Genomic DNA, 106,186 nt, shown 5'->3' on the forward strand with positions numbered 1-106,186 from the left:
AATGTCACCTCCTGAGAAACTTCAATGCCAAAGGGAATATTGGAAATCATAGGGAGTGAAAGAGCACGGGCAGATATTGGATAACCACCTTCTGTATGTTTGGTCTCTTACTCTTCATCACGGCGTGAAGGAGACTATATTTTAGACACATCCACAGATGGATACGACTGTATAATGGTTTTACATGCGACTCTGAGGAGCGGGATCATTGTCATAGGGGGGGCATTAATTCTTTAAACTTTCAAATATTTATTTCAGGCTCATTCACCTTCAATCAGAACTCATCGCGCACACTCGTATTAAAAGGCGTGATATTTTCCCTGACCAGAAGGGGGTGTTGTAGCTACTTTAGGCTGCAGTCTTCATCTTCATCACCCTCGTTTTTTGCTTTACAGCAGATAGATTTTCTACATAAAATAAATGTAAAATAATATTGAGGGGAAAAAGTCAGAATCAGTTCCGTTTTATTTTTACACTCCTGCCTTCAAAAATATTAAGGCTGACCAAAAGGTGGGATCACTAAATGTTTGACGGGGACATTCAAAAGCACTAAAGTCCAGTCATCTTTTCTTCTGCGCCATCTCCTTTCTGGCACCAGGGGGCAGAATTGTGCTACATATTTGCCTGCTCTCAACCACTACATGACAGTAGAACTCATCCTCCTAGAGATGTGCACTGCAGACACTATTATGAGGTCATGACATTTGTCACAAAGGAGATGAAGGAATAACAATGAGTCGGGGGGGGGGCATAGGGGGGGGGGGGGGGCATAAATCTAGATGTCTCCACATGTGCAGTCAAATTATGGAAGGCTGTAAAATCACCTTATTTAGGAGCTGCAATGTAAAAAAAAAAAAGAAAAAGAGGAGCCGCTTCTTACAAAGCGAAATGTCCGTCCTGCTTCTTCATTCATTTAGAAACGTATCTTTTCCATAAAAGGCCAGGAGAGGTGAATAATTTAAATCAGCAGAGTCTCCAGCGGAGCCGGTTCAATCCTGCAGGTCCCGGTGATCTAAAACCTTTTTTCCTGTATGAGTGGGGGCACCCTGGTGTGCAAAGAGCGCACTCAATCCCTCACTCCTGTTTCATATTCACGCACGCACAGTGTGCGCCCTTGATGTCCCGCTGCGTCTGAACAGTCAGCGTCTCCATGCATGAGGAATTCTCTTCTTTATCTCCACCCACGTGCACACACACAACCTATAGCAGTCTCCACGGACCCCCACAAGCACGCACACGGGGACACAATAGGCATGATAATTACGCATGCATGACTTGATAGGTACTCTTTCAAGGTCAGATAGGAAGTGTAATTTGAAGGATTTAACCTGTGAAGCCCGAAGGACGCTGAATTTACCGAGCGGTTGTTTATTTTTGGGCATGGATTGGCTCTCGCTTAAAGGGTTTTGACATCAAGGGGATAATTCAAATGTTTCCCGTTAATTCAAATCTACCTGAAAGCATCCGTGTCTGCAGAGAAGAGTTAAGATGCAGAGAGAGAGAGAGAGAGAGAGAGAGAGAGAGAGACACCTTGGAATTGGCTCCCGTCACCTATTTGATGTCGAAGGTCACCAGCTAGACATGCCTGCCAGTTCTCCCTGCCTCCTTCCTTCCCTGAGAGAAGACCAGACACAGACACATTGAAGCTGTGTGTGTGTGTGTGTGTGTGTTCATGATTTAAACCCCTTCCGTGTCTGGATTAGCTCTGTGCATCCTCTTGTCTCGTAAGAGTGTGAAAGATGCGTTTACAGTCGGCTGCAGACCACTTGAGGCCTAAAGTGCTCATTTCATTTGCTCCAGGGAGTCTCCTGAATTATTGACCGAGCTACTGGGCCTCTTCGTTACTTAGTGAGTTGTGTTTGTGTGTATTTAATGACTCTCACCGCATGTCCTTGAATATATCGTCTGATCCGCCCCACGGCCCGGTCGGATGGAAAGTTTTTGAAAACTAGTAAAGTTTTTTTGTTTGTTTTATGGATGCTGTTTTTTTTCAGAAGTCCTAAAAATTCATCCTGGTAACTTTGCAGGAGTATAAAAGAAAGTGACACCTGGAAATGTGCCACAGCTCAGGCAGCGTGACCAAGGCGCGGGTGGTGAATGCGCACGACAGTAACAGATCCGCGCGCGCAACAGGATAAGGACGACGGCGCGTTTCTTGCGTCTCTTCAGAGTAACTCGCATCAAACGGCTCGTCGGCGAGTTGCCTTTCAGCTCTAATGAAGTACTAAACTCTCCATAAAGACCAATCAGAGCTCTCGTTTCCCTTTAATCGAGATTGAATGGCGGCTCCGTTTAAATGTTCTCCGAGTGCGCCGACGTCACAGCGCCGCCTGTGCGTAAAAGCTGGGACGCTGGCTAACGCGCTTATTCTCGCGCGTCTTGGGCGTGGCTGCAGCCGGAGTCTGCTCCGGGGGGGGGGGGGCTGCACCGTGATGGATCAGGAGTGACAGATCGGGGTTAATCGCCAGGGGAGGCGCACAGTCTTCACGGGGAGCGAAGAGGAGGTGGGACGCGGCAAGAAACGGACAGATATCAACCCCTCCCTCTCGCTCCCTCTCTCTCTCTCTCTCTCTCTCTCTCTCTCTCTCTCTCTCTCTCTCTCCCTCTCTCTCTCGTCCGGGCTTTACCCGGTCTGCACCGCATTGGCGCTGCCGCCGTCAGACGACCCAACCCACCGCAAAACCAACGCGCTGACAGCGAGAGAGAGAGAGACGCGGCTTTTTGGATGCTCTTGCTCACAGCGGGGGGGGACCGTGCGCCGCGGATGTGCAGCCGTTCCCTCTTCTTCTTCCCCCCCACCCGGCTGGATCGGGACTCTGATTCGAGACTTTGGACACGGGAGTGACTCCTGGAGGAGGGCGCGATTTTGAGATTTGCTGCATAGCGCACGGAGCGCACGGCGAGAACGGAGAGACGCCTTAAGTTTGAAGAGCTCGCACCATGAATGTGGCTGTTTCGCTGTGAGGCCCCCCCCCCGGGCTGCGTCCATCATGGGTGTAGACTGAGTGGAGGAGAGCCCCCGCGCTGCCACGGAGATGGGAATATGCTGTGAGGATTAAGCTGCGCTCGATTAATCCCTGGACCATGCAGGTTCTGCATGTTCCGCCGAGAACGCTCTTCGTGTTTTTGCTCCAAGTCTTATTTTCTACTAATAATGGAGAAGTGCGGACTAAAGAGGACGGCAACACCAGCGCGAACTCTCCGGGCACTTTCCGTGCGTCGCTCCGGGAGACTCGTCCAAATCGAGCCCGGGATGGCGCGCTCACGCAGGGGCGCGCCACAGGTGCGTCCTCGGCGGAGCTGCAGGCGCAGCGGGCAATCATCAGGAGGACCCTTAACGCCACTCGCCCCTGGAAAAGGGTTACGGAGGAAGGGGCGTGGCAAATTGGGCACAACAAACGCGACTTGGTTTGGACCGTGACCTCCATGGAGGATCCGGACGCGCCCCCACGCTGGGGCCCAGCGCGCCGCCATAACAAGAGGATCAAGCTGAATGGTGGCCCGAGTAGGATGGGGGCGCCAGCAGGTGGGCGCCACAATACGGCGAAGCTCTCCTCCTCAATGGGCCCGGGAGAGGGGGGAGGACGGGGGGGTCCCGAGGAGGAGGAGGAGGGCACAAAGGACGAGCAGAAGAAGGCCGCGAGGAGGGGGAGAAACCGCCTCGACAAAGGTTCGGCGTTGGCTCAGCGTCCCGCGGCCCCGTGGGGCGCCATCCCGAAGCCGGCGGCCCTCACCGCCACCGACCTGCCCTTTGACCTCCTCACCAGGAGGACGGAGTTCTTCACGTTCCGGGAGGAGAATCCCTGGGACGCCACGCCGATAACCCCGCCGAGCTCGCCGGACGTCGGGCACGAGATCAAGAACCCCTTCTACCCGGTGACGAGCGAGAGCTACGGCGCGTACGCCATTGCGTGCGTTTCTGGGGTGATCTTCCTGGCGGGCGTGGCGGGGAACGTCGCCATCCTCTGCATCGTGTGCCAGAACTACTACATGAAGAGCATCTCCAACTCGCTGCTGGCCAATCTGGCCGTCTGGGATTCCGTGCTCATCCTGTTCTGCCTGCCGATGGTGGTTTTCCATGAGCTGACCAAGTCCTGGCTGCTGGGCGAGTTCGCCTGCAGAGTGGTTCCGTATGTGGAGGTAACGTCTCCTTCTCCCCGTCGCATTTTATTCTGCTCTGAGAGTCTCGGGGGGGGGGGGGGGGAAATAACGGAGGACGAGGCGTAGAAGGAATCGCCTCCGGGCAGCGATGACGGAAGGCGAATGGGGCTCCTCTGCTATCGTTTACGTTTCATCCAACCTGATCCGAGTGTAATTCCCCCCCCCCCCCCCCCCCCCGGTATGCTACCTTCAGTGAATCCTTGTTTTATTCAGTGTTTAATAGAGCGTGGAATTTTTCCGGAGCTCAAAGTGAAAGCAATTTAAGATTGGAGATGTGAGAAAACATGACGGGGGGGCTGCACAAATAAAGATGTGGGTTTACAGGCAGCCTTCATTATTTCAGACAGGCTCTTCCATGCTTCTGTCATGACGACCCCCCCCCCCCCCCAGGTTACAGTTATTACTGAAGCTATCCAGGCCTCACAAATTCTCCTCCTCTACATTTGCCCCTCTTGCCCTCCGCTGTGTGGTGAATTCAGCTGCCTTGCACTGCGCTGCACTGCGCTGCACAAACACCCCGTCAGAAGCAACATGCGGCCCCCACTATGGTCGGGTGGGGTGGGGTGGGGGGGGGGAGCAGGACAACAGACGCAATTACACGCGTTTTCTCATCATCCGCCTGCGTGTGTCTGATTATCCATCAATCCGAGCAGCTGCAGGAACTCAGTCAGGATGGCGTGCCGATCCTCCAGATGGGCGGGTCGTTCTCACTCGCTTCTCTCTTCACGTCAGCTGATCTGTGATTAGAAACAAGCCTGGAGGGCGGGGGGACAGATGCACACACACACGTGTGTTTATATGCTGACTGCTCGTTCGGAGCTGTTGCATGGGTATTGAATTAAGACATGCACATAGATGCATGTCTCACACTCTCTTATCAGGCACTCGGATGGTTGATAATTGGAAGATGTGTTAATTGCAGCATTTAGCGGCTGTGCTAGACGTCCGCTGAGTCGGTTGTTTGTCCACAGCTGAACATATAATACTGTCTAAAGAGGAGGCGTGGCCACACAGGATCATTACGCAAAGACGATGCTCGCCGCCGGATTGAATTAGCCAAATATATAATCATCCCTGTGAATAGGAATCAGGAATTATCCCAGGGAAATGAAACGGAGCAGTTTACTGGATTCCCATTGACATGGAGGAGGCGGGCCTGGAAGTCGGCCTTCAGAGACGAGGGGAGAGAATGCCGGGTTTTTGTTCTGCTACCAACAGAACGCTCTCAGACAAGGATCGATGATGTGGAACCGGACAGCAGCTACTGTACATCGGGACCAGAATGCAATGTGGGTGGAGGGAGCAGTGTGGGGGGGCAAAACTCAGGAAATCATTTTATGGATGAGAAATTTATTGTGCAGAAAACTGTCCAGTTGCAGCTGAGTGGAATATGGATTTATTGCTGCGTCCAGTTTTTGAAAGAAAGAATAGCAGAAAGGACAAATGTGACCTTGATGCTAAAGCTAATGCTCACGCAGGCAGGAATGTTCCTCAGCGTACCTGCGCACGCGATGCATTGACACACCCTCGCAATGCCAGCCTGTGTGAGACGAAACATGAATCATTCTGCAGAAGGGTGCACGTAGGTGTGCACGCTCGATCACATTCCTGCCTCCGCCAGAGACCCGGCGGTTGTCGGGGTCTTTCCGGGTCTGCCGCAGCACCCAGAGCAGCCCTTTGTCTCTACGCGTGTCGCTGTGTCTCCAACACGAGTCCATTCGTCACCCGATAGCGTCGGTTGTCGCCGCGGTACGGCGGCGCAGGCTCCACCAGCACTCGTTAGCACCTAATTAATAACGCAAGGCTTTGTGCCACCGATTCGCAAGACCTTTAATCAGGAGGCTAATGGGCTGTTATTAAAAGCAGCGCCGGGGGGAAATGTCTGCTGCACAGAAAAATGGACAGATCCTGGAAAGCGTCTGTTAAAAAGGGTTTTTTATCTTTCTCGTTTGGAGCCGCGAATGTCCAAAGTTGAGAAGGAATAGAGGCAGATCATGGTGCTGAGATAGTTGCGTGTCGGATCGGGAAAGGTGAAATTAGCATTTTAGCTGAGGAACAAAATGAAGGTCAAAGGAAAGAAACTGAGCAGGAATAATAACCCCAAATTAAAAGAATAATTCAGGAAAATTGGTGTGAGTGTGTTTGTCTCTCATGTGGCCCTACGATGAGCTGGCGGCTCATCTGGGGGTGTACATTACACTGCCTTTCGCTCCAGCGACACCCGGGACCTGCAAGACAGATTGAGGTCATCTTGTCTACCAAAAAGATGGGTCGATGGGTGGATGATGGGTGATGAGAATTTAAGAAAGTCTTTGGTGGCGAAGGAGGATTGGCTGACCGTGAAGACGTGATTAAAGGAAAGGGGCGTGTACGAAGGAGAGCGGAGGCAAGGGAGGGCAAAAAGAGGTGCGATGGTTGAGAGGTAGAGAAGGTGGGCGAGGTGAGAGAGGATGGAAGATGGAGGACGAGGATCAGCTGTTGCTCGGTGATTCAGAGTCTCGCACATTCTTGCTCGGCAGGGCCTGAAAGGACCTTCTCTTTGTCTGCTCCCTCAGGTGGCCTCCCTCGGCGTGACCACCTTCACCCTGTGCGCTCTGTGCATCGACCGCTTCCGCGCGGCGACCAACGTCCAGATGTACTACGAGATGATTGAGAACTGCACGTCCACCACTGCTAAGCTCGCCGTCATATGGATCGGCGCGCTTCTCCTGGCCCTGCCGGAGCTCCTCATCCGACAGCTGGTGGTGGAGGACCCGGAGAGGGCCGACGAGCCTCCCGTGGAACGCTGCGTCGTCAGGATATCCACCTCGCTCCCCGACATGCTCTACGTGCTGGGCTTGACCTACGAAGGCGCTCGGATCTGGTGGTGCTTCGGCTGCTACTTTTGCCTGCCGACTCTCTTCACCATCGGGTGCTCTCTAGTGACGGCGCGGAAGATCCGGCGTGCCGAGCAGGCCAGCGTGCGCAGCAACAAGAAGCAGATCCGCCTGGAGAGCCAGATGAACTGCACCGTGGTGGCGCTGGCGATCGTCTACGGCGCGTGCGTGGTGCCCGAGAACATCTGCAACATCGTTTCCGCCTACATGGCGGCCGGCGTCCCCGAGCACGCCATGTCCGTCCTCCACCTGCTCTCTCAGCTGCTGCTCTTCTGTCGAGCGGCCGTGACGCCGGCGTTGCTGCTGCTCCTGTGTCGCCCTCTGGGCAGAGCCTTCCTGGACTGCTGCTGCTGCTGCTGCTGCAACCACGCGCCGTCATCGGCCACCGCCAGCGACGACAACGAGCACGAGTGCACCACCGAGCTGGAGCTGTCGCCGTTCAGCACCATCCGCAGGGAGCTGAGTAACTACACGCCCGCTGGCTCCAACTGCTAAACTGGTCGGTGGGGGTGTGTGGGGGGGGGGGGGGCTTTGCTAACCTGCCTTACCTAGCCTGGACACAATTTTAAATGGGTGCACGCACCACATCTGCATCTAGGCCTCGTAAAAAACAATGCATATTTAGTTGAAACTGTGTAACAGCTATTTCCCAGGAACGCTAACAAAACGGCACTCGGGACATATTTTTAGCAAACCTGCCAGAAACCTTTACAACTCAAAAAGCACTTCGGAAACCTCGTACTTCGAAAACACTTTGGACATTTGAGCTTTTACTCTGCCGGATGTATGTTAAATCGGGTTAATTACCTTATTCTGGTGTATTTAAAAAAAGAAATCTCTCTAGGCATTGTGGCATCAAAGGCGAGTAAAGGTGAAAGTATTTATACACTTAAATGCAAATATGGAATTTGGGAAACTCGAATCCAATCATCTTCAAAACGTGGCTCTGTTCCATTTCGTGGGCTGCATTAATCGTGCATCCAAATAGCATGCAGGCTAACACTGCCGATAGACATGTAAATAGACAGCGGTTGTAATGCTGCACACATGGGAACGCGGCTCGTGGTAATTAAAATAATGCAGGGCGTCTCTGCTGTGATGAGCTCGCAAGAGGAAAACCACAAAGGGAGTGAATGGGAGAATCAAAAATGTGCACGACATTCCTCCTGCGGAGCTGGAAAATCTCCAGCTCGCTGCAGACGTAACTGGGCTGGTCTCAGAGGCATAAACACCACACTCGATTTGGAATTAAAAGGTTTGGGATGGACTCATCGACGTTTACGAAGAGTGAAGGGAGCGGGATGGAAACGGTCCAACTGAACGGGATGAAGCGGAACGCCGTGGGTCGCATCGGGACGGACGTGGGACTGGACAGGAAATCAAATCCGCACTACACTGTCGTATCATGTAACGCCTTATACTGGGCTGTGTAGATACTGTGCACTTGTTTTCGGTGCTCTTATGATGAATGCACTGCAAACCACAGAATCCATCGACTCGACTTAGAATCCCAAGTCGGTGAGTTGCGCCCGATTTTTTTGTGGTCGAGAAGACAGATCGCAGTTTGACTCTGGAGAGCGTGGACAACGGTCACAGGATAAGACAAGTTGACGTCGTTTCACAGAGATCCAGGCTAAACGCTTATTGCATTAAAATATTTCTTCATCGGCTGTCGTTAGCGCATCTGGCTAACGAAGCGTTGCCTTCTGGCTAATAAAATCTCCAAGTAGCATTTTTGATAGAAGGAAAATTTGATGCTCGCCAAACATTATCAGCTTTTCTTTCTTTTCTGTGTGAAATGAAGGATTGTGTGAATAATATCTATTTCACCGCCACTCCAGGGAGAAGAGAAGCCTCAGCCAGCGCAGCGGCGGTAGCTCAATTATTTATCCGTGGCTTCTTGGCCGCCAATCGCAGATTCATCACTTGGTTTTGTAAGGAGAGCAAATGAAGATGGTTTCCAGTGCATCAATTTGCAAGTGTACTGTACTGTAAATCTGTTTTCCTCATCCTACCAGAGCTGGAACGTCCCGGCTTATTTCTCTCCTTGAAATATGAACGAAACAAAAGGTGAAGCCTCATCGCCGTCGGGCTGGGAGCTCTGACGACCCAGGTGTGGCTCCTATCCCTATACTGTATATTGCGATGAATCTCTTGCATACGATTATGCGCTGCCAACTGCCCTTGAGTCTGCGCCCCCTTGTGTCTCGTGGTGGTAGCGCGCACCGTCTCTGTTAGCCCGGAGGTCAGTTTGTTCTCGGTCTCATCAATGCAGGAAGGAGAATCTCACCACGAAATATAAAAATAAAAGCGCAGGAGAGCACCCGAGGCTGTTTGTGCCCACGGCGTGCACGTTCACCACGGTGAGGAGTCGCTGCAATCGATTCCAGTTTGAGATCCGGGTGAATGCGGCCTCTGGTTGGAGCTGTTTGAGTTAATAGGGGAAGCGGGCAGCGGCTCAGAAGCACAGCCACACAACGCCCTCCAGCTGGCTCGACAACGCTTTTTACTGCCAACACTATCGGGGTATTTTGGGCCAACATGCCAACCCGCCCAGGGATTTCATGGGTCCTTGCGCCGGCCCGGTTTCTACCATTAAATTACTGAGGAAGGGTCGCTTTTGTTCCGCCTAAGTGGGTTTCTGCCTTATTTTTGATGCAATGCAAGCGTAAACTGACCTCCTGAATCAGCTGCTGTTTATCTGAATATTTGTGGCAGTGCAGGTCATCCTAAATGGCTCGGTGTATAGTGACGTGGTTTAAACTATTGATGGAGTCGTTCCTGTATATCGCCGAGTGGCGCCTTTCTTATTTTTGTGAGCATCCTCTTCACTCTGAGCAAATTGTAACCGAAAATGTAAGCACACCGCCACTATTGTCTCGAAGTCTGGTCACTCGTTTCCAAGTAGCTTTTTATATAGCCCCCCCCCCCCCAAAAAAAAAACCACACACACAACTGTCCCTTTCTTTATCAAAGAACTTTATCTTAAACTGTATATTAAAATCTTAAATGTACCACTGTTGCATTGAGTTTTGTTTGTTCGTGTCGACGCTAATGGAAAGCTGGCTGCAGAGAGCTCGGCCAGCTTCCTGCCTCCACGACAAAGGGTGGTTGTCATGGATACTACTGATGTTACGGGGTTCCACAGTAGCCTACTGTTGCTATTAGCCTATATAAAGTCATGACACTTTGGAATAACTGATTTTAAAACTGGCAAATTTGATTCGGCGTCGTAGCTCCTACAATTCCCATCATGCAGCACTGAATCCAGTATATCTCCTGTGAACTGTCTTTCTGGCTGATCAGTGGTCTGTGACGTTCCCTTTTCATACCTGTTCGGCCTCTTTGGAACTGCAATGGAGGCGATACTGACCGAAGAGTAGCGGGAACCAGGCAGACGTCGAGTAGCACCGGAATGCCGTGTGTCCTGATTTCCATGAGAGCCTCGTGGGCCTCCATTTTTCTCCCTCTTAACACAATGAAGGGGCCCTTTAAAATATTCATCAGCAATATATATCACTGTGTTTCGTTCCCTGTCGAATCCACGGCGTGATGCGGCGATGACGACAGCGGGTCCGTGTTTGCAGTAAGGACAGAACAAAGCAGAACTGTTTACGCCTCCTGTAACAGAATTAGCTGTCATATCGGAACGCTGAGCAGACCCCCTGAAAGGAGGCGGTCTCGTTCATGTTCTCTCCGTTTCTCGAGACAGAGTGACGACTGGAGGAAAAGAGGAGGACAAACGCACCAGAAAGGCATCTAAATGGAGAAGGAAATCATCCAACCTCGCTGAACTAGCTGCAGAACACATTTTAAACATTCGTAGCTCGACTTTTACTTTTACGAATGATCCAAGTGGAATAAGAAGCACGACTTACTGTACATCACAAGTCTGGAGTTCTTCTTCAATCGTCCAACCGGCGGCTCATTTCGCGCTTTAAACCAAACACACCAGCTATCTTCATTTATCTGTCAGCCCAGCGAATGAGAATACCCAATTATGAAAACCGAGGAACTGCTGGTTCTGAAACGCACCGCCATCCCGTCTCTTATGAGCTTCTCCTCCCCACGGTGCACGCCAGGTTTCGGAGTGAATAACAAAGCATCCCCCCCCAAAAAAACAAAATTGAAAATCCTGACAGGCGATGTGCCACTCATTTTTGAATTTCCACCCCCAAAAAAACAGGGCCTCCTGCTGGCAAACTCAATCAGTCTCAATCAGCGATGTACTTCCTAGTGTGTGTGTGTGTGTGTGTGTGTGTGTGTGTGATTGACTTCAGAAGCCTCTCCCCTGATTGTGCTTCCTATTGTTGCAAGCTCTTTTCACCATCAAACACTTGAAAGCTCTGATTGCGTGTTTTTGGTGTCACGTTTTTCTTCTTTTTTCTCTGCCACGTCTATTTTTGGGCTCCGGAGGACAAACATCTGGGTCTTAATTGCTAAAGACGCGTTGAGACGTGGTCGCAATGTCCAAGCAGATGTCTCCCACGGACGTGTTCGATGGACGCCTGATTTGTGGTGCGAACAAACATTTTGTCAAGCTTCCAGGACACAAGAGGCGAAGCTATTGTTTAATGCCGTGGGGGTCGTGCGTGGATGGGGCTGCTTCGATGACACGGCAGGTGACGAGATGCTTTTAATCTGAAACTGACGACGGTTCTTCCAGTAGGTCGAGCATGCAGGTGGTTACTGGCTGCGGATCGCATCAGAAGTAATCCGATCGGAGTCATCCTGGCATCGATAAAGGCTCCTCTACAACCATTTCTATTTCTAATGTCTTTTAAAAAAAGGCTTGTTTTTCCACCCAGGATTCTTTAGTGCTGAATCAAAACACGTCTGACCGCTTTTGTCGTTCCCTAATACCGCTGGAAATCTATTTACAGCTCGTGTGATCTGGTGCGTATTTGTCATTGGACTCCCGGGTCCGTGTTTATAGCTGCAGGTTTTAGTGCTTGTTCGGACGCACTCCCGCTTTTCTAAGTGGAACTGGGAATTTATTAAAAGCAGGAAGCTCCAGCCAAGAAATGTGGGCGGGCTCTGATTGCCAGGTTTTATGATTGGTCGAGAAGACTCTGACTTTCACCGACTTTTCCCATTTTCTCTGCTTAAAAACGAAACGGGAGTGTGACTTCAGATGGAAGCTAATGCTATTTATATATATATATATTTATATAAAATACACGGCAACATGCCGACAGGTAGCCACTAGTACACGCATGCATGTGTGCCTATGCACGCACACGCACACGCACACTCACACACACTTGCAATCCCCTATTCACTATTAGTCTTTTCATTTTGCAGAATGTTTTTTTTTTTTACTACAGAGATATATTGCGATCGCCTGCTGGGACCTGCCCGGTAATATTCCTCTCCTCCCATCTCTTTTCACGCCTTCCCATCTCTTGTCCTTCCATCCGTTCATGTCTGCTCTTCTCTGAACTCCATCCTGTCCTCTCATGCATTTTAATGGTCAGAGAGACATTCAAAACGCGTCCGATTGTGGTGTGGAATAAATGCATAATTTAGCAACACCAGTCAACTGCTGCTCAGCGTTGTGGAAAGGACGAGATAAATATTTCACATTTTTGAAGTCTGTGGAAGAGGATGAAGTCTGGGACGAGGCGCTGCGTTCAAGCAGCAACTGTAAGAACAGCGTTATATACTGCTAATACTAGTAGTAGATATTCCTGAGCAGTTCTATTCCAAGCTTGTCTCGTTTTGCGTCGTGCATCGAGAGAAAGAGTTTGCCTGAGTTTGGAAACTTTAAAATGTATTATTAGGATTGTTCTTGAGTTGTCAGTCAAGCGCAGTGGGAAGAAGAACTCCACTCCATCGGAGCCCTTCCAGTGGTGCGTAGCGGGTGATGCCCCCGTCTTCCTGCAGGTCTGAAGGACCCTGGAGAGCTTGGGTTTATTCAACTGTCAAGATGTCTGCGTCTCGAGGTCGTGTAGGCAAAGGTTCGGACACGCTTCAGTCAAACGCACGCCGGGACGGAAGGCGTCTGAGTGAGAAAAACAGGATAAAAATCGCTGTGTAAAACCGGCCTTCTTGCTTATTACTAGTTTATAACACAATTAATGTCACATAACCTGACGGTGAGTCTTTTTCCATGCGATCAAAAGAGCCAGGATAGAAAGAATCGAGAAACAAAGAGACACCATTTGGGCTCTAAACCGGACCGTGATTGGCGCAGCCTCAGACGCCATTCTAAAACCGACGGCTGGCGCAGTGGAGAGCCGCGTCAGAGAGGGCCTGGTAGAACTTTGTCTACTTTCAGAGCACTTTGAAGTGTTCAAGTGTAAATATAACACAATGGCTCAGGAGTGTTCTCCCACCCAAAAGGCCCGTCTGAACGATGCCCACGATGACAGAGTTCATGAACCTTGGGAAAAGCAGCGGGCTCGGCTGGCTCTTGCCTGCCGTGCCGTTCCTTTCTAGGTCACTGGGATGACTGAACGCTCGGCTGAGCTCAGTGCTCAGCGAAGGGTCTCCACATCGCCGCCCCCCCCTGGTGCGTTCGGAAGCATATTCCGTCGCGTGCGTGTGCAGCAAAGCCAAAGAAATCTCTCTCCGATGGCGCTCGTTGCCTCCACGCGGCAGCCATCGGCCTTCGGTGTAATGAAAGCGGCCTCTCTCTATTTACATTCAAAGGTCTTTTCTCCTCCCCTCCCCCATCAGAGAGATGGAGGAGATCTATTGTCGTTGCGATACATTTGGTATACACTGCGCAGAAAAACGTTCATCTTGGCTGCCGATGTCCGGCTCTCGTTTTCACAATCGTTTGGGTGTGACTTCGATAATGAGGGGAACGAGCTGCTTGGTGGAGGTCTGTGCTCTGAGCAGATCTTCAGACCGGCTTGATTTGCATCGTTGAGGATTCCAGGACTGCTGAAAGTGACGCGTGACGCTGCCCGAGTCCACGAGGGCTTGTGAAGCTCTCGAGCAGCTGATGATTCGTTGCGAGAGGAAGAGGGATCCCTCCAGCAAATGTTCTCTCCCGTTCTGGGTGCATTTAGATAATTAGGTAGGCTTTCATTCGTTTCGACTGTTGAGTCGAATAACAAGCTCAGCCTGATCCTGTTTGATGAGCGCCGTCTGAGCCAATCGCTCGTCCAGGAAAGTAGGAGGAGAGAGAGAGAGAGATCAATCGAATTTGGGCTTGATGTTGGTGAGGCTTGTTTCTGGCTCAGGCCAATGTAAAGAGTTTGTGGGTAGTTAAAATAAAAACAATTACTGTCCAATAAATGGGAAATAACAGCGGTGGGATGAAGGGGTGTGGAGTTAACCAACCGTACGCACACTCACACGCACACGCACACACACACACACACGCGCACACACACACACACCACAGCTACAGTCACTGCTGTTTAGCATAGAGAGAGAGAGAAGGGAAGAAATCACACAAATGAATTTAGAAAAGGGTGCACATCTCGCATTCCCCACCGGGGCGGGGGCCCCCGTCTGCCCCCGAGAGCGGCCCTCAGTTGGCAGCCGAGCGTCTCGCTCGAAGCCAAAGAGTCTGTGAATCATAGTTCACCCGTTCTACAGAATCCAATTATCCTGCAGCTCCGTCCGCTCCACTTCCTGCACCACACATCAAACTGTCCGGCTTCTCGGCCACCCATAGCAGCGCGGGGGGGGCAGAGTTTGTCCAATTCAGGAAACACCTTTCTTTTAAGATCAGTTCGTGGGGTGTCGATAGATTACAGATTGATTGACGGATGTGTGTGTGTGTGCCGCAGATGGACACCTGCTGTTGACTAGTCGATGGACTCGCGTTGAGGAGCTGCACTTATTGCCATGGCAACCCTCCCTCCTCACTCTCACACCCACACAGCAGCCTGCAAATGGATCATTAAAGTCTAGTGATCTTTCTCCCCCCACTTAGTCCTTCCAATAAGATCCAAGCAAATTGCAGGCCTCCCTCGATCCCGCCTTTTCTCTCAACCTCCCCCTCCGTCCTTCCTCGGCTCTTCCTTGCTCGCCCATGGCGGCTGCATTGTTGCCTCCCTCCATCAAGACCAGGCCCGGCATCCATCCATCCCTCTCACGGCAGTCCCACTGTCCATCCCTTTATCTGCCCCTGTTTTCCACTTCCGCCCCTCCATCTTCTTATAATTAGCCAGTTAGAGGTTTTAATCAGAGGCAGAGCGGGAGCGGTTTTCGCCATGGCAGAGCCATAATTGAAATGCCAATTAATCTCCTCTGGTTGTCGGCGTGTTGAGGGAGACCAAATCAGATCGTCACCGAGGGGTTAATTTTCTGGAGCGATTGTATTTTGGGTTTAATAAACCGCATTAAGGTGGTAAATCAAAACTGCGAGCAAAAAAACAATCTCGCAATTGCCAACGTTTGGCGGTTTCCTCTGGAAATTAACGGCAGGAAGTTGCCGAAATTGGTGGAGACAAACAAAACAAAGTCACCAAGGTAACGTGTTGCCTCGGCGGTTGCCATAGCCGCAGAAGCGTGTCTTAAGGGAGGGAGGGAGATGATATGGTTGTGTGTTTGTGCAAGGACAAAACACATGCGCACATCCCTGCTGGCGACTCCCCCCAAACCCCTTCCTCGAATAGCCGTTGTCACCGTAAAAAGCTTAGCAACCGGGCTGCAGCGAGGAATATGAAGAGTTCGGGGAGGGTGGCGTCTTATTTTTGTTCAAAATAAAGGCTACAAAAATTAGCTGCTTAGCATTTTTCTCTTGCTGCTTTACATTTGCGTTTTGCATTCTCAAACCTCCCCTCAGGCCCGAGAAAATACTGATGAGCACTTTTCACTATTTTCTAATGTCACTCGGCAAAACCTATTATTGATTATCTATCATCAGAATGATCAATAGTAAATCTGTAATTGCAGACTCACTTCTTTTGTGACATCCGGCAACACACATTCACTCTAATTCAACACACACACACACACACACACACTTGTTAAGCCCTCGTTCTTCCACCCCCTGCTGAGTCCATCCCAGACAGACTGGGCTCAGTCTTATTATCCGCCTCTGGATTCAGCTGCACGGCACATCCCGATAAGACCCCATTGATTGGCTTCAGACCCACTGAAAGGATGGACGTATGGTCTCACACACACACACACACAGGGACACACACTAACATAGAGATATATGCGAGGAGAAGGAGCAGGGAGGAAGCGAGAGAGATGAGGGGAGCAGGGTGATGGAAGCAAAATTCAAAATGGCAAAAGCGAGACAAATAAAGAATAAGGGGGAGGCTGACTGGGCAGAAAGGGAAAGGGAGGAGAATCTGCAGGTGTGTGCAGAAGGAGCTGAGGGGAGCAAACAACAAATCAGACAGGCAAGACTCAGTAACACTGCAGGTAAGAACTGGATTCGTTAACGGAGCATCTTTAAACTGGGAGGAATTTACTAAATGTTTAGATTTTTGAACAGAAATGTAAAGATCCATGTTTGGTTTCAGTGGCAAATCAATGAGACGGGCTCAGTGGAAATGCATTCTGTGCTGCAACCTGCTGAGTCACACGCTCGCCTCGGGATGGAAGGAGGAAGCGGTTTGGAGTGAAGCCCCTTCTGCTGCTGAGGTGTGACTGTTCCACTCGGCTACAAGCTGAGTCCCCCCTGGGGAGGCGCCGGCTGATGGAGGGAGGAACTGCATTGGAAGAGGACAAGGAGGAAGGGGGTGTAGAATTTTGTACTTTTGAGTCATGTAGATGCATGACCTCAATTGGCTATTTGTGAGTTAGCTATTTGGATATTTGCAGGCGGCTTGTCTCCCAAGAAACGAGTCTCATCCAGCCTCTTAATTGATCTTCCTCGCAGATTAGGGTAAATCGTTATTTATTACTCGAAGCGTTCCTGAGATTTCATGGATGTAGATGTTGCAAAATCATCATGACAGAAACGGAAAAACAAAAAAAATCTCCTTTTATTCTCTCCCAGCCCTTTGACGCCTCCCACCCACTTCCTTTCAGAGCAGTGTGTGTGTGCTGCGCTGGTTTTTTCCTGATTTGTGCTAGATGCTAGATTTCCACTCAGATCCATCTGCGTTTGATTTAAATTTAGCTGAGAGATGCATGACCCCCCCCCCCCCCCCCCTCCCCCCCACCACCGCCTAAAGATATTGCTCGGCCTTGACTGGGATTCTACCTGCATCTTCGTTTTATCCTCTGCTCCCTTTTCCCTTTGTTCCTCTTCCATGGGTTTTAAGGTGTTTTTTTGCTGTTAGTAAAGAATGACAGTGTGTGTGTGTGTGTGTGTGTGTGTGTGTGTGTGTGTGTGTGTGTGTTGTCATGGGGGAAATCAAGCGAGACTAGGAGGGATTGGGTGAAAACACACATTCAGACTTGTCTACACACAATCCCACACAACTTCACCCAGAGTGCATCCGTCCATTAATTAAAGGAGGTTATCATTAATGGCGTCCCACTATGCTCCTGTAGCTAGGTGAGTGCGATCTGCGGACACACACACACACGCACACACTCCCTTAGCATGTAGCAACGCTGCACACCTCATTAGGCAGGGCTGCACAAAACTCCCATAATGCCACTTTAAAAGCCCAGGTCTTACACGAAGGCCTTTAAGTACATTTGTTCATCCTGTATCTGGTGGAGAAATAAAAGTCTTTTTTTTTCCACGTCTGCAGGGAGGGGGACAGATGGACGGGGGAGGCAAATGAGTCACGTGATTTTGATTTGCCATGATATCAGCGTGGTAGATAACACGGAGAAGAAAGGGTGCCCAGACAGAGGGAGAGAAAGGGATTCATTGTCGGCCGCCTCGACGTGGGCAAAGATCTCAGGAAGAGAGGCGGATGACAAAGGAAAGAGAGGAAGGATGCAAACGGGGCCTCGTTGGGATCTGCTGCAGGGTGAGCACGGCTGAAGAGCGGGATGCACGCTCCTTTGGATTCCTCGCCGCACAGCAGATGTTACGTCCACGGCCTCGGCCTCTCTTTGTATGCGTTCAGCAAGTATTTCTTGGTGCTGTAACTCTTGGGGATGGAGAGAATCGGTGGAAGGAAGGATGGGGATGGAGAGAGAGAGAGAGAGGAGATGAGGGTCAAAGACAAAGGACTGCAGTGCAGGGCAGCCACAGAGCTCCATTTATACGACTGTACAGTGTTTGTCATGGAAGGCAAAAAGAAAGGGATGAAGTGTGTGTGTGTGTGTGTGTGTGTGTGTGTGTGTGTGTGTTGCATTGTTTCAGTGGTGTGATGGTGTGTCACTCCACGTCAGGGCGTCTATCCGGCAAACTCGCCCACCTACGCACAAACCAAGTTCTCCAACCAGGTGCAATTATTAGCCGCATGCGCGCCCAATCCGGCCGCTTCTTTAAAGAGCCTGTCACATTCATGGCGCCAGCATCGCCATAGTAACCAAAAGGTTCTCTTTTCAAGTATCATCCTTCAGAAGCTTTCATGAAAACCAGCATCATCAGAAGCTGTCTTGTCGCTGTACCTGCGCGCGTGCATGTAAATCCGTCTCCAGTATTCCCAGCGTGAGCATAGGGAAGTTGAAAGAGAAAAGGTGGAGGAGAGAGAGAGAGGAGAGGGGGGAGAGAGGGGGAGAGAGGGAGGGAGCTGTTGCTAGGTGGAGCAGGGCTGATGCTTTGAAGCACAGATGCTGTTACACACCAGGATCTCTGTTGTATATGCATAAATCATACACAGGGATGTTTGACAACGTATGAAACCAACACCCAACTGCAGCGGGGAGTTCCCAGCCCCCGCACAGGGAAGGAAACACGGGGGCCAGGAAGTGAGGTGAAGTTCAAACATGAAAATGAAGAAGATAGGAATAACGGAGGGAGCTGGAGAAAGGCTGGGAGATGGCGATAAGAAGGTGACGTAGATAAAGCGGGTGGAAGTACGACGAGAAGAGAAGCGGGATAGAGGAGGATGGGAGGGAGAGGCGATGAGCAGGGATGGGGGCGGGATTAAGTGAGGGGAAGGAGAAAAGTGGAGAATCCGAATCAGGCGTTCAGAAAAGAGCTGCTGAGATGAAAAGGATCGAGAAAATCAAGGAAGCAAAAAACTACAAATCACCTTATTTTTAACCTTTTCACCTCGTACAGAGTATAATCTATATAATATAATATAATTGTACTATAGTACAAATCATCACGACGGGATTTCAAACGCTCTGCTGTCGTTCACTCACACACGTTCAGTCGCCACTTGACTTGCGATTACACACAAGTAGGGATGAAGTGTTGAATCGCACGCGTGCACCTTCACTGGAAACGGGTGCATCTGATTGGCTGGCTGCCCTCTTTCAGCAACATTACTGGTTTTCCTTTCCATCTTTGGACACAATGGCGTTTTGCATTTTCGATAACACCGACACAATCGTGCTTTTTGGTGTCTCCCGTGTGTCTTAGTGCTTTATTCCAGAGGACACTTGTCCCCCCCCCACCCCCCTGAATAAAGCAGCGATAGCATCCACATGCGCACCTGTGCACCTGTCTCCGCTCTGCACGCACACAGACAAGTTGCACACTCGACAAACACAACCTGTGCACTTGCCACAGGCCAAAAGGAGGTTCACCATGGCAACAGGAGAGGGGGGCAGCAGCAGGAAGACTTATGCTGACACAGGTGTGCAAACATGCAACACTTAGTCGTGCACGCACACGCGTGGACCGAAGAAAGGGAAACGGGCTGCAACTATTTGGGGGTGTAAAAATGCAGCACGTATAAATCGTATCTGAGAAAAGGTTTAAGACGAAAACAAAAACAAGCTTCAAATAGCAAAAGAAATCGCTGCCTAACGGTAGATTTAAAAACTCCCACTCATAGAATGTGCCAAAACTCCAAATGTAACCATGGAAACAAAAATAAAATCTACAAGTATAGCTTTAAAGAATTATAGCTTTACAAACAGCAACATTTGCCTGTTTGATTTGCCTAAATGATTGATGACGATGATGATGATGATGATGTTTATAAAGTTTCAGACGGAACTCTTTATGTCCTCTTCCTGCCTCACAGACACTTTATGTGGTTTTAAGAGAGGAGATTAAAGTTAAAGTGATGCAAAAAAAAAAAGCTCCAAACTTCAGATCCTGGTAAAATCCTAGCTTTGTGTCTGGGATTTATTTTTTTTTAAGAGGGGGGGGGGGTCCTCCTTGCTAAGAGGAACGTCATGTGCGTGGTAAATTGAGCGGTGTAATGCGGAGGGGGCGATTAGATATGATGATTGAGTGAGACCATTACAACCACAGAATGACTCTGAGACAACCAGGGAGAACTGGGTCACCGGCTAATTGGGCAGAAATACATCAGCCTGTCCCCTAAGCCCCCACCAACACCCCACACACACACACGTGCACAAACTTGACTCACTTTTGGCATGCACACCTGCTTGCACGCACATGCTTTGCACAAACATACGTGGAGCTACAGCGCTGACGACACACAGGAAGCATTCATCTATAATCTATAGGCGGCGTATCATTGTAGATTAGCACATAATGACCGTTTAATCAGTTACACCCCTTATTATCATGGGAAATTCATTATGCATGACCGAGTCTGGCATACATACCCCCCCCATTCAGATTATACCATCACTCACTTTGATTATTGCCTCCCGTACAGTGTGTGCGCGCATCGTTTCGTGCACGGATGCACACGCGTGACATTTCTCTGCCCCCGTATTTACAGTACAGCAAGTGAAGCCGGTTATAAATAGAGTTTAGCAGACAGACTGGAATCATTGGGAATGAATTCCTGAGAACTGCTCACCGCTGAGTTTCTCTGTTGCAGGGCAGAAAAGGGGTGGAGGAGAGGAGGAAGAGGAAGATTCATCCAAGTCGTTTTTTGCTGTGTCATGCTTCAGAACTGAAAGGGACGGAAGGTAAGGACTGGGGGTGTTTTTTCATCGTGTTTTGTTCCCTTCTCATTCACATTCTGCTGGTGGAGCAGTGGAACGCAGGTGAGCTGTCTAACCCCCGTCACCTGTCGAGATATGCCGGACGGATGGATGGACGGATGGATGGATGGATGCACCCTGTGGAAATTATTATGGCAGGATTATGCAAATCCAAATTGAACTGTGAAGTTAAGAGGCTCGGCCCAGTGACCTCGTCATCTCACTCGGGCTGGGGCTGGGGGGGGGGAGAGACACGGCCATGTGTGTATGTGTGTGCGTGTGCGTGTGTGTGTATGTGTGTGCGTGTGTGTGTGTGTGTAATTTGGAACACAGCACTAATGACCAAATTATAATTCAGCTCATGCACAAAAGCAAGACTCATGGCCTCGCGAGTGCACGCACACACACACACACACACACACACAGACGTATGTTTGTTTTCCAGCTGTGACAGTTGCAGGATTTTGCCGTATTTATCAGGGGACCACGGTAAACAGGTTAGACGGCGCTACAGCATGCAGGGAGTGTCATCCTTCATGTGGCGCTCGACGGCTCACGGGGGAAGCAGGAAGTTATCCCGGTCGGTAGAGTAACACGGGAATGTCCCCAGTTAGCCCAGTAGGCAGTCCGTGAGCACTTATTGTGTCATGTTCACGAGCACACAGCTCACAAGCAGACGGCCGTGGGTGTGGGTGTGGGTGGGAGAGAGAAGGTGACACACTGTGGAAAAGAGAGAGAGAGGGAGGGAGAGCTGAGAGAACAAAGGTGATCCTCGAGACGGATTAAGGGAGAAGAGCTGTTCCATCCATCCATCCAGTTCTGGCCCACGGGGGTGAAGATACAGAATTATCTGTTTATTTCTTGAAATGAAGGTCTTCAGTTCATCTTCATCTTCATCCTCATCATCATATGTTTTCACCTCTTTCCACTCCTTAGCAGGATTATGCAAATCCCGCCCGGTGCATTCCCACTCAACAAAAGAAGAATGAGGAATGAGATCCTGGTAATCGGGCAGAACCGGGACCTTCTTATAACCTTCCAAATCAATTAACACACAACTTCGTGGAGATGCGGGTCATCCAGTACGTTTTGGTGACCCTCTGGGCTCAGTACCAGGCCCAGGAAAATTAAAAAGAAATCTGAATCAAAAGGATATAATCTTAATCTTAATCAAGAATATAAGAGTTGAATATACTTTTATAAAAATTAAATCTCTGTAATATAAAATGATTGCATCATTTTGGAAGTAAAACTGAAAAAGAGAAAGCTCAGAGGGGGGCTGTGTCAGGAATGTACAATTTATTTTCTATGTCTCGCCATCAAAATTCCCCACAATGCAATTCCTCATGATGCTACCCTTTTCCTCTCCCCTCTGCCCCTTCCCACCCGGTTACTTCCGCTCAGCCTTCATGTTCCAATGACATAGAGGATCATCGCTTCTCTCTCTAGATGTAACTCAATGCGGGTCAGGGATACACAGAGTAACCCCCCACCCAGCTAGTCACCGATACTGTCGTGAGTATGGAGCTCAGAGCGTTTGTGGCGTTTGTATGGATGCACTTGGATCCATGCATGAGCGTGATGCTGCCGACCCCCCCCCCTCCCCAACCGTGGGCGGGCGACACTTTCCTTAAGTGTTCTAAAAGGGTCATCGTGACCTCATCTCGCTTCCTGAGCTCAAAGGCTGGTGCATCCTTCTGCTCGATGCTAATATCTGTGAGGGTTGACAAGTTTAACACGTGATCCATTTAAGTAATGGTTTCTCTTTTATGAGATGCATTTCGCAGGTTCTTTGCCCCCACTTATCCAGGATGGACGGATGGATGGATGAGGAATAGATGCAACCAGTTGCTAACTGCCCCTTAATTATAGGGATTAGCACGCGTCGTGATTGGCCTGTATCTCAGTCCCAAAAAATAACAACTGAGGTGCCCGGAGAAAATAGACAGTCGGGGAAGAGGGGAAGAATGAAGGGATGAGACGCTTGTTGAAAATAAAGCTAAATTGAAAAAACAAACAAACATGGCTGGGGGGCTGGTGGCGGGAAGACAAATGAGGAAGTTAGTGTTGCGCTCATAAGCAGTTACAAGGCGTGAGCGCTTGTTGCTGCGAGGCGATGTTTGAAAGGCGTTGCACTGAGGTGAATAGTGACACCCCCTTTAGGAATTTTTGCTGCATCCTCATTTTGAGGCGATTGTTGTAACGATTTTAGAGGATGTTGCTATTGCTTTACTGGATGTAATGATCTGTTTCCTGCTGATTCCAGCAAAATAGCTCATTCTGCGAATAATGCAATCGGCGGAGGAGTCGATTTTAATAAATGGGAAGCCGGCGGGGAAAAGAGTTGTGATTCTCATGTGGACGGCGGGAATGGTGCACTTAGAGATGCGTTTGATTCGGCGTAGAATGGAAGAACCTGCTTTGGTGCTGAAGAAGGAAATATAAATAAAAATGCCTGTGACGTTACCTTTTCTTCGAACCCGAACCCAACAAACATTTGAGTGTGAGATAGGAAACATTCAAGGAAATCCACAAGCGGGAGCTCATTAGAGGAAAGGCTTGATTTTGCTTCTCTTTAAATTTTTCCACGGAGAGACGCTGAGTCACATCTCGACACCAATCGTTATTTTCTGCCAGAACCTTATTTTAGACATCATGGAGTTGTCTCGTTTCCGTGCCGGAGCGCTTGTCATGTTTATCAAAGACACGTGTCGCACTAAGAATAAATATTCAGTTCAGAAATAAAGGCTAATTCCTTTGGAGAGTGATATTTCTTTTGTTGTTTGTGTTATTCTGTCTGAGTCCAGTCAGTTTGTGTTCCTATTATCTCGTGACACGTTCCTAAAGAGCAGGTCTAGATGGTAATAATATTTTTTTTATTTTATTTTTTACAGGAAACCAATTTCCTCCAGTCGAGGAAGATCGTCGGGAGCCGCTTCCACTTGGAGCAAAAGTTAATGGAAGGACGGTGCATGGAGTCTTTCCCAGCATGCATTGGGTGAGAGACACTAAAAAGCAGGCTCATTAGAATTCTCATGAGGTCAGAGGTCAGCTGACAAACCACCTGCTGCTTCCCCCCCCCCCCCGTTTGCTGCCTGTTGTCCCAGTTAATGGACAACGTATTTCATATTCTCCGAATCCACAGACAGGAAGGAGACGGAGACGAGGAGCGTCATCGGGGATCCATATCAACACAGCTCTAATAGTTGCCCCGTCCCAGCTAGAGGCCGAATGAACCAATCAGAGGCTGGCACGTTTGTGGAGAGTCTGTATCCCATGGCTACAATGTCCCAGAGTACCCTCCCTGGGGGGCATACACAGGATGGTAAAAGGCTCCGTCGACCTTTCCTTCCATCCACAGTAAACATTCCCAATATCTAACAAGATGCCCCCCCCCCCCAAAGTACGCCTCTCCCCACCGGCGACGAAGAGGAGATGCTTTTTATGTGCAGCAGATCCCGGGGCAGACAATCTGGATCCCGTAGGGGGGGGGGGGACGCCAGACGTGGAGAGGTGCACCTGCAGAGCCGGGGGAGGATGTCTGGCAACAGGCCGTGCATCCGGAGCGCCGGCCTGCTAACTGGCTCTGCTCCGAACTGATTAAACATCCAGAGGAGAGACAGGAAGAAAGGGAAGGGATTCGAAGGAAGGTAATTGGGATGACGAAAGGTCAAAGGGGGGGGGGACAAAAGACTTGTAATCGTCAAGGTGGGCGAGACAGGAAGGAGGGGTGGGAGTAGAGGCACAGGTGAGAGAGGGGGTGGAGCTGACGGAAGAGGAAGGGATAAATCAAAAGGTGGAATGAATGTGTTAAAGCATTAAAACGGAGGTCAAGGGAAAGGCAGCGCTGGGGGGGGGGGGGGGCAAGGGGGGGTGCGACACGGCAATTTAGTGAAGGATGTAGAAGATTGTGCTTAAGACTAGGAAAAGGTTTATTCTTTTAATGATGACAATTACAGTTGTGGCGGGGGGGTAAGTGGGTAAAAAGGAGGAAAGGGAGGTTAGAGCGAGGATGACGAGATTTAAAAGGGAGGTTGAGGGGGTGAGAGGGTTATTTAAGATGACAAGGTTAAAAAAAGAGGGGAGGTCGCTTCCCTTCCTGCAGAGATGAAACCAGAGAGGAGGAGGAGGAAAATGAGATGGGTGATGGGGGGGGGGAACTGATTAATTAGACTCATAGATCCACTGGGAGTCACTCAGGGGAGGAAGAGAAGACGTTGAAAGAATGGAAGAGAGGGAAAAGGGCGATAATCCGAAAAGTACCATTATTTTAGTGGTATCAAATTATTATTTTATCATATTTAAACAATACGGCCATCAGAGTGGGAGAAGATGGGATGGTGAAACTATAGGGAGGAGAGGAGAGGAGAGGAGAGGAGAGGAGAGGAGAGGAGAGGAGAGGAGAGGAGAGGAGAGGAGAGGAGAGGAGAGGAGAGGAGAGGAGAGGAGAGGAGAGGAGGAGAGGAGAGGCTTCACCTTTGTCCTCAAAGCTTTGGACTTGCACCAGAAAAATCTTAATTTCACAAATATCAATAACAACAAAAGAATAATAATAATAATGCAGGTTTATGTGGAACCTTGGAGTGCTGGGATACACAAACGGAGCGTGTGACGCTGGGTGAGGAGAAGAGGCCGGCTCTCCGTTCAATAATGGCTCAAATTGGAGGAAATGGCTTCTGAAATTACGTTTTCAGAGGTTCTCGTTTTAAGTGCGTGGCTGTCGATCCACATTCATTTCCTGCGGGAGCCGGTCAAGCGTCGCATCAGTCAAACATCACATAGATTCATTTTACAGGCTCACAAAGTAAAATGAGATTAAAGGCACATAGATGGGGGGCGGGGGGGGGGGGGTCTGTATGTGTGGAATCGAGGAAGATGCATGATGGGAAATGCTCTATATTTAGAAGAGCCTTTTGTAAACGAACTAAAGGACTTGTAGTAAATCTATAACCGCTGATACAATCACACAATAGTCAGAGAAGCTCCGCTCTGTCACTGATCGTGTGTTTCGATCGACAGGAAGTGGAGAAAGGGCTGCGGAATCACTAATGAACTCTGACCTAGATAATGCATCGCTGCAGTTCAGGCCACCTTAACGTCATCACTGATGCTCGCACAGGACTGTTAGTTATTCAAATCCACTCCACGCAAAGAAGCGTGATCACATTTCTGTGAATGAAAACAGGGCCCGCCCAAGCCGAGGTCCGCGACACGCTGCTGCCACCTAGTGGTTAGGATGCATTTTGATGCATTTAAGTGTCTGATTTAAATATGGATGCTAATTTTTGCTGGTGTAGCAAAGATTCAGTGTTATTAGTCCATATTCTGCGTGGACTCAGTGATAATCTCATTTTTGTTTGCAGCGTTATGTCATACAGTAAACAGAGTAATGAATTATTCATATTCCTGGAATTGCTCAGCAGCGCATTTAGAGACGGTTGAGAGCCTGTATGAATGTGATTTAAGAGCTTGAGATGGCACCAGAGACTGATCCTAAAAATAAAATAAAAAAATAGACAACTGTTTATTACATTTGAAGATGATATGATAATCTGTGATTCAGGGAATGCTCTTATATCTACTGTAAAGGCTGATGTTTGGGCAGATGGGTGATCTTAATTAATACCCATGAAGTCACAACCGACGCGTGCTGCCTTTAAGTGCTGCAGGAAATTTGGAAACAACGTGTTTGTCTCTTGTGTGACAATTTAAAATAAAGCTCAGAGCGTTCTCCCTATTATTTATTCTATAACGTTTATAATTTCATGCCGGCGTGTCTATGTCTCGCCTAGAATGTATTTTTACTCTACACTTAGGTGTAGTAATGTAGACTTTTCCGGGCTGTACCTGAAGGCAGCAGTCACCGCGCACAGTGCAGGAGATACTTGCGCGGCTCAGGTTGGCTTTATTGTGCGGGCGCTGCGGGACAAGACAGAATGAATGTGTCCCTATAGACGGGTGAATCCGGACAGAGTGACTGATCATGGCCGGTCGGTGGCGAGACCCGGTAAAAACGACGCAAGCTCCCCCCCAACACCGGGAGACACCGGAGGAGACCGGGGACGCGGCGGAGCCGCTGCGGGAGCTGCCGCGCTGGATGCGGCTTTACTTCTACGGGATGCACGGCGTGACTCTGGACGTCCTGCTGTCCTCCCTGCAGCGTCTTGCGGGCCACCGGGACCCCAAACTGGTGGGCTTCTCCTCTCCGTTCCGGTGCGTCGCGCATTCGCTGAGCCACTTCGCGCTGGAGCAGGTCTACGCGCGGAAGCGGCGCTTCCGGGCTCTGCCTGCGGCGTTCCATCTCATCCTCTACCCGTCCGTCTACATCGGGCTGCAGATCCTGATCGGGAGCGTCGACGCGTCGGCCCGGCAGGTGGGGGCGGCTTCCGGCGCGCACCTGGCCGCGCATTACGTCCTGGCTCTCTATTTCTCTCAGGTGTTCCACAGGGGGCTGTCCGGGCTGCGTTATCGCCCCTCCTGCCCCGCCGACCCCCTGCGCGAACCCGTTCACGACGGGAGCGCGCTGCGCGGCCTCCCGGGCTTTGCGCACTTCTTGTTCTTCGGGATGCACGGCTTTCTGGACGAGGTGCTCTTCACGTCCGTCTTCAGCCTGGTGGAGACGCCCGATCGGAGCCCCGGCGGCTACACGTCGCTGTGGTCCTTCCTGATGTACGGGAGCTGCAGCTTCGTGGTGGAACGGCTCTACTATCATCTGCGCTTCGGCCGAGGCTGGGGGGCGCGCCGGCGGCTCCCCGTCTACATCTGCTTCATCTACACCTGGGAGTTCTCCTGGGGGCTGGTGCTGAGGCAGCTCGGCGCCTGCTCCTGGGACTACTCCCATTACCCTCACAACTTCATGGGGCTCGTCACCCTCCTCTACCTGCCGGGCTGGGTCTGCCTCAGTCTGTATCAGGACGTCCTGTCCGACGTCCTGCTCAGGATCAAGTGCGCCAAAGGTGTGAATGTGAGCAGGGACGATGAGGGACAGCTGGAGACAAAGGACAAACGACTTTGATTTGTCTTCGAGAGGTTTTAACACCGAGATTAGACCGAATCAGGAGAATGCACAGATTTTAATTCTAATAAACATATCACACTGATTTAAGGGGAGACAAATAAGGGACCAGTCCGGCCTTTAATCAAATCTCACAGCAGCCTATATCGGTGAGGATGTCTCCACGTTTAATGCACTTAGTAGTTCAGCAAGTCTGTTTACTTTGGGCTCCAGACAACATTTAAATGAATTCCTCCTCCGGTTATGTTTACTTGCAGTCCAATAGTTTTTAATGAACCCCAAAGAACAATTTTATTTTGTTGTTGTTGTTGTTGTTCTCTACAATTTTGCTTGAATTGCATGTACTGTCAGATCAAATTAGTTTCTAAAGTACTGGACATGTGTCCACGTCACTGATGGATGTTTCATGAAAGATCTATTTCTTGATGATTTCTTAGAATTTAGTTTTGGAATTGATTAATCGGCTTCAGTCGAAGCGAATGTAGCACCGACCTTTTTTTAAATCCACTTTTTATTTAGCATTCCTTCAAATAACACTGATTGTGTATGATGCAAAAAAGCGTAATTTGCTTTAAAGTGACCTTTTCATTCTTTATCAACTAATCAAACGTCACTAAAATACCTTGCACTGTGACAAAAGCCAGTTTGTGAAGTAACTGATCAAAGTACTTAATTTCATTACTTGAGTAAAAGTACAAACTAGTGAAATACTACTCCAATAAAACAAAAAAATTGACTTAAGCAAAAGTAAAGAAGTATTTTCTGTAGAAAATGAATGAATCATAATTTTGCAGCTTCAAAATAAATAAAGTTAGTTATACTTCTGAAGATGTGTTTTCGACTGTTCCTGTTCGCTTCCCGGCGGTTGAACTAATCCCGGCGTGAACCTGCGGTCTGCTCCTCTGCATGTCGACCACATCCTCGCTCCTCTCGCATTCAGGTGCGGCTGAAAGCGAACCAGCAGGATTCCGACGAGCCGAACCCTAAATACCTGAGCAGTCATCGACAGCCGCTCCTTAAAACCGGATTCTGTTCCCTGCCGGGCGGTTGATCCTGCAGCACGCATGCAGACCTGCTCCCTGGCCGTCTGGGATCTCCCCCTCCATGTTGTTCTGCGTTCTCTGCTGGGTCGCTTCCCTGCTCTTTGCTTGCTGAACATTGTGAGTTCCAGGCTGCGTATCGGTGTACAAGGTGGTTGTTCTTATCGGGTTGGACCTTTGCTAAGGGTGTAGCGCAGTCTGGAATGACAGTAGCTTAAATCAACAAAGCAGGAGACACAAAGGTCACGGTTGTGCGTTCCTGCTGTAGCAGGTCGTCAGGGAGCAACGTGGTTGTCGGTTCTGTGTCTCTTTTTCTTTTATTTGCATGCACAAATCAGATACAAATACCTGTCCTAGTGGGAATATTATTGTCGCAGCCATGGTAACATGTGAGTGTTTGAATAGGAATAAGAACAATCAGATCCATTTGAAATCTTTCTGGCTGTAGGATCAAAGTGTGGGAAGAGGAAGCAAAACGCTGTGCTACTCCCTGTGTCGTGTAAACAGAGAACAATCCTTTTTCCTGTTTGTCTAACCTGTCCACGCCACGGATCGACGAATTCTGCTGCACGACCATCTAATCTATCACTGAGGTATCAGCTGAGGCACTGGCGTATCAAGTTAACCTGCCATCAGTACGATGGAGGTCTGCAGGGTGACGTTAGCTGGCCGTCGTCGTCAGCCCCCCCCATCAGTATATTGATCTATAAGGATCAGATGTGTAAGGGGTTGCTACGTGAGGAAACAAGACAGGAGAGCGGTTACAAGTGAGCAGTGTGTCGTTACACCAAGAAACCAAACTCCCCTTCAAACCGGATCTCACTGAGGGGGTAACCGAAGGTGCGTCTAATCTGGAGAAGCGTTTGGGTGCTCACTAAGGAGTGGAATCTCTTCGAACGGGGCGTTCAATGACTGATTTATTAAGTAGGGTTGGTGAATGCTTGTCCAAGGGTTGCCTCGTGCTTCCTTTGCAAGAGACAAAGGTTTTATTTTTACTTCTCCAGACGTGATCAATAGAGCAACAGCGCTGCCACAACCAGGTCCGGTTACAAGTTCTAGTATCATAAAAAAATATAATCACAATATGCGAAGATTACCAAAAGATATATAGAAACATTTCTGCATGCTGACACGACGTAAAGTGTGTATAAATGGGTAGCAAGTCTTCCTCGTCATTAATCAATGTTTGCACCATGCACAATAACACACGATGGTATCTGAGTCGATATGCATCCAGTATGTGCGACCAGCGCTGAGCTCTATCCAGCTTTATCCAGAGTAACGCCGCCATCATGTGGTTGAACTCTGCACATCTTGCGAGTTCCCACAAAGTTCTGTGTTTTTAATTCATCTCTGCTTTTAATATTCCAAATGTTAACAGTTCCCAAATTCACCCAGAGGAAGATTACGCCACTCAAATCCATCAACATACGTATAGCATCACGTGGCACGACGGTTTTTTGCCTCGCTGTCTAGCCTCGTCGATCCTTTTGCAACCTCGGGCATTTTTCTCTTGACCTCTTGGGTGTTCTGACTCCAGCGTTGCATTTCTCCTTCAGTCACTGTCCGCCTCTGCATTTCATTATGCATCCAAGTCTTCATCATAACCCTAAACAAGATATTAGCAGCATTGCACACAGTTTGTGGCTTCTTTTTATTATTTTTATTCCGTTGAGGTGTGGAGAGGCCAAACTCATTAAATATTGACACAGAGGGTTTTGCCTTCCTCTGGGATTCAAAATCTAATATTCATGTTGTCTTCTTCCCTCCTCCTCTTGTAGCCTCAATTTCCTTGTTGTGGAAAATAGCTCAGAGGAAGATTTCACAAGGTATTGCTCCGGAGGTTGTTTCTCCCTTTGTACAAATCACCTCCAAAGAGGGACTTTTACATGCACTGAATACAACTCACACCTTTGGTTTGGTACTTTGTGCCTTGTTAATGAAAGATCAAAACATCAAATAAAAGTTCACCTTTCTATTTTTTTAACATATTTTCTTTTTTCTTTTTTAGATGTGTATTTACTTTATTTTTCCAAAACTTGTAAATCCAAGTCGAGGTGGGGGCCGCTGCTGTGTCTCAACCTGACAGTCAGGTTTTTCAAGTCTTACACAACTCATGTTTAAGAAAGGAAGCTAAACGTAAAGGAGCAGAGGAGTCTTAACGGAGAGTGTAAAAGCGCATGAATGGAAACTATTCCTTTATAAACTATGCATTGAAATATTATACATCCCCTTAACAGCAGTTTTACATTCATATTCCCAAATTGTACATACTTAAGGATTCCAATCGTGTACAATTTATTTGCACATGGAATTAACAAATGAAAAGGATCCAATTACAATTATTCACCTATAACATTTACAGACGATTAATAACGGAACAGATCTGCTGTTGCATTCGTCTTGAACTTTGCACGAATTACGCAGCAAAAATGTTTTTACAAGCTGCACCAATGTGCTCCCAAGTCCTTTTTATATCACTCATCCAAGAATGCAATCCCGTAAACTGCCCCATCCAGGAGCCTGACTGAGCATGTTGAGGATTACAAACACAATAAAGTGTGAGCTGTCTTGCCCTTTTTCAACTCGGTAGCCTCTAAATATATATATGTAATATATATGTTTGATTGAACTATGTAATATATATGTTTGATTGTTGAACGCAGTACATTACAGTCTGCTGTCAAAGGCCTAACATACATTTAAAACAATAAGGGTCGTGTTTTCTGTCACACACTGAAAGCTTTGAAGCATAATGCTCTAGTCCTAAGGGTATTTATTTACTTCACTTTTTTTATAGGCTATTTATAGTTTGTTGCAATGGAATCGAGAGGCCTGCGTATTTCACTTCTGGGGGAAACCATTGGAGGCTGTGTTACAGATCTGCAGCTGAGTTCTCTGGCACAGAAGCCTCTCTCCATCACCTGAGAAGAGGGAAATGATCGTTTCTGCTGAGCGCAGGCCGCGACCCTTTCAGGTGCGGACAGGTCGCAGCTCACTCGAAGCAGCGTTTTGCTCTTATCTTGGAAACTTGCACCTTATTTCTTATCTCCTCCCATTCGGCTCTCGCACACATTCCTGTCATAAAAAGCCACGGGCGAGCAGAGCCAAACCATTACAGGGACGGGATGGGGGGGGGGTCAGAAAACTGTAATTTCATTAAATAATTATTAAAATCTTTCTCTAATATGTATTAGGACGCATTTTCGTTCTACGAATACTTATTGATAGGAAGTGCACGGTTTCGCGTGTGGATACTTTCCCTTTGTGATTATGTGGGACACATAAAAATCTGGCACGCCCCCCCCCCCCCCCCAATCCCGGATAATAGACTCGTCCTCACGCTGCCATGTTGGATGGACCTGGCTCCGTGCTTTCAGGCGGCCGGACTTCCCAGGAAAGTTTTTACCTTGTGCCGTCTTTGCAGTTTCGACATTGTTCTGTAAGGGATCGGGAAATCACTTCGCATTCCCAAACGACTTATACTTTGGCGCACCTCGGTCTCGCGGGGCCCCCCCCGGAATAAACCGGACCGGTGTGAAGGGGGTCGCGGGAAGGCCACCGGATTGTTTATGTATCGTTTCGGATCCCGTATAACGAATTACAATCGGCGTACGCTTGATTAGTTTGATCGCCAATTATGAGCGGGCCACCGTCGCAACGGCGGCAGGCAAATGTCGGATCGATACTACTGACGCCACAGGAAAACGAATGTCTGTTCAACCACCTCGGCAGGAAATGCATCGTAAGTTTTTCCACAACAAATTGAACTATGACAGCAGGCTAAGAAAATGAGCTAATATTGCTAAGTTGTTTGCTAGCTTTGATGTGTAAATGGTGCGTTTGTGGCCTACGTTTCAGTGTCGTGATTTCGGGTTTTCCCCTGGAAAATATTAGAGACTTTTAACTGAGTAGGTTGGAGTGTTAATTATGGAGGCTCTTGGGGGGGGGGGGGGGGCAATGGCGAGGGACCCTTGTCCCGTTTGGAACGGTGGCCGCTGATACGCCTTCAACTTTCGGCTTGACACACCTGGAATCACGCTTGTACTTCCGAAATGCAAACGTCACTCAAACTACACGCAAGAAAGCCTAGCAGAAATAGCTAAGTTAGGACTAGCTTGGGTTTTTGGAGCTGCTAAAGCCATCAGTGGGAAGCAGGGCAGAGCATTTTTTCCTTTTTTGGGGGGGGGGGGGTTATTACATAACAGAACCTTGCTTGTTTTCGGGAAGTGTGTCCGCAGTGAAGAATGTGCCGACGAGACTTGGCAGAAGATAGTCGAGCTGACTAGCTAAAAATGCTCGCCAGGCACACAACCCACGAGAACATTAGCTTTCTGCACAATGTGCAATGTCACGAATCAATAGTGGGAGAAGCCCTGGCATTACTTTAGACTGTCAGCATCATATTTGCATGTGTTCATGTGTTCGACCTGTAGCTAGCCTCTTCTACCCAATATAAAGTGTTTAAATGGGGAAATCTGCAGCTTATTACCATACTTTTAAATGTTTGTTTTTACCTTTTCATAATCTTGCAGGACAGGTTATTTAATGTCTTTTTCTTTTTTCTTTTTTTACCAAGTGTTATTCAACAATTTCTGCACATCAGATGAATATTTAAAGACTTTCAGAGCAAACATGGACGCCTCCGGGGTTTGCCTTCATTTGTCGTCTCATTGGTCAAAGTAATGCTAGCATTTAGCTTGTGGTCGGATCAATGGTGGTCCAATAACGCAGCTGGTCTCCTGTGTGTTTGAACCTTTTCTCTTAGTTGTCCTGAAATGCTTTTTCCACCGTAAAGTTGGCTGATTTTGGGTTGTCGTCTCAAAAAGGTGTGTGTACTTTCCACATTTCCTCTCGGCACATTTATATCACCTGGAAGTCACGTCACACCTTCGCCTCTTATAGACAGACTTTGCAGATAAGATATTTTCCTTCTTGGGTGTGGCATGAAGTCAGATTTGCTCTGTAGATCAAGGTGACTTAGCATGCAGTAGAGGCAGAATCTTACAAATCTGCCTTCTTCTTCAGGCTTCCACTTGGCCTGTTCTCAGGTTACTTCCCCATACTGATCATAGTTCCCTCTAATTGTGTATTGTTCGGATCATGTGGCTGAGAGGAGCGGGAATGGCTCTTCCTCTGTGTCAGCGGTGCGCTGGATTTTCGCATGTTCACTTTAAAGAGTGCATCTCCTGTCTCATGACACTTGCCCCGCCCCTTTTCAGACGTGAACACACAGGTTGCTGAGGTGTGTCTCCCTGCACGTAACCTGCTGGAACAATCTCGTGACGTAGTGTTTTTTTTTTTTCTTTTTTTGCATTCGGGTAATCGTCTCACTGAGCAGGTGACACAGGTGGAGAAACGGGAACACGTCTGACATTATTGCCGTGTTTCTACGCACATCTTCGCATGCAGAGAGCGTTGGGAATCCAACGGCGTATATGAGTCTGTGGGGGGGGGGGGGGGGGGGGCGAAGAGACGGGCATTGTTTGTCTCCTAGACCCGTCCAATTAGAATTCCCATCGGAGAGTTTAGTAACTGACTGATTTTGTGTCATGCAATGTGCTTATTATGCAGCACATCCGAGTTTCTCAGCTCTGCTTCCTCTGAAGATGAGCCGCAGACTTCTCGAGTTGCTCCTTTTTCATATTACTCATATCACTTCGAGGTAGCCAAAGCTCCGTTTGCCGTTTTTGATGCGATGATGGCAAATGTTCTGTCCAGCTTTATTGCTTTGGACTGCCCTTCAGTATCGCTGCTATAAAACAGACTGCTGTCAGCCTTCTGCTTTGAATAAAAGCCACCCGTGCATGGAGAGAGCGAGGCGTGCAGCTCCACCATGCATTACTCATTAGTATTCTTTCTGCTGTTTCCACCATCTCCAACACTGTCTGACTGTGCAAAGGGTCCAGTTCGGCGTGTGTGTGTGTGTGTGTGTGTGTGTCAATCCCGTCCGACAGGAAGTCCCGTGGTCGAACCTCCTCCGGTGATTTGGTGCTGTCGAAGTAGAACACGATTCCTCCACTTCGCCTCCTGTCTGGCTTCTCCCCTTTCCCTGTTTTCACTTCACCTCCACTGTTCTCTCGTTCGGGTCTCCTGCTTAAGTGTTGCTTTGCTTCAGATCGATGTTATTCCACGCATTCGTCCCGCGAACAAATATGCCGGCGTTCTCTGCGCTATTTGGTTGTGATCTCGAGTCGAGAGTCGGATTGCATTTCGTCCCCAACATCAACGTCGGCCCAAAAGACGCAAGTCGCCTCTAGCCCGGCCGCGTTGACGGCGGTTTAAAGGGTGGTTAGTCAGCTCCGTAGGCTAGTAGCTAGCATGCAGGACCGGCTCTGCAAGGTTCTGATCGCCGCTAGGGCAGCTGCTTGGTGTGTACTTTGTCTAACACAGTTTCAGACTCGTGGCGGTCGTCTTCTACCTGGGGGGTGGTTATAATGATTCAGTTTGATAACTGATCAAACACTGGAGTCTGGAGATCGCTTCAGGTTGTGTGCGGTATCACTAAGATCAATATTGGACCTGGAAACGAGAGCTTGCTGTCAGCTTTGGGTGATTTTATATATTCCATAAAAAGTTGTGTGACGATGAGGCTTTTTTTTTTACCGCCGCCGTTTATCTGTCCGTCAGCTACATAACGTAAAAACATTACGGACGGATCTTGATGAAATAAATGGGGAAGCCTTCACTCGACATCAGTTGCAGTTGTGGGACGATCTTGACCGCGGAGCGTCCGTCTCTCTGTCTTCCCAGACGTTATGTTCGGCGGTGGTCCAGGTCTTCACAGCAGAGCGGAACACCAGCTGGAGCAAGAGGTGCTGCGGCGTGGCGTGTCTGGTCAAAGACAACCCGAGCCGCTCCTACTTCGTCAGGGTCTTTGACATCAGGGTAGGTACCGCGGCGTGCTGCGTGGTTTGGGGTCTGACCTGCCGCGTTAACCTTTGCGTTCTTCTAACCGAGGCCCGAATCGCGTCCTTCATCCGGCCTGCTCTCTGTGTTTCCTCCAGGATGGGAAGACGTTGTTTGAACAGGAGCTGTACAGCAGCTTCAGCATTTCCCTCCCCAAACCGTACTTCGTCACGTTCTCCGGAGACGTGAGTTCCCGTCGTTTCTTTTTATCCATCCCGTAGAAGGACGTGGCATGTATTTATGGTGAAATTACACACATTTCTGTTCTGTGTGTGTGTGTGTGTGTGTGTGTGACAGACGTGTCAGGTGGGTCTGAACTTTGCCAGCGAGGAGGAGACGAAGCGTTTCCGCGGTCACGTCGCAGAACTGATCGGGAGAAGACAGAGGAAATCTGGTACCGGCTTCCTAGCGCTGCTTCTGACTTAACATCATTCTGACTGCTATGTGTTTTTAGAGTTTGTCTCAAGTGTGTGTGTGCGTGTGTGTGTGTGTGCGTGTGTGTGTGTGCGTGTGTGTGTGTGCGTGTGTGTGTGTGTGTGTGTGTGTGTGTGTGCGTGCGTGTGTGTGCTGGTGTGTGTGTGTGCGTGCGTGCGTGTGTGTGTGTGTGTGTGTGTGCGTGCGTGCGTGTGTGTGTGCTGGTGTGCGTGTGTGTGTGTGTGTGCTGGTGTGTGTGTGTGTGCGCGTGTGCGTGTGTGTGTGTGTGTGCTGGTGTGTGTGTGTGTGTGTGCGTGCGTGTGTGTGTGTGCGTGCGTGTGTGCGTGCGTGCGTGTGTGTGTGTGTGCGTGTGTGTGTGTGTGTGTGTGTGTGTCCGTGCTTTGAGTGTTCGTGTTGGGATGCATTCCGAGCTTTATTGTTGGCGCTCCTTTCCTCTCACTTTCCTCGTCCCTCCCTCGATTAGACCGCCTGTCCTGCTGCTTCCTCTTCCGCGGGTCGTTTCCCGAACCCTTCAGAGCGTCGCTCTTTCATCTTTCCCTTTCAGCACCTCTGCTTTGGGTGCTTATCTTTCCCCTGAAGACTCAACTCGGCACTTTTGCGTGCCGGTCCGTGTCCTTCTCGAGTCGCTGATATATTCCCTGTCCTCTGCTCGCCGGCGGGAGCTGGTGTCTGATTCCTAAACGTGCTAACAGAAACCCTTCTTGCTCAATCCTGTTGTTACCGACCGATAAACTCTCTTCTCTTTGTGCGCTCCAACACAATCTCACATGTCACTAACACAACCCGACGCGTCGGCGCAGGACTGTATTGATTTCATGTGTGTTGTCTGTGTTCACAGAGAAGAGACGCGACCCTTCAAATGGTATGTTTGGTTTTGTGTTTCTGTTTTTTTTTACCGTCTTCCTGTCAGAAATAAACCGACCATAAATAGAACTATTATATAACTTTTTTACATTTTGCTCTGCTTCCCTTTGCCTCTTTAGACTTACTGCCTTATTGTTCCCACTTCAAATTAAAAGCGCTCTAGCATTCCAGTGAATGGACGACCTCGATTCCTTTTGTTGTGGCGCAGTACTCGGCGTAACGCTGTGCATTAAAGACAGGAAGGTTTTAAAAGGTCTGGAGGGCATTTGAAGATGCTAACGGAAGCTAAGGTACTAGCTAGATGAGGATATGAAATATACGACACGAACTCAGACCCGCATCCATAGTGAGAAAACCTGCCCATCCTGCAACGTTAAGACGGAGAGCTGTTCATTATGCGTTATTTATTTGTTCGGGTCGACCAGCACCAGCTTTTAATCGACAGTTTCTATCTCGGGTAGTTTGTTTCTTAACAAGAGCATCTCCTGGATGAATTGGTTCATTTCCAAAAGGTTTCCTCTCCCTCCCTTCCCTCCCCTCGTCTCTCCATCTGTCCCACTCTCTCTTCCTGTTTCCACGTCACAGCTCTGCTGCCAGCGTTCACACTTGCTCTTTCTCTGTTCTGCCCTTTTCTTCTTCATCATTTAATAGTATGTTTCTCTCTCTCTTTTTTTTTTTTTATCTGTGTCTGCCTCGAATGCTGCATTCTCTCTCCCCCGCTCACCCATCAGATTCATCATGTTTTCAGAAGCCACTGAGATTACTGTGGGATTATGCATAGAACGGTTTTAATGGTTACATAAAATCCAGCTCTAAATCCGGAATGATTTGCTGGGATTAGATGTATTCGTATGTTTTGCATGGAGGAGGAGGAGGAGGAGGAGGAGGAGGAGGAGGAGGAGGCAGCAGTGGCAGTAAACCAATGGGAGCATGACAATCTGACGTCAAGTGCAAAGCGAATGCTTCGGACCCAAAGCATGGAGATCCCAGATGAAAATAAAGCGGAGACACAAATCTGTCTCAGAAGAAACCGATGTGATGGAAGGAATGCCGGAGGAAGAGTAAGCTGGGCAGCGGGCTGACTTAAATGTCCTCTGCTGGACGTCTTCCTCCTCTGCGTACGGAACTCGGACCGTTGCTCCAAGTCCATCACAAGTTCTTGGAAGGAATCCTTGCCGAGTGAGGACGACGCTGTATTTCTTTCCTGGTTGAGACAGAGGTCCTCCCAATCTTTCCTTGGCGTCTCCGTCCGAGCCGTCCACTTCGTGCCCGGTTAGATGCTGCGATGATGTTCTGCACCACCTTCCTGTCCGCGCCGTCCGAGGACCTTAACTGTGAGGGCGGCGGAGGAAGAGGAGCGGTATCGGACGGAGGCTTCGGCCCAGGGCGCTGCCTGTCCTCCTTGCACTGCCTGGTGCTCCCGCAGGACGAACTGTCTGAACTGACCTCCCGGCTCCCCGTGGCCCCCGAAGAGCGAGCTCGCCAAGCGTTTTTGGATGTCGGTGCGACCACCTGCGGAGCAAGGGGTGGTGGGTGCGTTTGGGACGGGAGGAGAACGCGGCGCGGTCGGTCGGCCTCGCCTCCGTGCAGAAATGCTTCCCGAAGTCTCTGTAGTGAGAGCGCTAAAGGTACGAGCTGCACCTGCGGCGCCGGGAGAAGGGATTTGACCTTAAATTGACGGACTGAAATGTTGGCGGCCTTCCGTGTGCCGTTGCGGCGCCGATTTGTTGAACGGCTCTGTTTGTTCCGCTTTGCTTTCCTACATGAACCCTAACTTCCTTGGAATCTCTCCAGGCCCGTCGCTGCCGATGGCCACGGTCGACATCAAGAACCCGGAGATCAGCGACGTCCGCTTCCTCCACCACAACAACAACAACACTCAGATGAATAACGTCGTGCACCCCCCCTTACCCAAGCGGGAGAAAAAGGCCAAGGGCAAGAAGAAGAGGTTGACCAAGGCGGACATCGGCACGCCGAGCAACTTCCAGTGAGTTTCCGCCGTCGCCCGTGGCGTCGGGTCGGGTCGGGTTCCGTTGAGGAGTCTAAACTTCTGTAGCTGGCGTGTTTCTATTTAGGCGCCCCGTAAGATGCCCTTAGTTGGTACCCGACCAGCGACGATGGTCCAGCTGGATCAGTCCCGGCTCCCGTTCGGTACCAGGACTCTAAGTTTCAGCCGGAGTGGCGCTTTAAAGTCATCTCGCCTGTAGATGGCGCTGCATTATAAAATTCACAATGCTCATTTGAACAGCTGATCTTTCCACAGAGGCCTTATATGGTCGTTATGCTCATGTGATTTGTTGTATTAAACATGTACATGTTGACCTAGAAACGGTCACATGACTGCCGGTCTGAGTTTACAGTCGACATCCGGCAGGATATAAATCCATGCTGTCCGTATTCCCAATCCAATCCTATAAAGTCCGCTTTGATTGGTAAAGCATAAAAAACCTGCGCTGTGCTTTCAGGAAAGGTCCCGGACCACATGCTTAGTCCTTTAATGAGATGCTGCAGATTAGCAACGAGCCCTCTGGGTAAAAGGAGAGCGAAACGGGTCACTGTCGCTTTCACAGCGGTTCAATCGACCCCAAGATGGTGGTTCCGTTCGCTTTCTCCTGTCATGTGACCTCACATGTGATCTCACCCCTTTCACAGGCACATTGGGCACGTAGGATGGGATCCGAACACAGGCTTCGATGTAAGTGTTAACACGAGAATGTCATGTTAGCATGCGTCCCTTCGGCTCGGGAATGTTAAGCCTGAGATTTTTAGACGGACAAGGATCGACCTACATCTGTGTAATCCATGGACCCGTTCCCAAAAAGAAAAAATCATCAGTCAGGGGTCGGGGGACTTACCCCGTCTGTAAATGAAAGGTAAAATCTAGATTTGGCTTCATTAATGTCATGTTTTCAAGGACTAGGATTGATTTCTAAGGGGAGACGTCGGTCGGAAAGATCCCGCTCGGCTTTCCGATCGTCGGAGTCGATTCACAAATGGGTAGGGAAAGGAATATCGGTCTTCCCGCCTGCAGCTCTCTCTTCATTTGTTTGTGTCCTTAACTCGGCACAGCAGCTGGAACGTGTAACACGCATAATAATAGATGGACGCAGTTGATAGTTTCACCCCTCTCCACTAGGGGGCAGCATAAAGACGAGTCTGTTGGTCCATCCTCACGTTCAACTATTGTCGAGGGATGCCTTCCAAAAGAAGACCATGATATCCATCCCATCGACTATGGCTTCCTCTTTTTAATAACTAAGGAGCCCGTAACGATCCAGAATTAGACTTTCCACTGCCCCCCCCCCCTTGTCTTCTATCTTCAGCTGAACAACTTGGACCCGGAGCTGAAGAACCTGTTCGATATGTGCGGCATCTCAGATGCTCAGCTGAAGGACAAAGAGACCTCGAAGGTCATCTACGAATTCATCGAGAAGAAAGGCGGCGTGGAGGCCGTCAAGGACGAGCTTCGGAGACAAGGTACCGTCACGGTGACGCCGCCCGGCGGGTTTCAGTGAGGAGCTCTGGTACCGTAACGTAACCGGTGTGGTTCCACCCCTCAGGTCCGCCCAGGTGGAGCGGTAGGTTCCGACGCATGCCGGGTTGGGTTGTAGAATGCAGCTGAAGTGTGCGGCTGTTTGTTTTTCTGTGTTGTTTGTTTGCTGACTCAGCAGCATTACTAAAACTGGAGGCACAAAAAACAACAACGCAGGATTTATCCTTTAATTTCCTCCGTTACAGTTTGTGTTTGGAACGACGTTGAACATGAGGAGTGGTTTAATTACGTTTGGGAGATACTCGATCATTGGATCGATCGGTTGTGACCGCCCGGATCCTCCAGCTGTCCGTTCGTAACAATTTAATCAGTCGTGATTGGCTGCCAGGTCTGATGATCTTTTTTTCCTTCCAGCTCCTCCCCCTCCTCCATCCAGAGGTGGCCCCCCTCCTCCACCTCCACACCACACCTCAGCCCCTCCTCCGCCTCCTCCTGCCCGAGGACGAGGGGCCCCGCCCCCGCCCCCGCCCTCTCGAGCTCCTAACTCTGCGCCACCTCCTCCCCCTCCATCTCGACCCGGCGTGTCCGCTCCGCCCCCTCCCCCGCCCAGTCGAGGATCCCTCCCACCTCCGCCGGCACACTCCTCGATCCCTGTGGCGCCCCCGCCGCCGCCTCCTCCACCCCAGGGCGGTGCTGGCGGGCCGCCCCCTCCCCCTCCTCCTCCCCCGCCCCCTGGCCCTCCGCCCCCTGCGCCGCCGCTGTCCTCGGAGGCTGACGGCGGTTCGGGGGGGAAGTCGGCGCTGCTGAGTCAGATCCGAGAAGGCGCCCACCTGAAGAAGGTGGAGCAGAAGGAGAAGGAGCGGCCGGTGTCCAGCACGGGCAGAGACGCTCTCCTGGGCCAGATCCGACAGGGAATCCAGCTCAAGCCGGTCAGCAGTCGTCCGCCTCGCGCACGCCGCACCCGTCGCTCACCTGTCCATAAAGCCCCACGCTGTTCCTGTCTTACAGAGGGACGACGCCAGCGACTCGACGCCGTCCACCCCGGCGCCGTCAGCAGGCATCGTTGGAGCCCTGATGGAGGTGATGCAGAAACGGAGCAAGGCGATTCACTCCTCAGGTACGAACGAGCAGGAAGGTTCTCCATCAGTTTCTTCTTCGCCTCCGTCATCCTCATTCCTCCTCCTCCTCCGCAGACGAAGACGACGACGACGAAGACGACGAGGACTTTGATGATGACGACGAATGGGAGGACTAGCGATATTTTCTTTTACCTATCTATTTTTCGTTCTTTTTTTTTTTGGCCCCTCCCGAACTCCATTAAAAATAGTTCTTGTCTTTGGTAAAAATAAATCTTTAATTTCAAAATTATAAATGTAAATGTTCTATCGATGTATATTTTTGTTGCCTTTATGCTTTTTTTTTTTTATTCATCTGTGCAATACCTCATTTAATCTGTAAATGTTTGTCTTTCTTTTCATCAGTCACTCGTTCTTGTGTTTCTTTTTAAATGTGTTCTAATCCCCCCCCCCCCAATCCGAAACTCTTCGGTCTTCCATCAGCTGTCACGTGACCCGTAGAATCCAAGGTGGGTTTCTCAATCCCTCGTTGCTTTTGGTCGGCGACGGAAAGGGGGAGGGGCTTCAGAAATCCTCGCTTCATTCGTCATTGTTTTTCAGGAGGGAAAAAGAAATGAACTATTTTCATACCCAATTTAGACGCTCTTTATTTTTACTTACTCAAATTATCTTGGTCCGAGCACTCATATTTTCTTAAAACAAAAGGAAAAAAACGGAAAAATGCTCTTTTTGGAATATTTGCCTTCGTTCGCTGTCGAGTGTAAATTTGCTGAAGAGTTTGAGTCTCGCTATATTTTTTTTGCACAGATTGAGAGACTGCGTGAATACAGGACAGTTTCAGGTCTATCAGTAATGAACAGTAACCCACACTACTACGGCACACAGGGAGGTGGCCTACGCCGTGTCATCCGGGCTACCTGCTGGGAATTTAAGCTTTTCCTTTTCTTGGTCACACTACAGATTTGTTGAAATTGTTCTTCCATTTTTATTTTTTATTTTTTTTAACTGTAGGAATGCAGTATTAATAAAACACTGTTGGAATCAGGTCATTAATCATTTAGAGCTTTGGAAATAAATACTTCTTACTTTTACCCACCAGATGCTAATAATGAGTCCTTAAGATAAGTTACTTGAAGTCCAAAGTTTAAAAAAAAAGATTTCAGTAATTCCTGTCTTGTTGATTTAAAATTCCATTTTTCAGCCAAAATAGTTTATTTTTTTATTTTTTATTCCAGGTTAGCACATAATTACAAAATAATAAAAACCTAGTTGTGTATCTTCAATACAGTATAAGGCAACACTAACGGTGTGATCGTGCTGAACCCATCTAAGCTAGCTGGAATAAAGCAAGAAAACAGCTCTTGGTTGTGACGATGAAGGGACAATGCTATATGTTAGCACTACATAGCTAAAAAGCATTTTTTAGCTTTTTGGCTAAAGCAAATAAAAAACTAGCCATGACGCAAACTTCTGTCGGAAACTCGGATGTTATTGATGCCAATCCTTATCAATAAGGCTTCAAAAATAAACTTGCAATGTACACTCCAATAAAAGGTTCATATTTACATACTTTGGTATTTGGGGTTGTTTTTTTTGTCCTTCCCATCTTTTTCACAGAACCTAATGTTTCTGATTGACCCATCCGCACTGCATTCGTGCTTTGTTGTGTAAGAGTCCAGTGTGTAATCCCACTGTGTGTGTGTGTTTGCCAGTGTGTGCGTGATGAATGCGTCGCTTGAAATGGAAGGCCGAACAGGGAGTTGGAAGCGTCTGGACACAGCTGTGTGTGGGATTATCGCCGGTTCGACTGCTACCATTTCACCCCCCCCCCCCCAGCCAGGTAGAAATGAACGAGGCACCGGGGTTTCTTTGTCAGGGTGAGCATCGGCCGACCACCTGTGTGAATTCATATTTACATCAAGACCATAAAATGTCTCAAATTTACTAACCCTATGCCCTCCGGGAGTAAAGGAAAAAGGTCGGGGCCTAAGAACTGTTTGTCCAGTGACACTTTTACTGTCGGGCACGATAACGGCCAAAAACAGTTCCACGGTTATTTTGAGCAGGTGTGCACCGAGCTCGGCTGACCCTGTATCAGTTAGATTTAAATCTGGATTAAGGTTGGGTTACGATCCCCATCATCCTACATGTAGGTACGCCAACATGCAAATTCCCCACGTCTGGATTCAACCCTCAGGTCAGAGGTCAAACGTGGAGTTGTTGGATTCCTTTGTTGTTACCGATGAGTCTCTAAACGGAGTAAAAACAGTCCACATACACTCCGACAGGCATCGTAAACATCAAATGGCTATATTTAGAATTCAACACCACCAACACCAATTATATTTACAATTTTACAAGAAAACGGTGAATTAGAAAACTTCAGTACAGTCAACTCAAAATTAAAATACAATTTTTTTAATTAATGCGTTAAAAACTTGAGCATAAGTAAAAGGGAAAGCAAATATCCAAGTTTCCCGTACGTTTTCTTCCTCTCGGTTCATGAGGAATTCAGTTTCCCGCTCCTCAGGACTCACGCACACGTTTTCACCTTGTCATTTTCATTTTTTGTCGGTCACTGCGTCGCCGTGACGACACAGACTCCCCAGTTTCCGCATCAACAAAGATACCCTTTTATTTGTTTGGGGTATTATTGGAGATAATGCGGGAGCTCAACCTGGAAAACAAATAATGCTGCGTCAGTTCTGCGTGCAAGCTGGGAGAAAAAAAATCCAAAGTATTCAAGGAATTCTAGGAAATCTTGTGAACATAGATCGGAATGAAATAAATGGACAGAAGTCTTATTCATGACTGAGAAACATCAAAGTTTGCATTTACGACCGAGAGGCTTGGACGGATACAAGAATGCAGCTTTCGAACCGCACTTCCCTTCAAATGAATTCCCTTCATTTTCAGAAGTAAAGCCAATTTTTGTGCGACATCAGGAACAAATAGTTGCTTAATTACAACTTTTACTGGCCGAATTAATTTTTTTACTTCCCAATATTAGACAAGGCAAAGTTGAAACATTTAGGAAATACTTCTCGACAACATGCAGATGACAATATGTCTGTTTTAACACCGTACGTGACAGCAACTCTTAGCTTAGCTTAGCTAATCGGAAACAGGAGGAACAACCTCAAACATGTTTCTGCTTGGGTTAATCAATTTGTGTTAAAGGTTTTAATATTTACACATAGAATAATGCCCTCAGTGATGTGAACAGATGAAGTGTTAGCGGGCTTTTGTTGCCGTTTGCGGGCTGTTGTCACGGTAATGCGTCATATCTGCCTTTATCGCAGCCCGACCGAACAGTTTCTATTAATACCTGCGCTAAGTGGCTGGAATTTCACAGCTAGGCGACCTAGTCGTCCGAGGGCAGAGCCAGTTTTCCACTTCAGCCAAGGTAACGCTTCATAATAACAACAAATGAAAAAAAAAGTTCAGACGTATTCGTTCCATGTAGGAAGAGGATGCTGTTATGAAAATTTACATTTGTCCATCCCTCTATCAACTCATCTTCCTCTTTAAGCGAGGACATTATCATCCAGCAGGAAAGTTGATCTTTCAGCCTGGTGCAGGTTCAGATCTGTTTTATGCAACGATTGTGTGTTTTTTTTAAGTTCTGATGTGCCCAAAAATACACCGAAACTTAAAAGAAACCAACATAAATTGTTTTTTTTTTTACTTCTTTAATTTCTGATTTCAAAACCATTGATGCTAATGCTAAAGCTAAGCATCGACCAATATGTCAGATTATATTTACAATTGATATTTGAATCCGTTTTCTTACATTTTTACTTGTTGGCTTTGTGGGATGACTTTCTCTCTGGCTGTAAAAGCCTTGCGATTATACCACAGCACGGGGGGGGGGGGAGTCACTCTATATCCTGCCCACCCTGGCGTAGAGACGGAACATAGCACGTTGGCCACGGAGGTGACTCAGAGTCTGTGTCATCGTTGTCTAAATTTAACTTCCGACTGTTCGGTTTGAATTAAGCGTTTGTTCAGGACGAGCATTTATTTTATATTTTGTTCTCTCACTGTATTTCTAGCCTGGTGCAACATTGAGGTGACGATGCCACTTAATAACCCTTTGTGCAAGATTGGAAATAAAAAACGGCCAATTATGCATCACATGACATCTATTTAAAGATCCGTGTTTCTGCACGAATTCCTCCGCTCACCTGTTTCAAACCGCTGACGCTGCTGCTGCGGATGGATTCCATCAACTGGTCATGGGCTGACCTCATCGGCGTGGACGGCCTGCTGCCCTCCTCCACCCTCCTCTCCATCGACACGGGCCTCAGCGCGTTCTTGAGCTCCCTCAGGATGGTGGTCGTCTCGTCTTTGCCCGACGCCTTCAGCTTCTCCTTCTTGGCCTTTTTGCCTTTCGTCTTCGCCGCCTTCTTGCTGCCAACCTCGTGCTTCTTAATGACCTCGGCGATCACCCTGGTGGGCTTCTTCTCCCGCCGGGGAGGAGGTGGGGGAGGTGGAGGCAGAGGAGGAGGAGGAGGAGGAGGTGGAGGTGGAGCAGGAGGAGTCTGCTTTTTGGGGATTTTAGGTGAGGACCACGGAGAGGCTCTGGGTGAGCTGCAAGGCGATGAATGTGGAGTTCTTTTCTGGAGATGGAGGAAGAGGAAAGAAAGCTGCAAATCAATCCCATGAATTTAGAATCCAGCTTTTTTGCTGCCTTCAAATGGGATAGCATTATTAGCAGCTGGAATGTTTAACAGGCATTTTACTTAAAATGTCTGTTAAACACTTAAAGGGTGAGAAAGTTACATTTTAATTTTTAATTAATGTCTTTAATTAATGAATTGGTTGTAAGCAGACTTAAAGGCAAACGCATCATCATCATCGGGCCAGACTAATTGGAAATGTCTCTTCTCGTGTTTAAGAAAACTACCAGCGCAGTGGTTCTGGGGTTCACCGCTCCCTGTGGCGCCCCCTGCTGCTGCTGCCTCTGCTCCTGCAGTCGTTTCTGTCGCTGCCGGTCCTGGTTCCTGGTGAGGATCCCCGTCATGCTCATCCTCGGGCCGGGCAAGTTGAACTGGTAGCCCAGCTTGATCAGGGTGTAGTTTTCCCTAAGCAGCTTCACCATTTCCATCTCTACCTGCGGGTTAAAGGAACAGAGTCACTCGGCCACGCCTTTCTTAAGAAGGCGGGGGGGGGGAAAGACACCTCCTGCCCAACTGTGCTTGTTTTGTGAAGGAAGTGCAAGAGGAGAACGAACCTGACCGCCGCACATGTGTCTCTGGTTGTGGAAGCGCAGCTCCGTCAGGGTGTTGTTTCCTGGAAGCGCTTGGACCAGCGCCATCACGCCCTTCCCAGTCACATAGTTGGACTCTATATTCAGGCTGACGATGGACGAGTTCTCCCTCAGCATCTTGGCGATGGCCAGCGCCACGGGGTCGTCGGCTCGGGTGTTCGCAAGACTGAAGACACGCACGTGTGCGTTAGACGTCAGGGCTTCGGCAAATCGGATGAGGGTGTCCTAAGGAGAAGAAGAAAACCAGTTTGGATGCTTACGTTTTCTAGAACAAAGAGAATTTGTCAGCAGAAACAGAGGCTCTACGACACCTCAATGTTTGGGATTGTGTTGAACTCGTAACCATGGCTACCTTTATTTAACCACAGCAAGATGCCTGGTTCTAAAAACAAACGCACACGAGCAAAAAGGTTACTCCACAGGGACGCTGACTCGTGCTATCGCTGATGAAGCCAATCGCAACGCTTGTGTGACCCTTTCATCTCCCTTTCATCTCCCTTTCATCTCCGCTCGTACCTGCGAGACGTCGTCAATGTTGTTGAGGTTGACCTCAGTGAGTTTGGGGTCATCGCTAAGGACTCGCTGCAGAGCGTCGTCGACAACAGTCGGGTTTCCAGTTGCGTTCGGGTCGACAGGCGGAGGGGGAGGAGTCAGTCTCATAGGCTCCACCTTCTGCGGCTTCAGGAGCGTCGGCGCGTCGGCCCGTGGCGTCGACTCCCCCGGATCCTTTGAGGGTCCGGGTTTTAATTTATTATCTCGTTCTTCCTCCTCTTCTTCTTCGTCTTCCTCCTCCTCCTCCTCCGTTACAGCTTCCTCCTCTTCTTCACTCTCCTCCCCCTCCTCCTCTTCATCCTCTTCCTCGTCTTCATCTGTTTGCTCCTTTTCCTTCTCATTTTCAACGTCTTTCTCATCCTCTCCGCTGCTGTTTCCTTCTGTCACACCCTCCTCGTCTTCCTCTTCTTTATCCTGTGAAAAAAACTACTTCTTATTAATTGTTGGAAATTTTAAAGACTTTATTATGACTTTTACTAGCAGCTAGTACTTTAACCTTTAAAGTAATCTGTCATGAGTTCTCCCTGCCGGCACGACAAGCGAGCCGGCTTTACCTCTACATTTTATTTGAGCGCCTTCACTGACCGCTTTGGAGCTTCCTCCGCATATCTCGTCCTCCAGCAGACGACGAGTCTCATTCTCCCAGTACTTCATGAGGGAATCCCTGCTAAACGTTCCCGTTGGGGACTTGTCCGTCTGGTCTCTCTGTCGGAGTCCGATGGGCACGTTGGCATCGGGGTCGATGTCGGCCAGCTCCTTTTCCAACTCGGCCAGCTCTTCGGGGCTGAGGGAAGCCAAGAGCTCGTCCTCGTCAACATCTTCGTACTTGCTAAGCTCTCGACGGTACCCAAAAAAGCTCATGGCCCAAGCCTGGTTAGTTCGGACGAGTCAGTTCTGGCTTGGGTGTCGGTTTTAATGTCAACCCCAAAGTGAAGTAGCCGTGTGGGGTGGAGGTTCCGACTGAAGACCGGGTCCGCGTTGAGGCTGCTGGAGATCCACAACTCAAAAGCCAGGTGGGGGTGATCCTCTCCAGGCGAAGCCAGTTGGACATGCTGGTCCCAGTGCTTCTGATGCGAGCCTGCTCCGGTCTGAACCAGATCTATCCTGGCCTTGGTGTCCTCCCCCCCACTTTAATCTCCCCAGCTGCTGTTGAGGCCTTAAGAGAGGGCTCAGAGGGGAACGTACCAAAGTGCGGGGCCCATGATGCAGGGTCTTTTTTGGGAGGCGCTGCTCCGAGAGCCACAAAAAGCATGTGAGCTCAGATGTGTCACCGCGGCCTGAGTGCCTTTTGTTCCTGGCCCAAGAATACCGACGGTAGACAGATCAACGAGGTCCTGTCAGAGAACGGCATGTCAGTCAGCAGAGCGCTAATGGCACGCCGTCCGTTGTTATTGTCAGTTGATCCGGACAGTTAATAAACTGGGAGAGATTCTCATTGAGAGGCAGGAGGTGTGTAGAACCTCTCGTGAAAAACACGGACCTTTTGGAGTCGTGATGAAGAAAGGAATCACAGCAGATCCAAGGGTTTTCCCGGGAAGAGAATGAGGGGCATGAAACAGATCGGCTGACTCGTCTCCTGTTTTATTTTGTAATTGCCATAAACAATTATCTTCACTTCATTCGCTTTTATTTTCTAATGTAAATGAGAACTTGAGTCCATGTTTCCAGATCCAGCTGCGTCTCACAGGTCTGTCTCCATTGTCGGATACGGCGCTCACGTCCCCACCTAGTGGAGGAGAGGGAGAATGCAACAATAATCATTTACGTTCCTTCGCTTGAAAAAATATTTACCTCAGGAGAAAATTAGTAACTGTCTTAAAAGTCATTTTGCTCTGTAGTCCCAGCATATACCAAAATATTTTATCTGCAAATCATTAATTTCAAACTCGAGCAATTCAAAGTATTTCAGTAAATATAATAAAACCCTTAAGGAGCTCAGGCCCAATAGGAGGAGACAGAGGAATCAAGTGCATGGCAAAATAAGAAGGAGCTGAGTTCTGGGTGACAGGTGAGCGCAGGTATGTTGGGCAGGTGGAAGCCACAGACAGGAAGTAGTTCCGGGAAGTAGTATTTATCCGGCTGTTGGGAGAAGCCTGGCTAACACCGGCACACCTGATTCCACTCCTGCAATGAAACTCAAGGAGCTTTCCGATTCGGAAGGGGAGGAGCAAGCAGAGGCGACACCAACAGTGGACAAATCCACCTCATCATCATCATCATCATCATCATCTTCTTCATCTCCTCGCTTTCTCAACGACAGCTTGAGGAACGACCTTGGCACAGTCTGGGCGTAAACATCAGAGAACAAGCGCCCACTTTCTCCTGATGCACAAACTCAACTGTGGGAGTTTCTGGAAAGCCGCGTCATCCGCGTCATCGGCGTGTGACGCGGTGACAGTCTGGAGGCGGCCTCTCCGCCGCCGCCGCGTCAAAGGACCTCCAGCAGCGCGTCCGCAGTGGAAGCAGAGCCGCCGGCCCACGCGTGGACACCGCCCGCAGACGCACAATGAGCTGCGCCTTCCAGCAGAGGACCCGTCATTTCATGCGCTGGATTTGAGGAGCTGCGGATTCTTGCTCCATATGAGGAAGAAAGTGAGTTTAATTTAATGTTTGCCTGTTTTGTTTTATTTTATTTTATTTTATTTTATTTTATGTTGTAGAGCGCATGGATTCATTTTTACTGATGTTTAACTTTTACTTGTGTTAATGACGCAGGAGTTTACTGTATTTCCTCTGCAAATCAGGGCTGGCCTATTTGAATTAAGGAAAATGTTATTTAATGTTTTCAAAATAATAAATATACAAATTGTGTAAAATTCCTGTCGTATTTTAAACTGGAGTTAAATTTAACAATGAAAAAACACTCAATGAAGAAAATATTTTAATACCATTATTATCTCTTTTTGAAAAGGGGGCGGGGGCTGAAATACTTATGTATTTTATTTTTGCAAGAATATAATACACATTTATTCCTGTTAGATGGGCAACCTTGGAATCTGTCCATCAGTCGTATATAATTGCCCAAATAAGATTCACTTTAAAAGCTTTAAAGATTGAATTTTTCATTAGGCAGTATATTTTCTGAATTTATATATTGATAGAAAAATATACACGGAGATGTTGTATAGATGGATGGACAGACCCCATATAATTGGACACATGAGCAAGTCATTATGGGTAAGTGTAGTGTTAGGGTGAGCTAAATAACGGTTAAACGTTCAGTACTACATCTTGTACCTGTTATGTAAATATACTACATGCTGGTGCTTCTTCTATTTCCCCTCAGATCTTGAAAGCAACTTGTGTCCTCTTGAGTCTGCTGGCGAGCTTTAATCTCTGCTGTGGAAAATTTACGACTCCCATAACTGACGATGTGAGCAAGCTGTCGTTATTGGTGAGGCTATCGAGCAGCTACAGGATCAATGCATATCGTATTCGTATCCTCCTGTGTGTACTTTTGTCACATGATCTCGTGTCGCGTGCACATCGTATGCTGAGAATGATTTACTTCCGTTGCAGACGCAGAACATCCCCTCCGATTATGAGATCCCTGTTAGTTACATTCCCAAGGAAGAGGTACGTATGGAAAAAAAGATAATAGGGAGCGGGAATATTGTGAAATACATATGGATTAAACTCGATTAAGTATAAACGAGGGCTGTTAAATCTTCCAGGCTGGAAGGTGCTGGGTGGTGTTAAATATCTTTCCTTTGGAGCAAAGCCTTGGGAAGCTGGCCAACAAATTTGGCGCCGTCTCCTCCAACAAAGAACATATAATCGTCTTCATCGCCATGGTGAAGAGTTTACGCTTCACCTTTAGCCACGAGGAACTGGTAAGCCATCAGAAAGTCCGTTTTTTTCCTTGAAGCGATGTAATATATGTACATTTTGCGATTCATTTTGGACACATTTCATGGCATAATTTGGTTATTTTTTAAGATTGCCTTTTGTTGTCTGATCCGGCATGCAGGAAACAATGATGCAAGTCTTCCAATGTCATTATCGGGAGAGCAGATTAGCGTCTGGTCTGTACTTTGACTACGTCAGAGATATCTTACATGCTGCCACTCCGGGAGAATCCGGCTTCTCTTGCGAGCCGGAGCCGTGCCTGAACTCGCCGCAAACACCAGGTACAGCAATCATTTTGATCATTAGGAATCCTGAGGGATTCGTCTACGCGCCATGATATTTCTGGTGCTGCAATTTTAGTGAGAGCAATTTCTAGTAATATTTCCTTCTCCCAGAAGGTCACGAGGAAGGTCGTGAACGCAGCTGGTCTAATAGGACTCCTTTGCTTCTCGCTCTCATCCCCCTCACTGGCTGTATTGTCGTCGTGGTTTGGCTGGTAAGTGGCTCATTTCGAGGCAATCTATGTGAAACAGGAAATACAGAAGCACACCATGCTAATTAGCTGTAGCATGAAAGTGTAAATACATGTATGACATTCAACTCTGATGAAGCTCTTTGCATTTTGACTTCTAGCAATGTAGCATGGTTAGCTTTCAGGGCTAATGGGATTATGGGGTAGCCTCTGATGTCACAAGTTGAGAACAAAATCCTGCATTTTATGAGTAATACCAAATAGCTGCAATATTAATGACACATTAGCCCATTAGCCTCACTTGTGCTCTCGCTAATGCTATTTAAATACTATCCCAAGAAACACACACTAAAAAGTGTCAGATGATTTACTTTGTAAAGTTACTTGATTATAGAGTAATTTTTAACAAATTGGTCTTTCCACGTTATAACAGCTTTTACTGAACATACATGCGCATATTTATCATACTGTGTGTGTATATATATTGTTTTATATTTACAGTGGGTTAGTTTAATTACTCTAATATGACCTGATAATGTGCCTTCATTTTTATTAGAGCTTCCAGGAGGGAAGGAAGTACTTGTGAAGTTAACTACCCATCAAATATTCAGTACTTCAGTAACTCTCATGGTGCCTCCCTGAGGGATTCATCATAAATCATTTGTTCATCCCAGGAAAGAAATGCTTTTCAGGCTGTGATTACTATTTTCTCTCGTTCTTTTTTTGTAGATGAAGTTCAGGAGGTCTACATCCATCTGCAGGGCTGTAAATGACGACGTGGAACCATCTGGCTTGGTCCCAAGTGTGTCTCTGGCCATCCCGCTTCAAACGCTCACCCGAGATGATGGCGATCAGTCAGCGGGGGAGGCGATCCCCGAACACGAAAGCGGATGATGCGTGACCGATAGGAACAGAAGCACAAACGGATCACTGTCCAGGTTGGGGAGCGTGCTGGATAAATGGCTGTGATCCGACACTCTCCTGCACATTAACCCGAACGTCGAGATAAAACTCTGCTGCTCCGAAAGCAGGTGTATCACAAAAATCATCCAGAGACTTGTACGAGTTAAGTATCCAAAGATGTTGCTTGGGACCAGAGGGGGGGGGGGGGGGGGGGTAGTTGTCCAGTTATCTCTCAAAATAGCTGGTGAAGTCCCTTTTTTACTTTCTACTCTTGGCCGTCTCGCCGCAGAAGACAACGTTCATTTTTTTGGGACCCCTGAATGTCGACCCGCCCAACAGGGGTACGATGCAAAGAGGTTTATGCACTCGTCCAAATAACTAAAAGCATCAGAAGATAAAAAAAAAAAGGCGATTAAAGAATCTCCTGGCGACTGCGGTGTGTTGTTGACGCTGTTCAGATCTTCCACATCGGCTTACCAGCCCGCTAGTTGCAAACAAGCGTGCTACTTTGTGTATCAAAGATCTGACCAGATGGCAGATAGCTATCGCCGGAGGCACTTTGAATCCATTCATTGTATTTCAAAGCTGCTGAACAGTGATCTATAGCCGCTGCTCGGCCCCCGATGAGTGTGTCGGAGCATTTACTGCCTTATTCACCAAGTCAATCATGAGAACATGACTCCCTCGAGTGTGAGCGCTCTTGTACTGTAATGTGTCAGAGAGACGGCGCAAAGAGGACGAGGGAGATGGGGATGGATGGACGGGTGGACGGATGAGCTCAGTGAGGAACATAAGGAGCGCTTGTTCTTGTCACAAAAGATCTGGCCGTAGGCTGGAGGAAATGCCAGTTACAAACGCGACTGATGTCGGCAGATCCCCCATGAATCAGCAGGCTAAGAATCTTTTCCCAGACCACAGGGTACGAAGCCTCCTCGGCACGGGATGGTTAGTAATTCAATAACAGTTTTCTCCATTCTAATGGAGTTCTACTACTTACACGTGTGGTGTTGTCTTTCCCGGTGACCGGTTTGTATAATTTTGATATGATGATCTGTATTTGTATTGCATGAGAAATTTTAAGTTATTTTCTTATTAAATAAACTACTCACAAAAGGTAAAAAAAACAAAAAACTTTGCATACTATTTCAATGATGCGGATGAAAAGTGGCGGAATTCAAGTTTGTGTGAATGAGGAATGGACTGTACCTGTCCGATCTTGTGCCGAATCGCACTCAAACGGGTGTCGTAACCCTGAAAGTTCAGTTGTAGTTCAGTTGAAAATTGGTTCAAGATCCTACATTACTAAGAATATTTTGATAACTACAAAATTATTGATAAACGCAACGCCAAATGCATTACGGAGGACCGTTGATTTAAAACTCAACTTTAGCATGGGACAGATCTGAATGAAGCGGTGACACTATCGGCTCATGAGCTCCTTTTAATAGACGTTATTCTATCGATAGTTTGTCTTCGTTGGTGATTTGATCGGTTTGAAAGCTTGAATTACTTTTCAAACTTACACATAAAAGCGCCCAGAAAGGACACAAATAAACTGTACTTAAAATTTCGACTGTATAAATTATACAATCACATCCATCGCCATTAACAAGTTCGATCCGCATGGTTGCTCCTCGTGGCTTTCGCTCCTCCCCTGCCATTTTAAATAACGGTGCTTTTATTTGTAATAGCGATATCCGCCGGAAGCACAAGGACTTTTGTTTTGGAAAGCCGCTGCCTAGCGGCCGCCATTATTCTCCCTGGCTTGACGCGCGGTATAAAGACAGTTTAAACAATTTTAAACATTATATTACGGCGTATGGCGCCGCATTGTTAGCCTGTCCGTGCAGCCGATTGATCTGGCGGTGCGTCCCGAGCACCGGATGGAGAAACGAAGCGATGCTGCGGGTAAGCTAACGCTAGCATGCTAACGGTAGCCGCCGCCGAGAATGACTTGTCAAACGCCGGAGAGGCGATGCGAGCGCGGCTATCACAGCGAAGGCGGCTCTGCGCGTCGAACCCGCGGCCAGCACGCTGCTAGGAGAGTTTGTTTTTATTATGTTGATGCGTTTGTGGCTAGCTAGTGAACTAGCTTAGCCGCTAGCTAGATGACCCCTTCCCTCCGGGTGCGCGTCGAGTCTCGACGACGGCCGTCATTAGCCGCGCACTGCCCGCGCAAAGGTTGACGTGTAGGTCTCCTTTTCGTTTGCGGGCCGGCGCTCATTCTCTTAACGGTTTCACACGCGAACCTGTCGTGCACGCCACCCCACACGCACGCACGCTCGTTCCCGGTGTAGCGCCGCCCCGCAGCAGCGGCGTGGTTCACAGACACACACCTGGAGAAGCTCGCTAAACGCACGTATCGATCATCGGCGTGAGAAGACAAACATGCTTCCGGGTTTTCTAACACAAATCTTGTATTTTTATTTCTCTCTTTTATTTTTTTTATTTTTTTTGGGGGGGGGGGGTGCAGGTGCTCTCCCGCTGGCCTCCCTTCGCTTGATGGCCTCTCCTCTGCAGCTGACCTATTCGTACATATGGCAGGTGATACGGCAGAGAAACGTGAAGATGTACGGCAAGGTGGAGGAGTTCGTCGCCATGGTGACGCAGACTGCCCCGGAGCTCATGAGCTTCAAGCAGACTGCCCAGCTGGTCCTGGGGTTGAGGGCGAGGGTGAGAGTTCCTCACCTGCGGGGGCGGAGCCTTGACTTTCGGGTTGTGGCTTGTCTTCTGACTCTTTTCTCTGTCTTCAGATCATTTTGGATTTGCTTCACAAAGACGGCCCACCGGACTCCAAGACGATACAAATCCTCGTCAATCGGTTGAAGCTCTCGGCGTCTGCGGTGGTAAGAACGGGAACGTTTTCCTGACGCAACATAAAAGGCATAAATCCTTTTGAACGTCGCTTGTGTTCCGTTTCTCCGAGAATTTCTTTTCTCCCGATTTTACAGAAGGACTCCGAGGTGGAGAAATCACAAACGAACTTTATGGTGCTGGTCCAGAATCTGCTTAAGAACCCGGCTGAGAGGAAACGCTTCTTCCAGGTACGAGTTCCGTTATCATCACAAAGGGCTTCTCCTTCTTTTTTTTTCCTCATTCACACTCGCTGCACTCGTCCGTGTCGCTCCCCGCAGGAAGTGTTCCCCGTTCAGTACGGCGCGAAGTTCGATACGGCCCTGCAGGCTCTGGTTGCAGGTCTGGTGTGCAAGCTGGAGCAGCTGCTTCCTGTTCCTAACCTCTCCCAGGTCGCTGCACGCTTAACGTCTACCTTGTTGCCCTTGCCCTTTGGCAGCGGAGCCGGGACTCGTGCTGCAGCGACGAACTTATATTCGTTCCTTTCCACCTCAGCTTGGAACCATGATCTCGACAGAGCCCGTCCTGGAGGAATGCGGGCGCTTGATCCCCGACCCGGGGGACCTGAAGTCCCTCCTCCGGCACCAGCAGGCCAAGGGACTCCTTGGGGTCAAAGGTACGGAGGCGGGGTCGAACGACGACCTCTTAAATTAAAGCAACAAGCGATCTATTCAACGTGTTTTCCGTTTTGTTTAGCCACCATTTCGTCCTCCGTGGGCGATTGCGTGCTCTCGTCGCTCGCCTTTCGTTCCAAACCAGTAGAGCCGCCGCCCCCGCCCCCGAAATCCCCCCCACCGCCCCCACCACCAAAGCAATTAGAGGCCACCCTCAATGAAACAACCCCAGCCTCCCTCAGTGACACGGAAGACTTGGGGGTGTTGTCAGACGACCCTGACAGCCAAGCAGGCGCCGCCGCTGGACCGGAGAGGAGCGGCCGAGGCGGCCACGAAACGGCCGATGGCGGCGCCGCAAAGGAAAGCGTTCCAACGGCGACTCGAGTGGACAAAGATGTGGCGCAAGAGAAGAATTGTGAAAGCGAACAGTCTGATGCGACGCCGCCAAACGGAGAAGGAGAAGGAGAAGGAGCGGCGGCCGTGGCGACGGAGAGGCCAGAAGCGCCGCAGGAGCCGCCCTTGAAATCAGTCCCGCTCAAGGTCGTCCAGATTCCCATCAAAACGGCTTCCGTCACGAAGAACTCGCCGAAAGACGGGCAGAAGCCCCACACGCAGCGAGTGACCTTGCATCAGTGGGTGTCGCAGATCGCCACGAACTCGATCTCGCTGCCGGCGCTGCCGCCGCTCCCCCCGGCCAGGCCCGGCTCGGGAGACGACCTGAAGCCCAGCATCAGGAAGAAGAAGCAGATCCGACCCCCGCCCGACAGGTTCACCTGCGGCGTGTGCGACAAGAGCTTCCCTTACCAGTCCAAGCTGACCGACCACGAGCGCATCCACACCGGCGAGAAGCCGTTCGTCTGCACGGCGTGCAACAAGAGCTTCCGGACGCAGGCGTTCCTCAACAACCACCTGAAGACCCACAGCACGGTCCGGCCGTACGCCTGCGGCCAGTGCGGCAAGTGCTTCACCAAGCTGCAGACCCTGACCAAGCACATCCTGGCCCACAGCGGCCAGAAGCCGTTCTACTGCGGCGTCTGCAACAAAGGCTTCACGCAGTCCACCTACTTCAAGCGGCACATGGAGTGCCACACCAGCCAGATGACGTTCCCGTGCAAGCACTGCAGCAAGAGCTTCCCGACGGCCTTCAAGCTGTCCAACCACGAGCGCTGGCACACCAGGGACCGCCCCCACATGTGCGAGCGCTGCGGCAAGCGGTTCCTCGTGCCCAGCCTGCTGAAGCGACACATGGGCTACCACATCGGGGACCGGCAGTACCTCTGCTCGCAGTGCGGCAAGACCTTCGTCTATTTGTCCGACCTGAAGAGGCACCAGCAGGACCACGTGCCCAAAGCCAAGATCCCCTGCCCCGTGTGCCAAAAGAAGTTCTCCAGCAAGTACTGCCTGCGGGTCCACCTGAGGATCCACACCCGGGAGAGGCCCTACAGGTGCTCCATCTGCGAGAAGAGCTTCACCCAGGTGGGGAACCTGAAGGTCCACATCAGGCTGCACACCAACGAGCGGCCGTACAGCTGCGACGTGTGCGGGAAGACCTACAAGCTGGCGTCCCACCTGAACGTCCACAAGCGGACGCACGCGTGCAAGAAGCCGTGGACGTGCGACACGTGCGGGAAGGGCTTCTCCGTCCCGGGCCTCCTGAAGAAGCACGAGCAGCTGCACGCGAGGGACGCCGACCCCGACTTCACCGGCAAACGGAGGCACAGGGGCAAGCACAAGAAGCACGCCCTCAAGAGGAAGTACGAGGACGAAGAGGAGGGCAGCGACGATTATTAAGGGACTCGTTTCGTAGAGATGAAGACTCCGTTCGCCGAAAACAAGCTACGAAGTCATCACAACGTTTATCATGCTTTTTTTTTCTACTTATCTTCACTCGAGTGGGAATCATGTCGCCGCGTGTTTTTTTTTGTGGCCCTGTTAGGACTAGATTTATCATGTAATCGATATATAATAAGGGGTTTTCCAATGCATGCGACCGTAAATGGCGTTCTCTGAGTCGTAGAACGTAGCGTCACTGTGTCCTCGTGGAAGCGTGATTAAAATACTGCAGTATTTTATTAATGTAATCCCGAACTCGACTTTGCTTTTGTTTTAGCGTTGCTCTAGTTTCTCTTTTAGCAGCGGTCGACGTGTCGTCGCTTTAGGAGGAAGAGAAAAGGCGTGAAGATATTTTAGCGAGACCGTATGGAACTTTACGGAATAGTACGCAATGATCGTGTTTTACGTTCCCCGTGACGCATCCTGTCGTGAGCAGCCGTGAAGAAAAGCCATTTGGTGATGGAGCTGTTCTCAGTAATGCCTGTTTTTGGATGTTTTACAATAAAGTGTGTATTCGTTACGAAGGACGATTGTGTCGCCGTCTTTCTTTCGGGGACGAGCCGTCCGTCTCGCTGATGGACGGAAGCGTTGACCTCCGAGGATGACCTCATCGATCCCCGTCCACTTTGCCCGGTGCAGCGATGACCTTTGTGCTTTATTACTGCACTTAACGGTTCTTTGATCTTTGTTGCCCCCCCCTCCCCCCCGGACTTTAATTGCCCCCTCGGGATTTCATAAAGCGACTTCATGTTTAATTGATGCTCCTCAGAGGAAATGCAGGAAGCGACGCTATTAAGCTGTTCGATTTGTTCCATTTTCATAGGTGATGTTCCACCATTTTAGTTTGTCAGCCTTTCATTGATCCACAGGTGGATCAAACCGCTGCTGCTCTTTCCCAGGGACCTGAATGCACCACAGTCTCCTCGCCTGGTTCTAATGCATCAGTTGTGCTCAGTAAAAGTCCAAGAGTCCAACCCTAAAATAAAAAATGTGTTTGCTGGTCGGATTAATTGACTGCAATCATCACAGTCATAGTTTTTTTCTCATTGTAGCTACCCACTAGCAACCTTCCTCCCAGCCAAACCGACACTGTACCAGGCTAACATCTGCTTCTTATCTACCTCCAGCTGAGAATTATAGCGACACCTCCCTATTGATCTCCAGGATGAAAACGACAGTCATGTCTGCCATCAAACAAACCGAAATCGCCCCCCCGATGTGTCACCGACCTCACGCGTGCCGAGACAGTCCAGCGGGCCGTCCTCAGCTCTGAGTCAGGACGTAAAGTCCCAGCGACTCACCGTGTGTCACGGAAAACACATCACAGGTCAGCGGGAGCCGTCTGGACCGACTGGACTGGAATCTTTCTCTTTTTTTAGAAGTCAACGCTTTGCAAAAAGAATCATCAAAGCCCACCGTTAGAGTCAATGACAAATGCAGCAAATACATTAAATACATTAAATACTCTCAACAAAATGAAGACACAACACATTCAAAATGTTTCCCACTTTTTATGAGTGAAGTAAAAGCTTTTAGAATTTGTCTCTTGGGTTTAAATCCATGTTCCACATGTTCGGGGCCTGCTCAATGTTCAACAACTCCGCCCTCTACTGTCCACGAGTCATAACTACAACCATTCGTCATAATGCAGACCACGTGACCAACGCAATTAGCGGCGTTCCAGCTGGTTCAGTGGCGCAGGTGAATTAAAGGGGAGGGTTTCTATCACAGTGGAGCCTTTATCAGCAATAAAAAAGGAGTTTTAAATGCCTCGGATGTCGGATCACATTTTTGGGGGTTCGAACACGCGAGTGGAGCCGAGGCGAACCGAAGACACGCGAACGAAGGCGGAGTCTCCCGAGTAGCTGCCACAGCCAGAACGGTATGAAAATGATGCAGAATTGTGTTAAACAGTTAAATTAACTTTTATTGTGCTTTTTTTTTTTTTTTTTACAATTTAATGTGTTATATTGTTTAGATACACATAGTTGAGTATTAATATGACTGTAGGCATGTAAATGTCAATCAATCAATCAATCAAATCTTTATTGCAGGCACAATGGTCCAATTAAACATTTATCTGGTGCGTATAGGAACAGATTAATCTAGTTTCCATTATTTCTTAAGGGGAATATATTTTCGGTTTTCAAACATTACTGACGGAATTATAGAAAACTAGGTTCCACTGTAGTTGCACATTATTTAATGTTTTTCTGTTATTCAGGCATTTCTTCATTTGTTCGCCCTTTATTTCCTCTACCAAGGAGGTCAGATGTGTGTGATTATGCATAACAATTTATAAAATTTAAAGGGCTGGGAATGAGAACAGCTGATTATTTTTTTTCTTTAACAACCATGCTTTACTTCAGCATAAAATTATGGAAATAAATGCTTTTATTGTGAAGGAACATAAAAAACGTTTTAAAATAAAAGTCATTTGTGACTGGTGACGCTTTGGCAGGAATGTTAGAGTCGTCGCCTCCGAACTTGTCAAATATATCTTTAACCGTCAGTTAAAACAGGTAGTGAGTACTCTGATTTTATTTTGAAGGGTTTCACTGCTACATTCAATACACACAAGCCAACGGCAGAAGTCTCTATTAACAGCTTTTATTGTGTTACACAATATGTGAACAAAATATCTACAAAATCATGGGTTAAAAAAAGAATCAGAAATTCCTCGTTGGAGTTCACGGTCTAGTTTTATTATCATGTCTTAATTTGGGGGGCACAAGGTGACCGCTGTGTATCAAAACGCTGGATGGCGACATCATCTGGAGCTCTTCCCATTTTCATGAACATCCATTCTGGAAAGAGGAACATTCAGACTTCAGGATTTAGTAATAACGATGGACAGAATGAGTGCGAGACGACTTTCGCACGCCGACGCACCCGTTCTCCTCTTTCAGCTGCTGGTACAGCTCGAACTTGCTGTTCGCCCTTCCTGCGAACTCCTGGTGCTTCCTGGAGTTGGCCACGTTGATGCGATTGGTCCACATGGCGAGGAGCGATACGGGCCCTGCAGCGGGGGGGCGGGACAAAGCCACGGATGAAACACACCGGCAGGTAGCCATCGTACTCTTGACTAGCTTATCGCGGCGATGACCTTTGGCTTTCTCTGGAAACTGAACGCCGTCCATGGACAGACGCGGCTTCTTGTTGGCCGGCTCCGGAGAGTCCGGCGAATCCTTGATCACTTCCGTCTCCGGGTCTTCTTTCTCCAGCAAAACCTTTAGTCTTCGTTTTAAAAACAAACAAACAAACAGTTTAGCGTAAGAGAAAAGGACGCTTGTTTTTTTTTTTTTGCACCTGAAGATCAAAGACGATCAAAGCGCCGCCGCCGACCTCTCCGATTCCTGCCAGCTTTTGTCGTCCGTGTCTTTGCCGCCGCTTTTCTCCGCCCTGTCCTCCCTCTCCTCTCTCTTCCTCCCTCTCTTCTTCCTCTCCTCCTCCTCGGGAGGTTTGCTGCGGCAGGCGACGATGCAGTCCAGCACGCGCTGGTGTCTGTCCGTGTCTCCGGCGTGAGTCTTCACCAGCGTCTCCAGCTCGTTCCACATGATGCGGTACTGCTCATCCCTGCCGGCGGCGAGGAAAACAAAAACGGCGCTGAAGGCAAGAACGTCCAGAACGGAGCCGTCTATGCTTCTGGAACGGAGCGGCGTCTGATAAATACCTCTTGGGGCCTTTGCCTCTGGATCCCACGGTGGAAATGGGGAGCGGGTCGTTCTTCCTCTCCATGTCCACCAGGTTGTAAACCGTCTTCTGGCAGGTCAGGACGTCCTCGTCGGACAAAGTCTCCTTCACTATGAGGTTCGCTAACGGAACCACCTAGCGGCGGAAGACGCGGGAAGTAGAATGAGCGTCTGCTCCGACGCAGAAGTCGTCGGGCGCGGCTTTCGGGCGTCTCCGCCCTGCTCACCGCCTGCATGTTGAAGATGGTGGTCTGGGAGATGATCATCGGCCAGTAGCGCGTGTGGCGCTCCAGTTGAGCCTTGGCTCTCTCGGCCGGCAGCTTCCCCGAGGGGTCGTGGGAAGACTCCGGCACCGGCGTGAGCCGGTTCTCTCTCATGAATTCCCCAAAGTCCTGAAGTCGACGGCAAAACAAACGGGTGAGGCGACGGCGTGGACGCCGCTTTGGCGCCCGGCGTGTCGCTGAACGCACGGTGATGCGGTAGTCCGTCACTCGGCCGCCGCAGCCCTCGCTGATGGAGGGCGGGTCCTCCAGGGTGGAGCGGTTGCAGTTGAGCACGTGGAGGAAGATCTCCCCGCCGTGGCTGCTGAGCATGTGGCTGATGACCTTCGACCCCGACTTCCTCGGCTGCTCCAGCAGCACCGACCGACCTGGAGAGAGGAGAGGAGGGGCGGGAAGCCGGCGATTAGCCGACGCACCGATAAAGAAGGGGGGCGGGATTTATCCGTCGTACCGTTGAGGAGGAAGTTGGTCAGACAGGAGGAGGGCCGGCTGTTTACGTCTGTGGGGGAGATGCGATAGGCTCCGGTGCAGTAATGCAGCTCTGAAACGGGAGAGAGCCGGATCGGATCGGGAATACTCGATCAATCTCGGAGGACGACCGGAAGCAGAGCTGCAGCGACGCGTGAAAATGCGTCTCCTGCTAAACGCGTGCGGCTTCGAGCGTCTCGTGTCTTTGGTTTCCATCAGAATTCACTGTGAGCTGAATTTCTGCATCGTTGGAATATTAGAGGCGTTAACAAGCACTGAGCCCTTCAAATCGACAATATGAAACCTTCAGCTGGCTCCGCCCACCTATGCTGTGGGTTCGCGGCGTGCACCATTTCAGCGTGATTGTCTCTTTGAGTCCATTTTCTCGAGTGCTGCTTCCGGCCATGTGCAAATCGCCTGCAGCACACAAAGACGTCTTTAGATTCATTTCAATATAATAAATAAAAACATCTGAGCGCGCGACGTCGGCGCTCCCGAGAGTCGAGGCCGACCGACCGCGCTTCCTCTCCGGTGGCGCCGGCGGCACCCACCGCTTTTGAAGAACTCCAGGTGAGCATCTCGGTGATGCAGGAGTTCCACGTCGTAGTTGGCCGACGTGTTGGCGTGCTGCTCTTCCTGTCCGTCCCCAGAGACAAGGACAAACGCGGGTCAGTACGGAGCCGGCGCACAAACGCACGTTAGCACTGCTGATTTCATGATCCAAAGGGGACAGTGATGCACGAAGCAAAGGAAGAATGTTCGTTCTCTGGTTGGTTCTAAACGTGTTTCCCTTCTCACAGAAGACGTGTGTGTCTCTATTTAAATAAAGCTTTGTTCCCAAGTTTAAAAAATATATATATAAATATATATTTTGGGCCCGGAAACGACTAAAAGCCAACTTTTTGTTGTTGTTTTTTGTCAGTAGCTGGAAAAAAATGTCGGCTTTGGTTTAAAATCAGATTAAGTGTTTTCTCCAGACAGAAACAACAGACCACACAAAGACACTAAAGGGGGGGCTGGCGGGGGGGCTGATGGAGGAAACTTTTAGAGCGCGTCTATGGTTTTAAACGGCTGACAAACACCGACAGTTCTTGGTGACGCTGAAAAGGCAACGCTGGTCAAGGATGTTTGGATTCAAATACCGGAATGCAACGGTCATATCGGGCAATTTTTAATTCCCAAATTGCCAGAAGTATTATCAAAACAGGCAAACGAGAGTTCATTTGGAGTTGCTTTGCCAACAAATGGCGAGCGAATGCTTCTAACAGACCCCCCCCCCCCCCACGCTGCATTCACCCGGGCGTCCCCCCCCCACATCAAACCAGAGTTGCCTGTTCTTTACTGGAGTCTCAACCAGCGTCTCGACCAACCGTTGCATCCAGCCGGAAGCCTTCAGCAACAGCAGCGCTCAAAAACATGAGATCGCTGACGCCTTCCTCACTTTGAAGTGTGTGTGACAAGAGTACTAACCTGTTCGCAAACATTTAATGTGGGCTAAGCAAAACAGAAAATACAGCATGAAACCAGCAGCAGAGTCACGGGTCATATTAACATGCAGATGAGATCAACAACAACAAAAAGAGAGATGAGAATTTAAAGTTGCGTGAGCAAATACGGGCGAGGGAGGGTTCACGCATAAAGGTTGAGCAGACAAAGAGAAAGGAAAGGAAGCCGCGAGAAGAAATGAAATCATTCTAGGCATCAAAGCTTTATGATTTATGTGTTTTTTATTTTTGAGGAGGGATGTGCAAGGCGGCGCCGAGGCCGATGGGACGTCTACCTTCATCGGGATGTTCGTTATGGTGGTGGAGGCCAAGTCAAAGTGCTGCTGGACCAGGATGTTGAGTTTGGAGGCCAGGTGTCGCCCCGTACGGACGCTGTGGACCTCGCTGGTGAGCAGAGGGAAGATCTGGGGCGAGGGAGGAACAAGCTGTGACGGCTAATAGATGCTACGCCATGAAACGCCACGGTTTCACGCGACTCGGTCGCACTCACCTCCTTTTTCGGTCGGTCGGACACCAAAGCGTCCTCGCCCTGCGGATAGATGTGAACTAAAACCAGGTCACACTGCTGGATGGCCATCAGCCTGAGACACAAACACGATGAGGAAAATGATGCGACAATAAATAGCGCTCGGGTCCAGCTGCGCTGAGGCTGGATGATTTTAACGCACGAGTGACTTCTCATTTCTGACACTGACCTGTCCGAGGCCGCGGCCAGACGGTTTTGTTCCAGGATGGCGTCCTGGACGCAGTCCTCCAACATGCGGACATGAGTGTCACTATAATAAAACAAAAAATCAAACGGCACAGCCTGAAATAACACGAAACATCAGGAGAATCGTCGTTGAGCAGCAGATCAGACGTCTGGATACCAGAATCGTTGTTACACGCGCTATTTACCTTTTAGCATTGGTGAGGCAGATAATGCGCCCCCTGTTGGCCACTCTGTCGGCCGTGTCCATCAGAGCCGTGCGCCTCTCGTGCTGCAACTCCGTGATCTTGCATAACGACTCCACCGCAGTGACCAGTCCGTGCACGATGCTGCAGCACTCGGGGTCCTCCCCCGGGTTGGGTGGTCCAACGGCTGCCAGAGCTGACATGAGCTGCCAGAGAGAAGGGGGGGGGGGGGGCATGCTCATCACCATAATGGCATTGCAGTTCCGCTTGTTGTGGGGCTCTGATTCTGCAAACGTCGGCTTACCTCATGCGTGCTCTGCTCTTCCCGCCTCCAGCTGTTCAAGATGTGGAACTCTGAATCACTGACAATGTAATTAACCTGTCCCAAAAAAAAAAAAGCAAGAGGGCAGAGGTCACCGTTGCATCGAAAACGCTACGATCAAGACTTCACAAACAAATGTTCTTTGTGACTTCAAAGTGAAAGGAGCGGCGGCGATGCAGCCGAAGCTTAAATGGTTTATTCTGAGGAGGCTAACCAGTTTGTCCCTCGGGTAGATATCGTAGAGGATTCGGCAGTACTCCATGGAGCACTCCACAGCGCAGGTCCACAGCGACTTGGAGACGGGGGCCAAGGGAATCACCCCCTGCGCTCGGCTCTTGGTCAGCACGTCACACTCCACCTGCTGACGACTTGACTCCGCCATGTAGGGACAGTGGTCGACCACGAAGACCGTCTTGTGGGACGCCGCGAACATCTTCGTTTTGAGAAGTGTGTTCGGATCTGCGATGGTAACAGGAAGACGCACGGATGTGAAACTCTGAGAAAGTTTGATTTGCAATCTGTACAAAGTTTTAAATATTCCAGTGTTTGATGCGGTAGTTAAATAATGTTCATTGCTATCTTTGGTTTAGAAATCCATAATGCAGCAGAGTGTAAATGTATAATATATAATCCCTGTTCTGTGTATTCTGTGAAAATAGAATTAAAAGATTAAAATGCATTTGAACAATGAATACATTACATTCCAGCTTTTCTCAGTCATCTTTAAACGTTACGTTGCTGCCGAAATGAACAGCACTCAGACCCTAGCTTTAGCCTGCTAGCTAACACTAGCCCGGATGATTTATTCGCCGATTTACGTTTATTACCGGGAATATAAACACTTACCCATCGTGACATTTGAGTACCAGTCCGCAGGATGCTTCCTGTAAAAAGTTAATCCACCTTCAAATAATATTCACCTCCTTGTTTTTAGTCGTAGCACAGACAATACAAGGAACCTGTCTAAGCTAGCATGTTTGTTATTGGCGGAAATGACTGTGTCCAACAATGTTCCGTCACCTTTTTCCTTCCGCTCGTTTCTGTTCCGCACTGCAAGGTTCCTATCTGCAGTTTTAAAGTCACTGCTCTTTAAAATATGATATATATTATTGCGTTTTTTCTTTCTTTTTTTTTCTTTTTTTACTGAAAACAACAACACTTTTTTTACCTGTTAAACGGCGACTTACGGTTATTTCGTTATAGGGTTAGGGTTATGACGTCATCAGGCGACCTGGAATGACAGAAAGGACTCAGTCCGTTCGTTTATTCGTTTCTGCTGCGTTATTATGGATTAATTGAATGCATAGATACAATACATTAAGCTGCGTTCCCAGAGTTGATTCCATCTGAACTTCCAAGGAACATGGACGTTTTTGTTTTTATTATTATATTTATTTCGAATGCAACAACAAAAACTTTTTTTTAATATATATATATATACATACAACACCCATAAAATAAAATAGACGAACATTTTGCGGCTTCTTCTCCATTTCAAAGGAATGCTTGGCATGCGGCTGCGATAATTAGGACTCATCTGGCCCGGAAAACACAACAACGACTCGGCCCGAGACCGCGTCGTAACTTGATCTGTCAGACAGCCTCCTTCTCCTCCGCCTCCGCCTCCGGACCCCGCCCGGTTCTTTCCCTCCAAGTCGCTGCTTGACTCCGACTTGAAGGGAGGAATGTTGTGAAATAACGCACGGAGAATGCGCCGTGGACGGGACCGCGCCGCGGAGCCGCTCTCGTGACAGCCCGCCCGCGGGTTCACTTTGTGACATGAACGGCAACGACATCTGCGAGATGGACTCCACGACCGAGACGGAGGAGATCGATGGCGATATGGAAATGGGAATGATCGACGAGGAGATCGGTGAGACGGGAGTGTTGCTTTGGGTTTGCGCGCGTGCGTGTGTTGCGCTGTTGCGCGTCTTCTCCCCGTTAATCCAGTTCTTGTGACACCGCCTGTTTTCCCAACTCCGGATTAAGTTGCGCTCGTTTCTAAATCCACTTTTAATGTTGCTTTTCGGTTACGTCTTAATTTATGAATGAACGAACGGAGATTTAAATGCGTTTCTTTATTTCCTGCAACATAAAAGGTTTTTTTTTTCCGAGTACTTGAAGTACTTTTTATTCATCTCTCTGTCTAAGCAGCATTTTGAATGCGGCCCTTGTTTTTTTTTTTTTCTATTGAAGCCATTTTGTTGTGGTTTTTACCAAGAAAGAGATTCACGTCATAAACAGTACACGATTCTCCCACTGAGCCTGAACGCAACATTGTTGCATGGATCAAAACGATCGTTCTGTAAGTCTGGAGTCTTTATTGACCCTGTGTGTGTGTGTGTTGGCAGACACACCGTTTACACCCAGTGGGAGTGTGAAACACACATTTGTATTTGCTCCAGGCTCTAAAATAAAAATTAATACTGCAGATTAAGTGAATCTTATCTAATTCATTCTGAGTGATAAAGTGAAAGGAAAGAAAAGTGGAAATGACTCGTGATTTTCACGCGGAATCACGACTTGCCTGCAGGAGCGCACTCTATTTAATGGTGCCGCTGCTCTTGTGTCATTAATTATTCACTCGCTCACGTTGTTGCAGCTTGTGATGCCGGGATTGATACAACAAAAAGTCAAAGTTGTCGTGATTCCTCTCTGAGGCCTACGAGGCCGCAGGAAGTCCAGATCGTACTTTTCAGTGCCGATTCTGTTCCTCCCACGCAGCATCAAAGAAAACACACTGCTCTCTTTAAAAACGACTTCCTGTCTGCTGAAGGGAACTGCGTGTTGGGGATTGTTTTTTAGTTTGTGTGCTGGATTTATTTTCCTTGTTGTCATGGAGGACGTTCTCCAGAGAGGAAGTGAGCAGAGGCCAGAAACGGGCACAGATTCAGCTCGCTCGGAATCCCTGCTTCAGACGGCCTTGTTTTATTTTGCACACTGAAGATGTGACCTCTGACCTGCAGCTAGGAAGTAGAGCGAGACCTGGAAAAGCTCGGGCGAGATGAGGAGGCGCTGAAAGGAAAATGTGAGAAGACGAGCAGCGGTTCGCCCGGTTCTGTTCCACCGGTTCTGCTCCACCGGTTCTGTTCCACCGGTTCTGCTCCACCGGTTCGACTCCACCGGTTCTGCTCTACCGGTTCTGCTCCACCGGTTCTGCTCCACCGGTTCTGTTCCACCGGTTCTGTTCCACCGGTTCTGCTCTACCGGTTCGGCTCCACCGGTTCTGTTCCACCGGTTCGGCTCCACCGGTTCTGTTCCACCGGTTCTGCTCCACCGGTTCTGTTCCACCGGTTTGCTCTACCGGGCCGTTGCTGCGTGTTTTCAGCCCAACATCTGTCTTCAATTAGTTCTCCTTTTACTTCGCTTTACGCAGGGACAGACCTTTTCGGACTCTCGGTTCCGTCATCTGTTTGGGAACGGAACCAAATTATTATTTTTTTCATAATTAAATCAGGCATTTCTGATTTAATGATGAAAACACCGTCGTGAGTTCTGGGGACAGAGGTTTCCGGACCGAGCCGTGTCCGGAGAGCAACACGTGGAGGTGCATCGTTCTTTATGCTTCTACGGGAGACTTTTTATTTGTCTGACGTCGTGTTTTCACAGTCTACCCGGAGGAGTTCCTCCCGACGTACCACAGCATCCAAGAAGGAAGCGCCGTGGCCAAAGCCCAGCTGGTGAGTGAACGCTGACTCTGCAGGACCTTTGGGTTCCGGCCCCCCCCCCCCCCAGAGAGGCGTCGGACAGAAACCGGTTCCTCTTCTGCGTTTTAATTATCTCTCGCAATGCAAACATGCTGATTGGCCAACCTTCATAAGCCTCATTGAGGTGGTGTCTGATTGCGTGACGAGAGAGAGAGAGAGAGAGAGAGAGAGAGAGGGCGAGAGGCGGTGGGCGGGTGCCACCGTGTTTGTTGACTCTTCCCACATCGCCGGTTAAAGAGCCCGGTGAAGGTCGGTGCTCAGACGCGTCCGTCCACACGCAGCCAGCCGGCCGCCATGTACGACATCATGGAAGAGGAGGTGCACGGGGAGGTGCACGGGGAGGTGTACGAGGAGGTGTACGAGGAGGTGTACGAGTTCCAGGCGGCGGCCTTATCTGTCGAGCCTCGCTTCTGCCCCCAGGCGGAGTTCAACGACAAACCGGACTCGCTGTTCTTCAACGACGGCGTGAGGCGGATCGACTTCGTCCTGGTCTACGAGGATGAAGACAAGAAGGACTTTGAGAAGAGGCACACCTTCCAGCGGCGGCAGGTAGGCGTCGGCCGCTCTGTGTCTTGTCACGATAAATCTGACTGTGTGGAAAGGGTTGCCGGAGAAAGGGTCCGTCTGTGGGAGGTCGCGTCTCTGTTTTTATGCCGTTTGCTCTTTGTTAGGTTGCAGTCGAGAGGGAGCGAGTCGTACGGTCGATCAACGTCGTGTGGACGTGTACAAAAACAAATAAAAACGACAAAGCGGAGAGAATTTGAGTCGACATTTCTGTTTCACGAAACGGACCAATCGCATCGAGTCTCGGCTGTTTGTGAAGGGAGTTCGTCTGAGGCAGGATGACGCCCGAAGTTTGCTTTGTTCCTCCTTTCATTCATTCAACGCTTCCAACGTTCAGGGAAGACTTCTTGGAGCGACCTCCCCCCCCCCCCCCTCCCTCCCTCATCTGAGTCGGGCCGGAACGGACGGGAAAGGCGTGGCGTCTGTGACTTTGGCTTTTGCAACACGTTTGCGGGGAGGAATATGCAGCGTCACGCCTGCAGATCCACAGACACGAGACTGTAATTTAAAACCCGCAGGAGCTTTTGAAACGCAGGAGGTTACAGCATTCTGGGGGGGCGTCCCAAACTAAGTGAGCCTAATCCAGTGAGCGCTGCGTCTGCGTCTCCACCGGGCACGCCCTGCTGCACTTTGTTTTCCCCAGAGCCAAACATCCATCGAACGGCGGTTGCGACACCTTTTCCCGCCTCGTCTCTGAGGTCCAGAAGGGCGTGGCCAACTTCAGACGGTGCTTTTAGCCGTTTCCCAACTTCCGAAAAGACTTTTTTTTTTTTTTAATATTCCATTATGTCGGCTGGAATATTGTCCAGCCTCGAACTCATCCCGGCGTCTTCCTCGCAGAGGCGGCGGGAGTATTTTGAGGCCAGCCTGATGAAGATGGGGATGGAGCTGGAGGCGACGCATTCGGTAAGTTAACCGCGCCCCCCCCCCCCCCCCCCCTCAAAGCGTGGCGTTAAAGCAAACCCCCCCCCCCCCGTCTGCCAGGTCATCGATGACAAAGTGACCTTCGTGAAGGTCCACATGCCGTGGGACGTGCTGTGCACCTACGCCGAGGTCCTGCACATCCAGGTCCCCATCCAGCCCAACGACCTGTCCGCCCGGGTCTCCCCGTGGCGCTGCCTCGCCTTCATCACCAAGCACTTCTACCCCAGCGAGGACGTGATCACGGCGGAGGCGGAGTTCTTCACCGCGCCCTTTGAGAAAGACCGGCTGGAGTACTTCTACATCAGGGACAAAGACGACTTCTTCACGCCATCCATGAGGAGCAGGATGGCGAGTTTTGTTGTTGTTGTTGTTGTTTTCAGGCTTCCTCTCAGCGCAGGAAGTTCTGCAGAATTCTAAGAACCTCAAACCGCTTCTGCTTTCAGGCGTATTACATCCTGAGTCGAGCCCCGTACGAGATACGAGGGAGCGTAAAGAAGTTCGGCATCACCAAGCTGCTGGACGGCGGCGTGTACAAAGCTGCTTACCCCCTGCATGACGTAAGCGCCGCCATTTAGCACGGCATGAATGTTATTACCTGTTTATTACCTGTTTTATCTTAAATATATATATTATATCTCCTAAATGTCTTTCGGAGGGGAATGAGCTGCTTGGCGGAGGTCTGCGCTCTCTCTGAGCTTTTATAGTTTATTTTATTAAGAGACTAAATCTGTACCTTTTTTTTTTTTTTTAAATATCCTTCATTTGTATTATTTCTCCGTTGGGTTTCCTCAGTGCCGGTTCAACGCCAGGTCCAAAGAAAACGGCTGCCCCAACGACAGGTTTAAGCTCTACGAGGAATGGGCTCATCCCAAAAGCTTCTACAAGATGCAGCCCATCGACCTCATCAGGTGAGACTCCCCGGCCGTCCTCTGATTGGACCGCAACATTTATCCGATCCGCTCCTCTTATGGGTCCTCCGCCCCGTTACAGGAAGTATTATGGGGAGAAGATCGGCATTTACTTTGCCTGGCTGGGCTTTTACACGGTGATGCTCGCTCTGGCTGCTGTGGTGGGTCTGGGCTGTTTCATTTACGGATACAGGACCCAGGAAACCAGCACCTGGAGGTAGGCCGTCTCTCCGCCCGGCAGGACCCTAGGTTTTTTTTTTGGGGGGGGGGGTTCTTTTTTTAATCATCTGCTGTTTCTCGCGGCAGCAAAGAGGTGTGCGACCCGGAAATCGGAGGTCAAATTGTGATGTGTCCTCAGTGCGACCGGGAATGCAAATTCTGGAGATTAAACAGCACCTGCGAGGCTTCAAAAGTGAGTTTCCAATTGATCCTCTGAGCTTTCAAAGTGACGATTTGACTAGTCCACTTTCTTGCAGCAGCACAGTTGCAGCATTTCCATATTCGAATCCGACAACAACGGGTTTGCATGTAACAGGAATAAAGTTTCACCTCTTTGTTCCCTCCCTCTAGAAACTCTGTATATTCGATAACTTTGGGACGCTTGTGTTTGCAGTTTTCATGTCGATATGGGGTACGTTTTTCCACGATTTAACAGTTGATGTATTGTCCACACATATCCCAAGCTGTAGATCCTGTGTTGGTGATGGTTCCGCCCCACCCCTTCCATTTCCTTATACAGTAACTTTGTTCCTGGAGTTTTGGAAGCGCTACCAGGCGGAGCTGGAATACCAGTGGGACACTGTGGAGTTTTTGGAGCAGGAACAGCCGCCCCGTCCAGAATATGAAGCCAAGTGCATCTATGAGAGGAAAAACCCCATCACAGGGGTAAAATACGCTCATGGATGATTTTCTTTTCTTCCTGCTAGTCCTTTATTCCATAGTCAGAAAACCGAAAAGATTACAGAAGGATAAAATCATTCTGCCTAGTTTAGTGGAAGTTTATAATTTCCTTGTTTTTTTGTTTTTTATTTAGGTAAAAGAGAAAGTGCCTTATACAGCCTGTGGACGATGCGTTCGGGTGTCAATAGGAATCGGGACTGTCTTCTTTTGGGTAACGTAAAAAGGGTTTTTCTGGTGTCTGCATTTCACCAACAATTTTCTTCATTTTTTTGTGCCTGAATCCGTAACTCGGGTCGACCATCGGTCTCTCCGACCCGATTTTTTCACCTGCAGGTTCTGCTGATCCTGGCGTCCATCGTGGCCATCACCGTCTATCGCCTGGCTGCGTTCTTCGCCTTCTCCGCCAGGCTCAGAGCTCAGGACCTGAAGGAGCTGGAGCCTCTGAAGGAGTACGTGACTCCTCAGATGGCCACCTCCGTCACCGCCTCCCTCATCAGCTTTGTCGTAATCATGATCCTCAATACGCTGTATGAGCGAGTCGCCATCTGGATCACCGACTTCGGTAAGTTTGAGCTGTGCCCCCCCCCCCCCCCCCCCGCCGGTTTGGCCTTCACACGCTTTAATCGGTTATCCTCTCTTAACGTGGCGAATCCCAGAGCTCCCGCGGACCAAGACGGACTACGAGAACAGCTTGACCCTGAAGATGTTCCTCTTTCAGTTCGTCAACTACTACTCCTCCTGCTTCTACATCGCCTTCGCCAAAGGGAAGGCGGTCGGCTTTCCCGGGGATCCGGTTTATCTGCTGGGGAAGTACCGGAACGAGGAGGTGCGTCTTCGTCCACGCGGCCCTCGCGCCCCCGACTTGCGCGCTTCTTTACTGTCGACTCTCGCTTCGCTGCCCTTTCAGTGTGACCCCGGCGGCTGTCTGATCGAGCTGACGACCCAGCTCTCCATCATCATGGGCGGCAAGGCCATCTGGAACAACATCCAAGAGGTCTTGCTACCGTAAGAAACCAGAAAGGACGTTGCTTTCCTTGCTAACCCCCCCCTCTGAGCCGGGGGGGGTTATTGTACGCCGATCTTTTCCACGCCTCCCCAGGTGGCTGAAAAATGTGATTTTCCGCTACTGCAAACGTCCGAATTCCGAGAAGGTGATTCCCCGCTGGGAGCAGGACTACCAACTCCAGCCGTTCTCCAAGTTAGGACTGTTCTACGAATACCTTGAGATGGGTAAGAGGAACAAAGCAAATAAAAAAAGTGTTCATCTTAAAGATTTAGCCCATTATCTCTCTCTCTCTCTCTCTCCGCAGTCATCCAGTTCGGCTTCGTGACCCTGTTCGTGGCCTCCTTCCCTCTGGCTCCCATCCTGGCTCTGGTCAACAACCTGTTTGAGATCCGGGTGGACGCGTGGAAAATCACCACGCAGTTCCGGCGAGTGGTGCCGGAGAAGGCTCAGGATATCGGCGCCTGGCAGCCCATCCTCCAGGGCGTCGCTATTCTGGCCGTGGCAACGAACGTGAGCCTCTGTCAGCGGCGGGTCATCGGTTCAGTCGGCGCGGAACTAAAGTCGTGTCCTCTCGCCGACAGGCCATGATCATTGCGTTCACGTCGGACATGATTCCACGGCTGGTCTACTACTGGTCGTTCTCCGTGTACCCTTACGAAGAGCGATCGGATCACACCATGGAGGGATACATCAACTCCTCGCTGTCTGTGTTCGACATCAGCGACTTCTCCAACTTCAGCAGGCCCCTGGGGAAGCTTCCAAACATCACCACCTGCAGGTACGGAGGCCCGCCCCTCTGAGTTTCTGCCAACGCCGGCCGTTGGTTTGTCTGCCTGACTTTTAGTAAGATAACTCAAAATGATATTTTCCGGACATGTTTGGAATCTTACGGGAACAGTCGAGTACATTTTGATGATGATCCACAAGAGATCCTGGATTCTGGATAAGTTTGAAATTTTCAGTCAGTCAATGGAGGTTCAAATTTTGCTCCTCGATATCTCGGTTAATTATTGACTGATGTTGACGTAGGGAGGGAACCTCTATCTCACCACCGAATTTCATCCGGATCAGATATGGATTGCGGATACTGTCGCGATCCGGATTTTCCCGTTTACTTATATTGGAGGCTGTTTTGTTTTTAAATCATATCTTGTCAAATATGCACTCAATTCATATGAACCATCATGAAAAATGTCTTCTGGATCGGATCCAGAATGAGGCCAGAAAAAAATATGACATTTTAACATTGAAAACACCATAAAAAAAAACGATAAGTTAAAAATCCACATCCATGTCATTTTAAAGACGTCGTTGCTCGTATTCAGGGCGTGTATCTGTTCGTTTGCTGAACTGTTAAAACCTTTCTTTTTAAAGGTATCGCGATTTCCGCTTCCCCCCCGGCCACCCCAGGGAGTACGAGTACAATATCTACTACTGGCACGTAATCGCTGCCAAGATGGCTTTTATCATTGTTGTTGAGGTGGGTGTAAACAGGAACCCCCCCCCCCCCCCCCCCCGAGCTCTAAAAGCATTAATGGCAGAAAAAAGAAGTTATTCACGGCAGCCTCTTCTCCTCCTCCTCCTCCACGCAGCACATCGTTTACCTCACCAAGTTCATCCTGTCCTACGTGATCCCGGACGTCCCGTACGCCGTCAAGGAGCAGATCAAGCGAGAGAAGTACCTGACCCAGGTCATCCTCCACGAGACCAACCTCAAGCTGGTGACCAAGCGTTTGAAGCCGGCCCACGAGGAGACCATCGAGGAGGCGAACGCGGCCATGGCGATGGAGGAGATGGATCTCGATTTCTGAGGGCGGAGACGGCGTTCCTTCTTGCTGCCTTGCGTGCTCTACCTACTTTATCAACCACTTTTCGCAACCACTAAGAGTCGGGACTCCTAAGATTCCTGCGAGGCTGTTGGGACGAAGAAAAGACTCCCTCGATGTGTTTGGCTTACGCCAGAGTGTAAAAGGAAAAAGAACATCGCTCGTCTCTCACCTCAGAGTCTCCGAAGCGAAACCAGGGACGCCGAATCTGGAGGAGTGGAATATCAGTATTAGATATGGAAAAAAAGTTTTTTTGTTACCCTTTCGTCGGTGGATTTGGACTGACTTTAAAGCCGTGCAGCCCACGGGGAAGCTTAGGAACCACATGATCGGTTTAAACCTGGATGCGCTTTTATCAATATGCCAAACTCTATAGTATAACCTGTGTATTTTTTACAAATCTCTGCCAAGGAGGATTTATTTTTGTCATCTGTTTGTTTATTTGTCAGCGGATGAAGCCACATTCTTGACTGGTTTCAATAATAGGGGCCTTCCGGATGACGGAGAGGAAGGTCTGGACAGTCTGGTTTTGCGGCTCGGGTGCAGAGTTCAAGTTAAAAGGACGAGCTGCGACCCTGTGAAGGGGTTAAACTGATGGCGTGCGTTTACTCCATCTCTTTCTGCATGCATGTAGTCGCATGTACTGCACTGTTTTACAGTTAAAGAGCTCCAGGCCCTTTGCCGTGACAGCTGCACATTTACTTTATACTGCATGTTACGCAAATAGTCTGTCACTTTTTTTTTGTCGTTGTCTCTGCTGCGATGTTAAATTAATGCCTCGGTTACACTGCGGGCTCGCCTTGTGATTTACACCAGCAGTATCTGACTACGCGAACGTATCTTGTGTTTTTGTCTTATAAAAAGCCATGAAATTCCTGTCTGAGTTTTCATAGTCTAAATATATATATTTTTTAATTCTTTACCATTGTCTGCTTTGTTGTTGTTGTTGTTCATCATGTTTAAACACTGTGTGCTTACACCGGTAAATGGTTTCGCTGCAGTAACCTTTAATCAAAGCTCTGCCGAGCACAAAAGCAGCTTTCAGCGGGGAGACTGTGAGGAAAGGCGGAAACGCTGTCATTGAGGTGATAACACTGACAGGGACTTAGACAGGTTCGACCGAATCCAGTGCTGGCACAGATTCCTCCAGCTGAATTCCCACGGACGGCCAACAGCGACACCTAGCGGCCAGAACCGGGAACTGGTCAATGGTGGCGTCTTTAAAATGCGATGGCAGCATCATCCGTAAATAAACGCGCACACACCTGTATGAATTATTCCTGCTAATAGTTACACGCTAAAAAGCTCAGCTATGTTCTTGGGACGGCAGACTTTTTTTTGGTGACTTTCTGCGTGACGTCATCAAGATGCGACAGAGAACCAAATTGACACATGTCCGTGCGTTAACTCTTTGCTACGCGAGGCGTGAACACGATTTGTGCGTGTTTGTTGGGTTGTAATATAAATACGCCTCTCCGATATGAGCTCCCAGATTACTTGTGTCGGATGGGTGAAGAAAGGCGTTGCCAAGGAAACTCCGGATAAAGTAAGTAGCTAACCTGTCGGGCTAGCTAACGTTAGCCACTCGGCTAGCATGTCAACACGGTAAACAGACCAATGGTGCTCCTCCAGTTTAAATGACAGCTTCTAAAGACGTTTTCTCGCTTTTTTTTACATTTGTAAGTGGCGTATAGTTCTGACAATAAAGCAAATGTCACGTTAGTATAAAGAAGTTTGTTTAGTAGCAGTACTTTTAGCTAATGTAGCTAAAAGGGGTAAAGTAAAAGTATTCTAATGTGTAGTGGGTAAAACATGACGCATGGTGTTAAACAAACCTTTTTTTTTTTTTTACTTGTCTAATATTACTTCAGGTTTGTGTCTGTAGAGGCTGAGTAAATTTAGTTTTGTTTGCTCTGTCCTTTTTTAACCGAAATTAATCCCATTTCAGGTTGAGTTGAGCCCAGAGGAGCTGCAGCGCATCGTCGCTGAGGCGAAAGACGAGCTGGGGTATGTTTGCATTCAAAACGCCACTTGCTGTCAGATATCAAGAGTATGATCTTTACCTCTCACCTCAAATAGCCCAAAAGCAGGAGCAAATTTCGTATCCCTTTTTTTTGTTTCGTCTTTTCCACCAGGGAACGAGCGGCTGGGGATGAAGAGGAGGAGGACGAAGGCATCGTTTCTGAACCGAGCGCTAACAGCAACCTGGCAGACGATGCCGAAGTGTCAAAGGACGAGCGTGAAGAAGCAAATGAACAGGGGGAGGACGACGAGCTAGCGGAGTACGACCTGGATAAATATGACGAAGAGGATTTAGGTGAGGAGGAGTCGCTCATATTTAATCTCTGATCGGCTTGTTTCGATTGACCTTGCGTTCCTTTGACCTTAGTCACTGCTAATCTCGGGGACAGTCTGGCTGGCTTGACGGTGTTCAGCTCCAATGAGCAGGATCCTTACATCACCATCAAAGACACGGTGAGCGGCTCCGATCCTTACATGGACACTTCCTCTCCACGTGGCACCTCAGGCCTGACGATAACCACAGATATTAAAACAAAGTCAGCCATGGAGTATTATTCCTGATGTGTCTGTGTTGTTGTTGTTTTCTCCCTCCTAGGATCAGTATGAGAGAGAAGAATTTCAAATCAAGCCCGGTGACAACCTCATCCTGTCGGGCCGGGCTGAGAAGGACTGCTGCAACCTGGAGATCCACGGTTAACATGTTCATGTTCACGTGTTCCAGAGATGCAGAGAAACCGCTTCATTTTTGGATGATTTTTCCACTCGAAAAAAAAAAAGCTGAATCTGTAAATTCATTGTTTTGCAGTTTATAATTCTGAGGAAGGATCTCTCTTCGTGCATCATCATGTCTTGCTGCCAGCTTACCCACTTTGCGTGGAGTGGCTGAACTTTGACCCCAACCCCGGAGAAGGGCCGGGTAAGAAAAGCACGCCACGCTCTGGTTATTAGAACTTAAATGACTAAAGCCCTTTAAAACAAAACGCCTGCTTTTGTCTGCTTAATATCCTTTCGCCGCCGTGCTTACCTGACAGTGTTCTGCTGCTGTGCGGCTTCCTGGTACAGGGAACTACGCTGCCGTGGGAAGCATGACCCCTCAGATTGACGTGTGGGATCTGGACGTGGTGGACTGCCTGGAACCGGCCTTCTCACTAGGGAGCAAAAAGGCCCCCAAGAAGAAAAAGAAGAGCAAGAAGGTACAAAGCCTGATCTTAAACTGTTGAGAGTGGATTGTAATTACGGTTAAACGATTAAGTTTCTCTTTGTTTGTGCTGTTTGTTGGATCCTTGAGCTCATTGTTGTTGCTGTTGTTGCCAGGGGGGAGCAGCAGCAGCAGCAGAGCCTCCTGAGGGTCACACAGACGCAGTGCTGGATCTATCCTGGAACAGACTGGTCGGGTCAGTGTTCTCAGCACTCGCAGCGTCCACTGATCTATTTCAGTGCTTTTGAGTTTAATCAAAAAGGCATGTAAAGCGTGTCAAGTGTAATTTATGTGTGCATTTGTGCAACTCGGGTGATTCCTTTCCACCCTCTCTTCCTTTAGAAACGTTTTGGCCAGCGGCTCGGCAGACGACACGGTGATCTTGTGGGATCTGGCTCGAGGCAAACCGGCCACAGCGCTGCGCAAACACACCGATAAGGTAGCTGTAAAACACAAAAGCGTCAGCTTCTAGAAGACAAAGGTGTTGACAAATTGTTTGATCGTTCAGGTTCAGACGTTATCCTTCCACCCGTTTGAGGCACAGACTTTGATATCGGGGTCGTTCGACAAGTAAGTCCCGCCTCGCCAAGTTCGTTTCAGTTTTGCGACGCGGCTTTGAGACGGCCGTGTTCTCTTTCAGGACGGCCGTCTTATACGACTGCCGCAGTCCGGACAGCGGCTCTCGGGCCTGGAGGTTTAGCGGTCAGGTGGAGCGCCTCGTTTGGAACCACTTTTCCCCGTGCCACTTCCTGGTAGGAGACTCGTTCGAGTTGTCCGCTGCGTTTCTGATTATTTCGGTTGCTGATGCAGTTTTTGTCGCCGCCGTGTTTCAGGCCAGCACGGATGATGGATTCGTTTACTGCCTGGATGCACGCTCCGATAAACCTGTTTTTACGCTGAAGGCTCACGATGAAGAAGTATCAGGTAGGAAGAGGAGCGCGTAAGATTAGTAACAATAAATGTTCCCATTTATCACGTTGTATGAACTGTTCAATGGTAAATACTGAATTTCTGCAGGTTTGAATCTCAGCTGCCAGATTAAAGGATGCCTGGTCACCGCATCGGCTGACAAACATGTTAAGATCTGGGACATTATGGGCAACAAACCCAACTTGGTGCACTCCCGCGATATGAAAATGGTAAGAAGCTGCACACGCATGAATATATGAATATATATATATATGAATATATTTATTAGATAGAATGTTAGAGTACAAGTACAGTCACACAGTAGCATGTATTACAGTACAAATAACGTCAAACATCCTGTCTAAGAGGAGCATTTCAAAAAAGCCCTTGCGGGCTTGTTTCCGTTGAAAGTCCTTCGTACATAAATCATCCACAAAAAACAATACAAATAAAAATAAATCCAATATTAAATTACGCAATTGATGCAACGTAACATTAGAAAGACAAAAATAAAATGTTATTACACCGCCAGTGCAAACTAACAATTAATCTAAAATAAATTACACCACTGATGCGAAATGACAATAAATAACTTACATAAATTACAATAAATTACTAAAGCAATTAATACGTGCAACATAGGTGGGCAAAAAAAAAAAGGAGGGGGGGATGACGGTGGACGTCGTTCCGATCCGTCGTAGCGGCATTTTGCTGTGCGAAAGTCCTAAAGTTAGTTCTTAAGGAGTTCTAACGACATCCTTGAACACAGGGTGTGCTGTTCTGCGCTTCGTGTTGCCCCGATCTTCCCTTCGTCTACGCTTTCGGGGGACAGAAGGGCGGCTTGCGGGTTTGGGATATGAGCGATGTCGCAGCAGGTTCGAGTTTACATTTCACGTTGTTGTTTTTTTCCACAGAATGTTATGTTGTTGTTAATGTCCAACCGTAGAATCACGCTTCGTTTGGTTTCTCTTCCTTAGTGGCCGAGGTGTTTGGCAGACGAGAACGCCTGGTGGCGAACACGGGGCCGGAGGCCTCCAATGCTGCCGCCGCCGCCGCCACGGCCGACATGGAAGTCTCCCAGTGACGTTTTGGGGGCCCCGAAAATCTGTACACATGAATAAACTGTGCATTCCAGGAAAACGATAGAGCGGCTCTACTTTTTGTCGCGCAGCAATCTAATTTATGGGAGGAAGGATTTGGAATAACTGAAGCTGCGTTCTTGGAGGTTTCGACAGGAGATTATAAATAATAAAGCAGCAAGACATGAAAACCTCGTTCAGTTAGTCTCGCTCATGAGACGACAGCAGCGGCTTCGAGATGAAAGTCGAGCTCCTTTTCTTATTGGATTTAAATATGTTAAATATAAAATGGGCAAAACTAATTAATGCGTTTTTGATTGATTGAAGATGTAAAGTCGGGGGGGGGGGGGGGGGGGGGGGGTTAATCATTGTTCGACGTGGCTCGTTGTCGTTAGAGAAAGGGAACCAAAAGGGAGCGGCCGGCGTGCGAAGTCGGACCGGTTACAGCGACGCACGGATGAAAACACCCTAGGATGGCGTCGGGTCACTTCTGTCTGTTGCCTCGACTCTTATCGCGGTTACCTCCCGGTTCCACCTTCCGACAGGCTCGGAGTAAGTTGAACTGTTGTCGTTTCAGAACCGTATTCGGTGAAGTTTGTGTTTGTGTTTTGGTTCATTTCTGACTATTAACGAGGATTAGCGTCAAAGCTAACGGGCTAATCTTGAGACTATATTAAAACCTGGTTTCATAGAGGGAGAAAAAACATTTCACGGTTTATATTTTTATTTACATTAATATTTCCCACAGTGTGTAAGATTTTGACATTGCACGGTCAGTTTTATCGTCCGTTATTAGTTGGCTCTTATCAGGCTGGCTTGTTTGTCTCATCTTTGGGTCTCAGTGGCATTAATGACATTTAAAGATCAGATCAATCCTGTTGAATGTGTGTCTCACCTGTTTGAATTTCTCTTGCAGAATGTTTGGTACCAGTACGAATGAAGTCCGCTCTCAGAGGTCCACCACCTCTCAGGTAAACTGAATTAGAGATAAACAAAGGAGAGTATTTTTTATCAATATATATTTAGCTAATATCTTACGGATATCCGGTCGCTGGGACTTGTTGCACCGTTAAAGCCAGCGGTCGTGAAGTTCAGAATCAGTCTGTAATCAAAACTGTAACCTGTTTAATTTCTTATATTTAGTGATGTGGAAATCGCAGTGACTTCAGATGGGAAAACCATCGTATGCTACCACCCTGCTATCGACATTCCCTACGAGCTTACACAGGTCAGTCAGCTTTTAGAACTTGCACCGATATGACCGCTACAGTTCTGATGTTACGTTCACGACTCCGCGTCTCTGCAGCCGATCGAACGGCCGGACCCCCTGGCCAACGTGCCTGACACCCATGACCAGGTTTTGAAGGCCCACCTCAGCAAAGAGGTGCTGAAGGACCAAAAGGGTCCGACTATAGAGGAGCTGAGCAAAATGTTTTTCACCACGAAGCATCGCTGGTATCCAGTGGGGCAGTAAGTCCACAAATTAAACGGGGCGTTGAATCCTTTAATCACAGTTAGAATTGTTGTGGGAGCTTTTTGGTGATTTCACTTTTTTGTATAAGGCTTTTTTTGTTTTTTTGTTTTTACACTTAAGACGATTTGAACTTGAATGATTTTAGTAACATTTTACTCTAATTCATCTCTGATGATGGATATGGTTGTACAGTTTTAGACTAGTATTTAAGAAAATATGTCAACCAATCACAATTGCTGCTCTTGGGTCTAACATTTTCCTCTATTTCCATCCTTCACAGGTACCACACCAGGCGCAAAAATAAGAATCCCCCCAAGGACAGATAGTTGAAGGCCAAGGTTACAAAACTGCAAATTATATTTGTATGTGTTATTACCATAATGATGTATAATAAACTTTAATATTTGATTGTTGTGAGGTTTTTCTTCAGTTTTTATATTCTTTTGTCCACAGGGATTTATTTACTCTTACATTTTTTTCACCTGCTTCACTGACCTTTGGAAGTTGTAAAACAGATTAGAGTCTAATATATGCATCCAACAGGGCCTTGTAATAAATGCAAGCGCAAATTAAATTAAATGGTCATTTTGTATGACTTCCATTTAAAAGCAGCAGATAATTTATTTTAAAAGTCGGGTGCTTTTACAGGAAATACCTTGGATAGCTGCAATTTGTTGCTCAACCGGCTCTTTCAGATCGACGCGGGTTTGAACCGTGAGATTACAGAAATCAGATAACATCTTCAGACGAAAATATTCACGTTATATAACGCTGAATGGTGTCCTGCGTTGGTTGTCGTAAATCCACAAACACTTTAGCCAGCGATGGAACCGGTTCGGTCACATTTTCTGACGTCATCCGCAGCCCCCGGTGGAGCGAGTTAACTGTCCCCACCCCGGCAGCTCAGTCGATCCAGCGATCTCGAGCGGAGCAACCCCACGGCTAAAAATATAATAGCTAACACAAGATGGCCGGTTTGCCTCGTAGAATTATTAAGGTACGATTCACTTTAAACGTTTTGTACGTGCGCCGAGGGAATCCGCGTGTGCGTATTGTAACGATAATCTATGGAGAAGACGGATGTATAATTGGCGTCTTCCAGCGTGTAGCCTGACGTTAGCTTGGCTAGCAGAGCTAGCGCTTACTAGCTAGGTTTCAAGCTAGCTCGCTGGTCCGTGTTGTTTAGTTTGCCACTTCCGTTTATTCCCATCTGCTTTATCTGTGATTCTATGTTTTTTTTTTCCGCTGGAATGCTCGAATTGTTATATTTAAGTGATATTTCATGTTACTGGGTTGCTAATTCACTCTACTGATCTTGTAAATTGTGACATTGTTGTCGAAGTGGTTCGCTAAGTACGCTAGGCTAGCAGCTGTAGCCTTGCCGAATCGTAACTACGCGACCTGGGCTGAGGTGAAACGCTGCTTTTTGTGATTGTAAAAATGATTCTAATTCAAGTGTGGACGTAAATAAGACATTTTTTGCCTATTAATTTATGTAAAACTACACAAAAAACGGGCGGGAATGCAAGGCCTGTTCCACTGCGGTGTCCTGTTTGAAATGCACGGCAAATTCACTGGGCCTGGCCCGGCAGTAGCCGCGATTAGCCTTTTCCGCTATCTCGGTTTTAGCCTGGTTTTTACCGTTTAACTTTCGATGGAAAAACGTGACCCAGCTTTCACCTTTCTCTAGTTTCTGCCTTGTTGGTTTTGAAGGAAGAAATAAATGAGAAAATTGCAACTATTTTCCTGATGACTGCAGATGTGTCCGGTGCACCTGCGTAATAATCTGCAGGGAGGAAAACTATGTTCCGTTTCCTCATTTTGATTTACGTTTTTCAGCGCTTCTTTATGTACCTCGGATCTAAGTGGACCTTAAACTGAAAGTCTGTGAACTTGGATGAAGTATTTCCACCTTGTCAATGCTTTGTTCGTGATAACTTGAAGCACTGCCACCCTCTTCTGTGTTTAATAATAGTTTGTGGAATGTTGTTTTGTGTGGAGTCGTTTAGCCTCCTGTATCGTACACATAAAACTCTGTTGTCTGATTGTAATAGTTTCCTCCAGTACTTTATTTATGTCTTTATCTCTCATTCTCGCCACGCTCAGGAGACACAGCGGTTGATTGCAGAGCCCGTTCCAGGAATCACGGCGACGCCTGACGAAGGGAATGCACGTTACTTCCACGTGGACATCGCGGGGCCTCAAGACTCTCCTTTTGAAGGAGGCACGTTTAAACTTGAACTATTTCTTCCAGAAGAGTATCCCATGGCAGCTCCCAAAGTGCGATTCATGACCAGAATCTACCACCCCAATGTCGACAAACTGGGGAGAATATGTTTAGACATTTTGAAAGGTAAGGGAATACAATTATATTGATTACATTCCCAAAGGCAGGATGTTTTTTTTTTTAAATCCCACAAAATAAAACATTACAGTGTTTTCATTGTCTTACTGTTACTGTATGTAACGCAAACATTTTCTCAAACGCATTTTGTAGCAGGCAGGAACGCTGACATTTTTGTCCCCTTTTGTCCAAACGTCCCTTCTTTCAGATAAGTGGTCTCCGGCCCTGCAGATCCGTACAGTGTTGCTATCGATCCAGGCATTATTAAGCGCTCCCAATCCAGATGACCCCCTGGCAAACGATGTTGCGGAGCAGTGGAAGAAAAACGAAAGCGTTGCCATAGAGACAGGTGATATTTTCCTTCCGGTTTGAAATGATGTAAATGCCAGTACCGTGAGCGTAAACACTTTAACCCCCCCGGTGTCTCTCAGATGTAACTTAAACAGCAGCAGGCCTTAGCATCAGAAAGGTTCAGAAAACCCTTTGTCCAAATGTAATTTAATTGGGAACTCATTTATATGGACTCGGCTGCTCCCAGGAAGGATTGTATTGAGGAATTGACAGGGCTAGAGGTCGACCCAGGAGAAGATACATGGACGTGTAAAGTGTGTCCTCTCCGTAGTCGCCTCCCCCCCCCTTCAACATTTGGTCTCTCTCTCTCCTCCAGCTCGTCATTGGACCCGGACATTTGCAGTGAACGCTAAAAGAGCACTGTAAAGTTTCTGTTTTTAATCGTTGTGGTCGAGGTGGTGTAGCAGACCTGTCCTGATCTTCTTCTTGGGGTTTCTGTTCATGAGTCTTGACCTTTTCTTCCCAGTTCTACTTCTATTTGTTATCTACTGGAAATGGGTATCAAGTCTGTCGCAAGTCACAATTAACATCAAGGAATTGAAAAACATAATTGAGACCCCCCCCCCCCCTGGGGATTATTTTCAATGCATTGTGGCTATTTCTTTAAAAAATGTATGTTTTGGGACTAAAAAAACAGTCAAACTGTTTGCCTTGTGCAAATTGCCACATCTGGTTATTAGAATAGAGGACCGTTTGTGCCCAAATAAAAATGAGCAGTGCATTTTTCAAATTCCTTGATTGTACTTGAAAATGCCTTTTTTGGTTTTTGGATAGCTGGTGGCGGCGCAAACCTAGAATCTGAAACGGTTAGAAGCAGACGAGTTGATGTCAGGAAGTTCTTGCTTTCACTGCGACTTTGGCACGTTAGCTTCTAAAGCGTTCCCAGGTTTCAGTCCCTTTGGGGTGGGGGGGGGGGGGGGGGGCGTGTACCTCCTGCTCTGGGGAGCCAGTCTGAGTACACTCTGCAGCACTTTCCCTTCCAACACAGCCCTACACCATATCTCTCTCTCCTCATTCTCACCCTCCACCGTTTTATCTCTCTGTCTCCCCCCCTCCCCCCCCCACTCCAGCCCGAACATGGACCCAACTCTATGCAGGAAATACTGAAGTATAGAAGAGGAGAGATGAGGCGTCTGAATGTGATCCACAAAATGTACTCTATTCTGTCGCCATGTGAATTTATAGGACACGATAAAAGAAACAACAAGATTATAAGTCCAAATCTATTTGAACGAAATGACGAGATTTACTGCTGCAGACCTCTGGGTGACTTATTTTCCTCTCTAAGATGTGTTAAATGTGTGTGAACCCTTTTTTTCCCTGTGTTGCTATTTAATTGCATGGACAGAGAATGCCCCCCCCCCCCGACTACAGTCTTAAAAATAACATGCAATATGTTTTCCCAAACTAAGGCACGTACTGGTACGTTTGCAAATTCTACATTAAAGCTGTTCTTCTTTTAACACGTGGATTATTTGTCAGCACGTCTGTATGTCTTTTGTGAACGGTGGCGCGTGAAGCGGGGGGGGGGGGGGGGGGTGAACGATGAACGTGAATTAGGGAGAATAATATTCACAAAGGAGTTGGCTTTCCACTCTTGTGTGTGTGCGTGCGTACCAACACATCACAACACTGAATATTTACCTGGTGGTGCAGCGACGACGCAAAAGCCAGTAAAATCCAGATGTTTCAGCCCGCTAATCTCACGTTAATCTCCTCATCCATTCTGATTTTCTGTTCTTTTTTTCAAGGCAGAAAGTCGACGTATATTGATTACAAAGGTTCTTGCCATAAACTCTAAGGACATTAACAGCGTTTAAAAGCATCCCTAGCTAGCTTCGTAGCCCAACAGACGATGTGTCGTTTATCGTAGGCTGATAGAATTTAGAATTTAGGTGAGGACCGCTCAGAATTAGCATGAGGGCTTGACGTACCGCTAAAAAAAGGTGTTTCCTTGATATTTAAACCCCTTCGGGACAATTTGGTGAGGGTGAGCAGGTGACTTCCACATGCGTTAAAAAAGCCACGACCAACATTAGTAAAATAGAATTACAGATTGTTCAATTGGAAAAAGGAATCGTTAGCGATGACCAGAATTAGTTTGAAAAGTTTTTTTCCTTTTTCTTTTATGGGATGTCGGCGTTTAGCTGCTTTTGTTCGTAATTTTTCTTTTACTGTCTTGCCATGTTATCGACGTTAATGTTTTCCTTTCACGAATCGGCACATTAAAAACCTCGAGTCACATTCTGAGGCTGGTAATTGTTGCCCCCCCCCCCCCCCCCCCCCCCGGTTGGGATCAGGTTAGGACTCGAACGCCTCGTCCTCGTTGCTTCTATCCGGCTCGTCTGAGGGAGGGCTGCTGTAGTAAAGCTGTTTCTTGTCACGCTGTCGATGTTTCGGTTCTATTTTCTCGTTCTGTATTAGAGTAACGGGGTTGGTGTTGCTTAGATTTGTCTCCTGTACTCACCCAGAATCATTAACGCTTTCCAACTACTACATTCACTTGAGTCTGATAGACGGGGGGGGGGGCTCGGCCTAAGACCTGGTTAATTTATCCCCCCCACCGGGGGTAAGTGGTCGCTTACTTGGGTTTTTAATGCAACTAGATCAAACTTTTGAGAGATCAGACGTTAAAAAGCTCCCCCATGTGTAAAAAACAAAAGCAAAAAAAAAGCTGTTCTGTTGGTAATTTCAGTACATTTGAAAACTACTCTGTAAATAAACTGAGTTGAGTAAGTCGAGGCTCGTCTGCTTTGTGTTTTGTGGGTCTTTGGTGTTTGTAGGGAGGTCACGGCTGAGATCTGTTTATCTCTTGTAGGGATTTATTCAATTTTCTAAGGTATAACCCTTAGACAAAATAATCTTAGCTAGGTGTCCGTTTTAATCAGACAAAAGTACAAATTTTGCATCGTTACTAATGAGGGAAGCCCTACCACTGGGCTAATGGCCTGTTGTATTTCCTCCTTTGCAATTATAATATTTGAAATCAAAGGTTTGATTTTGTTTTTTAATCAAAGTAAAATTTTTGAAGCTTCTATATTCAAAATGTTCAAACCAATTTCAGTCAAATCATCCCGATTGTTGAAATTCACACACACAAACACACCAAAAAAAACCCTGCATCCAATATTATTTAAAGTGATTAAACTTCAGAAATTGCTGCGTCGATACTCTTTTCCTCCTGCGGTTTTATGGATGTCCACATGGGGGCGCTACCCGGCAGCATTTCCTTTTGATCCCCCGGACAGATGCCCCCCTGATAAACATAACCTGTCTCTGCAGCCCTGGAGCCTGGTGGCTCATCAAACTTAACATCCCTTTCTGTCGTTAGCTTAAGTCGCGGCAGCGTCCAATCGGATCACAGGCATGTTTCCACTCAGGAAACCTGGATCAACACAATCGGTACCTGTTGGGTCAATCGGGTCTCTGCTGTCCCGGAGCCCCTTCAGGACTGCATCGATCGCAGCACGGATTTTGTATCGGTTTATGATCGTGGCCTGGTTAATATGGCAACCGGGAGTCATTCCAGCCTGTTTATAACCTTTCTTTGAGTGGACATGCAGGAAATAACACCACCCTCCCCCCCCCCCCCATCATTATCTGGAGCGTCTAACAAAACATTAACTCGTTCCTGAGGCTGCTATCTTTAAGGGAAAGGGGTTATGTGTCCAGAATGTTTTCTGGATTTCCCCCAAAATAAACTCAATATTTGCCGGGCTGTGAAATCAAATCTCCCTCCAGGACGGTGAAGTAAATCTATTTAAAGCCACTTCTGCACTGCCAGGAATAAAACTAGGGAGGGAAAGTTCTGTTTTCGGCTCTTAGGCCCCCCCCCCCCCCCTCCCTACGTTCCCGGGAGCGTTCAGTGGCTTCTAGCTGCAGCTTTATTTAATGGAAAAGATGGAGGGATGAAACCACACGAGTTTTCCCTTCCTCCGCTTGAGTGGGCTGGAATGAAAGTGGCGTGAGGATGATGGTTCTTTACGTCACACTCCTCTGACAAAAACAGCACGGCTCCCTGCACGGGTCGCCAGCGTGATCCACACAGTGGTTAATCATGTGACCTGAGAGGGGGGTCACATGACCCTGATGAGCTGACGGATGATGGTCAACTTCCTCTTGACCGTCGCGTGGCGCTCAGTCTGGTGGTTGCCGAGGCGAAGCTGTCATTCTGTTCTTCCACCCCCCCCCCCCATCTCTTTTCCTCCTTCCTCTCTCTTCACTGTTTTTGATCTGCAGCCCCCCCCCCCCCCCAGCTCCTGATTTCCATCCCCCTTTCCTCTTATATTCTCCATCTTTTTTCTCTTTCTTACTCCTGATCTAAATGTACCTTCACCTCTCTCCTCTAAATCTTTCCCTCTTCCACTTTTTTCCCCTTCTCTCTGTCCTCCTCTACCATTTCTTCTCTTTCCTCATTCCCTTCCTGTTTCTCCTCCCTCTTGCACCCATCTCCTCTTTGTCTCCTTGCCCATTCTTTTTCCTCCCCTGCTAAACATTAGCATCGTGCTCACGAAGCTGGGGGACTATGGACGCTTACATTTTTACAGTTAAATTGCTGCAAGTGTTGTAAAAGTTATTGCAGTGACCCCTGAGCAAGTTGCTCCATCCAGGACCCTGGTGGGTGGAGTCTGGTCGCCATGGTAATTCAGATAATATGGATTTAGCAAATCTTTCTCTAACCCCTTGCCTTCCATACTGGTTGGTTTTTCTGTATTTAACTTATCACAACCTAAAGTTCTATTAATCTTTATTTTTAAATGTGTTCCTCCAGGGCAACTTAACCCCTCGTATACTAGCCCCGACTCATTTGGGAATGTAAAGACAGACAGCTTAAAGGTACATTACAAAATTCTAAAGAAATCTACAGCTTCCTGTTGCGGTAAATGAGTAAAACTCATCACGCTGATTGTCTTTATTCGGATCTGTGATCCTAAAAAATATATATAATTCTGAGCGCTTAGAATTTAAATAAATAAAAAACACACTCCCCCAGACATACCACATGTACAACGTCACCTCAGGGCATGGTTGGAGCCCCGCCCGGCATTGCTGAGTGTAGATAATTAACTTTACTCACCAAACAGAAAATTCTTCCACCTGACATGAAAACAAATGCGAGAGTAGGTGACAGCCACGCTACCGCTAACAATACTGATCAATAACTTATCAAACAGAGCGCTGATGGTGGCGTTTCACCCCTTATTGTTCAATATATCTTTGACTGTTCTTGAGTAAGTGTAGAAAGATTAGATTATTGATCGATTATTTGCACAGCGATTAAAAATCAAGTCTGTCAGGCCGATGTGTTGCTCAAGCGCTAACGCATGACTTCAGACACGTGACCTTTGACATGTGAATTTTTTTTTTACAACACGGTTATGTCGCTTGAGCTGCGAGTAAACGGCGCCGTCATCCCCTCCCCTCCCTCCGTGTCTGTCTGGCTGTATTAAGGTCACTTTTTTCTTGCATGGCAGCTCATTCATAAAACAGCACCACACCTCAGGGAAGGGATGAAGAAAGGACTCTGCGGAGACGTATAGAAGACGCCTGCGTCGGGGAGGCTTTGCCGCACTGGGGCGCAGTTTGTGTTACTGTAAATGTAAGATTAAAAAGTCAGAGAAGGGTGACTTAAAATGCAAATCAAACTCAAATTGTATGGTTATTTAATGGTTTTATACAGTTGGAAAGTCTGTCCCGGAACAGGAAGTGGACGTGTGTGTGTGTGTGTGTGTGAGAGAGACTTACCGTCTGTTGATCGTCGGTTGTTCGATAGCGCAGGTCCTGACAGGCCTGCTTTGCTAAACTTACTACACGGGGAGGGGGGGGGGGGATAAGACAGATGTTTAAAAATCCTCTCCGTGAACTTTACCGATGTTTGTTTGATTTCATTTTAGAACTAATTATATTAAAACTGTCTACATTGTGAACTTTTCTTGTTTTTTCGCCTTCCTCTGGTGAGAACTGTATGACCGGCCTTTTTTTCATCACCACCATACTTCCTCTGTGCTCCAGCCGGTGTTTGTCATCAACACTCTGGGGTTTTCCCTCGGATGACTTTCCCACACTGGCTGCGTTTATGCCATTTAAATCCTAATCTTCACGTGATTATAGAGTGTGTGTGTGTGTGTGTTTGTTCTACCTCGAGACAGAGGCATCATTGTGAGAGGAACATCCTCACAGGTAGCCTCGACAATCTCAGCATCAGTGGATAACGACATAGCAGTTGACTCTGGATAATAAATTTAGCCGTGATCCGAGCCGCTGCTAATCTGACTCTGGATCGGGGTTTACCAGTCGGCAAATTTAGGAATAACACCGAAGCCTCGGTTAATATTTCTTAAACCCTCGGGTTCCGATGGAGCTAAAGCCATAAGCCCGAGACGAAGCCGACGCGCTCTTCTTATGTGAGCCCCGTGGCGAAGCGGCGCCTCTGTGGAGGGCGTGGGTCGGTTTTGCAGCGGTGCCGCGGGCGCCATGTTCAACGCTGACGGCAGCTGCCGTCCGTTTTCGCGGGCCCTGCTGGTTGTGCCTTCAAACACCTGTCCACGTGTTGGCGCGGCACGGGGGATCTGCGGCCGGGCTCGGTTTTCAGAAGCGGTTTCTAATAATGGAGACATTTAGAGGAGACAGATGGTCGTCTCTAAAATTAGCCTGATAGCTGCTGCCTGATGATCCATTATTCAGGAGGGAATAGATGATCCCTCGTTTGTCTCGCTCCGTCGGAATCAGGCGTTTGTGGGCATTTCGGCTTGGTGGCGTCAACTTTCCGTTTGTGGTCGGCAGGTTTGATGGTGAGCCCCCCCCGCTGTTAAAATGAAGCCAGCGATAGGCAGACAATCGTTTCTGGATCCTTCCTACCGTCTCAATGGCGGCCGGGAGACATCGGATCCCTCCGTCCTCTCACACCTCGGCTAAAAGGGCGGGGGGAGGGATATATATTTTTTGCATCCCTTCGCTATGCCGGAAGAGGATGATGAACCACCACAATTAGCAAGATGACAGGGAGATTTATTTTCCTCTGAGGTTACTGATGCCCTCGCGATGATGATCAACATGACTGAGCATCTGGTTTTAGGCGCGAGAGTCTAAATTTAGCCCGTCGTGAATCACTTACCATCATATATCATGCGGAAACGGAATAATAATACGACCAATATAGTAATGTCTCCATAATCCCGAGAACATGAACAAAAATCCAGAATGTATCCTGTTACAATCTTCTAAAGTGTCCAGATTTATTTACAGAAGATGTAAAAATCTCATTTCTTTCACTTTCTTTGGGATTTTTTGGACTGGATTATATGATAATCCAGCAATTATACAGTTACTTTAGCAGTATATAGCTATTTAAACATCTACATTCATCCACAGCTGTTTACAACCCTTCCTTTTGAAACAGTCATTTATATTCTTATATCACATCTCTACAAAATACACATTTCAAGTGGTTCTTTTTAGATTATAATCTAATAACAACATGATCAGGTCAGTGTAACACCTTTATAACCCGGCTAAAACAGCAGGCCATCCTGCCGCTCGACTTCCAGAAACACGACGACTCATTGTATTTCCATCACGTTCAGGCGATAACCACTATTGTTAAAATGATAACATGATTTCTGCCTGTCGTTAATTCCTTATCATTAACGCTGAGGAATGCCGAGGTTATCTGGGGATTCATTTACACAAGATACGTGCGGAACCGGAGGAGGAGCATCAGGAATTATTTTAGCTAAATGCTAATATTGGCCTGCTAGAATGCTCGCGTTAATGTAGTACTACGAGTATTTATAAATACTTAAAGGACTTTAAAGTTACATGAGGGTCTGAACAAAAAGTTTATACCTCTCTATTTAATAGATATTGAAACAAATTTTGAAATGGAGAGAAAAAAAAAGTGCTTTTTTTTCTTTTGTCAGTATATTTCTTTTGTTTTGGTCACCACAACAAAAAACAGAAGAAGAAAAGTCCTCAGGAGTTACCGCAGGTGTCAAATGACCCGTCAACACAGACGTGGTCCTGAAGCAACGAACCCTCCTCTCGTCTCTCGTCTCTCGTCCCTCGTCCCTCGTCTCTCGTCTCTCGTCTCTCCTCCCTCATCTGTCGTCCCTCGTCCCTCGTCTCTCGTCCCTCGTCTCGTCTCTCAGGATACTGAAACTGCGGGTGAGGAACGCCGTGGCGTGCTTTGAAGTCGTCTGGAACGCCCCGGGTGAGTTTGTCATGGATTTGGTTTCCTGCCTGCAGAGGGCAATAGCAGCACTAGAACCCCCCCCACCCTCCCACTCAGCAGCACTAGAACCCCCCCCACCTCCCAGCCACTCAGCAGCTAGCTGCAGCATCGCTAATGCAGCGTGCCCAGCCAATCAGAAGACGGCAGTGGTTCAGGGATATTCTGTCTCATTTGTCTTCTGATTGAATAAATCAAAGCATTCTGATTGGGTGGGGGCCGCTGAGGGGGGGGGGGGGGGGGGCGTGTCCTATGTTGTATGTTACATGTATGTGGTCCAGCTGTGACTAATGTCGCGTCTCCCTCGTCTTCACAGAGAGGAAGCCGAAGCGGAACCAGGAGAAGCCGCTCGTCCAGCGAGGACAGCGACGCAGACACCGCACACACCTGTCCCCTGCGTCAACCAGGTAACGCACACACCTGTCCCCTGCATCAACCAGGTAACGCACACACCTGTCCCCTGCATCAACCAGGTAACGCACACACCTGTCCCCTGCGTCAACCAGGTAACGCACACACCTGTCCCCTGCATCAACCAGGTAACGCACACACCTGTCCCCTGCGTCAACCAGGTAACGCACACACCTGTCCCCTGCGTCAACCAGGTAACGCACACACCTGTCCCCTGCGTCAACCAGGTAACGCACACACCTGTCCCCTGCGTCAACCAGGTAACGCACACACCTGTCCCCTGCGTCAACCAGGTAACGCACACACCTGTCCCCCGCATCAACCAGGTAACGCACACACCTGTCCCCCGCATCAACCAGGTAACGCACACACCTGTCCCCTGGCAGCAGGGCGGAGCTTCTGCATTGTGATGCGTTTAGCCGTTAGCAGTTATTTCACTGTTTCGATGTGAATCCTGTTTTTCAGGTGACGGTCGTCTGCATCGTCTTCCGCAGACGGTCACCCGCAGTGACCAGAGCAGCGCCCTCCGCAGGTTGGGTGGTGGTGTTTGCTCCCCATCAGGCTCGGGACGGGCGTGACGCCGCCGTCTGGAGAGAGGGGGTCCGAGGAGTCACAGACTCTGGGGCGTAGACTGTATGCAAGCACGCCCATGAATATATATTTATACATGTATATATTTATACACACATGTATATAATAGACTGTGTTGGAACTGAAACAGGTAAAAGTGTGCAGACACAAGTTTTCATGTTTAATAAATTAATCATTCCTTTGTCATGTCATTTTGATTGATTCTAATTTAAATTATTATTTTTTCTGCTGCTCTGCGATCAATCGTTTCTATTGGTTCAAACGATGCTCTCGTTCAGGCGGGTTCCAATCGAAGAAGAAGAATCTCTTTGGCTGAAATTTGTTCTCTGCCTTTATCCAATCCTCCAAGGGAACGGCAGGCTGGCATCGCTTGGCCCTACGATGAGATCTGGGCCCGCCGAGCCACCGTACTGCCTATAAAATGCCCCCTCAGAGCTTCCTCCAACCTTCACCTGGTGAAGATCTGGCCCCTCCGAGCTTCAGCAGCTCCCAACGCCTCACGATTGAGTCACGGCTCCGACTGAAGGCCTCCTTAAATGATCGTGGCTTTTGCCGCCGGGCGTCTGCAGGCTCCAGCAACAAGCAAAGTTGCTGAAGAGAGAAGCTCATGACGAAGCTCAGCCGTCTTCATGAATAAAGATGAGGGGAGCAGCGCTGTTCTTGATTTCAGCTCCGTTTGCTCCCCGAGGAAAGTAAAGGTGATCATTTACTAAGATGTAGAGTCCAGGTAAACGTAATACAACGTTTTATCAAAGGATCTTTTTAGTAATTGCATGAAAGTTTTTTCTGGATAATGTAAGCAAAATTACAAGATGGCGTCCCCCCCCATCTTGATCACGTCAACATCCGAGTAACGTTCAGCATCAGTTCATAACCAGGGACGGACAGATGGAAAGTAGCCTTTGGCTAATTCTGCCATATTTACATTTTAGACGTTTCTGATTCTGATATTTTATATACGAGTGTCAGAACTGCGATAACTTGTGGGAAAAAGAGTTTGAAGGATGAGAGCATTGAATGCGACAGAAACTAGTTGTGATAAGAATCATGAGAGTTTGTGCAGCCCGAACAAACCTCGGCCCAAGCTTTGTGTTTCAGAAGTGAATTCTCTCTTTCATTCACCGCGTTGTCACGCAATGATCGGAGGAATATAATCTTACCAATAAACTTTATATTGTAACGGTTCTCGTTTCAGCGTCCGGCGGACGCTACAATATGATGCACTTGCAATAGCTATTAAACAAGTATTACACCACCAATATCTAATAATCGCTTCTGTCGTTCGCGTTCACGTTTTTTTGTGTCATGATTTCCACATTCTTGTTTTTTAATCGGGGTTCTTGGCCTCGATGCGCCGAAGCCGTTTCGAACCCTTCCTTGCTCGTTAACGAAGCTGATCAGCTGTTGATCAGTGTTTTGAGTCCGGCTCTTTTCCCGGAGGTCGTCGGCTCCTCCTCCATTCGCAAAGAGGCTCTCAAAAGACGTTTTTGTTTTTATTATTATTTTATTTTCGCTAGTTCGCGGTCTGTTTTTAGTAACGTATCACCGTAACCGCGTAAAGTATAATAAAAATGCACAGGCGAATGTTACGGTGGAGTACATCCGGTCGTTTTTCAAAATAAAACATCTTTTTGACGCTATTTTTTTTATTTATTTATTCATTAAAGTTAACACGTTTACCATTAAAACAAACACTTCCGCACTAAACTATCACGTGACACGTATGGACCAATCACCAAAGCTAATTTTTAAAGCCATGGTGCTTTCATCTCAATGTCTGCTGGAGGTTAATTTCAGAGCTTTGATGTTCAACTGCCCTGCCTATATAAAGCCCAGCCCAGGCAGTCAGAACCTCATTGCGTTTTGATTGCTGGTGGTGTTTGGAGCTTGGTGTCGTGTTTGGAGATTGGTTTAGTGCTTGGAGCTTGGTATAGTGTTTTTGGATATTAGTATATTGTTTTTGGATTAGGTTTGTGTACGGACCTAACCCGAATGCAGCAGGCGAGTTTCAACGCCATGGCCGATGGCCCGGATCCACACGGTAATTTGCACCATTAGCTCATTTTTGTATTTTACAAATTTCAGACGATTGACTCTGATCCTGTTTCTGTAGTTGGAGATAACCGGGTGACCAAGCGATGGAAATCCCCGGGTCTTCTGCGGTGGTTGCGGCGGCGGTTGCACCGGCAGAAATACAAGATCTCTCCCGCGGCTGAGCCCATCTCAGAGGTGAGATAATCGATCATTTAGTTGTCTTGTGTTTTTTTATTGATTTATTTACTTATTAATTTAGCTGGAAGTAAGAATAGACGGTGCAAACATTTCTGTCTTCTCCCTGACTGAGTTAAACTTATTAGCTAGGACAGTTGGACTATTTACCATTGCATTGTTCATTTTAAAATCAATACATTTGTTTGAGTCTTTAATGTCTTTGCCAAGTAATTTATTCAGATTTTGCCAGTTTATTTTTGCATTCCCCTTTGCTTCCACAATGATATCCATAAAGAATTTTGCTTTAGCCTTTCGCAGACTTTGAGTTATTTTATTTCTTAAACATGTAACTGTTTGTCTTTCTGTAGTGAGACCAGTTTTAAATGATTTTTTAAGTTGTGGTCCATTATTTTCCTGCATTCATCGTTTAACCAAGGCAATGAATTTCTTTATGTTATTGCAGCATCCAGCTCAGCTCGCCGAAATCCCGGCTGAGCCCGATTACACCCCGGCTGAGCTCGCCCAAACCCCGGCTGAGCTCGCCCAAACCCCGGTTGAGCCCGATGACACCCCGGCTCCCATCTCAGAGGTGAGATAATCGATCATTTAGTTGTCTTGTGTATTTTATTTATTTATTTACTTATTAATTTATTTGATAGGGACAGTGCATGTTAATGAACATCTTACAGACGCATCTAATGGACGTAATATGCCGGATTTTAGCAAAAATGCTAATTTACATCTGCAAACATGGAATGACATTGGTTTTCTATCAAAGACCTTTAACGATTCTTGATAGTGATTCTATGATTTTGCATGTATTTACACCTGCCAGCGACCAACATGTAATGCAATATTCAATGTGTGAGAAAATCATTGATTGCAGAAACATTCTAGCAGCCCCAAGTAATTTATTCAGATTTTGCCAGTTTATTTTTGCATTCCCCTTTGCCTCCACAATGATATCCATAAAGAATTTTGCTTTAGCCTTTCGCAGACTTTGAGTTATTTTATTTCTTAAACATGTAACTGTTTGTCTTTCTGTAGTGAGACCAGTTTTAAATGATTTTTTAAGTTGTGGTCCATTATTTTCCTGCGTTCATCGTTTAACCAAGGCAATGAATTCCTTTATGTTAATGCAGAATCCGGCTCAGCTCGCTGAAACCCCAGCTGAGCCCGATCACACCCCGGCTGAGCTCGCCGAAATCCCGGCTGAGCTCGCCCAAATCCCGGTTGAGCCCGCCCAAACCCCGGCTGAGCTCGCCCAAACCCCGGCTGAGCTCGCCCAAACCCCGGCTGAGCTCGCCCAAATCCCAGCTGAGCCAGATCACTCCCCGGCTGAGCTCGCCCAAACCCCGGTTGAGCCCGATGACACCCCGGCTCCCATCTCAGAGGTGAGATAATCGATCATTTAGTTGTCTTGTGTATTTTATTTATTTATTTACTTATTAATTTATTTGATAGGGACAGTGCATGTTAATGAACATCTTACAGACGCATCTAATGGACGTAATATGCCGGATTTTAGCAAAAATGCTAATTTACATCTGCAAACATGGAATGACATTGGTTTTCTATCAAAGACCTTTAACGATTCTTGATAGTGATTCTATGATTTTGCATGTATTTACACCTGCCAGCGACCAACATGTAATGCAATATTCAATGTGTGAGAAAATCATTGATTGCAGAAACATTCTAGCAGCCCCAAGTAATTTATTCAGATTTTGCCAGTTTATTTTTGCATTCCCCTTTGCCTCCACAATGATATCCATAAAGAATTTTGCTTTAGCCTTTTGCAGACTTTGAGTTATTTTATTTCTTAAACATGTAACTGTTTGTCTTTCTGTAGTGAGACCAGTTTTAAATGATTTTTTAAGTTGTGGTCCATTATTTTCCTGCGTTCATCGTTTAACCAAGGCAATGAATTCCTTTATGTTAATGCAGAATCCGGCTCAGCTCGCTGAAACCCCAGCTGAGCCCGATCACACCCCGGCTGAGCTCGCCGAAATCCCGGCTGAGCTCGCCCAAACCCCGGCTGAGCTCGCCCAAACCCCGGTTGAGCCTGATGACACCCCGGCTCCCATCTCAGAGGTGAGATAATCGATCATTTAGTTGTCTTGTGTATTTTATTTATTTATTTACTTATTAATTTATTTGACAGGGACAGTGCACGTTAATGAACATCTTACAGACGCATCTAATAGACGTAATATGCCGGATTTTAGCAAAAATGCTAGTTTACATCTGCAAACATGGAATGACATTGGTTTTCTATCAAAGACCTTTAACGATTCTTGATAGTGATTCTATGATTTTGCATGTATTTACACCTGCCAGCGACCAACATGTAATGCAATATTCAATGTGTGAGAAAATCATTGATTGCAGAAACATTCTAGCAGCCCCAAGTGTTATGAAAGGTCGTATTTGCTTAAAATTGTTCAGGTTGAATTTCACTGTATTCTTATTCTATTAATGCGGCTCTTGAGAGATAGTGTGGAATCAAGTGTCACTCCGAGGTACTTGAATTCAGAGACAATTTGTAGTTCCTGTCCTCCCAAAAATACACCTGAATGTTTGACGTCCAGAGGTTGCTTTGAGAACATCATACAAACAGTCTAACGTTTTAAGTTGTGGTCCATTATTTTCCTGCATTCATCGTTTAACCAAGGCAATGAATTCCTTTATGTTATTGCAGCAACCGGCTCAGCTCGCTGAAACCCCAGCTGAGCTTGTAGAGTCCCCGGCTGAGCATGCAGCGACTCTGGCTCCCTCACGGCGGACACCACCTAAAAAACCTCCGCGGATATTCGCCTACCCTTCCCCAATGATCCCTCGGCCGAAATTCCAGATCCCTTCCATGGAGTTCCCTCCGCCGATCTATCAACTCCCTCCCGAGACGCACCTTTTATTTCCAAGGATGTTTCGGATGTTCCCCTTCCCTTTGGTGGAGGTCCCTGCGGGGAGAGCCACGCTCCCTCCCGTAGAGACTCTGGCTCAGCCCGCTGACCCCTCGGCTGAGCCCGATGACACCCCGGCTCCCACCCCAGAGGTGAGATAATCGATCATTTAGTTGTCTTGTGTTTTTTATTGATTTATTTACTTATTAATTTAGCTGGAAGTAAGAATAGACGGTGCAAACATTTCTGTCTTCTCCCTGACTGAGTTAAACTTATTAGCTAGGACAGTTGGACTATTTACCATTGCATTGTTCATTTTAAAATCAATACATTTGTTTGAGTCTTTAATGTCTTTGCCAAGTAATTTATTCAGATTTTGCCAGTTTATTTTTGCATTCCCCTTTGCTTCCACAATGATATCCATTAAGAATTTTGCTTTAGCCTTTCGCAGACTTTGAGTTACTTTATTTCTTAAACATGTAACTGTTTGTCGTTCTGTAGTGAGACCAGTTTTAAATGATTTTTTAAGTTGTGGTCCATTATTTTCCTGCGTTCATCGTTTAACCAAGGCAATGAATTTCTTTATGTTATTGCAGCATCCAGCTCAGCTCGCTGAAACCACAGCTGAGCCTGACGACACCCCAGCTGATCCCGCGGAGTCCCCGGCTGAGCATGCAGCGACTCTGGCTCCCTCACGGCGGACACCGCCTAAAAAACCTCCGCGGATATTCGCCTACCCTTCCTCGGTGATCCCTCGGCCGGTATGCCCGCTCCCTTCCAGGGAGCTCCCTGCCATGGAGTTCCCTCCGCCGATCTACCAGCTCCCTCCCGAGACGCACCTTTTATTTCCGCGGATGTTTCGGATGTTCCCCTTCCCTTTGGTGGAGGTCCCTGCGGGGAGAGCCACGCTCCTTCCCGTAGAGACTCTGGCTCAGCCCGCTGACCCCCCGGCTGAGCCCGATGACACCCCGGCTCCCATCCCAGAGGTGAGATCATTGATCATTCAGTTTTCTTGTGTTTTTTATGTTATTGCAGCTCCGGTGCCCCCCCCCCCCCCCCTTTAGGGTTTTATGAATGAACATGTGTTTTTCTCCTCCTTCTCCAGCCGGCGTTGAATGAAGCAGGGACTCCGGCTCCCCGGCGTTGGTGCGGCGACGGTGGTGGCGATCGAAACGACCTCACCTCTAGACGGGAGTGAAGAAACGAGTCGGGAGACATAACACAGCCGAATCACAACCTCCCAACTCGCCAGAACAATCCACCGACTCTGCGAAGATAAATTAGCTCCACCAGCATAGACCCAGCCCCCCCCCCTGTAAAGACCCACGCCCTGGCTCCCCCAGCGCAGACCCAGACTCCCCCCAGTAAAGACCCACGCCCTGGCTTCCCCCAGCGCAGAGCCAAACTCCCCCAATGCTGCGACCGTAGGCTGGCCCGGGACGTACCTCCGCCTTGCAGCCAGCCGTTGGGAACCACACGACGGAACATGGAACACCTATAACAGAGCGGGACGCCCCGGAAGTCGTCCGACGTCCTGGGACAGACGTCTGAGAACAGCTGAGCAAACACCCTTTGGCCTTTCTCGATCAATATCAGTCTTTGATCGGCGTTTGTCTCCTGGAATACGACTGGGACGAAGGTGAACACATCATCGCGCCACTACGCCACCATTAAGCTAACATTGGATAACCTCACTGTTTAAGTGTTGCACAAGCGAAGCAGTGAATCGACATAATCAGTCACAGCTGCTTATAATGCAATTACACGTCCTAATAACCGAAGGCCCGCCTTGAAAGGAGCGACATTATTCACTCTCCTTAAATCTAACATGAGGCAGCGACAACATGGGAGCGCCGCCAGATATAATCTGAGACGGATTGGACTCTAATGTGTTTGGGAAGAAGGAGAAGTTAGGAGTGGCGCTCTGACCTTACACTATTACATCTCTCTGAGTACCGCGCATTTTAAAGTATGATTGAAATATTAATTTTAATAATTAAATATGTCTTTGTCTGAGAAAGTCAGTACAATGTGATATTAGCCGGCGTGCAAGATAACAAGACCCAGGAGCTAAAGTAAATGCATTAAGTTACATTTTTAGAAAACAGATTTTCAATCTGTCGCTGTAATACCAACAGCTGCACTATGTGTTTAAAATATAGATTTTATACAGCAAAGCTTTTAAGACGCATGGCTGTGCATGTGTGTTCCCCTGTGTTTGCTCACTCAACCGGCCCTGCAGGTTTTCAATGACGTCCGCCCCCCCCCCCCCCCCCTCGCCATGGCATTCTTGTAAATGACATTTTGTCCCAAGTTATGTATTGTAAATTATGTATATATTTTGAAATAAAGTGATTTTCTTTTGTCAGTATATTTCTTTTGTTTTGGTCACCACAACAAAAAAACAGAAGAAGAAGAAAAGTCCTCAGGAGTTACTGCAGGTGTCAAATGACGCATCAACAACACCGGCCTGGCACGGGGTTCGAACTCGCCTCGTTGATTCTCTGTTTTGACCGGAGGTCTAGCTCCGCCCACTGAGACTAGCCCAGCCAATGAGGCTCCTTTCTGCTCTGTTTCATTGTACTGAGTCAGCGGCCATGCGCAAATGGCTCCAGGGGAGGGCCGCGCTGTGTCAGTCTACATAAGACCTCTGCGTGCGGGGCTGGACGCGCACACGCACCGCTGACTGGAAAATCACGCGCAGCACCGGGATCCTCCACTTCCATTCATCTCCTCTCCGTTCTGGGATCCGGTCGACTCCGGCCGGCTGCGTTTGTTTTCGCGGACCGCGGATAACGGCGATGCGGCGGCCGTGCTGTTGATTCGTTTTGGGACAATCCGCCCCGTCCGACCGTTGAGACCGGGTTTTTTTTTTTTTGTGGAAAGCCGATTAAAACCGACGATGAAGCTCAAGCCGAACCAGACCAGAACGTACGACTGCGAGGGCTTCAAGAAACGAGCGGCGTGTCTGTGTTTCAAGAATGAGCGAGAAGAAGAGGTAGGAGCGTGAATCACGCATGACGTGTGGCCTGTCTTCAGCCGGTCATTCAAACCACGCATGGGTGGCCGTGGATTGAATGAATGCTGTTATTCGGTGTTCGGGGGGGGGGGGGGGTGATGTGTGGCTTGTTGCCGTGCATCTCAATGTTTTTGGCTCGAGTTTCCGTTGCTGCTACTGATGCGCCCCGGGCCATCCAGTTCAGGCTAGTTTGAGGAGCACGTAGAAGAAGAGGGAGGGGGGGGGGGGGGAACGCTGTTTTCACGCTCGCTTTAAAATAAAATACCGCTTTTGACTTTCAAAGTAAAATTTAGGGCGAGGAACCCAATGATAAATATCATTAATCTGGATCGCGATCTTATTGTGAAGGGAATTTATTTGAACTTCCTGTTTACTTCACGCTAACTTGAAGGAGCTCGCGTTTTTTAATAACGGGTTCAATATCTGCTTGTATTGGCTACGGACGTGTCAGCCATTATTTATCAAACTTCACGTCGCGTCACGACGCCATAATTAATACCGGAAGCGTCCATGACCAGGCAGCGGCCATTCATGATTGCGCTGCATCCCGCCGGCCTCGCGCGCAGCTGCGGCGCGTTTGCGTGGTTTGGGGATTTAAAGGGAACCGTGTTGATGCTACGGACTGAGACTGAGAGACGTACAATATTATTGTTTTAAAGTCATGGTGACGACATGAAACACATTCTTTGGTCACTATTAGGAGATTACTGTCGATTTTCTTGTTGTTTTACATATTTGTTTTACATATTTATATATCCTATTTAAATTTCCTACAGTTGTGAATGCAACACGGGCTAATGTAGCATCCATTGCACTGTTTCACATGCAACATGCAGATGTCACGAGGATAGATCAAACAGTAGGATAACTAGTCACCTGAACAAATAAACAACAAGCAGGGCTCGTCAACGGGAGTCCGAAGCCCTGAGCGGACTGAGAAACGTGCGAAGAATCTTTACGAGAGACATGAAATGGATCTAGACAAACATTTATATCCTTTCTCTTACTTTGGTGCTTGCTAGTTTAAATGTCTTTCTATTTTCTATTCTTGCCCATATTGGAGACACAGGGTCCGCCTGAGCCCTCCGGGGCCGGCCGGCCGGCACGGCAAACGCGTCCTCGAGGTTCGCGGCATCTCGCTCAAACATGCGCTTGTTATATAATCATGATGTCAGAGTTCTGTCATCCAATATGAAATATTCATGTCTTTACTTATGACACGAGAGATTCTCAGATGAATTCGTAAACACGCACGCACACACACACACGGGTACGCACGCGCACACACACACACACACTCTCCACTGCTGCTTGTGCAACTTGTTGTGGAACAGACTCTCAGGCTTTGACGGGCATGTCCGCTCATGCAGGGAGGGAGACGCCACCGCCGGAAGGCAGGGAACCGATTCGGTGCCCCCCCCCCCTGCTGGCACGTCTCTCATTCCTAAGAAGCTAATGGGGTTTGCACCACCTTTGATTTCCCCAAACAGTTGGCTACACGTATGATTATTTCCGACTCTGGTGTGTGGGGTGGGGTGGGGTGGGGGTGGGCGGGGGGGCGACTTCCTCTCCCAGTCGGGGAAGCGTGAGATTGATGACGGAGATTAACGTGGGTTGGTCTGTAATTAGATGACGTCGTAATGGTGCGTGATTAGTAAATGAGTCCGCCATGACTTTTACAGGTTTCGTTTAAAGCTAATCTGATTGGATGCTGCAGACGCTCAGACGCGTCGTTGGACGATTGATCCGTCACAACATCTTCCTCCTGCTGCAGAAATAATCCGAAGACCAAGATTTGCTCCAGAGAAGCGAGCTCTTCTGGCGCTGTCCTCCATTTTCATCTCTATCCACCGGGATGAACTGCTGCCATCCTGTTTCCAAATATGAGAGGGAGTTTTGAGCTCAAAATTCCCTGCACTTATTTGATTTTCCAATGCTCCCCCCCCCCCCCCCGCCCAGACCTTTGCGGAAGGCGACTCATTCCCAGGACCTCCGCTGCTCCCAATCACCAACGTGTCACCGCATTCATCTCAGCGGCATGTGAAGAGTCGTTCTTTAATTACACGTTGCTTCCAATATGCTCCACGTTCCTGGGTCCGCCCGGAGCGTGGATATCCGGAATTACCGGATATGGCGGTCGGGGGGGGGGTGGTGGCGGAGGCGGTCCTCGCCGCATGTCCTGCAAGCTGCTCGCTTGCACGTTGGTCTCTTGGATTCATGCGATTTCACAGCCGACGGGTTAGACGGCGCCGGAGAATGAATTGTCCCGCCTCCTGCAGCAGGTGCAAATGTGCCCGTTGTGGTTGCTGCACGGACGCGAGCCGGAACTGCAGACGCAGGCTCATCCGATCCGTGCATATCGATGGACACTGCGGCCGGAGTGTAATTCAATCCAGCCAGGACGCTCGAGGGTGGGGGGTGGGGGGGGGGGGGGGGGCATAGACGGATACATGCTTTGCTTAAATTGAGCTTCATCGCTGGATTGGATAACATTAAAAATTATTTTGGTCAGTGATCGTATTTTCATTTACAAGCCATCAGTTCCGCGTCTTCATTCCCTCGGAAGAACCCGTGAATCCCGAGTGACTCAAAGGTCAGAGGTCGCAGCTCATGTTCAAGCCTAAAAAAAAAGAAGTGAAATAATTATCAGCGCGGTTGAGAGGGGATCCTGGTATTTTATATTTTTACGGTATTTATATTCCCTCTTTTATTTTGTAGGTGCTTCTGGTCAGCAGCAGCCGGCACCCGGACCAGTGGATCGTTCCCGGAGGCGGGATGGAGCCGGAAGAGGAGCCGTGTGGTGCCGCGATGCGAGAAGTGTTTGAGGAGGTGACCGGAACCTAATTTAAAAAAAAAAAAAAAAAAAATATTCTGTTGATCTCACGAGTCTCGGCCCAAACGGGGAGAAACCGAGCAGATTCCAGATAAACAAACGACCTCCAGTCATTTTGCTGTTGTGTTTTGTTCAAAGGCCTTTTTTTTGGGGGGGGGGGTTGGTGGGTTGGTTGGTTTCCATGGCTCTCAGTGTTACTGCTTTGCTAATGCCCGGGTTGAGATTTACGGCGGGGCTCGCCGTCGGCGTCCGGATGACGGAGGTGTCTGCTGCTATTCTGGAGGTTCCCTCCCTGGTGTGCTCACTGACACCAGCGGTCTAAACGTGGCTCCTCGCTGGATTCTTAAGCACTCTCGGACCCCCCCTGAGCCAGGCATGGGGACAGGGTGACACTTGTGAAATATGTTGAGCCGGGGGGACGATGTCACACGTCTTCACAGTAATCTGATTCCCCTCGAGCACATCTGAATTAAGACTGTTTTGAAAGGACACAATTTTTTTTTAATTGCACAGAAAGGAAAATGTATACTTTTTTTCTGATATGATGCTCCTTTCATTCCTCAGGCCGGTGTGAAGGGGAAGCTCGGACGTTTGCTTGGCGTGTTCGAGGTAAGCTCTCGTCTGATTCACTGATTTTATCCTGTTTTGCAGACGCGCGATAAAAGCGAAGCAAAAGATGCTCAAATTACTGTGAGAAGTACCCCCACCCCCCACCCCCCCACCCCCCCGCTTTTCTCGGCACTAAACTGGACCAGATATCAGAAACTGTTTGTGTGCATTTTCTGGATACGTTTCACAAAAAATACAAATTCAGCTTTCTCTCCTTTTTTTCGATTCCCAAAGCAAAACCAGGATCGGAAACACCGGACGTACGTGTACGTGTTGACCGTCACGGAAACGCTGGAGGCCTGGGAGGATGCCGTTACCATAGGTACGGCTTCCCTTGTGCGTGTTTCAATAAACCCGGCGTTGTTATTTCCGTGGTGGACGGCGTCTCGCCTGCAGGCGGTGACATCGCCACCTATAAATCCGGGCCGCCGGTGCTGCGGGGCTTCTTGGCTGCCGGAATCAGCCTCGTGTTCTCAGTGTGGAGCATCCTGTAGCTGTTATCTGTTCACAGCCCTGCTGCATGCTTTAAATCAGAACGCTTCCTTTTTTTAAATTCATAGGTTGTGCTTTGTCTCCCCCTGCAGGCCGCAAGCGGGAATGGTTCACCGTGGACGAAGCCATCAAAGTGCTGCAGAGCCACAAACCCGTCCACGCCGAGTACCTGAGGAGGCTCCAGCTCAGCTGCTCCCCGACCAACGGGAACTCCATCCTCCCCCCGCCCAACGACAACTACCCCCATTACAGCGCCACCGCCGCCACCCCCTCGACGGGCACCGCACTGGGCACCTCCTGCAGATAGGACTGCATCCAGACGTCCTCTTGTCCGACTTGGACGGTTTACTGAAAGTCTGTACAGTCTCGCATGAATCTAAAGACTCGCCCGTACGTGTGTAAATTCTACCCTTGGAGGGACGGGACGCACCGAGGCCGCGGCCGG

General features: G+C 48.4%; 12 protein-coding genes across 14 annotated transcripts; 10 read left to right on the plus strand and 2 right to left on the minus strand.

The window, feature by feature from the left end:
* Positions 1–3,035: 3,035 nt before the first annotated feature.
* gpr37b (G protein-coupled receptor 37b) lies at positions 3,036–7,532 on the plus strand. Its single transcript, XM_068755549.1, has 4 exons — positions 3,036–3,048; positions 3,137–3,287; positions 3,330–4,140; positions 6,717–7,532. Exons 1-4 carry the CDS (start codon positions 3,036–3,038, stop codon positions 7,530–7,532), a joined length of 1,791 nt encoding a protein of 596 aa, XP_068611650.1.
* Positions 7,533–26,874: 19,342 nt separating this feature from the next.
* Positions 26,875–27,906, plus strand: tmem229a (transmembrane protein 229A). Its single transcript, XM_068755551.1, has one exon. It carries the CDS (start codon positions 26,875–26,877, stop codon positions 27,904–27,906), a length of 1,032 nt encoding a protein of 343 aa, XP_068611652.1.
* Positions 27,907–32,301: 4,395 nt separating this feature from the next.
* Positions 32,302–43,417, plus strand: waslb (WASP like actin nucleation promoting factor b). The gene is made up of 12 exons (XM_068755148.1): positions 32,302–32,691; positions 35,700–35,834; positions 35,954–36,040; positions 36,153–36,249; positions 37,129–37,152; positions 38,949–39,141; positions 39,807–39,849; positions 40,478–40,631; positions 40,715–40,732; positions 41,062–41,576; positions 41,656–41,764; positions 41,841–43,417. Exons 1-12 carry the CDS (start codon positions 32,587–32,589, stop codon positions 41,900–41,902), a joined length of 1,542 nt encoding a protein of 513 aa, XP_068611249.1. The 5' UTR covers positions 32,302–32,586; the 3' UTR covers positions 41,903–43,417.
* A 600-nt stretch (positions 43,418–44,017) lies between these two features.
* lmod2b (leiomodin 2 (cardiac) b) lies at positions 44,018–48,458 on the minus strand. The gene is made up of 6 exons (XM_068755114.1): positions 48,133–48,458; positions 47,512–47,961; positions 46,960–47,220; positions 46,633–46,839; positions 45,911–46,345; positions 44,018–44,400 (listed from the first exon to the last, which is right to left on the minus strand). The coding sequence occupies exons 1-6, from the start codon at positions 48,406–48,408 to the stop codon at positions 44,374–44,376; spliced, it is 1,656 nt and encodes a 551-aa protein (XP_068611215.1). The 5' UTR covers positions 48,409–48,458; the 3' UTR covers positions 44,018–44,373.
* Positions 48,459–50,087: 1,629 nt separating this feature from the next.
* On the plus strand, positions 50,088–52,762 carry LOC137911133 (uncharacterized). The gene is made up of 7 exons (XM_068755552.1): positions 50,088–50,139; positions 50,834–50,941; positions 51,067–51,123; positions 51,222–51,380; positions 51,518–51,677; positions 51,792–51,892; positions 52,598–52,762. Exons 1-7 carry the CDS (start codon positions 50,128–50,130, stop codon positions 52,760–52,762), a joined length of 762 nt encoding a protein of 253 aa, XP_068611653.1. The 5' UTR covers positions 50,088–50,127.
* Positions 52,763–56,581: 3,819 nt separating this feature from the next.
* On the plus strand, positions 56,582–58,591 carry LOC137911134 (gastrula zinc finger protein XlCGF26.1-like). The gene is made up of 2 exons (XM_068755553.1): positions 56,582–56,639; positions 56,696–58,591. Exons 1-2 carry the CDS (start codon positions 56,582–56,584, stop codon positions 58,027–58,029), a joined length of 1,392 nt encoding a protein of 463 aa, XP_068611654.1. The 3' UTR covers positions 58,030–58,591.
* A 2,081-nt stretch (positions 58,592–60,672) lies between these two features.
* Positions 60,673–66,083, minus strand: ints13 (integrator complex subunit 13). Its single transcript, XM_068755554.1, has 18 exons — positions 66,080–66,083; positions 65,448–65,692; positions 65,216–65,290; positions 64,915–65,117; positions 64,713–64,793; positions 64,508–64,598; positions 64,293–64,421; positions 63,983–64,006; positions 63,064–63,148; positions 62,837–62,929; positions 62,496–62,585; positions 62,234–62,412; positions 61,991–62,155; positions 61,745–61,899; positions 61,417–61,647; positions 61,178–61,308; positions 60,964–61,090; positions 60,673–60,878 (listed from the first exon to the last, which is right to left on the minus strand). Exons 1-18 carry the CDS (start codon positions 66,081–66,083, stop codon positions 60,842–60,844), a joined length of 2,145 nt encoding a protein of 714 aa, XP_068611655.1. The 3' UTR covers positions 60,673–60,841.
* An 843-nt stretch (positions 66,084–66,926) lies between these two features.
* On the plus strand, positions 66,927–75,990 carry ano6 (anoctamin 6). Its single transcript, XM_068755394.1, has 20 exons — positions 66,927–67,106; positions 68,843–68,913; positions 69,361–69,489; positions 70,345–70,410; positions 70,489–70,776; positions 70,872–70,985; positions 71,221–71,336; positions 71,419–71,553; positions 71,643–71,748; positions 71,907–71,967; positions 72,076–72,221; positions 72,370–72,447; positions 72,570–72,798; positions 72,893–73,062; positions 73,144–73,241; positions 73,336–73,466; positions 73,547–73,752; positions 73,824–74,020; positions 74,617–74,722; positions 74,835–75,990. The coding sequence occupies exons 1-20, from the start codon at positions 67,013–67,015 to the stop codon at positions 75,051–75,053; spliced, it is 2,760 nt and encodes a 919-aa protein (XP_068611495.1). The 5' UTR covers positions 66,927–67,012; the 3' UTR covers positions 75,054–75,990.
* Positions 75,991–76,453: 463 nt separating this feature from the next.
* On the plus strand, positions 76,454–80,342 carry pwp1 (PWP1 homolog, endonuclein). Of its 2 annotated transcripts, XM_068755264.1 has the most exons (15): positions 76,454–76,614; positions 77,017–77,075; positions 77,204–77,385; positions 77,458–77,543; positions 77,686–77,782; positions 77,896–78,006; positions 78,153–78,283; positions 78,405–78,484; positions 78,631–78,727; positions 78,797–78,858; positions 78,929–79,040; positions 79,122–79,212; positions 79,306–79,427; positions 79,967–80,072; positions 80,175–80,342. In XM_068755264.1, the coding sequence occupies exons 1-15, from the start codon at positions 76,549–76,551 to the stop codon at positions 80,279–80,281; spliced, it is 1,509 nt and encodes a 502-aa protein (XP_068611365.1). In that variant the 5' UTR covers positions 76,454–76,548; the 3' UTR covers positions 80,282–80,342. The 2 variants fall into 2 exon arrangements, with proteins under 2 accessions (XP_068611365.1, XP_068611366.1); XM_068755265.1 differs by lacking the exon at positions 79,967–80,072.
* Positions 80,343–80,716: 374 nt separating this feature from the next.
* mrpl42 (mitochondrial ribosomal protein L42) lies at positions 80,717–82,158 on the plus strand. Its single transcript, XM_068755380.1, has 5 exons — positions 80,717–80,828; positions 81,193–81,247; positions 81,420–81,504; positions 81,583–81,746; positions 82,031–82,158. The coding sequence occupies exons 1-5, from the start codon at positions 80,750–80,752 to the stop codon at positions 82,074–82,076; spliced, it is 429 nt and encodes a 142-aa protein (XP_068611481.1). The 5' UTR covers positions 80,717–80,749; the 3' UTR covers positions 82,077–82,158.
* Positions 82,159–82,662: 504 nt separating this feature from the next.
* ube2nb (ubiquitin-conjugating enzyme E2Nb) lies at positions 82,663–87,184 on the plus strand. Of its 2 annotated transcripts, XM_068755581.1 has the most exons (5): positions 82,663–82,747; positions 83,857–84,103; positions 84,303–84,443; positions 84,762–84,807; positions 85,516–87,184. In XM_068755581.1, the coding sequence occupies exons 1-5, from the start codon at positions 82,718–82,720 to the stop codon at positions 85,550–85,552; spliced, it is 501 nt and encodes a 166-aa protein (XP_068611682.1). In that variant the 5' UTR covers positions 82,663–82,717; the 3' UTR covers positions 85,553–87,184. The 2 variants fall into 2 exon arrangements, with proteins under 2 accessions (XP_068611682.1, XP_068611684.1); XM_068755583.1 differs by lacking the exon at positions 84,762–84,807.
* Positions 87,185–101,474: 14,290 nt separating this feature from the next.
* On the plus strand, positions 101,475–106,159 carry nudt4b (nudix (nucleoside diphosphate linked moiety X)-type motif 4b). Its single transcript, XM_068755066.1, has 5 exons — positions 101,475–101,786; positions 104,526–104,636; positions 105,205–105,249; positions 105,484–105,571; positions 105,834–106,159. Exons 1-5 carry the CDS (start codon positions 101,691–101,693, stop codon positions 106,046–106,048), a joined length of 555 nt encoding a protein of 184 aa, XP_068611167.1. The 5' UTR covers positions 101,475–101,690; the 3' UTR covers positions 106,049–106,159.
* Positions 106,160–106,186: the final 27 nt, after the last annotated feature.

Source organism: Brachionichthys hirsutus, chromosome 22 (genome assembly GCF_040956055.1).
Source record: "Brachionichthys hirsutus isolate HB-005 chromosome 22, CSIRO-AGI_Bhir_v1, whole genome shotgun sequence".
In the NCBI taxonomy this organism is placed as follows: domain Eukaryota; kingdom Metazoa; phylum Chordata; class Actinopteri; order Lophiiformes; family Brachionichthyidae; genus Brachionichthys; species Brachionichthys hirsutus.

Coding starts and splice junctions, on each gene's coding strand:
- lmod2b (XM_068755114.1), bottom strand. CDS start 48,408: ATGAGCTTTTTTGGGTACCGTCGAGAGCTTAGCAAGTACGAAGATGTT. Junction 46,840..46,959: donor GACACATGTGCGGCGGTCAG/GTTCGTTCTCCT, acceptor TTTAACCCGCAG/GTAGAGATGGAAATGGTGAA. Junction 46,346..46,632: donor ACCCCAGAACCACTGCGCTG/GTAGTTTTCTTA, acceptor CTCCATCTCCAG/AAAAGAACTCCACATTCATC.
- ints13 (XM_068755554.1), bottom strand. Junction 61,309..61,416: donor AGCTGGCAGGAATCGGAGAG/GTCGGCGGCGGC, acceptor TTTAAAACGAAG/ACTAAAGGTTTTGCTGGAGA. Junction 60,879..60,963: donor CAGCTGAAAGAGGAGAACGG/GTGCGTCGGCGT, acceptor TCCTCTTTCCAG/AATGGATGTTCATGAAAATG.
- gpr37b (XM_068755549.1), top strand. Junction 3,288..3,329: donor CAGGGGCGCGCCACAGGTGC/GTCCTCGGCGGA, acceptor AATCATCAGGAG/GACCCTTAACGCCACTCGCC. Junction 4,141..6,716: donor GAGTGGTTCCGTATGTGGAG/GTAACGTCTCCT, acceptor CTGCTCCCTCAG/GTGGCCTCCCTCGGCGTGAC.
- pwp1 (XM_068755264.1), top strand. CDS start 76,549: ATGAGCTCCCAGATTACTTGTGTCGGATGGGTGAAGAAAGGCGTTGCC. Junction 77,544..77,685: donor ACATCACCATCAAAGACACG/GTGAGCGGCTCC, acceptor TCTCCCTCCTAG/GATCAGTATGAGAGAGAAGA. Junction 79,213..79,305: donor TCACGATGAAGAAGTATCAG/GTAGGAAGAGGA, acceptor GAATTTCTGCAG/GTTTGAATCTCAGCTGCCAG.
- ano6 (XM_068755394.1), top strand. CDS start 67,013: ATGAACGGCAACGACATCTGCGAGATGGACTCCACGACCGAGACGGAG. Junction 71,337..71,418: donor CAGCCCATCGACCTCATCAG/GTGAGACTCCCC, acceptor GCCCCGTTACAG/GAAGTATTATGGGGAGAAGA. Junction 72,448..72,569: donor TCGGGACTGTCTTCTTTTGG/GTAACGTAAAAA, acceptor TTTCACCTGCAG/GTTCTGCTGATCCTGGCGTC.
- waslb (XM_068755148.1), top strand. CDS start 32,587: ATGAGCGGGCCACCGTCGCAACGGCGGCAGGCAAATGTCGGATCGATA. Junction 36,250..37,128: donor GAGAAGACAGAGGAAATCTG/GTACCGGCTTCC, acceptor CTGTGTTCACAG/AGAAGAGACGCGACCCTTCA. Junction 41,577..41,655: donor AGGGAATCCAGCTCAAGCCG/GTCAGCAGTCGT, acceptor CCTGTCTTACAG/AGGGACGACGCCAGCGACTC.
- LOC137911133 (XM_068755552.1), top strand. Junction 50,942..51,066: donor TGAGCAAGCTGTCGTTATTG/GTGAGGCTATCG, acceptor CTTCCGTTGCAG/ACGCAGAACATCCCCTCCGA. Junction 51,381..51,517: donor CCTTTAGCCACGAGGAACTG/GTAAGCCATCAG, acceptor TCCGGCATGCAG/GAAACAATGATGCAAGTCTT.
- LOC137911134 (XM_068755553.1), top strand. CDS start 56,582: ATGGCGGCGCCGCAAAGGAAAGCGTTCCAACGGCGACTCGAGTGGACA. Junction 56,640..56,695: donor CGAGTGGACAAAGATGTGGC/GCAAGAGAAGAA, acceptor CAAACGGAGAAG/GAGAAGGAGAAGGAGCGGCG.
- nudt4b (XM_068755066.1), top strand. CDS start 101,691: ATGAAGCTCAAGCCGAACCAGACCAGAACGTACGACTGCGAGGGCTTC. Junction 101,787..104,525: donor AGAATGAGCGAGAAGAAGAG/GTAGGAGCGTGA, acceptor TTTATTTTGTAG/GTGCTTCTGGTCAGCAGCAG. Junction 104,637..105,204: donor TGCGAGAAGTGTTTGAGGAG/GTGACCGGAACC, acceptor TTCATTCCTCAG/GCCGGTGTGAAGGGGAAGCT.
- ube2nb (XM_068755581.1), top strand. CDS start 82,718: ATGGCCGGTTTGCCTCGTAGAATTATTAAG. Junction 82,748..83,856: donor TGCCTCGTAGAATTATTAAG/GTACGATTCACT, acceptor CGCCACGCTCAG/GAGACACAGCGGTTGATTGC. Junction 84,808..85,515: donor GTGAACGCTAAAAGAGCACT/GTAAAGTTTCTG, acceptor CCCCCACTCCAG/CCCGAACATGGACCCAACTC.
- tmem229a (XM_068755551.1), top strand. CDS start 26,875: ATGGCCGGTCGGTGGCGAGACCCGGTAAAAACGACGCAAGCTCCCCCC.
- mrpl42 (XM_068755380.1), top strand. CDS start 80,750: ATGGCGTCGGGTCACTTCTGTCTGTTGCCTCGACTCTTATCGCGGTTA. Junction 81,248..81,419: donor AGAGGTCCACCACCTCTCAG/GTAAACTGAATT, acceptor TCTTATATTTAG/TGATGTGGAAATCGCAGTGA. Junction 81,747..82,030: donor CGCTGGTATCCAGTGGGGCA/GTAAGTCCACAA, acceptor CATCCTTCACAG/GTACCACACCAGGCGCAAAA.